General features: G+C 38.1%; 5 protein-coding genes and 1 long non-coding RNA gene across 19 annotated transcripts in view; 1 reads left to right on the plus strand and 5 right to left on the minus strand.

Moving 5' to 3' along the window:
- LOC147843861 (uncharacterized) overlaps positions 1-585 on the minus strand; it is a 10112-nt gene extending 9527 nt beyond the window's left edge. The window contains exons 1-2 of the long non-coding RNA XR_015490972.1: positions 149-585; positions 1-96 (exon numbers count right to left, since the gene is read on the minus strand). The exon at positions 1-96 is cut by the window's left edge and continues 241 nt beyond it. This is a non-coding gene — a long non-coding RNA (uncharacterized LOC147843861). The remainder of the gene's footprint in view (positions 97-148) is intronic.
- A 9864-nt stretch (positions 586-10449) lies between these two features.
- Positions 10450-62675, minus strand: tor4ab (torsin family 4, member Ab). Of its 4 annotated transcripts, XM_087250951.1 has the most exons (6): positions 62583-62675; positions 53323-53512; positions 45203-45427; positions 21972-22290; positions 13622-13966; positions 10450-11443 (listed from the first exon to the last, which is right to left on the minus strand). In XM_087250951.1, exons 4-6 carry the CDS (start codon positions 22275-22277, stop codon positions 10973-10975), a joined length of 1122 nt encoding a protein of 373 aa, XP_087107077.1. In that variant the 5' UTR covers positions 22278-22290; positions 45203-45427; positions 53323-53512; positions 62583-62675; the 3' UTR covers positions 10450-10972.
- Positions 62676-65187: 2512 nt separating this feature from the next.
- Positions 65188-85840, minus strand: LOC110439804 (RING finger protein 223). Of its 2 annotated transcripts, XR_015490804.1 has the most exons (4): positions 85549-85840; positions 69005-69891; positions 68073-68864; positions 65188-67607 (listed from the first exon to the last, which is right to left on the minus strand). XR_015490804.1 is itself a non-coding variant. In XM_087253275.1 (2 exons), exon 2 carries the CDS (start codon positions 69820-69822, stop codon positions 69247-69249), a length of 576 nt encoding a protein of 191 aa, XP_087109401.1. In that variant the 5' UTR covers positions 69823-69891; positions 85549-85691; the 3' UTR covers positions 69116-69246. The 2 variants fall into 2 exon arrangements, 1 of the variants encoding a protein (XP_087109401.1); XM_087253275.1 differs by lacking the exons at positions 65188-67607; positions 68073-68864 and having other exon boundaries at positions 69116-69891; positions 85549-85691.
- An 11359-nt stretch (positions 85841-97199) lies between these two features.
- Positions 97200-116249, minus strand: wdr31 (WD repeat domain 31). Of its 2 annotated transcripts, none has more exons than XM_087252636.1 (10): positions 116034-116243; positions 114979-115103; positions 114767-114893; positions 114008-114082; positions 111994-112138; positions 108692-108792; positions 105696-105763; positions 104210-104351; positions 101416-101578; positions 97200-98059 (listed from the first exon to the last, which is right to left on the minus strand). In XM_087252636.1, the coding sequence occupies exons 2-10, from the start codon at positions 115023-115025 to the stop codon at positions 97899-97901; spliced, it is 1029 nt and encodes a 342-aa protein (XP_087108762.1). In that variant the 5' UTR covers positions 115026-115103; positions 116034-116243; the 3' UTR covers positions 97200-97898.
- Positions 116250-117430: 1181 nt separating this feature from the next.
- On the minus strand, positions 117431-123794 carry LOC799523 (uncharacterized). Of its 7 annotated transcripts, none has more exons than XM_087252988.1 (9): positions 123145-123794; positions 121624-121891; positions 121157-121507; positions 120929-121042; positions 120437-120637; positions 119547-119753; positions 118667-118885; positions 117826-118044; positions 117431-117612 (listed from the first exon to the last, which is right to left on the minus strand). In XM_087252988.1, the coding sequence occupies exons 2-9, from the start codon at positions 121807-121809 to the stop codon at positions 117496-117498; spliced, it is 1614 nt and encodes a 537-aa protein (XP_087109114.1). In that variant the 5' UTR covers positions 121810-121891; positions 123145-123794; the 3' UTR covers positions 117431-117495.
- A 5424-nt stretch (positions 123795-129218) lies between these two features.
- Positions 129219-144179, plus strand: part of slc2a11b (solute carrier family 2 member 11b) — a 29779-nt gene continuing 14818 nt past the window's right edge. The window contains exons 1-6 of one of the 3 annotated variants that reach the window (XM_087252469.1): positions 129219-129360; positions 132897-132995; positions 134727-134887; positions 135135-135259; positions 139491-139620; positions 142138-142286. In XM_087252469.1, the coding sequence (XP_087108595.1) occupies positions 129304-129360; positions 132897-132995; positions 134727-134887; positions 135135-135259; positions 139491-139620; positions 142138-142286 (721 nt within the window). In that variant the 5' untranslated portion in view covers positions 129219-129303. 3 annotated transcript variants of the gene reach the window in all.

The following is a 144179-nucleotide window of genomic DNA, read 5'->3' on the forward strand; positions in this document are numbered from 1 at the left end:
AAGCAATAAGTTTACTCACATTTTCTGAGTAAAGTCAACTAATCACTTTAAAAGCAACAGGTGTACTCACATTTTCTGAGTAAAGTCAAGTAATCACTTTAAAAGCAACAGGTGTACTCACATTTTCTGAGTAAAGTCAACTAATCACTTTAAAAGCAACGGGTGTACTCACCTTTTCCTGAGTAAAGTCAACTAATTGATTTAAAAGCAACAGGCTTACTTAACTTTTTCTGAGTAAAGTCAGCTAATCGCTGTAAAAGCAATGAGTTTACTCACTTTTTTCTGAGTAAAGTAAACTAATCGCTTTAAAAGCAACAGGTTTGCTCACCTTTTACTGTGCAAAGTCAACTAATCGCTTTAAAAGCAACAGGTTTACTCACATTTCCAAAGTATAGTCAACTAATCGCTGTAAATGCAACAGGCTTGCTTACTTTTTACTAAGTAAAGTCAACTAATCGATTTAAATGCAACAAGTTTACTCACATTTCCTGAGTAAAGTCAACTAATCACTTTAAATGCAACAAGTTTACTCACCGCTAATTCTATTGTATGTAATAATAAAGTCAATGTGCAACAGTTTATTGTAAAATAAATAAAGAAAAAAGATAGAAAACTGTACTTTTTAAACAACAAATGGCTACTACTGGGGTTATACACAGAATGCTACCTGCTATTTTACAGTTTGAAACAGTTTAAATATACCTTAAGACTCATCATGGATTTGAATGGGTCAAGATCAATTCATCATGATTAAAAATGGGTAAAACTTGATGGTTTGAGCGACAGTGGCAAAGTATAATGAGTTTGAATTTGTCTTTTGTAACTGCAGTCATTCTTAAATATAGCACTTTAATATGACATCAAACGATTATAGTTCTAAATATTACTGACAAGATCAATTGGTGTATAAAGTGTTGTCACAGTGTTAGTTGCCCTCTGTAAATCATGCAAAATACAATTAAACAGGAAACCTTCTAAGTTGTATACAGAAACATACAAAACTAGTTAAAGCTTGTTGTATGCACAGATTAAGTATATATATATATATATATATATATATATATATATATATATATATATATATATATATATATATATATATATATATATATATATATATATATATATATGCAATACTTAATAAGAAATATTTATGCAAATTCATGAAAAAAGCACCATTTTAATCTTATATCATTGCCATTTCTAAATTATGGTGCAAAATACGGTGTGTTTTGCCTTAATAACAGGCTGAAGTATAATATAAAGCCAATTGAACAATGCAGAAAATGTTAATATAACTCTGAAATCTCAATCTATACTGTATCCATACTAAATTGTACCATTCTGCAACAGAAGGCACTCATTTTTAGCTTCTTGATCCTTCTAATGTGTGTATATTTTATTAGTTTTCTATGTTGCACACTTGTAGTTTATTGCATGTTTGATTTCCCCTGTTGTTATAGTGCTTTTGGTTTCTGAAAAGTACATTATAAATAAGATTATTGTTATTGTTATTATTGTTATATTTCCAGGCATTTGGCATATAAAGTGTGTGCTCATGGCGTGATCGCGTGACACAGAGTTTTCGGCCGTGTGTTAAAGTGATTAAAGTGGATCTTGTTGTGTTCAGCATTCTCAGACAGAGGCTTTGGGCTGTGTAATTGGGATCCAGAATGATTTGTGGTGGTAACCAGGCTTCTGTCTCACACACATGAACACACACCAGGGTGAAATCAAGATCAAGCTGCCAGTCAAAGCGCGGGAAACAAACCCAAACAACCAAGAGAAAACAGCAGAGCAGTCCACAAACAAAATAAAACAGCTGATGCACTTAAGGCTTTGCTATTTCTAATGCGTTTGAGGTCAAATGCATTATATACATGTCAGGGATTCACTCTTAGAAACCAAGGTGCCAGAAAAAGCCAAAAAGAAGGTCTAAAAGGGATATCAAAGAAGAAAATGTTAGTAAAAAGTTCTCAAAAGAATCAGTGTTGAAGGATTAAAGAGATTGGCCAGAGGAGAAATTGTCATGCCCAACTGAGCCTGGTTTCTCTCTAGAGTTTTTTTTCCTTCACTTTCATCAATTGGTTAAGTTTTGTTCCTCGCCGCTGTAGCCACTGGCTTGCTTGGTTTGGGATTTGTGGAGCTGCGCATCAATGGATTTGCTCTTCAGTGTTTGGACTTTCAGCAGCGAAAATCAAACCACACTGAGCTGAACTAAACTGAACTGTGAAAACTGGACTGACACAGTTTCAATCTACAAGAACTTCTCTTAAGCTGCTTTGTCACAATCTACACTTTGAAAACGCTATAGAAATAAAGATTGAATTGTTTCCATCCACCTATTTATATGCACATATTGCTAAGATGTGCATCAATAAAAAAAAAACACAAGAAAAATGTAAAAGATTGAGTGGGACACAGCTCCAACATCACCGTTAAATTTGCTGATGACACAACGGTGGTCGGCCTAATCACCGATAATGATGAGACGGCCTTCAGAGAGGAGGTGCACACTCTGACGCAGTGGTGTGAGGAAAACCACCTCTCACTCAATATCAACAAAACCAAGGAGCTGGTGGTGGATTTCAGGAGAGAGAAGAGATAACACACCCCCATCACCATCAACGGGACGCCAGTGGAGAGAGTCAGCACTTTCAAGTTTCTTGGAGTCCACATCGCTGAGGATTTGACATGGACTGCCCACACGGACGTAGTGCTGAGTAAGGCACAACAACGCCTCTTCTTTCTCAGGCGTCTCAAGAGGTTTGGAATGAGCCCCCACATTCTCCGCTCGTTCTACATCTGCACTGTGGAGAGCATCCTGACTGGCTGTATCACCACCCGGTATGGAAATAGCACCAGCAGCATTCGCAAAGGCCTAAATAGGATTGTGCGAACTGCTGGACGTGTAGTAGGAGGTGAGCTTCCCTCCCTCCAGGACATTTACACCAGCCGTTGCATGAGGAAAGCCAAGGGAATTAACAGCGACTCCAGCCACCCAAGCCATAGACTTTTCTCTCTGCTACCCTCAGGCAGACGGTTCCGCAGCATCCGATCACGCACCAGCCGACTGAAGGAAAGTTTCTTCCCTCAGACTATCAGGCTGATGAACACTTAACACACCCCACACAGACTCTTCCATACCCCTCACTGCACACCATCAATATGTAGCATGCACTACACTTTAACCAATCCATACTTGAAACAGTACTGCCTACAACTATGTGGACACCTATTCATTGTACATATCGCTGTCAATTTTATGTTGTCCTGTTTTTTTGGGAGTATGCTGTTGTATTTTTCACTGTCGTTGTATTTGCACTGTCTGTATTTACAATGTCATTTTATTTGCACTGTCTGTATTTTGCACTGTCTGGAGCCAGCACCTAATCTTTTCACTCATCATAGCACATGTGCTGCTGATGATGTAACAATAAAAGTGATTTGATTTGATTTAGGATAAACTTGTTCATCCAATAAGATGCATAAACTACCATGGAAATGTAATAAATTCCAGTATGCGCAGGGGTGTTGTGGATCATGGTTGATCTGTGATCACAACACACAGTTCAGAACACATATGACCCTCGGATTAACTTTTTGTTCACAGAAAGATCGCCTCTCTCGTCATTCAAATCACATGTATAAAAGCATTTAGGCTTTACCGTTAAATATAATAATGACAAAAGAATTTGTGTTGGGTTATTCGGGATGTGGTGGGTTTCTTAGGCTATTAAAGGTGTTTTCTGTCACTACTTGTTTAGTCTGCATTAATGCCTTCAGTGTAAGGTGCACAATTAATCATTAAAAAAATCAGACCCAAACACCCATGCAACATTATAAATGATGGTGATTTGCTTCTGTTTATTAATCCTTCGAATCGCTGCATTCAAATCTGTGTTTGAAAAACGCAAAAATCAAGAAAGAGATTCAGTCTTTAGTCTTCAAACAATCTTAAGATACAAACAGTCAAATAACACAGAAGTACTGAGAGAACAGTTTATAGTTTAGATAAAACCACTGATGTTATGGTAAAGATTAAAATCACCGTCCTATGCACTTAACTTGATGCTCAAAAATGAAAGTTGTAAGCAGCAATTACATTATTAACCAATAGGCAACCAGCCATTAAAATCATGGCACTGAATAATTCTTCAAAAATGATCATCTAGCACCGAAACATGAAGATTTATGAGTGAATAACTGAATCATTTATTGACAATGAGACTAAACATAAATATGGGTTGTATAAATTATAATTTAAGAGTTCTACATTTAGCGTCATCAGCAACAGTAGTAATAACAGTGAATGTTTCAGTCGACTGTAAATATTTTACTGTTTATTTTCATTCATCTGATTATTTCTTCATTTGATTTTTTTATAAAATTACAGGTTCTAAGTTCTGTTTGTTAAAACTAAAAGTGTCTTGCAGTTCTGTTTTTGTAATAAACGAAAAGCAAATTTACATTTGTCTCCTCCTTTTTTGGCTGATCTGAAAAATGTTCTGATCCATGACTAAAAAAACCCAATGCAGGCCCGGATTGGCTAATCGGGATGACCGAGAGAATTCCCGGTGGGCCGGTCCGTTTTTTGGCCGCGAGGGCCGGTGTTTCTAGCTCCAGAATCTGTAGCTCTTAGCAGTCACACTTTTTAAATTAATTTATTTATTTACTTGACCACAGTGTTCTTATTCATTATTTTACCGCAGCTTTGCTCTTTTTATCTATTTTATCCCAGCCTCCTGAGCAAGATGCAGCCTGCAGGTTAATGATGATATAATTCAGATAAGTCACCATTAATGTTAGCTGTTGTGGTCGAGTGGTTAGCACATTAGGTTACAATGTCTCCGATCCGGGTTTGATCCTCGTCTGATTAACTTATTTTTTTCATTTTTATTGTTAAGACATATAATACTGTTAGGGTTGTTGAACATTTAAAGTTCTAAAGCAGCTGTTTTCTCCAAAAAAAGACAAGATAGTGTCATTAGAAACTGAATTAGAAATGACCTTATTTTAATATAGTCAATCGTGAACTGACGAGAGCCGGTCTGAGGCTTGAAACTCCAGGGCTGAAAAGGAGTCCCACTCCGGCCCTGCCCCAATGTGATCCAAACCGTGAGATTTGTGATCTGTTACACCACTAATGCACATCAAAGCAGTCATTTGATTCTGCTTTAAGAGATTATGCGATGACAAAAATTTGCACAATTGTACAACAATAATGGACAAACCAGTCGACCGACCACATTGTAAAACATCTCAAATGTTGTATTTGATGCTCACAATTCAACACAGTTTTCTATAAGAAAATTCATGGACAATCAAATTGCATACTTATGCACTATTCCACACCATTTTGTAGCATAGTGTAGGTAGTGCATTCACACTGAAACTCTAAAAAGAATAAGTGCAATTTAACTACCTAGATGATGCACTTATTTAACCATTAAAAAGAAGTCGGTAATGTTGGACAGTTCACGCACTCAACGGCCGCGGCTTTGCTCACGTAGTGGAAGGGGCGAATCTATTAGGCACTGATGTTGGATTACTTTATTTTGGATTGAGAAAGAAAATGTCTCCCCCGACAGTGATTATAGCACCTCTCCGTGGGTGAATGCTGTTATATTGATGGCAGGTATTATTTGGTAGTTTGGTAATTTACTTCCGAATTTACAACCGTCAAATGTCATCAGGGTAAAAAACTGTCAGTGTTCCATTTTGGATGACACTACATACATATACTATACTGTTGAGTAAGTAAGGGCGTAAATATGTAGTGCATACATGCATAGTGTGCCATTTGGGACACAGTTCAAGACTGATTCATTTCAGTAAGTGTTTATGCTGAAACTTGACCTAATTTTGCATGTAAGATTGGGCGAGACCATTCTAACCTAATTGTGTCGAGACTTGTGGTCTCATTCACTTCTATTCATTTTTAGCTGTACAAAACAGCTCGATAAAGTGCTTGATTTAGCAAACTGGTATTTTCTTATCATTCATTTTATTTTCAGCTTAGTCCCTTTACTCATCAGGGGTCGCAGCAGCAGAATGAATCGGCAACTTATCCAGCATGTGTTTACCCAAGCACACTTGCATGCAGATACATACACTACCAACAATTTAGTTTATTTAATTCACCTACAGTGCATGGCTTTGAAACCGGAGCATTCAGAGAATACCCATGCCAACACGCGGACAACATGCAAACTCCACACAGAAATGTCAACTGACCCAGCCGAGGCTCGAACCGGCGACCTTCTTGCTGTGAGGCAATCGTGCTACCCACTGTGCCACCGTGACGCCTATTTGCTTATCATACTATTACATTTTTCAAGTTTTGCCATTAACACACTGCTTTGTAGAGCAAGTATACTTTAATCGTTTACTGCCATTTCTAGTCATTTACCCAAACACTCTCAGAAATAATGGTATGAATGCCAACACTGAGGTGATACTTGTAAAATAGTGCCCAGAAATGTACATACAGTTGAAACCAGAAGTTTACATACACTCTACAGAAAGGAACATAACCATTTTTAAAAAAATCTCTGATGGTAAATCATACTAAACGTTTACTATGTTAGGTACATTAGGATTACCTAAATGATTTACATTTGTTAAATACCAGAATAATGAGAGAATTAAAAAAAAACATTATTAATTTCTAGACAGTCAAAAGTTTACATACATTTCTTTGGTATTTCTTTAGCTTTGCTTTTAAACTGTATAACTTTGGTCAAATGTTTTGGGTATTCTTCCACAAGCTTCTCAGAATAGTTTGCAGGAATTTTGGCCCATTCCTCCTGACAGAATTGGTGTAACTGAGTCAGATTTGTTGGCTGTCTTGCTCGCACAAGCGTTTTCAACTTTTTTTTGCACTCAAATTTTCTATAGGCTTGAGATCAGGGCTTTGTGATGGCCCCTCTAAATAAATAATATAAATAATTCTCAGTAACTTCCGGCCGCAACCGTATCTAATCTAGCAACAACCTAGGAAGAAATGCCCCCTGTGTTTCCCGTCTCTATCACAAATACAACAGTAGCATTTTAAAAGGCACACTTTTGCACTTAAATGGTACACATTAGTTGTAAAGGATCTATATTGCACACTAAAGGTACATTAAAAGTATATATTAGCACACCAAATGTTACTTTTTAAAAGGGTGGCACCAAAGTGACAGCGTTTGTGCCATAGTTTCTGAGAGTGTAGACAAATGAATAGGAAGTGTAACACATCCGCAGAAAAGTCTTACTTTCACATTGCAAAATAAGGTGATTTTTACTTTTTTCACATATTGTGTTCCCCAAAACACTCAGGCAAGGCATACAGACACTTTACATAAGAAGGTTTGCCTTTTGTTGACCTTTCTAGCGATTCATTTTCAAACTCAAGGTAATTTATGTTTTAAAAAGACTTTATCTGCTCATCTTGTGATTTTATAAGCCAATTAAAATTTCCACCTCACTCAAATGACAACTAGAAAAAGGCTCTGACATTAGCAAACCATTTCAAAAAGCACAGACTACATATGCTGCTAGAAACGCTTACTGACCTGGCCTGTGTATTCACTCCTTTAACGTCATTCTCATAGTGATATATTGTTGCTAAATTGTGAAACTTTCAAACAACATGCGAAACTATGCACAGCAACATGATTTATCAATTAGCAGAGCACTGTTTACCTGGAGCAAACTCCGCCCACAGGACTTACATCACAAACATGTGAGCAGAAGTTCATCAGGGAGATTTTTCTTCTTGAGACTGCAATAAAAAGGTAACGCATTTTGTTTCCTGAGTTATTTTGTATAATGTCATCTAGTTTAAACTGAACATTTATCTCTTCTAAATTCTTAGAGCCCACCTTTCATCTTCATACTTCATGCAGTGTAATGTAACATGTTCAACTGTCTCTTCTTGTCCACAAAACTCACATTGTCCTGTACCATGTTTGCCCATTTTAAAAAGTGTACTATTTAATTTTGTGTCCAAATCTCACCCTAGATCAGGGGTGTCCTAACTCTGTCCTCGAGGGCCGGTGTCCTACATATTTTAGTTCCAACCCCTTTAAACACACCTGAAGCAGCTAATCAAGCTAGCTACACTAAAAACTTCCAGGCAGGTGTGTAGAAGGAAGTTAGAGCTAAAGTGTGCAGGACACCGGCCCTTCAGGATCAAGTTTGGACACTACTGCCCTAGATATTATTATCTCCTCTCTCCTGTTTTTCCTTACACACCTAATTACCTCAACTTTCTTTTGAATTGTGTAAAACAACCGGCCCTTTTTTTTATTATTCCATTGTTTTTGCCACTTTTACGTCATTCTTTTCTTAATAATACTCTTGATTTCACTCCTATTTAACCGATTCCTCTGCTTCCTTAAATGAATTTGCATAAGAAGTCCATCCAGTTTATCTAATAAAAGCCAATTCATATGACTGACCCAATCGTGTTTAGTCCTGAATTGCATTATAATTTCATGCATTATTATTATTATTATTATTATGTGTTTTTCTCTGAATTGATACGAAACTGAAATAATCGTCTCCTTTTTATCTAAACTTAATGGTTGTTTGCATGATTGTTTGACACAAAACAAGTGTTATATAAAAGAATAAAATAAAATCTTTTTTTTTTTAAAGAACAAACCATCTTTTATACAGCATATATGTTGTAGTATATGCAGGGTCATTACAGTATTTCATTGGACTTTTTTTTAATGAAGTCAACATTTTTACTTTAATTTATTTTTAACAGTGCTAATCAAAAACAAATGCATTTACTCATAAATACAGTACAATACAGTGCAATTTTGTTGGAGTATAACAATAATTGGCCCTACAAGTCAAATTAAACTTAAATCTATTGTGAAGAGTAAACTTAAGGTATTTGACTGGCAAAATGTTTGGTAAAAAAGGGAAGTTACAGCTTATCACAGAATATATGAAAACTCATTATGATCATAAAGTACATGGAGTACAACATATTGTGTTAATAATTAATTGATTCTCCCTTTTATTTCATTAGCAGTGATTCTCCAGTGCATTTCTTCATTCATTGGTTGCATTCATTCACCTCCTCCGTGCACTTTTTATGATTTCATTAGCTTCTCAACTTACCAGTGAAAATACAAAGGCACTTACAGTAGTAAATCATCCTATAAATATTCAATTGCACTCCATTTGAACAAGTACAGACTACAGAAATGCTTACTGACCTGGGGTGCATTTTCCAAACAAGGACATAGCTCCCGGCTGAACTATCATAGTACGATGCATCGTTTGGGGAAAGAACAATGTAGTGATGAATGTTTCCCAAAAACCCGTAGTTTCTCTGTTGCAGTTCCGTCGTTTGAACCACGTTAGTTATAACGTAAAACGCCCATAATGATGCTCTAAACGGGGTGGAGGAACTACTTCTTTATAGAAGAACCCCATTGGTTTTTTGTGCAAATTATATTGTTTTACACAAACATGCATTTAAAATAAAATCCGATGTTAGTTTTGGTAAAAACATGCACTCGCTTTCCATATTAATTAAAATATATGTAAATGGGACATATAGGGCCTGTGTGTTCTTTACAAATATTATTGAGAACATTACATATTATATTCTACAACATTAAATCACTTACAAAAGCTAACACGTTTTCTAATCTCATTTATAAATCATATGCATAAATGAATAAATAATGAGACTATTTATTAAGACATGAAGTTTAATATTTATTATTTATTAGGAAATAAATCCTACTTTAATAATAATATTAATGATGATGATTATTATTAGTATTAAGAAATTGTTTGTTTTAATAATAATAATAATAGTAATAATAATAATAATAATAATAAATCCTTACATTTATCTAGCACTTTTCTGGGCACTCAAAGCGCTTTACACCTCCTCATCCAAAACCAGTGTGAAGCCAATTATGATATGGGGATGGTTAGGAGGCCACAATAGACAGAGGCCAGTGGGCAGATTTGGCCAGGATGCCAGGGTTAAACCCGTACTCTTTTACGAAGGACATCCTGGGATTTGTAATGACCACAGAGAGTCTCAATCTAAAAGACGGCACTCAATATAGAGTCCCCATCAGTAAACTGGGGCATTAGCACCCACACAGACCACAGGTTGGGCAGTCCCCCTGCTGGCCTCACTAACACCACTTCCGGCAGTAACCTAGCTTTCCCATGTGGTCTCCCATCCAGGTACAGACCGGGCGCAGCCCTGCTTAGCTTCAGTGGGCGACCAAGTGAGAGATGCAGAGAGCTAGCTGCCGACAATTAGTTTTTTTGAAAAAGGTAGACTTTTACCATTTGACAGATGCAAACCACTGCAGAAATGTTCTAACCAAATGTTTCAACTAACTATGTTTGTATCGACGGAACTTGCAACCTTAGTTGGCTAAAGATGGTTTTCGAAAACGCACCTTCTAGTCTGTGTAAAGGTGTATTCAATCATTTAATTCAACTTCAATCTCATATTGACATATATTGTTGATAAATTGCATTAGTTCACTTTAGAGAATGTGTTTATTTAGAAAACAGTGGGCGTGGCTTGTTGTGTTCTACTGTGAGCTGATTGGATGTGGTGAAGTAGGCATTTCATTCAGAAAGATGGGGAAGAGGGTTTGGGGAGAGTTATTACAACCGAACAGACACCTCCTCCTCCTCACCATTTCTGTTTGCTGTCAAAGCTGACAGTCGGAGGGGCGTGGTTAAGTACATTAGCCACGCCCAATACCTTAGACAGATGCAATCTGAGAAATGAAAACAAACAGGAAGTGCATTTTCAGATTTCAATGAAAGATTACAAGGGCAAACTATTTAATTTTTCTAAATGCCATGCACAGATATATTGTTCACCACAATGCTAGAAATGTGAGCTAACAAAATCAGTATGGTTAGTTTTGATTTCAGGTGTACTTTAAGAAAATTATGGCTATTTTATATATAAAAAACTCCCTCAAAGCAGGTTGACTTTGGCCACCACTTGTTTGCATCCAGTTTTGGCGTATTGTCTCCCAGCTGCTCTGTGATATGCCAGCTCGTCCGCCAGTCTCTCCACATGACCAGGATCAGGATAAAACCCTTCGAGGGTCATTTCCTCCAGAAAGCACTGTATGATATGCTCCCGCTCCAGTAAGGACAGCGCTATAACCTGGACCGCTGGCTCCATCCACAGAGGATGGAGGAGAGTCAGGGCCTGACGGAGGGATTTATGGGCTCCAGCAGTGGAGGAGTTTTGAAGAACGTGAGCTGTGATCTCACTTTGGCCCAGACTGCTAAGGAAAACATAGACCACGTTAAGAAACTCGTTGGTTTGATCTGACTGGAGAAACGTCTGCAAGGTGTCGAGCAGCGGGGGAGCCATTGCTTCCACCTCATCCAGGATGAAGAAGGGGATCTGCTCCTCTTCCTCAGCTTGAGTAACTACCTTAAAGGTCCCATGAAATTAAAATAAAGTGTGTTTAGATGTTATTAAAATATACAGCTCATGTTTATGTAGACAGAACACTTTTCTACTCCTCCAAGTAAAGTCATGACATAATTATAAAATAACAGCTCATGAGTTCATAATGGTTAAATTAAGCATAAACTAATGTGGTAATTGATACATTAATTAACAAACAATCATGTACAGACAAGTGATTAAGGTAGCCGTTATTCAAACATGAACTCATGTCGTCACCTTAGAATTATAAGGTTCTATCTGACATTTTTGTCAAATCTTTGAGTAATCAATATATTCTTATTAAATGACAACTTCTTTAAATTATGTGATGTGTTTTTATAAGTTGTTTACATTTTAAGACTTTAAAAAAAAAAAGAAAAAAAAAAGGTGTATCTACAAAGTCGAACACTAGCTTGGCTGTATAAGGTTCTATCTGTGAGCCAATCAGCATTTTTAATGCACGTACGAGGACCAATCAGGATCAGTTTTCTTTGTCATTTCGCCGAACTGCTCCATTGACAGCGGGAAGCACCAGGAAGACAAAAATCACACAAAATCAGCGTCGCCTAAATCAGGGGTTCCCAAACTTTTCAGCCCGCGACCCCCAAAATGACAATGCCAGTGACTCGTGACCCCAATATTCTCTGAGGTGGTGGTTATAAATACAGAAAGCTTGTATGCAATGACGCGCACAAACACACCAATAGACCCAAGTCTATTCTTTGTTTTTGTTTTTAATGTATGTCAGTGCTGTAAATGGGCTAGAAAGTTTAACCTGGTGTTACAAAATCTGCTGCATCTGACAGTATTGCTGTGTCTTTAGTATAATGTAATTACCCGAGAAGTCGCAATCCAATAGAACTAGTAACTATAAGCTACTATAGTAACTTTATAGTTTATAGTAACTATAAACGACTATTTTTTTCTCTTCAGTAGGTTATTGATAAAATACAGTAAGTCTTAAGGTTTAATAAAAATTTATTGATTTTTGAAAATCACCAGGCGACCCCCCTTCATTGTCCCACGACCCCTCGGGGGGTCCCGACCCCCACTTTGAGAACCTCTGGCCTAAATAATGCCGCACCACACAAAATTGAGGCGTGTCAAAAGGTAATGATTTAGAAGCATTTCTTAACATTGAGATTAATTCATTTTCTTTTCAGCTTAGTCTCTTTACTAATCTGGGGTCACCTCAGCGGAATGAACCACCAACTTATCCAGCATATATTTTACGCAGCGGATGCCTTTCCAGCTGCAACCCATCACTGGAAAACAGCCATACACACTCAATCACACACATCCACTATGGCCAATTTTAGCTTACCCAATTCACCTGTACCGCATGTGTTTGGACTTGTGGGGGAAACTGGAGCACCCGGAGGAAACCCACAGCAAAACAGAGAGTACATGCAAACTCCACACAGAAATGCCAACTGACCCAGCTGAGGCTCGAACCAGCGTTTTTCTTGCTGTAAGGCGATCGTGCTACCCACTGTGGCACTGCGTCGCCGACATCGAGATGAAATGTTACATTTTATATTGTTGAAAAAGAGATGAATATTAAAAAACATATATATTAATTGTATATATATTTATTTGTTTTCATATAGTCAGCAACATATTGTTACTATACCAACTTAAATATTTTATTATTGTATTTCTTGAAAAGTAATGCTTCAATGAATGATTTCCCAGTTAAAACCTTATAATTCCAAGCGGAAAATGACTTTTCAGAATGAGAAGGTTCTTTCTGCGTTTACCGTGGTTTTTTTACTCCAATTTGCAAGTGTAAGAGAACTTGATCCTTTGCATTTAGAGAACCCTTAGGGTCTCTGTCATGTTAATGTATGAAAGAGAACTGTTACACACATGTTGTTTGCTATATGGAATGCAAAAACGTTGAAGCTCAATATCTCAAAATCATTCAGAACGCAGACAGAACCTTATAATTCTAGGGTGACGATGTGACTCGTGTTGTAGTTAAAGTTAGTTCATGATTAGCTCATGCATTTACTCATCATTAGTTCATAATAAAATAATGTTTAGTTTACATATTAATACATCATTATTCATGTACTGTTATTGTAAAGGGCTACCATCCTCACTTATAAGTCACTTTGGATAACAACATCTGCTAAATGAGTATATGTAATATGCTACCTCTGTTATTCGCCTGGCGATTGTGGAGGCGCAGTGTTGAGCCTCCTCCTGTAGAGGGCAGTGGTGTTTGGAGATATAATGCACTACTAGTTTATCGTCCACTATGGAGCGGAAATGTCGGGCCAGTAGGCGACCCAGATGGCTCTTGCCAACGCCGGATGGTCCGTGTAGAGACAGGGCAAGGGGCTGCTGGTGGGCATAGGTGGACAGGTAGTCATTCAGATGGTCCATTAGCTCCTCCAGCGCCTCCTGCTGGCCAAACACTTCCCTGTGTAAGGATCTCTCCAAACCCTCCAGATCGTACTTCACTACATGGTCGTCCAGATTCTCTATGGCATTGTAGACCTGGGATATAAGGAAAAAGATGATTGACATCTGTGAGTTTTTAATGTTTAAAAGTTAAACCTGGGTTGTAACACATGTCTAACACTTCTAATGAATGTGCACCCTATACTGACACTAAGGAGAAGTAGTTGTTGATGAAAGTATTTTGGATTCATATGATCACAAAAGTATTTTCATAGCTTGATATTATTCAGATTGAACCATTAAAGCCATATCATAGACTAAAAAAGGCATTATACATTAACCGGCCACTTTATTAGGTACACCTGTCCAACTGCTCGTTAATGCAAATTTCTAATCAGCCAATCACATGGCAGCAACTCAATGCATTTAGGCATGTAAACATGGTCAAGATGATCTGCTGCAGTGCAAACCGAGCATCAGAATGGGAAAGAAAGGGGATTTAAGTGACTTTAAACGTGGAATGCTTATTGGTACCAGACGGGCTGGTCTGAGTATTTCAGAAATTGCTTATCTACCGGGATTTTTACGCACAACCATCTCTAGGGTTTACAGAGAATGATTCGGAAAAAAAAAGAAAATATTCAGTGAGCGGCAATTCTGTGGACGCAAATGCCTTGTTGATGACAGAGGCCAGAGGAGAATGGCCAGACTGGTGAGTCTGATGAGTCTCGATTACTGCTGCGACATTCGGATGGTAGGGTCAGAATTTGGTGTCAACAACATGAAAGCATGGATCCATCCTGCCTTGTATCAACGGTTCAGGCTGGTGTTGGGGATATTTTCTTGGCACACTTTGGGCCCATTAGTACAAATTGTGCATCATGCTAAAAGGGGGTCTAACCCGGTACTAATAAGGTGTACCTAATAAAGTGGCCAATGAATATACATCAGTAATGTTTTATGTGCATTTGGCCAATGAAAATGAAAAAAAAAAATGTGAGAAATATTTCTATTGCAAAAACACATCGATAAGCTTCCTAAGACATGCATTAGCCCCTGTATGTTTTTATTGGTTAGACTGCCAACAGATTTATGTGCTTTTGGAAGCCACAAATAATAAATCCTTACATTTATACAGCTTTTTTCTGGACACTGATAGCACTTAATATCCACCACCTTATCTACCACTAGTGCGTAGCATCCCTCATTAGCCTGAGTGGGCGACCATGTGATAGTCGCAGAGAGCTAGCTAATAATATTGTAAAGAATAAACAACTTCCTACACAGAGCAATTATTTTGCTTCCCAAAACATCAGTGTATTGTCAGGAGCCATTAATTTGGACTTGTTTGTATGGGTTGACTTTTAATCCTAAAAACAGGTGACCATTTATTGCTCTTGTATTGTATGTCCACATTCAAACAAATCTGTGAAAAAGGGTGAAACCCCTGTATTATGTAAGTATACCATAAGCGTACAGGCAAAACACTTCAAAAATGTCTGCTTTTAGGCTTAAACCACATAAACGACCCCCAATTTTCAATCCCGACTACATTCATAACCAGAGCCTGTTTACATGACGACGTTTTCAAAACAATTAGTTCACACATACCTGTGAAAATGGCCAAAAACCCTGTATTATGTACACCAGGCCTGTATTTGCTGAGTTTTAAACACAGTATTTCCGTCCTAATCACTGCAAAGCACAGCTGTTAGTGATGCATTTGATCAAGCCGTTGATGCCGTTTATGTCAAATTTTTGTCTCGACTTTTGGTTGTAATGTAAAGAAATACACACTTTGCTAATGAACGCTTGTGCAACAACAACACACTGTGAAGTATGCTTGGTTCCACACAACTGATTTGTGTTAGGACTACTCGAAAGAATTAAGTTAACTAATTCGTTTTTAAAAATGTAAGTGTATTGAACATAAAACAATTAAGCTGCTGCAAAAAAAATCAAGAATTGTGTTTGAGCTGATTTTAAATAAGCAGTTTGAACAAACAGGAGATGTTGTTTTTGAGCACACTGCCATGTTTTTCACCATTGTTGTGTGCTTTTTCATGCTTAATATTTAAATGTGAGATCGTTGTTTTCAAAGAATTTAGTTTTGGGGTATTTACAGCGCATCCGGAAAGTCTTCATAGCGCTTCACTTTTTCCACATTTTTTAAATGTTACAGCCTTATTCCAAAATGTAATTAAAATCATTTATTTCCTCAAAATTCTACACACAATACCCATAATGACAATGACAATGTGAAAAAAAAAGAGTTTTTGAAATCAAAGTAAAAAAGCTGGAAAATCACATGTACATCAGTATTCACAGCCTTTGCTCAATACTTTGTTGATTCACCTTTGGCAGAAATTACAGCCTCAAGTCTTTTTAAATATGATGCCACAAGCTTGGCACACCTGTCTTTGGGAAATTCTGCCTATTCCTCTTTGCAGTATCTCTCAAGCTCTATCAGGTTGGATGGGAAGCGACGGTGTACAGCCATTTTCAGATCTCTCCAGAGATGTTCAATAGGATTTAGATCTGGGCTCTGGCTGGGCCACTCAAGGACATTCCCCGTGCTGTTGTTAAGCCACTCCATTGATATTTTGGGGGTGTGCTTTGGGTCATTGTCCTGCTGGAAGATGAACCGTCGCCCCAGTCTGAGGTCAGGAGCACTCTGAAGCAGGTTTTCCCTCTATCCTGACTAGTCTTCCAGTTCCTGCTGCTGAAAAACATCCTCACAGCATGATGCTGCCGCCACCATGCTTCACTTTAGGGATGGCATTAGCCTGGTGATAAGCGGTGCCTAGTTTTCTCTCCAAAGAGTTAAATTTTAGTCTCATCGGACCAGAGAATTTAGTTTCTTGTGGTCTGAGAGTCCTTCAGATGCCTTTTGGCAAATTCCAGGCAGGGAGTGGCTTCCGTCTGCCCACTCTACAGGCATGATTGGTGGATTGCTGCACAGATGCTTGTCCTTCTGTAAGGTTCTCCTCTATCCACAGAAGAACGCTGGAGCTCAGACAGAGTGACCATCGGGTTTTTGATCACCTCTCTGACTAAATTCCTTCTCCCCCGATCACTCAGCTTAGATGGCCGGCCAGCTCTAGGAAGAGTCCTGGTGGTTCCAAACATCTTCCACTTACGGATGATGGAGGCCACTGTGCTCATTGGAACTTTCGGAGCAGCAGAAATTTTTCTGTAACCTTCTCCAGCCTTGTGCCTTGAGACAATTCTGTCTTGGAGGTCTACAGACAATTCCTTTGTCTTCATGCTTTCTTTGTGCTTTGACATGCACTGTCAACCCTGGGACCTTATATAGACAGTTGTATGCTTTTTCAAATCATGTTAAATACACTGCATTTATCACAGGTGAACTTTAATTAAGCTGCTGAAATATCTCAAGAATGATCAGTGGAAACAGAATGTACCTAAGCTCAATATAAAGCTACACTGCAAAGGCTGTGAATACTGATGTACATGTGATTGATCAGCTTTTTTATTTTTAATAAATTTGCAACAATTTAAAAAAACTCTTTTTTCACATTGCCATTATGGGGTATTGAGTGTAGAATCTTGAGGAAATTTAATGTAATCCAGTTTGGAATAAGGCTGTAACATGAAGAAATGTAGAAAAAGTGAAGCGCTATGAAGACTTTCCGGATGCGCTGTATATGGACAGGACAAGAAAGGACAATGTTTTCGATTTCAGATTTATGCTTTTTCAGTCCTAAAAAATGTCGGTGTGTGTAAAATACACAGGCAAAACACTTCAAAAGTGTCTAATTTTTTGCTAAACCACATAAACAGCCCCTACTTTTCAATTCCCGACTACATTTATGGCCAGAGCCTGTTTCCATGACAACGTTTTCAAAACAACCGTGCTCACCTGTGAAAAAGGGTGAAACCCCTGTATTATGTAGACCAGGCCAGTATTTGCTGAGCTTTAAACACAGTCCTTCCATCCTAATCACTGCAAAGCACAGCTGTTAGTGATGCATTTGATTGACCTACTACCTGCTCTTAACATTTAAACGTGAGATCGTCATATTTTAAAGAGTTTAGTTTTGGGCTGTTTACACGGTCAGGACGACAAAGGACAATGTTTTCAATTTCAGATTTTTCAGTCCCAGAAATCTGTTGTGTGTAAACGTACAGGCAAAACACTTTCAAAGTGTCCTGTTTTTGCCTAAAAACCACATAAACAGACTCTAATTTTCAATCCCTGACTATGATCATGGCCATGATAAACTGGGGTGCGTTTCACAAACAATGACGTAACTCACGGCTGAACTATCATAGTACGATGCATTATTTGGGGGAAAAAAAACGATGTAGTGACAAGTGTTTCCCAAAACCTGTAGTTTCTCTGTCACAGATCTATTGTTTGAACCAAGTTAGTTAGTTAACGTAAAACACCCATAATGATGTTCTTAACAGGGTGGTAACAACTTCCTTCGAGAAGAACCCTATAATTTATTTGTGCAAATTATATTGTTTTACACGCATTTAATAAAGTAGCCACTATTAGTTTTGGTAAAAACATGCACTCGCTTTTCATATTCATTGAAATATACGTAAATGGGACATATAGTGTTTCTTTCACAAATATTATTAAGAACATTACATATTCTATTCTAAAACATAACATCACTTACAAAAGCTAAAATGTATTCTAATCTCATTTATAAATCAAATAAATAAATAAATGAATAAATAAATGAATAATGAGGCTATTTATCAAGAAATTAAATGTAATATTTATTATTTATTAGGAAACGAAAGAAATCATACTTTAATAATAATATTAATGATGATGATGATGGTTATAATTATAATTTTTTTATTGTTATTATTGAGTAGAATATTGTTTACTTATTTTTTAAGTCTACTATTACAATTTAACACATGCAAACCACTGCAGAAATGTTCTAATCAACAGGCCCATGTCATATACAGTACAGATACTTAATAAATAATGATCTACTATAAATTTAAACGATTAACGTATGCTATGTTTATTGTTTTCACAAGCTTTGGAGACGTAACATAAATTCCGCTTTTGAATAATAGGTCATCTATAGATTTCGTCATGAGCCACGAGTCAAGACTGTGTTCAAAATGACATCAATGTTTTCAAAGTGCACTGCGAAGGGAGGGCAATTGTTAACATGAAGATCGCTAAAACTGAACTGTAAACATACTTTGAAAGCAAATTACACCTGAGAGAGATGACCTTAATGCTTTAAAAAAAAAAATCATTCCGAGTTTAAATGTTAGAATGTTCTAAGCAAATAGGGCATAGGGGGGATAACTGGGAATAGAACACAGCCAGGAACTATGTTTCTAACAACAGCTCCAGAGGTGTAGTTGCAAGTTTGTAGTTTGTGCAAGGTGTAGTTTGTGACGCAGTTTGCGAATGTTCGTTGGAACGAAGGATTTGGGAAACACTAAATCAACAAACAATTTGTAACGACAGAACTTGCAACCTTAGTTGGCAAACGATGGTTTTCGGAAACGCACCCCTGTTTAGCTAATCAAAAATATCAAATAAAATAAAAATGCCACAGAAAGCAGTGATTTGACCTGTACAAAACATTTCGAAAATTTTCAGTTTTTAGCAAAAGACTTTAAATGGGCAAGATGGACTGTAGAGGTCAGCTGTTAACATACAATATAGCCCTTTTAACATGAATTGATTAATTTTTAATGTGGTTTTAAAGGGCAGTTCACCCCAAATTCAAAATCCTGTCATCATTTACAGAGCCTCAACTTTATATTAAAAATAATAGATAGTAAAAAATAAAGCTGAAAAAAAATCCCTGACTACGGCCATGGCCATGATGACCTCTTTTGCTGGCTAAAAAATATAAAAGATAAACTAGAAATGCCATAGAAGGCAGAGATGAACTGTACAATACACTTTAAAGGTTCCAGGTTTTGGCTAAGAACATTGTCATATAAACGACCCCTAATTTTCAATCCATTACTACAGCCATGACCATGATAGCCTATTTAGCTAACCAAAAATATATTTAAAAAAAAATAGAAATGCCACAGAAGGCAGAGATATGACCAGTACGAAACACTTGGAAAGTTTCCAGTTTTCAAGTCTTTAAATGGGCTGGATGTACTGTAGTGATCAGCTGTTAACATACAATACAGCCCTTTTAACATAAATGCAAATTGATTCATTTTTAACACGTGGCTTCAGGGAGAAGTTCACCCCAAATTCAAAATTTTGTCATCATTTACTAAGCCTCAACTTTTTTCTGATGAACAGAAAAGTAGATATAAAAAAGCTGGTAACAACACTGTAGCATAAACGGACCCTAATTTTCAATCCCTGACTTCGCCCATGGCCATGATAGCCTCATAGCTGACTAAAAAATATATGAAATAAAATAGAAATGCCATAAAAGGCAGAGATGAACAGTACAATAGACTTTGAAAACTTCCAGTTTTTGGCTAAGTCTTTAAATGGGCTAGATGTACTGTAGAGGTCAGCTGTTAACATACTATTTAGTCATTTTAACATAAATGCAAATTGATTTAGGGAGCAGTTCACCCCAAATTCAAAATCCCGTCATCGTTTACTGAGACTCCACTTTCTTCTGATGAACAGTAAAGAAGATATTTAAAAAAGCTGGTAACAACATTGTTACGTATGTAACCCCGCCGGTCGTACACCACCCAACCCGCTCAGAGCTGGTGTCGAACCGCCGACCTTCCGAATGGGAGTAGGTTGCCCTAACAAGGAGGCTAAAGACCATGGCCTCTAGCATCTGTCCTAAAGCACCTTTAGAGGTCAGAGGAGTGAGGTTTACCTGCACAGAACTCACTAGCTGGCCTCCGTTACACTCACCCCCTTAAACCTCACACCCATCCAGGTCACAACACCAATGTGTAAGCTGAGAAATATGATATATATTTCCTTCTATGCTAATGAAGGACTACTGAGACATTCCAAGCATGGGATGAGTCCTCCTGGTGAGGCAGAGTTCCTCACAGCTCCGATACACATCTCTGCCATTTGCTTACAGTAACCATGTGCTCTTCACCATACACAATTCATCTGCTCGTGTTCTTCTTTCAGATAACTTTGTCATGTTTGGTGTCATTTGACAGTTTATGACTTCAGTGTTGTAGTGATGAAATCAACAGAGACATTGATTAATTGTGTTTCAATCTACAATATATTTACTATTGTTGAGTCATGACCTGAGGAGAGTATGTTAATGTACTTAATAGGGAAAGGTAACTGTTGATCTGGGAGAATGGCTTTTACTCTGCATCTCCCGCACACCAGTGCGTAGCCTCATATGCTAACAAAGGCAGTTTCACTGTCTTTGTTGCTCAGCAGTGCATATGTTACAGCTAATTTCTTTATACAGTATGTTAGTTTGTTTCATTCTAATGTCTGTATATTTGATCATGTAACTTAATAAACAACTTTGCCTGCTTTAAGACGTAGAGATTCTTTCTCTTTATCAATGATGATAACAACTTTAATGGAGTCAGATTAATTACAATGGAGTCAGATAAATAATGGATTTAAACACGCCATCCTTCAACTGCTTTCTGTTTCCGACTATTGGTTCAGAATAGCAGCGTAAGCTTCAAGCCTTACAAATGTAACCCCACCGGTCTTACGCCACCCAACCCGCTCCGAGCTGGTATCGAACTGGCGACCTTCCGAATGGGAGTAGGTTGCCCTAACAAGGAGGCTAAAAACCATGGCCTCTAGTGTCTGTCGCTAGAGCACCTTTACAGGTCAGAGGAAAGAGGTTTACCTGCACAGCACTTACTAGCTGGCCTCCGTTACACGTAAACGGCCCCTAATTTTCAATCCCTGACTACGACCATGGCCATGATAGTCTCTTTAGCTGAGTAAAAAATATATAAAATAAAGTAGAAATGCCACAGAAGTTGGAGAGATGACCTGTACAATACCCCTTGCAAGTTTCCAGGTTTTGGCTTAAAACATTGTCAAGTAAACTGCCCCTAATTTTCAATCTCTGACTACGACCATGGCCATGATAGCCAGTTTAGCTTGCAAAAAATATTTAGGAAAAATCAGAAAAGCTACACAAGTTAGAGAAATGACCTGTATGAAGACGATGATGCTGAAGAGCGTGAGGAAAGGTTTGGCTCGGCTGCGCTCTTTCTTTGGCTTGAACATCAGCGTGTCGTTTGGGAAAAGCACACGAGACTTCCTGCGCCTGAGCTTCCTGTTTGGAGGATGTGAAGCGCCGTCGGAGACTCCAGAGTTCGCCAGTCGGACTGAGTTTGTCCTCTTCAGGTATTTCTTCTTGATGCGGATCATGGCTTTGAGCTGCGGCGATAGGAGAGACACGCAATGAGCTCCTTCTTTTGGCTCGTCTCCTCGATCTTTCAACACCTGATCCTCCATTGGAGACCCGTCACTGTGGAGTCCGAGAGAAACACACATTGTAAATATTTGACTCGCTTAAGCAAATAAATGCCTACAAATATTCCTTGGGTTTTGAACTCAAAAAAGTTACATTTGCTGTTTGTTCAAACTACTTATTTATAATCAGCCAAACAACACAATTCTTGAGCTTTTTTTGGGAGGACAACTTAACTGTTTTATGTCCAATCAACTTAGATTTGTAAAAGATAATAAGCTAGCTTAGTTCCATCATAGACTGATTTCACGTGGCTGCCATTTTTAAAAGCGAAATCGAGGCTGCCGTGGGAAGAAACCCAGAAGTACAGTATGGTTGGGAGTAAGGGTGTCACGATTTCGATTTTTAATCGAAATCGATCGAAATTTAAGCTCAACTTTGATTATCGAATCAAAAAATAGAATCGTCGATGCTGCCACGCCCCCATGTCACGTCAGCTTGGCTTGCCAAACGGGAAAAAAACATGCTTGTTAAAGTGCTTGTTAAACTGCAGACGCAGGAGACCCGTCGACAGCTTAAATCCTCTCCTCTTTCAATGAAGTCGCCGGTGTGGAAGTATTTTGGATTTCCAGTTAGTTATGTTGACAACGTTCGTGTTGTCGACAAAAAAAAAAAAAAAACAGTTTGCAAGATTTGCTATGTACGTATTACGGTTGGGGTGATAGACGATGGGCGCATCGCGATCCTCCGCCCGCACCCGTTGCAAATCCTCTAGCGAAAAATACACACTCAGGCCCTGTTTACACTAATATGCCTTTTTTTTTAAATGGCATTTTAGAACTACAACGATCCACATCCACACTGGCGTGTAGCATTTCTGAGCAGCCCTCCTTCCTCACTACCGCTGAAAACACACATCACGTGACCACACACACTCATTCACACACAGACACAGACGCACACACATTGTCATGCGCTCGAGACAGCGGGTCAAGGCAGTCAGCGAGTCAGTAGACTGCTTCCATCTTTTACTTTCACACAAGTACTTAGTTATTTAAGCGAACACCTCAGATACTGTTGGCTGGTTCCTGTTGGTTGTGCACCTTTTTTACCGACGCCATTATAACGACACAGATCACTGCCTATTCATGAGTCCCGCAGAAAAAGTGATTGACAGGTGGTAATTATGTGTGTAACTTGCCTTTATTCATTTACTGTATGATTTGTTTATGGGTAAAACAAAGACCATGCAAGTCAGGTAGTTTAAACGGTAGGCTACTAATAATTAATTAGTTATTAATTAATGAATTATTCATAATCGAAAATCGAATCGAATCGTGACTTTAGAATCGAAAATGTAATCGAATCAAGGATTTGGAGGATCGTGACACCCTTAGTTGGGAGTTTTATAGGAACGTTGTGTACCTGGCTGTATATCTTATCAGTGAAGAGAAAGTGACACAATTTTATCATTTCACCACCTTCCGAGTGACCCGAAGGTCCGTTCTAAATGAATGCTGAAACTAAGAAGGGATTTCAGAGCTCATTTTCAGCTTAGTTAAGGGAAATGGCACTCGTTAGCTAACGTTTTCTTTCCTAAACACACAGTGTTTAGATGCCATTTATCAAACTCAAGTTAATGAGCTGATTCTTTCACTATATTAGAATTGTCACGATACTGAATTAAAAGAAAAACCGCCAATTTCCTGCTAACATTTAATGCACTGTTGATGGCTTTCTTAACCCTGCTGAAAAATCCAGCTTAAACCAGCCTAGGCTGGTTGGCTGGTTTTAGCTGGTCGGCCAGGCTTGTTTTAGAGGGGTTTTGGTCATATCCAGGCTGGTTTCCAGCTATTTCCAGCCTGGTCTTAGCTGGTCAGGCTGGAAAATGACCAGCCAAATCCAGCTAAAACCAGATTGACCAGCCTGGTTTAAGCTGGGTATAGCTGGTTTTGGCTGGACTCCCAGCTTGGCTAGGCTGGTCAAGCTGGTTTTAGCTGGTCATCTCCCAGCCTGACCAGCTAAGACCAGGCTGGAAATGGCTGGAAACCAGCCTGGAAGTGGCCAAAACCCATCTAAAACCAGCCTGGTCGACCAGCTAAAACCAGCCAACCAGCCTAGGCTGGTTTAGGCTGGATTTTTCAGCAGGGAAAACAGCGCTGATTTGCCATTGGGTTCACGTGCTCAAAGGAAATTATTGCGATTGGCCGAGAAGGTCATCAGTTCACCCTCCGCTGTTTACCGAGTACACAAACACAGACGAGCCGAGCGATCTGCTTGATGACTCGACTGATCTTTACGGCTGCTTCGCGCTCCAGTCTCCGTGTATCTGTGTTTACACTGGGTGAAGAGCAGAAAACTAATGAGTACTGGTGAACACTATAATAAATTAGCGCTGTTTATGAACACGCTCAGCGGCGCTTAAATGTATGCAGGAAATTGACGTTTTTAAAACTTCAGTACCGGGACAACACTATTACAGACTACACAAGCGTGTGCTACAAAGGACTGCAGTGTTTTATCACTCACCGGGTTACATAGGTTGAAGAAGGGAAGCGTCTCCACTGTGTTTAAGTGCCATGAACTGAAGCCTAGGGGGACACTTGAGCATATTACCCTTAAAGAGATTGTGATGTTGTTTGATGCCTAATATGCTTTTAATTGTTTAAATAAAACTGAACTGAATGATATTAAAGTGATGTTTACACCATGTCTGCATTTTTAAATCTCAGCAACAGCCGGAGGTTTGTAGTGCACAGCATCCTATGGTCCTATACTTCCGGGCTTGTTCCCACTGCAGCCTCGCTTTGGTTTTTTTTAAAAATGGCGGCCGCGTGAAATAAGCGTATGGTCATCATCACAAATGATCCAGCCCGTACAGATCACTAGAGAACACTCACTATCATTCATGCTACTACACATCTGCCACTCAACTGGACTACATTCACCATCATGCACCTTACTCACACACCAGTTCCAGATCATCACTGATAGACCCTTTTCACATGACGACACGTATCGTATCGTTACTTCCGCCTACACAGAAATCCCCATCGAGAACTCACCCAGTCAGCTAAGTAGAGAGGACTAGAAAAGTTAAGTTGATTCAACTAAAAAAATAAGGCAGCAAGAATCGTATCGTTAATTCCGCCTACACATGTGGCGAGATGGATGCTTTTTATTGTTTATTTTTCTCAAGTGCCACTAGGGGGCGCTGCTCCGACCGGTCCTTCCTATCGCTTCCAGACAATACTTCCGGGGGTCGGGAGGAAGCGGAAGGGCAGGTAAACAATCGGAGATTATAAAAGAGGAAGAAAAGGCCAGAGAAGGGGCTTCTGGTTGTTTTGGTGTCGGGTATTTGGTGGCAAGAATTGGAGAAGGAGGAGAAGAACGGTGTAAGGTGGAGAGCTTGTTGGTTTCAATGACTGTGTGAGGAAAAAACTGAGGGGTGGAAGCAATTTGTGGACGTGGTGACCAGGCGATCTCTCTAAGTATTGTGTGCGAGGGGTCTGAAAATCTCGATGGAAAAAGTGGACCTGTGCAGAACGGCTTCGGTGTCCCTGGGTCAGTAACTTTTGTCCATTTGCACCCATTCATACACCCACACATTCCACACACACATTACAACGTTATCACATAGGCTTTCTTTACATTTTTTCCCTCTCTTGTTTCCAGTCGATCAGCCACACATTATTATTGTTTGTTTGTTTGTTTGTTTGTTTGTTTGTTTTCTTTTGGGTTATCTAAACATTATTATTGAAGTGTTTGAATTGTTTGTTTGATGTTTCCTTTTGTTACCTAAGAAGTGCTAATTTTGACTATGATCTATGACTGAACAGTGATTAAAAGTATATATTTTGATTTTGAAAACCTTTTTGTTGTACTGCTTGTTAAAAATATACCAGTTAATTTAATTTAAAGTGTGTGCTGGGTAATCTTTATTTTCTTCTCTTTGTGTGTATGGTGGTTAAGTGTTTGCCGCGGCTATCCAGGGTTTTAATTTAATTTTTGGCAAGTTAATCTTGTCTGGCGCCCAAAGATTTATTAATTTTGGTAACTATTTATTTTTTTTTTTGTTTGAGGTCCGCTGGCAGTGGGATTAAGGGACGTGTGAAAGTCAGGTATTGCAGTACCCACGTGGACCAGCGGTTGAGCGTTCGGCTGCGGTGCAGGAAGTCCCGTGTTCGAATCCCGCGGAGTTCAGTTTTTGAGATTTGAATTATTATTTTTTTTTTCTTATTATAAACTGTATATAAGATTTATTTATTACAAACAACCACCGTCACATAAGTGGCGCCCAACGTGGGGCCCTGAACACTTAAAAAAAAAAAAAAAAAAAAAATGAACACTTTAAAAGACATTGAACACCATTGAAACCTTACTTTATTTTGGGAAATTTTGAACTTTGAAACTCATTTGAATTGTTTGACTGATTTCAGTTGACAACAACCTTTTGACTTTTTGAACTGTTTTGCTTTACTGACAAAGACTTTGGAAAAAACTATTTTGTAAAAAAAAAAAAAAAAAAAAAAAAAAAAAAGTTGTTATAGAACATTTGTGTCATTGTACAGGAATTGTACTGATTTTGTATACCTTGTGAATTTGGTACTTGTGGTACTTTTGACCTCTCTCTATATATATATTTTTTGTGACCACATTGCTTAAAAAGTCAACATTTTCTTTTTTGATTTTTATTTTTTCAAAACCCTTAGATTACACTCATACACACTATAAACATGGCCAACGTCAATCCTTCCCCTTCAACTTCCGTGGATATTGATCCACCAGATATAGCCACTCCAGTTTGGCCACCAGTGCAGCAAAGACAGTTCTCATCACCTTCCAACATTCCCACATACCACTCCACACCCACTCAGTTAGACCCTTATGGAAGGACTCAAGTGCATTTCCACACCACCACTCCAGGTGTTACTTCTACAGTTCAACCTGACCCAATGCAACTGTGCACAAGTGCATCCATGGTAGAATCACCGCCCTCCTCAGCAACCCAGCATGCTCTTCCTGGATACCTCCCTACACCTGGAAGAGAAATTCATCAACTTACTGCTCATGTACAAGGAAACTGGGATCGTGTATTTGACTGTCTGAAACGGCAAGATAAAGCTGTGAAGGAACTCACCGAAAAATCGTCTAAATCTTTTTCCCTGCATGAAGCAAAGCTTGCAAAAATGGAATCCACTCATCAGCAACTCCTGAACACCTTAACTGCACAACGAAAAGATGACACAGAGACAGCGGATCAACTCACTAAAGCTGTGAAGGTGATGGTGACACAAGAAATCCAAAGGAGTGAAAGTACCTTAATTTCAGAGATTCGCTTCATGGTGGAACAAGCTCAGTTGGAATTGCAGAAGGATATTCAAGCTACCAAGGAACACTCTGACAAGAATTTTGAACGCCTTTCCAGTGATCTAAATCACTGCAGCACTGAAATTAATGCCATAAAAAACCAACTTGACAATCTTCAAACAGAAATAAGTGATGTCATCCCACCTATAAAGCAAGTGTCTGATCCTCCAAGCAGTGCACCTGTATCAGTTTCAACACAGTCTTCATCTTCAGTGACTGCTCCAATGCCTTTTCAAACACCTGTTATAAAAAGTGATCATTTAAAGTTAACTTTTCCAACGTTTGGAAGACCTTCGGATGATGTTGATCCACTGCTATATGTAACACGCTGCAAAGATTTCCTCGCCTTACACCCTCTAGATGATCCAGACATCCTAGCTACCTTCCGCACTGTCCTGTACGGTACAGCCCGGGATTGGTGGGAAGTGGCTCGCTCTGCTATTTCCACATGGAGTGAGTTTGAAACTGCTTTTCTCTCAGCTTTCCTTTCAGAAGACTATGAGGATGAGCTGGCAGAGAGGGTTAGAACTAGAACACAAGCAGAGAAAGAGTCAATTAGAGACTTTGCTTTTACATACAGAGCAATGTGTAAACGATGGAAGCCCACACTAACTGAGACTGAATTAGTAAAAATGATTCTAAAAAACATAAAACCTCACCTAGCCAGCCAACTTCGAAGCCGTGTCCATACAGTGGATGAGTTGGTTAAACTGGGCCTTCAGCTTGAGAAGGATTATGTTCAGCAGTTACATTATTTAGAACATGTGACTCAACCCTCACCACAAAGAATTGCCCCCAACCGAGTTGAGAAACCTCCAGTTTTGTGTTGGAGATGCAAAGGTCTGCATCCACCAGGTAGTTGTCCTCACTATTCCTCCTCTGTGCAAACCACTCAATCATCTAGTCACCCTCCTCCTACTGGAAATAAACGTTATTTTCAGACCCAAAAGCACGGAGGTAATCCATCTAACAATGCCATGTCTGTTACACTTCCTTCAAAGTCATTACCCAAGTCGACTGTTACTAAATCTGTGGTCATACCACAACAGCTGATAGTTCCAATTTACATTGGGGCTTGGAGAGGAAAAGCCATATTGGATACGGGTGCCAGTTACACTTTACTCCATGAGAGTTTGTGGAAGGAGATCAATCCCCAAGCCAGCCTCCATCCCTGGACACTTGGCCCTCTCTATCTGGCCAGTGGAGAAGCCGAAGTTCCTTTAGGATGGACGAATTTTGAAATCATATTGCATGACAAAGTTTTTCCTACTCAAGCTGCCATTCTCACTCCAAAAGCCTTGGCTTACTCTGTAGTCTTGGGTTTAGATTTCATTTATTCAAGTGGTCTACAGATTAATGTAGTTGACCAGACATACTCTTTTAAGTCCAACCCTAATGAAGAGTACCCTTTTCAACCTGGACATGCTAGTGTTCCTGTGGGAAGATCCCAAAATTTGAACAAAAATGCACAAACCCAACATTCAAGTAAGACACTATCTCTGCTCAGCTCTATTCCTCCACCATTACCGTTTCCAGTAGTATCCCAGCTTGCACCCAGTAGTGATGATCAAGCTCTGATTGAGATGGCTGTTGCCGAAGCCCACTTACCACTAGATAATAAGCCACAGTTACTTCATCTTCTCCAGTCAAACCCAAAAGTCTGTACTCTTCAGCTTGGAAGAACCACTGTTCTTCAACATTGCATTTACACCACTCACCCAGTACCCGTTAAGCAACGTCCTTATCGGTTGACACCTGGAAAACAAGCCATAGTAGAGGAACAGATTGAAGAGATGCTAAAGGCTGGTGTCATCGAACAGTCTTGTTCTCCATGGGCATCTCCAGTAGTTCTTGTTCCTAAGAAAGACAACAATCTTAGGTTCTGTGTGGATTACAGAAAATTGAATGCGATGACAGAAAGTGATGCTTATCCAATACCTAACATCACAGAGATTTTAGAGTCTCTTTCTGGAGCATCCACATTCTCATCCTTGGACCTCAACTGTGGATTTTGGCAGGTACCAATGGATGACAAAAGCAAGTTGATGACTGCATTCATCACCTCTAGAGGGTTATATCATTTTAATGTTATGCCCTTTGGACTGAAAAATGCTCCTGCTACCTTCCAACGTTTGATGGAAATCGTCCTGAGAGATTTACTTGGGAAAATTTGCTACGTCTATATTGACGACATTGTCATTTACTCACCCACCTTGACCCAACATCTTCACGACATCCAGACCATCTTGGAGAGACTGGAAAAAGCAGGTCTAACCCTAAACCTAAAAAAATGTTCCTTTTGCCTACCTGAAATTACCTTTCTAGGACACGTAGTGAGTCACCAAGGAGTTGCAGCTGACCCCAAGAAGGTAGAGGTCATTCACGCTTACCCAGTCCCACAAAACCTTAAGGATGTTCAGCGATTCTTAGGACTGGCAGGATGGTATCACCGTTTTGTACCAAATTTTTCACGCATTGATGAACCACTGAATAATCTGAAAAAGAAAGGACGACAATTCAAGTGGGATTCACTATGCCAGCAAGCATTTGACAATCTAAAGTTCTGTCTTACCACACCTCCCATCCTGGGCCATCCAGATCTTAACATACCTTTTACTGTGTATACTGATGCCAGTGACTCAGGATTAGGGGCTGTTTTGACCCAGCGTAAAGAGCAGGGTGGCGAAGAAGTAATTGCTTATGCCAGTAGAACCTTGACTAAGGCAGAAGTGAATTACTCCACCACGGAGAAAGAGTGTCTGGCTGTGGTGTGGGCTTTAGACAAGTGGCAACACTACCTGGAACCTAGAATGTTTACAGTGGTTACAGACCATTCCGCTCTGCAATGGGTCATGAATTCCACCAAACCAGCCAGTCGACTCATGAGATGGGCCTTGCGCTTGCAACGCTATGATTTTGTGATCGAGTACAGAAAAGGACGGCTGAATGTTGCTCCTGATGCGTTGTCCCGTATGTATTCCATGCCAGGCTGTAACTTGTACACCACGGAAAAGGATCTGCCTGATTTCCCTGTCACCCCACAAACCATCTGGGAGGAACAACATCAAGACACAGACATTATGAAGATCTTTCAAGCTCTGGCCAAAAATGAGCAACAGGAACAAGCCCAGTACACTGTGTTGGAAGACAAGCTGTATCACATCACCCACCTAGCAGATGAAACTGTTCACTACAAAGTAGTCATTCCATCTACTCTTAGACCAACAGTACTGGAATGGTACCATGATACTCCCTTAAGCGGACACTTGGGAATTTACAAGACGTACAAGCGTATACAAGATGTTGCTTATTGGCCAGGAATGTGGACAGACATAAAAAAATATGTCAAAAATTGTGCCAAATGTCAAGTCACCAAATGGGATAACCGGAAACCTGCTGGCAAGTTACAACAAGTTACAACATCACGACCAAATGAGATGTGGGGAGTGGATATAATGGGTCCAATGCCGAAGTCTGGAAAACAAAATGAGTACTTACTCGTATTTGTCGACTATTTCTCCAAATGGGTTGAACTGTTTCCCATGCGGCATGCCACAGCACAGACCATTGCCACCATACTAAGACAAGAAATGTTGACTCGGTGGGGAGTCCCTGACTTCATATTGTCAGACAGAGGAGCGCAGTTTGTTTCTTCTTTATTCACAGAGCTGTGTGGAAAATGGAACATCACTCCAAAACTTACCACTGCTTATCACCCACAGACCAACATGACAGAAAGAGTGAATCGCACTCTGAAGTCTATGATTGCAGGGTTTGTGGAGGACAACCACAAGACCTGGGATACATATTTACCAGAGTTACGTTTTGCTTTAAATTCTGCAATACAGGAATCCATTGGGATGACGCCTGCCGAACTTCACCTAGGTCGGAAAATCCACAGTCCCATGGATAAACTGCTGCACAGACGTGATCTCTCACCAACCAAGCCTGCATACGACATGGTACACAAAATAATACAGTTACAAAGGCAAGCCAAAGAAAATTACACAAAAGCTCAAAAACGGCAGTTAAGGAGCTATGACAAGAACAGAAGAGACGTGTTCTTCAGAGAAAGAGAGCGTGTATGGGTCCGTAATTTTCCCATCTCTAGTGCACAACATCACTTCAGTGCTAAACTAGCTCCAAAGTGGAAAGGACCATACCGCATTATCCAGCAGCTAGGTCCTGTGAACTACCAGGTATCTCTTGAAGACACTGGTGAGGATGTGAGAAATGTTCATGTGTGTAATCTTAAACCATGTTTTCCCACGGCAGAGGAGCTGGAAGCAAGGGAGAAAAATTGCACAAAGATCCTCCCACAGCAGGATCAAAAAAGATTTTAAAAATGTAAATCCTCGTGAGCATTGAACAACATGGGTTGTTCTCACGAAGGGGGGGAGAGTGTGGCGAGATGGATGCTTTTTATTGTTTATTTTTCTCAAGTGCCACTAGGGGGCGCTGCTCCGACCGGTCCTTCCTATCGCTTCCAGACAATACTTCCGGGGGTCGGGAGGAAGCGGAAGGGCAGGTAAACAATCGGAGATTATAAAAGAGGAAGAAAAGGCCAGAGAAGGGGCTTCTGGTTGTTTTGGTGTCGGGTATTTGGTGGCAAGAATTGGAGAAGGAGGAGAAGAACGGTGTAAGGTGGAGAGCTTGTTGGTTTCAATGACTGTGTGAGGAAAAAACTGAGGGGTGGAAGCAATTTGTGGACGTGGTGACCAGGCGATCTCTCTAAGTATTGTGTGCGAGGGGTCTGAAAATCTCGATGGAAAAAGTGGACCTGTGCAGAACGGCTTCGGTGTCCCTGGGTCAGTAACTTTTGTCCATTTGCACCCATTCATACACCCACACATTCCACACACACATTACAACGTTATCACATAGGCTTTCTTTACATTTTTTCCCTCTCTTGTTTCCAGTCGATCAGCCACACATTATTATTGTTTGTTTGTTTGTTTGTTTGTTTGTTTGTTTTCTTTTGGGTTATCTAAACATTATTATTGAAGTGTTTGAATTGTTTGTTTGATGTTTCCTTTTGTTACCTAAGAAGTGCTAATTTTGACTATGATCTATGACTGAACAGTGATTAAAAGTATATATTTTGATTTTGAAAACCTTTTTGTTGTACTGCTTGTTAAAAATATACCAGTTAATTTAATTTAAAGTGTGTGCTGGGTAATCTTTATTTTCTTCTCTTTGTGTGTATGGTGGTTAAGTGTTTGCCGCGGCTATCCAGGGTTTTAATTTAATTTTTGGCAAGTTAATCTTGTCTGGCGCCCAAAGATTTATTAATTTTGGTAACTATTTATTTTTTTTTTTGTTTGAGGTCCGCTGGCAGTGGGATTAAGGGACGTGTGAAAGTCAGGTATTGCAGTACCCACGTGGACCAGCGGTTGAGCGTTCGGCTGCGGTGCAGGAAGTCCCGTGTTCGAATCCCGCGGAGTTCAGTTTTTGAGATTTGAATTATTATTTTTTTTTTCTTATTATAAACTGTATATAAGATTTATTTATTACAAACAACCACCGTCACACACAGAAATCGAGAACTCACCCAGTCAGCTGTATATTTACTACAGGTACTGTTAGTCTGGGATTATGGCTGTTTTTTGTTGTCTGCATTCAAGGTGAGACGTTTGAGATTTAAAATAAACATTCAGATCAGCCAAATTTCCACTTGAACCAAGAAAATAAGACTTTAAACAGAATATATTGCATTGTGTTACTGCAGGGGAAGTTGGTATGTAATAGTATTTATCGAATAAAGATTTCAAATGTTCACATGGGTGTTTTTATGTCAGATTAAATGCCAGATTTGTGTCCTGAAGAATAAGTAATAAATAAAACGGTGGGTGTATTACTGTGGTTGTTTACAGTGGACTGCTGATTTACATACACATTCATATTATTCACATTCAACTGCTCAGTTCTCTGACCTTTTTTCTGTGCAAGTATTTTATTCATGAACATAAAACATTTATGTCTATTTAATATTCATATTAAATTAAATAGAATAACAATGTGGTATGTGACTCTCAATAATCAATTGAAATCATTATAAAAATGTACCATTTTAAAAATAACACAGAGAAGACTGTGTTTTAATTAATTAATGTTAGACTATGAATTTATTTGTAACATTATTAATTTAAAGGTAGTTCTCACCCAAAAGGTGGTGGCAGGATACAATTAACTCATTTAAATGGAGAAACTGAACAAAACATTAATGGATCAATAAATAATAAATGATGAAACTGATTGCATTTATAGACATACTTAGCAAGTAATATAGAAAGATTTAATAAAGAATTGCACTCATGATGGAACATTTAAATTACAAATGGCCTCCACAGTCACCAGAACTCAATCCATTAGAGCACATGTGGGATGTGTTGGAACGGGAGATTCGCATCATGGATGTGCAGCCGACAAATCTGCAGCAAATGCGTGATGCTATCATGCCAATATGAAGCAAAAATTGCAAGGGTCATACAGTTCAACAGGCCAAGATAGTTAGCGTGACTGACTTTTGTTTTTTTATGTTCACTGTATCCTGGCCAATGAGTGATAATTAGAGATAATTAAGACTGAGTGTGTGTGTGTGTAGAGGGTGGATGTAGAGCACAAACCTCAGGCCTAATTACATTTTTAAAGTTCAAATAGAGGCTTATAAATGGATTTGCTCTTACAAGTACATTAAGAAAGTGATGATGCAACATTATGTTCCCATTAAAAGTTCATTTTTTTCTGAAACAGGCTATATGTGCTCCTTATTTCAGGGCAGCTGAATGCTTGATTCTGACTTGCTGTCAAACATTGTAAGGCATGCAAGTGGCTGTATCATTACGCCAAATTATTTCAGGTATTTTACAGAGCATTACAACTGACAAAAGCAAAAGAATCAAAAAGCAAATATATATAAACACACATCCTATTGAACGATAGGATTAAAAAAACAAGCAAACATCATCATGTTTTACTAACAAAATTACATTTTATTATCTATGTAAAGCACATTCTTTGTCCTGATATGTCTTTAAAAAATTTAAACTACATAATTAACTAAATGTAAAAATAATCATAAATTATTTACTGTAAATATTAACCTCATCTCCTTTTTGTCTGCTTATGCGTGGCCAGGTCGCGGGGGCAGCAGTCTTGGGAAAGAACCCCAGACACTTCCTCCAGCTCCTCTTGGGGGATCCCGAGGCGTTCCCAGACTAGCTGAAAGATGTAGTCCCTCCAGCATGTCCTGGGTCTTCCCCAAGGCCTCCTCCTGGTGGGACATGCCTGGGACATCTACCTAGTTAGGCGTCCAGGAGGCATCCGAAACATATGCCTGAGCCACCTCAGCTGACTTCTCTCGATGTGGAAGGCCCAGGACACGCTGTAGGGGCTAGGCCTCTCAGCAGGCCTGGCAACGCCTCGGGATCCCCCTGGAGGAGCTGGAGGAAACGTCTGGGGAGAGGGAAGTCTGAGGTTCCCCTTCGGGGGGAACTTCAGCACTATAAGTGGATTTGATTGTAAAATCCACGCATTGGGAGGTTCGGTTCAGAAGCTACTCGTCTGAAAGAGTATTGAACGGGCCAATTAAGAATGAATTGGCAGCGCAAGCCTGCGCAGGTGAGCGGCATAAGCAATCAACTGAGTATATAAGCTCACCTGGCGCCAGCAGACGCTATCCTTTTCGCTTCAGAGACTTTCTGATCGAGTCGATGAGGGTTCCTCCTGCTGTGACCAGCGATTCTGAGCGAACGAGAGCATTCTCCCGGTCCAGAGTGTGTACACGCAGTGGCAGACGGTCGAGCTGGGTTTCTCCCTTGCCTGGCGTTCTTTGGGTCCGGTCCTCCAGAGCGGTGCGTATAAAGTTGCAAACTTCACAGAAAGAGCAACACAGTCGTGCAGCACGCCCTTATCAGGACGGCGCTCCGACTGTGCGTTTCTGGATGCGGTGGTTTCCTGTCCTCGGATGATGGGCGCGGGCACTGCGTTACATGTCTGGGGGTCCAGCATGTTAATGCGCTGCTCGCGGGCAGTTCATGTCGTCATTGCGATGCCATGACTGTTGCGCAAGATCGCGGTTAGCCTTTGCAAAAGGGCGAACCACCCCAGTTGTCCCCTGCTCTGCAGCGGGCACTCGGGCAGATCTGAGGGTTTCAGCGAGAGATAATCCGTCGCCCACGGGCCCGCGGACCCGCGGACCTCCCGCTCCTCTAAGCGCTCCATCCAAGCTTCGGGCGGGGGAAGCGATCCGTCTAACAGATGGTAGCCCTTACGCCCGATGACACCGGAGACCAGATGTCCACCGCGGCATCGGAGGGTGGGCTTTCATTGTCCGATGATGATCCAGACCCGCTCGCCCCCTTCGGGCTGGTGAGCGCTGTCACTACGGATCCTGAAACGGACATGTTAGCCGTGCTTTCCCGGGCTGCTTCGGCCGTGGGTTGGAGATGGTTTATCCCCCAGCTCCGCGGCCGGACCGACTAGAGGGGCGTTCCCTTCTTCCCGGAGGTGCACAGTAGCCTCACGCGGTCTTGTAAAGCACTTTTTTCTGCTCGTGCTGGGTGTTCCTCCACCCAAACCACTCTTGACGGTGAAACAGCCAGGGGGTATGTGGCGATTCCTCAGGTTGAGTGCGCGATGGCGGTAAATCCGCGCGGCGCCTCTTCTTGGCGGGGTCCGCCTCGTCTCCCATCCAAAGCCTGTAAGTTATCTACCTCCCTCGGAGCTAGAGCTTACATAGCTGCGGGCCAGGCTGCTTCCGCCTTGCATGCGATAGCCACCTACCAGCGCTACCAAGCGCAGGCGCTGGCCGAGCTGCACGAGGGTGGGTCCAACCCAGGCTTACGAGCTTCGCACCGCCGCCGACTTAGCTCTTCGGACTACTGAGTCCGCTGCGTGTGCGTTGGGGAGGACGATGTCCACATTAGTGGTCCAGGAGCGCCACCCCTGGCTGATATGCGCAAAGTCGACAAAGTCCGCTTTCTTGACTTCCCCATATCCCCAGCCAGGTTCGGCGACACTGTCTGTGAATTCACCCAGGAATTCAAGGCGGTGAGAGAGCAGTTGGTGGGTGATGTCTTATCGGCGGTCCGTAGCCCGCTCCGCCCGCCGTGCCATTCATACCTGCTCCTCGCCGAAGGCGCCCGCCTACGAGAGCTGCTCCGCCCCCGCACACGCCTCCGGCGAAGCGAGCGCGTCGGGCACCTCGGAAGCAGGCAGCCCCCCTGCCCAGAACGCCGCTAAGTCCGGCAACGGACCGCGAAGCGCCCCTGGGACAGGCCATCTGGAGAAGAGGGAACTTGCTCTTTCCCCGCTGGAGGGCGGGGCCCCATTTCCAACGGCACTTTTTACTGCCATGAAAACATTATGAAAGGGCACTTTTCACTTCCCCAGATGTGACAGCCCGAAATCTGCCAGTCTGGGACGCTATGCTTTCTAGCTTGCAGATTCGGTGCGTTTCGCCAGTGGCTCACGAGCGCTGGGAGGACGGTCTCCTTTCTCCCACCCCTCGAGCCTCCCCTCCGGAGCTCGGGTTTGGAGTGAGAGCAAATATCTCACCTCCAGCTTTTCCGTGGGACCCGCGAGCTTCCCGGATCAGCACACCCACTCCGCGCTGCCCCACTGCTGGTACGTCAGCGATTGTAGCGATGAGTCCATTAGCGAGAGCTCTGCCTGCCTGGTTAGCGCGGGCCAGCTCTTCGCGGTGGCTCATACGCACAATCAGACTCGGCTATGCGATTCAGTTCGCGAAGCGGCCCCCCAAGTCACGGGTGTGTATTCACCAGGGTCAGCCCCCTGTCCGCCCCTGTCTTGCGAGAGGAGATTGCTGTCCTCCTGGCGAAGGATGCAATCGAGCCGCTCCCTCCAGCCGAGATGGAGAGCGGGTTTTACAGCCCACGCTTCATCGTGGCCAAAAAGAGCGGTGGGTCACGGCCAATCCTAGATCTGCGCGTTTTGAACCGCTGCCTGCACAAGCTGCCGTTCAGAATGCTCACGCAGAAGCGCATCCTCCGGTGCGTTCGTCCTCTGGGTTGGTCTGCAGCATTAGACCTGATGGACGCGTATTTCCATGTCTCCACTCTTCCTCGCCACCGACAGTTTCTGCGGTTTGCGTTTGAAGGTCGAGCTTGGCAATACAAAGCCCTCCCCTTCGGGCTCTCTCTGTCTCCGCGGGTCCTCACCAAGCCCGCGGAGGGTGCCTCAGCGCCCCTTCGGCTCGCGGGCATCTGCATACTCAATTTCTTTACGACTGGCTGAATTTTGCCCTCTCTTTGATTATGCACAGAGTTGATTATGCACAGAGACAAAGTGCTCTGGCACTTCCACCTGTGGGGGTTTCAGGTCAACCGAGAAAAGAGCAAACTCGCCCCCGTGCAGAGGATCTCTTCTCTCGGGCTGGAGCTGGACTCGGTCACCATGGCAGCGCGCCTCTCCGGAGAGAGCGCTCAGCTGATGCTGTACTGTCTGAGAGAGCTCGACAGTAAAATAGTGGTCCCACTGAAACTATTTCAGAGGCTCCTGGGGCATATGGCATCCGCAGCCGCTTCATGCCGCTCAGATTATTCTATATGAGACCACTTCAGCACTGGCTTCACGATCGAGTCCCCAGACGCGCATGGCACGCGCGCGCACACCGAGTCTCTGTTACTGCGCTGTGTCGCCGCGCCCTCAGCCCTTGGAGCGACCCCTCGTTCCTACAGGCCTGGGTGTCTCTAGAACAGGCGTCCAGTCTTGTTGTCGTTTCAGCAGACACTTCCAACACGGGCTGGGGGGCTGTGCGTTGCGGGCATGCGGCTGCGGACCTGTGGAAAGGTACCCAGTTGCATTGGCATATCGGCTGGAGCTGTTGGCAGTGTTCCTCGCTCTCCACCGTTTTTTTCCGGTGCTGGAGCGGCAACACGTGCTGGTCAGGACGGACAGTACGGCGGCGGTGGCGTATATCAGCCATATAGGGGGTATGCGCTCTCGCCGCATGTCTCAGCTCGCCCGCCGTCTGCTCCTCTGGAGTCATCCGCGGCTGAAATCGCTGCACGCCATTCATATTCAGGCAAGCTCAACCGTGCAGCCGATGCGCTCTCACGGCAGCCTTGCGTCCTGGAGAATGGAGACTCCACCCCGAGTCTGTTCAGCTGATATGGGCGCGATTCGGGGAAGCCCAGATCGATCTGTTGCTTCCCCCGAGATCGCTCATTGCCAGTTGTTCTTTCCCTGACCGAGTGCTCTCGGCACGGATGCACTGGCTTACAGCTGGCCTCGGGGCACGCGCAATACGCGTTTCCCCCAGTGAGCCTGCTCGCGCAGTTACTGTGCAAGGTCAGGGAGGACGAGGAACAGGTTGCTGGTTGCGCCCCTCTGGCTCAATCGGACCTGGATGTCAGAGCTCTCCCTCGCGATAGCCCTCCCCTGGCAGTCCCTTCGAGAGAGCACCTACTCTCTCAGGGACAGGGCACCACCTGGCACCCTCGCCGATCTTTGGAGATTTTTAGACGCGAGGAAGACTTAGGTAACCTCCGATTGCGGTGGCTAATACCGTCACTCGGGCTAGAGCCCCCTCCCCGAGCGCGCCTATGCCCTGACGTGAAGTCTATTCACTGAATGGTGTGTCTCTCGCTGAGAAGACCCCCGTAATTTGCCAGATCAGCGTTGTGCTTTCTTTACGCCGAGAGAAGTTGGAGAGCAGGCTGTCGCCCTCCACACTCAAGGTTACGTGGCTGCCATCTCCGCTCTCATAACGCGGTGGCTGGCAGCACCGTGGGAACGCATAACCTCATCATCCGGTTCCTCAGGGGCGTTAAGCGAATTAATCCACCCCGCCCCCTCTCATGCCCTCTTAGGATCTCGCCCTCGCTACACAAGCCGCGTCAGATCCCTTCGATCCTCGACTCAGTATATTTCTGTCCCTGAAGACAGCTCTGCTGGTCGCGTTGATATCGATTAGAGGGTCGGGGACCCGGAGGCATTTTTCGGTCAGCGACTCGTGCCTGTAATTGGGCTGGCTTCTCTCACGTCCTGAGACCCCGCCCGCGATATGTGCCCAAGGTTCCTACCACTCCGTTTTAATACGAGGTAGTGAGCCTGCAAGCGCTGCCCTCGGAGGAGGCAGACCCAGCCCTTCTTTATTGTCCAGTTCGCGTTTTGCGTATTATCCGGACCGCACTCAGAGTTTAGATCATCTGAGCAGCTCTTCGTCTGTTTTAGCGGTCGGCAGCAGGGAAGTGCCGTACCGAAATAAGTTCCCACTAGATTGTGGATGCCTTTCTTTCACTATCAGAGCCGAGATGAGCCGCGTCCCCCGAGAGCGCGTGCGCACTCCACTCGGAGCTTCGCATCCTCTCGAGCGCGCGCACGCGGCGCCCCTCTAACAGACATCTGTAGAGCTGCGGGCTGGGTGACACCCAACACATTTGCAAGGTTTTACAATCTGCGAGTGGAGCCGGTTTCCTCAAGGGTATTAGGTAACCCTTGGTGATTGAGGAAACAATTCGGTAGGGTGTTGAAACACGCTTGCTGCGCCATTTTCCCTAACACGGAGATACGTGCGCCTTTTTATCTGTCAGTAAAGTTCCCCGTCAGGTGAGCCCTGCAGATTCCTCCGTGGCCCCCAGCACTGACTCAGCGGAGGAGTCACTTGCTGGCCCACTACGTTGTAGGTCTGCCCGCTGGTCAGCCCGCGTTTTGGGTAAAGGTGCCTGCTATGCGTGGTCCCCACTAGGCGATCCCATATGCTTATTCAGCCACGGTTAAGTCCCCCCCCCTGGGCGGACCCGTGTCTTCCCTCCCCGCTAACCACTCTTTTGCTATGCGTACTCCCCCTTTTTAGGGCTAGTCCATATGTAAATTCTGCCATCTATCCCCCCTTGGGTAACGGATGGCCTCCGCAGCGTCCTCCCTATCGGGATTGCACGCTTCCCAACGTACTGTCGTATTTTCCTAGAATTATCTAGATGCTCACGACTTCCCAAAAATATATATAAATCCGTAAAACTTCTGTTGAAGTAGGATAAATTAGGGCCAGGGACACGTTGGAGGACCGCGCCCCCCATGATGTGGGTGCGTCACGCTTGCTTGACTATCTCCTCATCGGGGGTGTTGGTAAGGTGCAGTCATTATGGCGCTTTCAATGGGCTCCCAATGCGTGGATTTTACAATCAAATCCACTTATAGTGCTGAAGTTCCCCCCGAAGGGGAACGTTCGAGGTTACTAAAGTAACCCTTCGTTCCCCGAGGAGGGGAACGGAAGCACTATACTCCGTCGCCATAATGACTGTCCCTTAGCTGTTGAAAGTCTCTTCAGCTTAAAAAGGATAGCGTCTGCTGGCGCCAGGTGAGCTTATATACTCAGTTGATTGCTTATGCCGCTCACCTGCGCAGGCTTGCGCTGCCAATTCATTCTTAATTGGCCCGTTCAATACTCTTTCAGACGAGTAGCTTCTGAACCGAACCTCCCAATGCGTGGATTTTACAATCAAATCCACTTATAGTGCTTCCGTTCCCCTCCTCGGGGAACGAAGGGTTACTTTAGTAACCTCGAACGTTCTCTCCTATACTGCTGCCCCCGCGACCAGGCCCCGGATTAGCAGTTGAAAATGAATGAATTAATTAATTAATCATTAAAATAAAACAGATCAGGGCACACTATCAAATGCAGTACACTCTGAAAAGCTGTATTAAAAATACTACAGTGTTTTTAACATTATAGTAAGTGTATTATACTGTATATATTACAACATTTTTAACACCTTGTTGAATGCTACAGCATAATGTACTAAATATAGTTAAATGATAAATTGTAAATACTGTAGTATAACTTAGTTTAAGTAAACTGTATTTGAGTACACTGAAAAAAAAATAATAAAGAAAACAAACTTATGTATGTTGATTTACCTCGTTTTTTTAAAGGGTCACGAAACACCAAAACACATTTTTTGAGCTGTTGACAGTCGAATATGTGTCCCACACTGCTAAAAACACTATTATGACACCTATATTTCACTAAAAAGTGTAAATTGGTTGTTTTTGCGTTATTTCAAGCAAATTTGTACTTCCTGTTTGAAACGAATTTTTGAAGCTGCGTCATAGACATGAGATAATAGCGTTGTATTCCAGCGTGCAGACTGGGAGTCTGTGCCAGAGTGTGTCTTATTACGTCTTACAGTGTGATGCATTAATGCATGAGTAAGGCTTGGTTCAAACCAATCAGCGCGCTCTATTGTGCAACTTTATTAATATTCATTACTGTCATAGTGTTTAGATGACAGAGACGCCACGTTGTGTTGGCAAAACAAGCATGAAGTGTTGCTTTTATAGTTTGCTGCAGTGACGTTTTGTTTTCATTTTCTCTCTGTGAGAGCGCAGCTGGATCACGTGTGGATTAACAGTGTACGCGACGCTCAACAACAATAACTTACGTGTCTAAGGAGGATTATTGTTTACCTGAGAGCTGTTCTCATCTGCAAATGCTGAGATCCGGATTCGCTTGTAGTCTTCTCTTCATAAAGACGCGGCTCTAGTTGCTGGTGATTGTCCTTTCCCTACAGATTTGGTAAGTGAGTGACCAGTGCTCTTTGTTTATTCAGTTTGTTCGTAACGAACTAAGTTAACTATTGCACTGAGTGTAAACATGTTAGCACCACAACCAATCTTTAACCTCGTTTAGGGTTTTTACCGCATTTTGTGACCGGAATAACACACGCGGCTTTCTGACACTACCTGCTGTGTGCATCTAAGTTTCCGGGAAATGCGGAGGGTTTTTTCTCTCATTCGCCGTGCGGTATCAAACATTGCATGAAAAATACACGCTTAGAGCAGTTCCTCGAATCAAATATCTCGTTTGTCGCGAGGGGCATGAATGAATTCCCTGAATGAAAGTGCCAAACTGCAGTTAAAGTCCACCATTTTATAATTTGGCAAATAATTCGACTACAGATGTCCATGTAAACACAGTCACTTTCTCCCGTGTGTGTGTGTGTGTGTGTGTGTGTGTTTTGACTCTGAAACTCGCGCATGCCCAAATAGACACTCCCACACCATCCCACTTTAGTTCCTCCGACACTCCCGCCTAAACAGAGCTGGACACGCCCACTTTTCCAAAGTAGAGGTGTGAAAACACCCTGCAGAAACGAGGGGGTTTCATGGCACTTTAAGTTAATCAGGTTTCAACTAAGTTTTTTAGGCTATAAAAAGTTTAAAACCTTATTTCTTTCAGTTTGACTGATGTAAGTAGAGAGGACTAGAAGAGTTAAGTTGATTCAACTAAAAAAATGAGGCAGCAAGAATTTTAATTGTACAAATTTTAGCTGTAGAAAAGTATATTTGGAAATACTACTATAGTTGTTGAATTACTATCAAATTTTCAATACAAATTAACTCAAGTACTGAACTATAGCATGGCTCCTCATAAAATACTATAGTATTTTTTTCATGTGGGTGTGTTCAAATACTTTTTTGAAACTTTGAAACCTTTTGAGCAATGCTCTTAAAATCACCTAACAACAGCGTCATCAAGGTGGCATCTTTTACATGAGCAAATTTTCATCAGAATATTTAACAATCGGGTTTCCAATTGCTCAAGACGCATACGTGCTGAAGTCCACACACACTTCCTACTAATGTTTTCAACACAGCGCACTGATATATATTTTCCTATACGCTCATCATCTTGAACTTACTTCCTCGTTTTCAACATGCTTTGGCAGAGAAATAAAAGAGGTGATGAGTTTATGACTTTGCATAACTGACTGTACGCTGGGGGTATTGCATTACAACATTACAATGCACAAATCAGAAGCAGATGTATAACAGCTGGATGTGCCAAAACTTTCTTCAGTTAACCAAAGAGAAAACTGAAGTCATTGCGTTTGAGAACAAAGATGAGGTTCTCAATGTGAATGTGTATCTTGGCTCTAAAGGTCAAACAACAACAACAACAAAAAGGTCAAGAATCTTGATGTGATTCTGGAGTCAGATCTGAGCTTCAATAGTCATGTCAAAGCAGCAACTAAATCCAAATACCACCATCTCAAAAATATTGCAAGAATTAGACAGAGAGGAAGTAGTTCATGGTTTTCAGGCCAGCCATCTAATCTGAGTGATCGGGGAGAAGGGCTTTAGTCAGGGAGGTGATCAATAACCTGATGGTCACTCGGTCTGAGCTGCAGCGTTCTTCTGTGAAGGATGAAGAACTTTACAGAAGGACAACCATCTGTGCAGCAATCCACCAATCAGGCCTGTATGGTTAAGTGGGCAGACGGAAGCCACTCCCCACCTGGAATATGTCAAAAGGCATCTGAAGGACTCTTAGACCATAAGAAACTAAATTCTCTGGTCCCATGAGACTAAAATTGAACTCTTTGGAGTGAATGCCAGGCGTTACGTTTGGAGAAAGCAGATACCATCTGCTTGGCTAATACCATCTCTACAGTGAAGCATGGTGGCGGCAGCATCATGCTGTGGGGATGTTTTTCGGCAGCAGAAACTGGAAGACTAGTCAGGATAGAGGGAAAGATGAATGCAGCAATGTACAGAGACATCCTGAATGAAAACTTGCTTCAGAGTGCTCCTGACCTCAGACTCGGGGGGATGGTTCATCTTCCAGCAGAACAATGACCCTAAGCACACCACCAAAATATAAATAGAGTGGCTTCACAAGAACTTTGTGAATGTCCTTGAGTGGCCCAGCCAGAGCCCAGACCCAAATATAATTGAACATCTCTGGAGAGATCTGAAAATGGCTGTACAGTGTCGCTTCCCATCTAACCTGATAGAGCTTGAGAGGTACTGCAAAGAGGAATGGGCAAAAATTCCTGAAGACAGGTGTGCCAAGCTTGTGGCATCATATTCAAAAAGGCTTGAGGCTGTAATCGCTGCAAAAGGTGCATCAACAATGTATTAAGCAAAGGCTGTGAATACTGATGTACATGTGATTTTCCAGCTTTTTTATTTTTTATAAATTTGCAACAATTTCAAAAACTCTTTTTTACATTGTCATTATGAGGAATTGTGTGTAAAATTTTGAGGAAAAAAAATGAATTTAATACATTTTGGAATAAGGCTTAAACATCAAAAAAAGGAAAAAAAAGTGAAGCGATATACATTCTGGATGCATATGTATATTTATATATATATATATATATATATATATATATATATATATATATATATATATATATATATGCATCCGGAAAGTGTATATATATATATATATATATATATATATATATATATATATATATATATATATATATATATATATATATGAAAGCATCACTGTGTCTTATCTATAGAGACACTGCTGAGAATGATGTTTGTTTGCACACAGCTCTGAGGTCAGTTATGCAAACCTCACCATGCAAATGTGCTTGTGCTACACAGAAACAGTAGTATAAAACTGCATATAGAGACACGATCTGAAAATACAGACAAAACATGTTTTTGCTTCTTATTTTAACATCAAAGTCAGATGCCTGATTGTATACCAGTGAAATACGGGCCTTTATCTTGCATGCATAAGTTAGTGAGATAAAGAGAAACACGAGACATCAACAATCAAGAAGATCAGACCAAAAAACAAGCAGATGAGAAAGAAAACACGGGTTATTACCTTCAAAATCAGACGTGATGTCAACTTGCTGGATTCTTCTAGAGTGTTGGTGTTTTCCTTGAATATGGTCGTTTTGATGTGGATATCTGATGTGCGATTGACTGCTGGTGTCCACCTGTCTGCTACCTGTCCAATAGGGCTTCAATCAGTCCATCATCTGTTGGTTTAAGCTCCGCCTCCTCATTCCACTGTCGCATCATGTCTGTTTTTTCATGTTTGCCTTTCCTTATGCAATGATGTGGAATAAAAATACAGCAACATCAGGGTCTCTGTACAACTGCGGTGTCACGTGCAGATGGAAAAGTCTGTACGTGCACAATCTGTATTTTTCTTATAATAAATGCTGGTCTGGGTTCTAAAGCTATTTTCAGACAGTAAACTGGAATAGAATAAATCATGATATGCACAGTTTGGATAAGATTAGGGAAATATTTAAGTTAGTGCTCTAAACTGTTAAAAGCAAAGATTTGAAAAGCGTTTTTGTTTCTCCTCAGTGATGCTATCGGACAAAAATCAACGCAAAATCAACACAATCTCCTGGCAATTCGTAACTTTTTGATTTAGTGGCTAATTGAATTCGTATGATTTAATTCATACAATTTAGTACGATTTGCTCATCCCCCAGTGATGGTTGGGGTTAGGGGTGGGGTTGGGTGCCACGCCTCCTTTTTAAAATTGTACATTTTTGTACGACTGAATCAACCACTAAACTGACAAAACGTAAAATACTTTCCTCGTGAGATCAGGCTGCCAAACTCAGTCCTGGAGGGCCGGTGTTCTGCATATTTTAGTTCCAACCCCAATTAAACACACCTGAACCAGTTAATCAAGCTCTTTCTAGGTATGCTATGGGGCCCCCCAGAACAGAGTTTGGACACCCCTGCTATAGGACAACCATTTTTGCTAGGATTATTTTTTTAAATAAAGAGCCTTTTGTGGAATGTAAAGATTACAATGTCAAGGTTCTTAGATTCTGTGATTTTATTATTATTTAAAAAGTATGTTATTTTATGATTCTAAGATTCTTTGATGGTCATATTATATGAATCAAAGATTATAGCTCCTTTCACACACACAGACCTTTCTTTCCGTAAAATTACTGGCATTTTTCTGGAAAGGTCTGTTTGTGTGAACAGGTTCTTTTCGAAAATACTGGTAAATTTTCCAGAAAGAAAAGTTGTACCATTACCCATAATAGGCTATATGCACACGGACTTTTAATTTATAGTCAGGCAGCTCAAGAGCTTCTGGTCTTTCCATTACAAAATTTTCATGTTTAAGTTCTGATTTCTTACAAAATCAGCGATCTTCACTGCCTGTTAGATATACGATTTAAAGTGCACTGTAAAAATAAATCTGTAATTTTACATGTTATTCCGGCAGCTGGGGTGCTGGGAAAAAAAAGTTAAATAACGGCCGTTAAATTACAGAAATTTACTGTAAAATATCTGAGGTTGAATTACAGAAATTGTCCAGCGATTTTAATTTAAGGACATTTCTGTAGTTTAATATCTGTTATTTTACAGCAAATTTCTGTCCTTTAACGGCTGTTATTTTACGGTTTATTTCCAGTACCTCAGATTTTTTTTAAAGTGGGTCTCAGATTGGACAATCACACTGCATTAAATTCCATTTCCCCCCGCCATGTCTTTAAAATATGACAGTTTATGTTACCCCAGTATTTTCAATGGAATTTCTGTGCTAGCCTGTTGCTACTGACAGTCTTTCATCTCGTGGTTGAACAATTGAATGAAAGCTTAAGTCTATTTAACTGCATGTATTGTAATAACAGCATCGATGCTGTAAAAAACAACCTTGTGAAATTGGAAATAGTCACATTAAGCTTTCACCGGATGTTTATCGTTGGCTTTAAAACTCTAGCTGTGCATATAGCCCATTTGCAAATGCTGCGCTGTGTGAAGTGAAATTGCCGGAAAGAACGCGTTCATGTCTAGAAAGCTCAGACGTGAGATGTCTACTCAAGCTAATCAAAATATTCAGATGCTTTTTTTATGAAAATAAAAGCTTTAGAATATTTTTCCAGACACATTTAGCTGCTAGATGTTAGTCAGAAAATGTTTCCATGTTCCTTCTTAATGTCAACTGTAAAAAAAAATCAATAAAACGCTTTTGATAAATTGCTGTTTGTTTACCTTGCTTCAGTTGCTTGACGCATGAGCACGTGAAGTAAAGCAGTGCTCCAGTCAGTGCATATTATATACATCTCGACATGTAAATATGTTCCTCCATGTTTTTATCAAAGTTGTTCACAAGACTGATCCATCCACAGAATTTGTAATGTAGTCAAATGTGTAAACGGGTTCGCACTTCTGCCATTGGATATCTCTGGGATAAAGCAGCTGCATGACTGCTAAAGCTTTAGATAAAAGTGAAATCATCAACAAAAGCCTGACCCCTTCTATGTTTACAAATACATGTGCAGCAGTTTAGAGGGGATGTTTTTCTTATTTCTGGTTAACGATGTCAGAATTTACCGGTATTTTGGAACGGATGTGTGAATGGTCTTTTTTGAATTTACAGGTAAAGTCGTTCCGCAATTTTCAGGATATTTCAATAGTATCTGGATGCAGCCTTTAGGATGCAAGTTGAAATTGCATCACTTAGCGATGCAATGTCAGACACCATGCACTCAATGGAGTGAGTGACGTCACTGTGTGAGGTAGGGTTAGGTGTGGGGTTAGGTGAGCCCATTTAAAAGCATTGGATGCAGCTCAGATTGCACTACACCAGGTCTGCATCCAAACCTCTCTCGGATATTTACCAGTATCACTGTGTGAAAGGGGCTAATGATTCCAGGACTCTCAAAAATTCAGTGATCGTAAGAATCCATGATTATAAGATTCTGTGATACTAACATTGAATAGATTAAGATTCTGAGATTTTATTTTTTGATTCTAATGTTTTTGATTGTGTGAGTCTACAGTTGTTTGATTCTATGAATCTAAGATCCCGTTATTTCCAAGATACTATGAATAAAAGTTTGTAAAATTCTATGATTCTAAAAGTCTAATTATATGACTCTAAGGTGATTCTAAAATTCTGTGAGTAAATATATTTTTATAATTCTAAAATTCTATGAATATAAGGTCCCACTTTTGTAGACTTTCTAGACCCATTTTGTACACAACAGATCAAACCCTGAGGCAGATGGACTACAGCAGCAGCAGACCACACCAGGTGCCACTCCTGTAAGCTAAAAACATGAAACTGAGGCTACAGTTCACACAGGCTCACCAAAACTGGACAATAGAAGATTGAAAAAACGTTGCCTGCTCTGATGAGTCTCGATTTCTGCTCGACATTCAGCAGAAGGGGTAGGGTCAAAATTTAAATTCTACAGCTTGTCTTTCTTTCTCTGAAAGCATTTGAGAGTTTCCTTGACTGTGTTTTGGATCTTTGTCTTGCTGAAATGTCCACCCTGGTTTCATCTTCATCATCCTGCAAATGTAAATGTTGGACCTAAGCAGGTGATATTCATTTACAATGAGGAAGGACAGAGGATTGCTGAAGAACAACTGAGAGATTTCATCTGCTGTCTGGGCTTTCGCTGCCTTTCTACGCCTCCCTTTCTTCATGTGTTCAATACTTTTCTCCTGTGTCATATTATTTTATTACAAAGAACTTCATTAGTAAACTAATTCATTTTTTTGGGGGGGGGGGTCATGTATGGATTTGTTTGGTTGCTATCAACATCCAGTGAAAATTTCAAGTCAACAGCACCTTTACAAAAATGTTTTCTGAGAAAAATGGTGACATGTTCAATATTTTCCCCGCTGTATACATTTCATTGTTGCAGTGTCCACCTAAACACAACACATGAACTGTTTCTGATTTTAATTGTAATGCAATAACCTTTTCTAAAGCTGCTTTGAAACAATAAATATCATAAAAAAGAACCATACAAATGCATTTGTACTTAATTGAATCCAGCTTGTATACATGAATATATACAGAATATATATATAAAAAACAATGTAATGAATGTATGAATGAATGCAGGAAAAAGCCACACACTTGACCTGTTGTGATCCTTGACCCATCTCCACGCCACTGGCAGAATCTACATTATTCACAAATGATCTAAATGACATTTACATAACTGCTTTGTGGGTGGAAACAGTAAGCGGTTATATTTTGCATTATTTGCAGTCTAATTCACTGATTATTCAATTAGGGTAATTTTGCCGGAGGAACAATTTTCCTAACGATATAATGGACAGTAGGTTTTTCACATCCAAGAGTTTAAACAGAAACAAATGAGGGAGTTTTACCATGAAAGTTCACGTCCTTAAAATTACACCTGAGGGACAACGTTTGTCACAAAGTTCGTCATCACAATGCCTGTTTGTACACAAAACTGAATGACGGACTGCGTCACAATCTTGAGTGAACAGTCAGTTTCTGTTTTTTGGAGCATTAAAAAGTGCCAGAATGACTGCTAATTATGTCATAAAATATGTGCAGCACACTGTGTATTTTAACCTGGAAAGACAATAATTATATTATTTATTAATAATTAACAAACAACAATACAATCATACAGTAACATTCAGTCTAAATATTTAAATAAGCCATATTTTTAATAACACTAATAACAGATTTAAAAAAATATATAGTAATATATTAGCATATGATATTATTTTCCCCATTTATTTATGCTTATAATTGAAGCTTATTTTGCATAGATAAATACGTGAAAATATTAAATAAAATCTTGACCTACAAGATATGTAAAATGCTGGTCTCATGACTAGAAAGCAGTTAAAACTTCTACGGATATTTACTATGGATATTATTTACCAACAGTCTCATTCTGAAAATGTAGCCCTATGTACATTTCTGAAGATCGCAAATTATGTATCCAGAAGTACGTATGGCTGCATCTTGTCTTTAAAATGACCTCTAAAGTGTGGTTTGACGCCGTTCCTTTTCGTGCTTATCAGCTCACCGCTTACCTTGGTATGGACGGCTTTTCCGCTGTAACCAGTTTGACCAGGGTCTAACCATGTATTTCGGCGGATTTGAGATGCAGAGCAGAGTTAACCACAACAACGGGGTTCAAGTCAGGTGAAGAACAATTCCAGAAATCGAGTAAGACAAAAACAGAAACCAAAAAATAAAAATAAGTAAATAACAGGATAAGAATGTGGTAAAAATTAGGCTTCCACAAGGGCTTTTCGTTTTCTGGATTGCTTTTTAAAACTGTTGGTTGGGTTCAGTAAAGAAGAAAGGGTGGGAAATCAGTCGATAAGTCAGTCAGTCGTTTACATGAGAACAGCAGGTGCGAATGGCACGCTTGAGAGAAATATGAGATCCCAAAAAGCGCACAAGTGCAGATTTGCAAAAATAATAACTGCAAAAAATGTAGCTCCTGGGACATATTTGGCGCTCTCCAGAAATGTATATAGCAGTATGTTTTCAGAGTGAGCCTGGGTTGCTTTTTACAGTGTGCCTTTAAACATATTACACTTTCACTCATCTTTGAATGACAATTGAAGATATGATTCATATTAATCATTATCACCCTATACACTGTTAACAATTTCCTGTTGAATCTACACTACCTGACAAAAGTCTTGTCGCCAATTCAAGTTTTAGGAACAAATAACTTCTATAACTTCTAGTTCACCATTTGGTATCAGATGTGTCTTATATGAAAGGCAAAGGTCTCTAGATTACGCTTATTTTACCACAATAAAATATGACCATTAGTTGATTTTTAATTGATTTCATTAGGACAGTAAGGTCTGACTTTGCTTAGACAAAAGTCTTGTCACTTAACAGAAATAATATCCAGTATAGAATATTAAGTCATGGTGCAGTGGAAAAAGAATGAATATTGTGTCTGTGTAACGCCGGGGAGTAACACCACAACAGAAGGTAGGATCCAATATGCAGGTTTATTCACAGTCAGGCAAGCAGTGGTCAATACGGGAGCAAACAGGTATGTGAGGACAATCCAGAATCATAGTCAGTTTAAAAATCAAGAGGTCGAAAGGCAGGCGGCAGACAAGGATAACTAAATAAACAAGGCTAGGTTCAAAACACAGGAAAACAAGACAAGGAAACCGCGTTGTGATGCTACTTTACAGTGAACAAGACTCGGCAACATGTGTGTGGAACAAAGGGGGTATAAATAGTCCAAACAATCATTGTGTGAGTGGCTTCAGCTGTGAGAGTGCAATCAGTGTTGATCTGGAACCGGATGTGTGTGTGTGTGGCATGACTGGGTGTTGTAGTCAATAACATGGCAGATATGTAGTTCAATGAGTGTGAATGTTTGTGAGTGAATGTTTACCAGCGACATCTGGTGGTTGTTCGCTGGTGAACATGACAGTCTCCCATGAGCTTGGATGACTGCATCCACACATCTCTGCAATGTCTCAAATCACATATTAATAGTCATGTGGAATGGCAAAGAAAGCGTTCTTGGAGGAATGCCAGAGTTCATCAAGATTCTTTGGATTTATCTTCAATGCCTCCATCTTACCCCAGACATGCTCAATAATGTTCATGTCTGGTGATTGGGTTGACCAATCCTGGAGCACTTTGACCTTCTTAGCTAACTTTGATGTTGAGGCTGAGCGCTATCCTGCTGAAGAATTTGCCCTCTCCTGTGGTTTGTAATGTAATGGGCAGCACAAATGTCACACCTGATTCAGATCATCAGCTCATTAGCTGAGACCGAAAGACAAAGGAGACATCCAAAACGTGTTGTTAGTGGTACTCCAGGATCATGGATGAGAAACACTGATTTACTGTAAAGTTTTTTTTTTGATACATAAGTGTAAATATGCTAAACATAAACCAAATTTAGTATCTTAACTTAAACTTAATATAGCTTAAAAATACCATTTCAGAATCTCATAACAAGAAAGTAGTTAAAACTTCGTAACGTGCTTTATTAAATATTCTGCATTCGTTTTTTTTTTTCATGTGCCCTCGCTTTTCTTTTAAAATTTTACAACCCCAAATCAGAAAAAGTTGGAATAGTATGAAAAATGCAAATAAATATAGAGCCAAAAGGAAGCCCAATGTTAACAGTGTCCTGAAGCACTGTCAACTTCTCTGGGGTCGGAGGCATCTGGGAGGAACTATCACACAGTGTAAACTTGTACTTGACTGGCCTGCCTGCCGTCCTGACCTCTTTCCAATAGAGAATGTGGGGCGCATTTTGAAGCACAAAATGCTACAATGAAAACCCCATACTTTTGCCAACTTTAAGACTTGTTTGCAGGAAGAATGGGACAAAATGACACCTGAAACACTTCATCACTTGGTGTCTTCAGTCCCTAAACGTCTTTTAAGAGTTGTGAAAAAATAGCAGCAAATCAATGTGGTAAATGCTTTACTGTTCCAACTTTTTTTTTTAAATAAATGTTTATTTTGGAAAAAATCTAATCAAGAGGAACACATTAAATTAAATAATGTTTGTTCTTATTGTTTGCAATGAAATACAGGTCAAAGTAAATTTAGAAATCCCTACTTTCATTTTTATTTGCATTTTCCACACTGTACCAAGTTTTTCTAAATTTGGGGTTGTATTTCTTTTCTTGTATTTTTTTGTTTCTTTTTTTGTTTCTTTCTTTTATTCTTTCTTTTTTTCATTTATTCTTTCTCTTTCTCTTTCTTTTTCTTTTATTCTTTCTTTCTTTCTTTTTCTTTCTTTCTTTTATTCTTTCTTTCTCTTTCTTTCTTTCTTTCTTTCTTTCTTTCTTTCTCTTTCTTTCTTTCTTTCTTTCTTTCTTTCTTTCTTTCTGCTATACCATACTTAAAAACTGTCATGTCTCTCTTGTTCCAAAAAGAGTCATTTCTGTATTGTACTTTTATCTGTTGTATTTTCATTGTAATTGCCTGTTGTTATTGCAATAAACAACAATATTTTCAAGGTTTATTCAATCCTAACTTTAGCTTGAATGGATATTGAATCCTGAATTACTGGTCAAACGCGTGTCATGAGTGTAGTAGTGTTTACTAGAGAGTGTTTTTGGCACGGTGTTGCATCAGAAAGGAAAGCTCTGATTACTCATCAGGAAAACACACTGGATGTGGGAGAGCGGCTGAGTAACTCTGCGTTGTTTGTGGTAGATTATACTGACCTCTGAGACACAAGAGCGACTCTTTTATGTGACGGAAACGGCGGAGGAATCACCAGTGGGAGGAAGTTTGTTTTGTGTGGCCCTTTCATCGCTTCACACGAAGGCAATTCGTTGACCCTGTTGCTCAGTAGAGCAGAACTGAAGAATCGCCCACTTACTCAGCAGATTCTCATTTTCTGCTCTGAGATTTCTGTAAAGGATTAAAGTACACATGAAATCAAAACTAACCATATTGATCTTGTTTGGTCAAATTGCTAGTTTTGTTGTGAACAATTCATCTGTGCATGTTGTTCAAAAAAAAAAAGGTTTGCTATTGTAATCTTTAATTGAAATCTGAAAATGCACTTCCTGTTTGTTTTCAGTTAAATTCTCAGATTAGGTCTGTCTGAGATATTGGGCAAGGCTAACATACTTAACCACGCCCCTTCAACAGAAATGGTGAGGAGGAGGAGTCTGTTAGGTTGTAATAACTCTCCCCAAACCCCACCCCTAACCCTAACCGTCATTGGGCGATAAGCAAATCGTACTAAATTGTACGAATTAGATTGTACGAATTCATACGAACTAGCCACTAAATCCAAAAGTTACGAATTGCCATGAGATTGTGTTGATTTTTTAATAACTCACCCGTTTCCCTTATATTAAGTTTTATTATGTCTGCATAATTAAGGGCGTGGCCACTTGTCTCGCTGGTCGCGTCACGTCACCTCAGCTGATTCATATATACACCTCAGCTTGGCATATATATATCGTATTTTTGTGTTGTTTTATGTTTCTTTACACAGTCATTTACTGTTATTAAAGTACACATGAAATCAAAACTAACCATATTGATCTTGTTTGGTCAAATTGCTAGTTTTGTTGTGAACAATTCATCTGTGCATGTTGTTCAAAAAAAAAAAATGGTTTGCTATTGTAATCTTTAATTGAAATCTGAAAATGCACTTCCTGTTTGTTTTCAGTTAAATTCTCAGATTAGGTCTGTCTGAGATATTGGGCAAGGCTAACATTCTTAACCACGCCCCTTCAACAGAAATGGTGAGGAGGAGGAGTCTGTTAGGTTGTAATAACTCTCCCCAAACCCTTTTCCCCATCTTTCTAAATAAAATGCCTACTTTACTACATCCAATCAGCTCGCAGTAGAAAAAAAACAAGCCACGCCCACTGTTTTCTTATTTAATATTCAGTTTATCTATGAACTGCGTCACAATCCGAAAAAAAAAGTGGTTACATCCAACGGTTCATGCTGACTTTATTTACTCATCCTCATGTCATTCTGCTGAACTACGGTAGCTGGACAAGGCCAAACTAAAGTAAGTGTCTGCAAAGTTTTAACCGCCAGGGGCACCAAATCATCCTTCCATCATGTACTTCTAATTTTATGTGGTTTATCCCAATAAATAGTTATTGCTGTTATTCTTTTTAACTGTTACACATGCAAGCGTTATATTGACCACAGGGGCACCACAGGTTGGGGGTGGGGGGTTGGGGGTAGCTTAATTAGGCCCCCTAATAGTAATTCTGGGGGCCCCAAGCAAGCAGCAACCTCCTGCTCTCCCTCATGAAGCCAATATGGAAGTATCTGAAACTGCAATTCATCGACTCGCCTTTGGGGGCTGGCTCCAGGAAGTCCAGACGTTCACTGAGTGCTTTGCTAAATTGGCCAATTTTACAGCTAAAAAAAACATGTTTACAGACTGGTACAAAGGATTGTTTTGGTTCATATAGACAATATTACTCTTCATGACAAAATTTTTTCAGCCTGATCACACGAGGAAACGTAAGTACTTTACGTTTTGCCAGTTTAGTGGCTAATTTGTACGAATTCGTACGAGTTCAGTCGTATGAAAATGTACAATTTAAAAAAGGAGGCGTGGCACCTAACCCCACCCCTAACCCCAACCGTCATTGGGCGATAAGCAAATCGTACTAAATTGTACGAATTCAAACGAATTAGCCACTAAATCAAAAAGTTACGAATTGCCGTGAGATTGTGTTGATTTTTTAATAACTCACCCGTTTCCTTTATATTAAGTTTTATTAAGTCTGCATAATTAAGGGCGTGGCCACTTGACTTGTCTTGCTGGTCGCGTCATGTCACCTCAGCTGATTCATATATACACCTCAGCTTGGCATATATATATATATCGTATTTTTGTGTTGTTTTATGTTTCTTTACACAGTCAGTCACCTTTTTGACTTATTTCCTACAATTATCAGACGATATGGGATGCTGTGTGCACTTAATTGTGCTCACAAACAATTCAAGTGGCCTCCATTTCCCAGGTAAATGAATATATATATACTTATATACCATCTCTCTATATATATTTGTTTTATTTAAGATCATTTATCATTTATAATGTTCTTTAGAGATGTAATGCCCTCCAGAATGTGACAGATTGATTAGCTGTAGGCTCTAGAACAGTCATCTGAAGCGTTGTCATACAGTGTTATGCTGGAGTTCATCAATAGTCTTGCATTGACTAAGGGACTACTCACACTATGCCATCCGTACCGTGCCCGGGCCCGTTTCCCGGATCGTTTGAGAAGTGTGAGTGCGATGAATCAGGCTCAAGCGCGGTTCACTTGGCCGGCCCTGACCCGGTTGGAAGAGGTGTGCCTGAGCGCGGTTCACTTGGGCTTTGTGTGTAAGTGCAAAACGCGCCAAAGCCCAAAACTGAAAGCGAGACGTGAGTTTTAAGGGGCTGTTTCAAATGGATTTATTATTCAATCTTACTGTTCAGTGAACGCAAACTGCCGTAGTTTATTAAAGACGAGAACTCCTCACAGCACGACAGCTGCACGACTTCAGCAGACCTCGTCATTCCGGCAGCACGAGAGCTTTATGATTGTTTATGAGCGCCAAAAGTGGCGGATCTGTTCTGCGAAATATCTGACTGCGTGTCACCGCATCCCTAAGGACTGTTTGGCGAAATATTTGACGGCATATCAAACGACTGAAACGATATAACAAGAGAAATCTCCACTGTGCTGCTGAGTGAGGGAGCGCTTCTCACTGAATAGCGCAGCAGCGATGACGTAAGCGTGCCGAGGCCCATTTGTGGTGTGAGCGCGGGCCGTCTGGGAAGACGGGAGGGGGGACAAGCGGGCTTTGGCCCGGTTCGAGGCAACGGTACCTAGTGTGAGTACGGCCTAACACATATCTGAAGTGTTTGGAAGTAATTTGTGTTTTCCTTCTGTAGAAAAACGTCATAAGAACAATGTTTAGTGGCTTGATGTATTACAACTGTGTTTTTAAAAGTCTAAACATTTTATCTATATAATATACAACCAAGCACATGTGGTCAGAACACAAACGAGTCGCAGATAATAAAGTATTAAGCGTTTCTCCCAAAGAAAAGCCCGTCTAAACACAATAATAGCAGGCGTCTACCTTCACTGACACTTCTCCTTTATTATTTGGTCACCTGGTCAGTGCAATGACGCACAAATAAAATGGTGACTATTAGCCACGCCTACTTGTAGCTTTATTTGCACTTTTCAGAAACCTATGGGTGATGTCACGGATACTACGTCTATATCTTTTACAGTCTATATGGCCCCAAGACAGTGTGGGCCCTTAGAATCCAACTGTAATCATGCGAGGCTCCAAGAACACTTTTGTGCACAAAAAACTGTAAATACGGCTTTGTCTTAACTAAGTTGAAGGAACACAAAATGAATGAATAGTAATGCTAAGACAGCTTTAACAACAATATTTTGAATTTCTTTTTGAACCCTCTGATTAAAATATTTCAAATAGTTGAATCTCTGCCAAATATTCTCCTATCTAGCGAACCGAAAGCTTATCTATTCAGCTTTCAGATGATGTATAAGTTTCAATTTCCAAAAATGGACCCTTACGACAGATTTTGAGAATGATATAGACTTACATGTTATTTTAAACTACTAAAGAATGTGAATAAAGAAACTTACTTAAGGGTTAACTTCATAACTATTCAACATCTAAAGGTACTGGTGCAATTCTAAAAGCAAAAATAAATGTAAAACCCCCTTTGAATCACTATTAGTTTGTCAAAAAAGGGGTTCATTGTTAGTTCAAGTTCCCTGATGATAATACACTAAGACTTACAGTAAAGAGTTCAAGGAAAATCTGCTAAAACTGGACTGATTCACGCTGTGTGGATTGAGATCAGACGTCCAGACATTACAGTCTCCAGACGGTTTGATTGTACAGTGGTGATTTTTAATGTACTGTAGTACTGTAAATGTTGGGTTAGTGGTGATTCCCTCAGACAGTTTGATGTCATAGCGCTGCGTCATCTCAGCTAAAATGCTAATGTACGTCAGGCAATATTTAAAGCAACATAAAGACGGTAACCAGACCGGATCCCTGGAGGGTTCTACTGTTTGTGCTCTTCTTGTGAAAAATTTCTCAAATACAATGCACTATTGTGCGTTTGCTTTGACAAAAGAATATGTATGTGTGTGTGTGTGTGTGTGTGTCAGCTGGAGCCAAATGTGTGGGTTGGTGTTATATGTCCTTCATGAGAACCACCAGAAGTTTTGACTGTTTTTTTTTTTTTTTTTTTGCATGTGTGTGTGGAGGCCAGGTTCTATGGAGCTAGATCCGTCTCAAAAATAATACATTTGCAAAATACAATTTATACATGCAAGGCACAATTAATGTTTACAAAATACAATTTGTGAAGTCGCAAGTAAAAATAATAAATATTTTTTTCGCCAAATTAATTGGATTTGGGTGTTTTTAAACCATAATTTGAATTTACGAATTAGATTTGTGTGTTTTTAAATCATGTTTTGAATTTACAAATTAGATTTGTGTATGTTTAAATCGTGTATTGAATTTACGAATTGGACTTGTGTATGTTTATATCGTGTTTTAAATTTACGAATTGGATTTGTGTATGTTTAAATCGTGTATTGAATTTACGAATTGGATGTGTGTATGTTTAAATCGTGTTTTGAATTTACGAATTGAACTTGTGTATGTTTAAATCCTGTTTTAAATTTACGAATTGGATTTGTGAATGTTTAAGTCGTGTTTTAAATTTATGAAATGGATTTGTGTATTTTTAAATCATGTTCTGAATTTACGAATTGGGTTTGTGTATTTTTGAATCGTATTTTTAATTTACGAATTAGATTTGCTTGTTTTTGAATCGTGTTCTGAATTTATGAATTGGGTTTGTGTGTTTTTGAATCGTGTTTTGAATTTACAAATTGGATTTGTGTATTTTTAAATAGGTTTTGAATTTCCGAATTGGACTTGTGTATGTTTAAATCGTGTTTTAAATTTACGAATTGGATTTGTGTATGTTTAAATCGTGTATTGAATTTACGAATTGGACTTTTGTATGTTTAAATCGTGTTTTAAATTTACGAATTGGATGTGTGTATGTTTAAATCGTGTTTTGAATTTACGAATTGAACTTGTGTATGTTTAAATCCTGTTTTAAATTTACGAATTGGATTTGTGAATGTTTAAGTCGTGTTTTAAATTTATGAAATGGATTTGTGTATTTTTAAATCATGTTCTGAATTTACGAATTGGGTTTGTGTATTTTTGAATCGTGTTTTTAATTTACGAATTAGATTTGCTTGTTTTTGAATCGTGTTCTGAATTTATGAATTGGGTTTGTGTGTTTTTGAATCTTGTTTTGAATTTACAAATTGGATTTGTGTATTTTTAAATAGGTTTTGAATTTTCGAATTGGACTTGTGTATGTTTAAATCGTGTTTTAAATTTACAAACTGGATTTGTATATGTTTAAATCGTGTTTTGAATTTACGAATTGGATTTGTGTATGTTTAAATCCTGTTTTAAATTTACGAATTGGATTTGTGTATGTTTGAATTGTGTTTTGAATTTACGAATTAGATTTGTGTATGTTTAAATCGTGTATTGAATTTACGAATTGGACTTGTGTATGTTTAAAACGTGTTTTAAATTTACGAATTGGATTTGTGTATGTTTAAAATCGTGTTTTAAATTTACGAATTGGATGTGTGTATGTTTAAATCATGTTTTGAATTTACGAATTGAACTTGTGTATGTTTAAATCGTGTTTTAAATTTACTAATTGGATTTGTGAATGTTTAAATCATGTTTTAAATTTACGAAATGGATTTGTGTATTTTTAAATCATGTTCTGAATTTACGAATTGGGTTTGTGTATTTTTGAATCATGTTTTGAATTTACGAATTAGATTTGCTTGTTTTTGAATCTTGTTCTGAATTTATGAATTGGGTTTGTGTGTTTTTGAATCGTGTTTTGAATTTACGAATTGGATTTGTGTATGTTTAAATTGTGTTTTAAATTTACGAATTGGATTTGTGAATGTTTAAATCGTGTTTTAAATTTACAAAATGGATTTGTGTATTTTTAAATCATGTTCTGAATTTACGAATTAGATTTGCGTGTTTTTGAATCGTGTTTTAAATTTACGAAATGGATTTGTGTGTTTTTGAATCGTGTTTTGAATTTACAAATTGTATTTGTGTATTTTTAAATCATGTTCTGAATATACGAATTGGATTTGCGTGTTTTTGAATAGTGTCTTAAATTTACAAATTGGATTAGCGTGTTTTTGAATCGTGTTTTGAATTTACGAATTGGATTTGTGTATTTTTAAATCATGTTCTGAATTTACGAATTGGATTTGCGTGTTTTTGAATCGTGTTTTGAATTTACGAATTGGATTTGTGTATTTTTGAATCGTGTTTTGAATTTACGAATTGGATTTGTGTATTTTTGAACCGTGTATTGAATTTATGAATTGGATTTGCATGTTTTTGAATCGTGTTTTGAATTTACGAATTGGATTTGCGTGTTTTTGAATCATGTTTTGAATTTACGAATTGGATTTGTGTATGTTTGAATCGTGTTTTGTACTTACAGATTGGATTTGTGTATTTTTGAATCGTAATTCGAATTTAAGAATTGGATTTGTGTATTTTTCAATCGTGTTCTGAATTTATGAATTGGATTTGTGTATGTTTAAATTGTGTTTTAAATTTACGAATTGGATTTGTGAATGTTTAAATCGTGTTTTAAATTTACAAAATGGATTTGTGTATTTTTAAATCATGTTCTGAATTTACGAATTAGATTTGCGTGTTTTTGAATCGTGTTTTAAATTTACGAAATGGATTTGTGTGTTTTTGAATCGTGTTTTGAATTTACAAATTGTATTTGTGTATTTTTAAATCATGTTCTGAATATACGAATTGGATTTGCGTGTTTTTGAATAGTGTCTTAAATTTACAAATTGGATTAGCGTGTTTTTGAATCGTGTTTTGAATTTACGAATTGGATTTGTGTATTTTTAAATCATGTTCTGAATTTACGAATTGGATTTGCGTGTTTTTGAATCGTGTTTTGAATTTACGAATTGGATTTGTGTATTTTTGAATCGTGTTTTGAATTTACGAATTGGATTTGTGTATTTTTGAACCGTGTATTGAATTTATGAATTGGATTTGCATGTTTTTGAATCGTGTTTTGAATTTACGAATTGGATTTGCGTGTTTTTGAATCATGTTTTGAATTTACGAATTGGATTTGTGTATGTTTGAATCGTGTTTTGTACTTACAGATTGGATTTGTGTATTTTTGAATCGTAATTCGAATTTAAGAATTGGATTTGTGTATTTTTCAATCGTGTTCTGAATTTATGAATTGGATTTGTGTATGTTTAAATTGTGTTTTAAATTTACGAATTGGATTTGTGTATGTTTGAATTGTGTTTTGAATTTACGAATTGGATTTGTGTATGTTTGAATCGTGTTTTGAACTTACAGATTGGATTTGTGTATTTTTGAATCGTATTTTGAATTTACGAATTGGATTTGTGTATTTTTTAATCGTATTTTGAATTTAATAATTGGATTTGTGTATTTTTGAATCATGTTTTGAATTTATGAATTGAGTTTGTGTATTTTTGAATTGTGTTTTAAATTCACAAATTGGATGTGTGTCTTTATGAATCGTGTTTTGAACTTACAAATTAGATTTGTGTATTTTTGAATAATAAAACAAACAGGAAGTGCATTTTCATATTTCAATTTTAGATAAAAGCATTTTTTTTTCTTAATGACATGCACAGATGAATTGTTCACCAGAAAACTAGCAATGTGAGCTAACAAAATCAATAAGGTTAGTTTTGACTTCATGTGTACTTTAATAACAGTAAATGTTCATTTTGGGTGAACTATTTCTTTCTTTCTTTTCGGCTTAGTCCCTTTATTAATCAGGGGTCGCCACAGCGGAATGAACCACCAACTTATACAGCAGGTTTTTACACAGCGATGCCCTTCCAGCCGGAATCCATATCTCTGGAAAACATCCACACACACTCATTCACCACGGACAATTTAGCCTACCCAATTCACCTGTACCGCATGTCTTTGGACTGTGGGGGAAACCGGAGCACTCAGAGGAAACCCACGCTAACGCATCGAGAACATGCAAACTCCACACAGAAATGCCAACTGACCCAGCCAAGGCTCGAACCAGTGACCTACTTGCTGTGAGGCGACAGTTAACTTAAGTTACTCACTGTCAGACCACCCAAGATTAAAGGCTTTTTAGTTCACCCAAGGGGCGAAGCAGTGATGCAGTAGGTAGTGCTGTCGCCTCACAGCAAGAAGGTCGTTGGTTCCAGCCTCGGCTGGGTCAGTTGGTGTTTCTGTGTGGAATTTCCATGTTCTCCCAGTGGATTTTTCTTTCTGATGGAATATATAAAAAATTATATATGCTTACAAATGGAACCTTACCGAATCTTTGTGCCTTACATTTATTAATAAAATTTATTTTAAGACTATTGTCCCCCTGTAACATTACATTTTAGTCACTTAAAAAAAATCAAATAAACAGTTAAGCACGTATTTTAGTTTACTGTCCATTTTCATCAACTCTAATGCATTTTAGCATCAAACATCTCTAATTGATGCACCATGTGGTACTTTTATTGTACAAAACATGTTTAAAATATAATAAATGCACATAAAATGGTAATATCGTGATCTAGCGATTCAACAACACCAAAAATGTGTTTGTGATCATGCAGGGTGCTATTTATAGTCTTGTAGCCTACATGTATTCACTTTAAAAAATAAAAAATCAGGGAAAAAGTCCAGCTCTTTCAGTGCATAGTATTGCAAAGTACTTCCTTCTACTTTCCCCCTCGGTCACTTCCTCTAGAAGTCACAAAGTTGCACAGAAATTAATTTCCCCATTTCTGAGATTTCTCCAGTTTCGTGTGGCACTTACAGGCTTTTGTTTGCTTTTGTCGTCCATACAAGGCGAGGAGAGTTGAAGGAGGGCAAGCGCTGGTACTTTTCCATTGCGTAGGCAGCACGTTCTGATTCTCTTTAGGCCGGTGTTTCACGATTAAGAGTAATGAAAGAGCGCCACCTGGTGGATGATGCGTGACATACCAGCTTTGTTTTTATCCCAACTACACGAATACATTCATTCATTTTCCTTAGTCGCTGATTTATCAAGGGTCGCCAACTAGCTACTCTGTCATGTTTTACTCAGCGGATGCTCCAAACAAGTGAATAAAGTTGAAGGTTAAATTAATAGCCTTCCAGTGCAACTATATTCTTTTTATATCCGTTTTAAACATAACATATTTCATTACCCTGCTAAAAAATCCAGCTTAAACCAGCCTAGGCTGGTTGGCTGGTTTTAGCTGATCGACCAGGCTGGTTTTAGAGGGGTTTTGGCCACTTCCAGGCTGGTTTCCAGCCATTTCCAGCCTGGTCTTAGCTGGTCAGGCTGGGAGATGACCAGCTAAAACCAGCTTGACCAGCCTAGCCAAGCTGGGAGTCCAGCCAAAACCAGCTATATCCAGCTTAAACCAGACTGGTCAAGCTGGTTTTAGCTGGATTTGGCTGGTCATTTTCCAGCCTGACCAGCTAAGACCAGGCTGGAAATGGCTGTAAACCAGCCTGGAAATGGCCAAAACCCCTCTAAAACCAGGCTGGTCAACCCGCTAAAACCAGCCAACCAGCCTAGGCTGGTTTAAGCTGGATTTTTCAGCAGGGTTAATTTTTAATAAGTAATTTATGATTTGCTGTTAGGCCAGTACATACTTTAGTACTTCATGTCAACATTATGAAGCTGCTGGCCCGGAGACCCAAGTGCACGTTCAGACCTGCACTTCCAGACCTTCACAGTGCCACCTGCTGTTTGAAAGATTGCCTAATCTGACCTCAACTGCTAATAAATTGTAAGTTACTTTATTTTTCTACTAATAAAAATTATGCTATGATTGAATACATTATATGAAATATACTATTGTACATTTATTAATTGTATTTGTAAACATTGTTCAGTTACTTTTCCCAGAGATGGGTTGCAGCTGGAAAGGCATCCGCTGCGTAAAACATATGATGGACAAGTTGGCGGTTCATTCCGCTGTGGCAACCCCTGATTAATAAAGGGACTAAGCCAAAAAGAAAATGAATCAGGTCTAAAAGCATGCAGTTGGATCTCCAGGCCTTCAGCTTCACCCTACTCCTTCATGTAGACCTACTGCCAGGGTGCAAATTACGAGGGAGCTCGGCTCCTCTAAATGAGGCATCGACTCCCCTTAAAACATTCCTTCATTCATTCTTTTTTTTTTCCGGCTTAGTCCCATTAATAATCTGGGGTCGCCACAGCGGAATGAACGGTCAACTTATTCATCATATGTTTAACGCAGCGGATGCCTTTCCAGCTGCAACACATCACTAGGAAACATCCATTCACATTCCTTCACCACACTCATACACTACGGACAATTTACCCTACCCAATTCACCTACAGCGCATGTGTTTGGACTTGTGGGGGAAACCGAAGCACCTGGAGGAAACCCACGTTAACATGGGGAGAACATGCAAACTCCACACAGAAACGCCAACTGACACAGCTGAGGCTTAAACCAACGACCTTCTAGCTGGGAGGCGATTGTGCTACCCACTGCACCACCGTGCTGCCCCATATATATATATATATATATATATATATATATATATATATATATATATATATATATATATATATATATATATATATATATATTATATATGTATATATATATATATATATATATATATATATATACATATATATATATATATATATATATATATATATATAAAATTTGTCCAAATTAAGTTCTTAGCAATGCATATTATTTATCAATAACTATATTTTGATATATTCACAGAAGGAAATTTACTAAAATGTTTTAAACATCATGTTTGCTTAATATTCTAATGGGTTTGGCATGTATAAAAAGATGATTTTGACTCACAGAATGTTTTTTTGTCGCATTTCCACAAACATATCCGTGCACCTTAAGAAAGTTTGTGGTTTGTGGTATGTTTTTGTAATGTTTACACAGATGAGAGTATTATCATTTTCTAAAAAATTAAAAAAACGTACTTTGAAACCTGATTTTGAACATTTTAGGCCCCCAAAATGCAGCTGTCATATAAATGAAAACCAATAAGTGATGTTTTATAAACAAATTTCGGGAGGAGCACGATCAGTCTTTAACGAGGCTAATTCATCACACACACACAATCATTCTATTATCCAATCAGCCCAAGAGCAAACCCTTATAAATAGTCAAACACGTCATACCTCTGTTTCTCTCGACTTCAGCGTCCCTCCACACTATTAAACCAGACACCAATTCAAATCTGAGGTGGGAGCGTTCTGGAGCCGGGCTAGACACTGTGCTCGGACCCTATCTCTCTTTATCCTGATAAGGGGAATAACACAAGTTAGGGTGTCTTCTCAAGCTCAGAGCCCTCTCCCCCGGACAGCACGCCAAATACGCATTTTCTATTCAGTCAAATATCTGTGAGTGTGAACTCGTGAAAAGGTTTTCCAGCTGAAAATGGTGTCATGTAAACACTCCCTCAGCATCATTTATTTCAAAGGAATTAATATCAATATAAAGTAATATTAACATATATATACAGTAAGGCTTCAACAACATTGTCCATAATTCCCAAAACAAGCTTCAGTAGTGTTCAGCCATGTAGCCTGAATTCAGTCACAGTACTTTTTACCAGGCCATAACCTCTATCCTTCTCCTTGGTGAAGCATACGTAGCAGTCGAGACACTCATCATGCCAGGGACATTTTTCATTTGCATAAGATGGAAACATTCAGAACAACACGTCGTCATGTTGCATGTTTGTTTTTGTTGTTCATTCTGCCGTACTGACAGTGTGATAATCTAATCTGATGCTTATTTGCTATCACAGTGTCACAGCTCGAAACGTTGGCCCCTAATGAAAGAAAATTTGATGTTGGGCCTCCTGCTAGCACTGATAAGTTCATCACACTCTGAAATTTGTCTAAAAAATCATTCCTTCTTACATTGTGCCAATCACACACAGATTACAGATTTTTACTTTTGCTTGTCATAAAAAATAAGAGGGATTTGGGTTTAGGGATAGGTTCGAGTAGGTGGATAGATAATACAGTTTGTACAGTATAAAAACAATGGAAACCTATGCAACGTCCCCACAATTCAGAAAAACTAAACTGTGTGTGTGTGTGTCCATAGCTTTGACGTGCTGTCCATCTCAATTCAGGATTCGTTTACGGACTTTTTGTGTTTTGTGGTTTCAGTATCCCAGAAAAGCATCAAAATGCCACTGAGTTCCTGAAATGAACTTTGCATCTCGGGATAATCCCACACGGCTCAATATTTCCTCTTTATTTATCATTTTTTAAAGAGAGAAGATAACAAACATCACTGCTTTGACTCCAAATTATTCTATGATTGTTGGGGTTGTTTTTTTTGCAACAGATTAATTAATACACAGTATTAATGAAATCATAGGATATGAATATGAAAGATGAAAAAATAAATGCTGACTTCAGCGTGCAAAGACCTTCAAGGGGACAGTTCACCCAAAACTGAACATTCTGTAACCATTTACCCATCCTTTACTCATTCCAAACCTTAATGAGTTCATCTGTTGAACACAAAAGAAGATATTTTGAAGAATGTTGGAAACCTGTAACCATTGACTTTCATAGTATTAGTTTTTCCTATAATGGAAAGTTGGTCAAACTTTACAAAAAGGTCTCATTAGTTAATGCATTTATTAACATGAACTAATAATGAGCAACACCTGTACAGTATTCATAAATCATAGTTCAACATTTACTAATGCCTTATTAAAATCCAAATTCATGCTTGTTAACATTAGATAACGCACCGTGAGTTAAAGACGAACAACTTTAGTTCCATTAATGTTAACAAACATGAATAAATACAATAAAAATGAATTACTCATTGATTGTTCCAGTTAGTAAATGCATTAATTAATACAACCTTATTGTAAAGTTGGAAAGACTTTATTTTGATGGTGCACATTTTGTTGACTTAAAGTTGCATTGCAACTACATGCCAATTCATTTTCATTTGAGTGATAGTAGCCTGTCTGCCTAGTATCTGCCGATACGCTCCTTCAACAGACATTTAACTGACTGTAAGAAACTTTGCAAGTACATGTCAACTTACACTAACCCTAACCCAACCTAATAGTTTACTTATAATCTAGTAAGAATTAGTTGGCATGTAGATGCAATGTAACTTAAATTCAACAAAATGTATTTAAAGGGGCCATCAAAATAAAGTGATACCATAAAGTGTGGCTGGAAAGTCAGTGGTTGCAGGTTTTCAGCATTCCTCAAAACATCTTTTATGGATCAACAGAAGACAGAAACTCATACTCACTTAAAAAAAGAGTAAATAGTGGGGGCTGCACAATTTGATATTACTATATATTGTAGTTTTCACCTTTAGAAGAATCAAGTCGTAATTCCTTAAAACAATAATAATCTTATTTTTGCTTTGAAGTGTAGATATTAGCACTAGAAACAAAACATTTTTTTTTTACATAAATTGTATAAATATTTGAAAATTATTAATTTTGGTTTCACCTCCAAACATCATAATTTCTTGCGCCTAAATGTTTTAAACTCTCTTGAAATTATTTCAGTGACTGGCCTTAAAACACAAGTAAATGATAAACTTTCGCTATATTATAGTTGAATTTAGCAGTGAATCTACAAATCACATGAGTTCGCCTTCATAGGAACTCTAACATGTGTCTAGATAAAGACACTTTTGGTTGTCTAGCAATCTCCCAATATTGTCTTTGTCTAGACAAACATCTTCATTCCTTATTTGGGAAATGTAGGTTGCGTTTGTAACTAAGGGTGCTTTCACACCTGTGAATCGATTCAGTTGTTCCGAAACAGGGATTAAAATTGTTACTTTGTTGCTCTTGGAGCGGTTCGCTTTCACACTGCAAAGTATTATAATCGGACCAAAAGAGCTAAAACAAGTCACGTGCGAGTAAACTCTCCTCACATTGGTCAGTGACAGAGTTTATTTTGCAGAGTCCCGCTCAGCTTTCAGTGGAGGTGGTGGTTTGGTGGTGTTTGACAAGATGCGTGCGACATGTCTGAAGAGTGAGGAGAGTTACGGTGGGGAGGGGTATGAAGGGTGCGCGACGTAGCCTATTTGAGGACCAGGAGGGAGACACGAGATTAACAGGAGATTATCACTCATTTGCGGGTATCCAGGAGACTCGCGAAACTTCCCGCCCTACTCATAATTCTCTCTTCATATAGCTGTATGCCTATTACATATCCATAAAACACTGTGATATAACCGCGCTCGGATGGTATCGCTTTCTCTCTGCAATCGATCCGCGCCAGAGTTCGTTTCAATCGAGCCGAGACCACCTCATTCAAGCGATCTCGGAGCGATTGATTTGGCGCGGATCCTAGCAAGATTGCTGGTTTCACATATGCCAAACGAACCGCGCTAACTGGGCAAACGAGACAGGTTCCGAAACAAAATTGTAGGTGTGAAAGCACTCTAAGACGTTCGCCTTCATGGAAACTCCGACGTGTGTCTAGAAAAAGACACTACTGGTCATATAGTGATTTCCCAACAGTGTTTTTCTCTAGGCACACGTATCCGTTCCCTATTCGGCAAACTTAGGTTAACTAAGACGTTCCCCTTCATGGAAACTCAGACATGTGTCTAAATAAAGACACTATTGGTCATCTAGCGATCTCCCATTAGTGTCTTTATCTAGACACATGTCTCCGTTCTCTATTCGGGGAACAAGGGTTACGTTCGTAACCGAGACGTTTCCCTTTATGGAAACTCCAACGTGTGTCTAAATCAGGGGTCACCAATCTCGTTCCTGAAGGTCTGGTGCCCTGCAGGGTTTAGCTGCAACTTGCCTTAACACACCTGCCTGGGTGTTTCAAGTATACCAAGTAAGACCTTAAATTAGCTTGTTCAGGTGTGTTTGATTAGGGTTGGAAAAAAATCTGCAGGACACCGGACCTCCAGGAACAAGTTTGGTTATCCCTGGTCTAGATAAAGACACTACTGGTCATCTAGCGATCTCCCATTAGTGTCTTTATCTAGACACACGTCTCCATTCCCTATTCAGAAAACGTAGGTTTTGTTTGTAACAAGACGTTCTCCTTCATGGAAACTCCGACGTGTGTCTAGATAAAGACACTATTGGTCATGTAGCGATCTCCCAATAGTGTCTTTATCTAGACACTTGTCTCCATTTCCTATTCGGGGAACAAGAGTTACGTTCGTAACCGAGACGTTACCCTTCATTGAAACTCCAATGTGTGGCTAGATAAAGAAACTGTTGGTCATCTAGCGATCTCCTAATAGTGTCTTTAACTAGACACACGTATTCGTTCTCTATTCGGGGAACATGGAATACATTCATAACCGAGACGTTCTGTAGCTCCTGGTTGTGCAGCCCTGGTAAATAGTGAGAACATTATCATTTTTGGGTGAACTATGTACTTTTATTCTTTTAACACTAATAGAGCAGATCTCTGGGGTACCCTCAAAGCATGCAGACCTCTTTTAGCGCTTCTGCTGCAGTATTATAATAGTAATAGTGAGAACGACAGCTATTATGGCCACCGTGCTCATTAAAAAAGCCTTGCAGAGCGGCGTCCGCAGGATGGTCATCAGTAAAGACCTCTCCCTGCCCTCTCCTGATGATCCCTGCATACCAGCCGGCATGCCCACATCCAAACTCTGACTGACAGTGTGTGTGTGTATCGGGACAGAACTGGGCACTCGCTTAACCTGCAGTTTTCCCTTGTTTCTGTTAAAACGGATGCTGTAGACATGCTGCATTGCAGAAGGGAGATAAGACAGCACTGTCGAGTTATTGGCCAGTTTTGGGAGTCCCAAATCTGGTAAAGGGGTGTATGAACGGCAAAGCGGGCACTGGATGGTGTCGGGTTGGTTGGATTTGATGTTCATCCGGGCGAGGCACTCCAGACAGAAGGTGTGCTTGCATTGCAGAACCTTCGGGGTGTTGAAGACATTGTTGAACTGGCAGAAGCAGATGGCACACTCCAGATCGGGTAGCTCGGAGTCACCCATGTCTGGTTTGTAGGGGTCGCGGAGGGCGTTCGGGTCTGACTCCATGACAGAGTGGACAGGGGACGAATACAGGCGTCAACGGGCATCCTTAAGCTCCATGCTGATCCAACCAGACTAGAGGAAGTAGAAGAAGAAATTAGTTTTTGAGAAAAAACTCTTTGATGTTATTACCGTACATGGATAAATACTACATACACTCTAAACTGCTTTATTCATTGATTAATTGACATTAATTAATTTCTGTTCGGCTTACTCCCGAATTTATCAGAGGTCGCCACAGTGGAATGAACCACCAACTACCTCAGCATAAGTTTTACACAGCAGATGCCCTTCCAGCTGCAACCCATACTGGGAAATATTCCAACACAAATTGCGTAAAATATGGACAAACCCAAACATTGGGTTAGATTTGGTCCTATAAATTTAATAAAAAATGTAAAAGAAATATAAAAAAAAATAAAAGAATAAAAAAAGTTTATATTTTTTAGAGTGTACATATTTTTTTATAAACAAATTAAATTAAATATATAAAATATATTTTATAAATTGCTGTTGCACTACAAGATATTTGTCTTTTTGGATAAAACCATAGAAGTAAAACAAATTTTTAATTTTTAAACAAAAAAAATCTGGCATTGTAAAATAAATTAAAAATAAAATAAAAATACAAAAATAATAAAATAAAATACAATTAAATTACAACATGGTAAAGTAGACAATGAATATTTTACTTGTGAAAAAAAAATAATCTTAAATCATTTTGGACAAAATTATCTGCCAAAAGGGAAACAATTAATTTTCCTTTGGCTTAGTCCCTTTATTCATCAGGGGTCACCACAACGGCATGAACCGCCAACTTATCCAGCATATGTTTTACACAGCGGATAGCCTTCCAGCTGCAACCCAGAACTGGGAAACATCCAAACGCACTCATTCACACACATGCACTACGGCCAACTTAGTTTATTCAATTCACCTATAGCACATGTCTTTGTACTGTGGGGGAAACTGGAGCACCCAGAGGAAACCCATGCCAACACGTGTAAAACATGCAAACTCCACACAGAAATGACAGTTGACCCTGCTGGGACTCGAACCAGCGACCTTCTTGGTGTGGTGACAGTGCTAACCACTGAGCCACTGTGTAGCTCAAATAGAAAACATTTAAAATGTAAAAAATGTAATAAATAATTATTTTGATTCCTTAAAGGTACACAAAGTTGCAGTGGATAAAAGCATTTGCTAAATGTGCAGAAGTACAATCAAATAAAATATAGGCATTTGACAAATTGCAATGCTCCTGTTTTAGTCACTTTGAATAAAAGCATCTGTTTGAAAATTATAAATAAAACATTTAATGACTGATTTAGACAACAGATGGACTGATGTAAAATAATAATAAAAAATTAAATCTACAACTGATTTGATGTATGGATGTAAACATAAATTAATAAATAAAACACATCCTTCCTGCTTAAGTATAATTGTCATTTAATTTGGATGAAATAGTCTGCTGAATGCATAAACGTAAATGTTAAATTAATAAAATATTTTGGGAGGATGTCCTATGTACAGTATAGTCATCATATACAACTGAATTAAAAAATTACAAAATTATTAGCCCTCCTGGGATTTTTTTCCCTTTTAAAAATATTTCCCAAATGATGTTTAACAGAGCAAGGAGATTTTCACAGCATGTCTGATATTTTTTCTTCTGGAGAAAGTACAAAGTACAAAAGACCCAACAGTATTCACTCTGCACCATCAGAACAAACTCCAAGTTTTCAGCAGTCTCAAATTCACTTATTCAGAAGATTAAGTGAATTAGAGACTGCTGAAAACATGGAGTTTGATCCACTTCCAAACAAACTCTGGTGTTGTTAGTCAAACTGAAATTGTAAATTGAATGCAACACAGACGAAAATGATCTAAAAAAAACACACACACGCAGTTAAAGAGAGAATGATTAGCACTCCTGTGATTTATGTTTTTAAAAAATATTTCCCAAATGATGTTTAACAGAGCAAGGACTTTTCAAGGTATTTCTTATTATATTTTGTCTTCTGGAAAAAAGTTTTATTTGTTTTATTTTGGCTAAAATAAAAGCAGTTTTTAATTTTTTTAAACCATTTTAAGGTCAATACTATTAGCCCCCTTAAGCAGTATTTGTTTTCAATTGTCTACAAAACAAACCACTGTTATGAAATGACTTGGCTAATTACCCTAACTTTCACAATTAACCCATTTAAGCCTTTAAATGTCATCTAATATCATTTAATCTTGAAAAATATTGAGTAAAACATTATGTGCTGTCATTATGGCAAAGATAAAATAAATTAATTATTAGAAATGAGTTATCAAAACTATTATGTTTAGAAATGTGTTGAAAAAATCTTCTTTCTATTAAAAATATACAGGGGAGCTAATAATTCAGGAGGGCTAATAATTCTGACTTTAACTGTACACATTCATTCATTCATTTTCTTTTCGGCTTAGTCTCTTTATTAATTCGGGATCGCCACAGTGGTATGAACCGCCAACTTTTCTAGCACGTTTTTACGCAGCGGATGCCCATCCAGTCTGGGAAACATCCACACACACTCACACAATACTGACAATTTAGCTTACCCAATTCACCTGTACCACATGTCTTTGGACTGTGGGGGAAACCGAAACAACCCATGCGAACACAGGGAGAACATGCAAACTCTACACAGGAATGCCAACTGACCCAGCCGAGGCTGGAACCAGCGACCTTCTTGCTGTGAGGTGATAGCACTACCTACTGCGCCACTGCGTCGCCTAACTGTACACATACACACACAAAATAAGATGCTCATGTGACTGAGAAAGGAGTTGCTCAATGAACTGTCGTGGTCTCCAGTCTGTATGTTATTTCTGATTGGCAGAGAGTGAAGCATGACTGGTGAACAGTCGTGTTTGTTGTTCTGCCCACACACTCGGCGACAGATTTGCCTTGGAAATTCTTATACGTTTCCAGCAAAACTATGCAAAGCAGCAGAAGGGTGTCCCATTACTGCAGCCCATAATGCAGCCAGAAGAGATCCGGTTACTTCAATAGATGGCCATCAGATGACATTTAATTTCGCCTAGAATTATCATAGTTTGTGTGTTTGTATGTGTGTGTGTGTGTGTGTGTGGTAATGTTAGATGCATGAATTGATATGGGATGCAGCTGAGGATGGGATAAAGTTTTAAAAAGTAAATAATTAAATAAAAAATACTTTAATCCCTAAACAGTACACAAATAAACAACACTGGCTCATTCTGAAAAAGTAGCCCTGTATGCATTTCTGGAGATCACAAATTATGTAGCCAGAAGTATGTATGGCTGCTTTTGTCTTTAAAACGAACGCTACGGGGGGTAGGATGCCGTTCCTGTTGGCGCTTACCAGCTGACTGCTTACCTGCTGTTACCTGTTTGGCCAGTGGCTCGCCGTGTATGTCGGTGGACCTGAGACGCAGAGAGTAGTTGACCACGATAGGGTTCCAGAAAGCAGATAAGACAAAAACAGAAGCCAAAAAATAAAATAAACAAGTAAATAACAGGGTGAGAATGTGGTAAAATCTGAAAACGTGGTAAAAAATCAGGCGAGGGCTTTTCTTTTTCTGGATTGCTTTATAAAATTGTTGGTTGGGTTTAGTGAAGTGGGTGGGCAGGTCGATCGGTGCTTTTGAAAAAATATTGGTTGGGTTTAGGAAAACAGATCGGTCAGTCAGTCAGTTAACAGCAACCTCTGGTGGATTTAGGCGAGGACAGCAGGCATGAATGGCACTCGCGAGAAAAATTTGAGATCTCAAAAAGCATACACAGCGGCCTCTGGTGGATTCACAAAAACTACAAAAAATAAAAAAAATAAATCAAATAAAAACGTAGCTCCTGGGATGTATTTGGCGCTCTCCAGAAATGTATATAGTGGTACATTTTTCAGAAAGAGCCATGCATACAGCAAACTAGAGTATTTTTTATTATCAGACATTTTTTATTATCAGACATTCAACAGTAATAGTATTTACTGTACTTTACTAAAACAAGTTCAGCCACAAATCAAACACTACAAAAAATTGATCCAAGTTTTACAGTATAACTGCATAAAAATCAGTGCAAAAATAAAGAAATATAAAAAAAATTATATGAATAATATAGAAAAATGACCCCTTTTAAACTTAAACTTCAAAGACATCTTTAAAATAAAATGAGTTTTACCCGCTTCTTCTTCTTTACTGCTCTAACAGTGATTGTTGTGGCAACAAAAAGCCCAACTTCCTGTATTTGCATTCTGAGCAGTGAAGAGAAACTGACTCTGGGTTTGCAGTGTTAAGCAAAGCTAGCGGGCATACAGCAGGGAAAATAAGTATTGATTGCATGTTTTTTCCTGGGAATAATATTTCTAAAGGAGCTGTTGACATGGAATTGAACCAGATTTTAGTAAAAAATTGTGTTGGCAGCTTAAAGACACCTCTCATATGGAGAATGAAGTCACATGAATGGCTCAGGTGTGAGTTTTTTACAGACTTCAACAGAGTGTAAAATTCTGTGGGTCTCTTCTGTCAAATCTGATCTTTATTTTGTATTTTTAATTGGATTTGGATCAGGTGATTGGTTGGGCCATTCTACAGTTTGATTTTCTTTCTCTGATAGCATTTGTGAGTGTCCTTGGCTGTGTTTTGGATCATTGTCTTGCTGAAATGTTCACCCTGGTTTAATCTTCATCATCCTGCTAGATGTTGGACTGAAGCAGCTAATATTAATTTACACTGATGAAGGGCAGAGGGTTGCTGAAGAACTACTGAGAGATTTCATCTGCTGTCTGGGCTTTCACTGGCTTTCTGCATCTCCCTTTCTTCATGTGTTCAATACTTTTTCCCTGCGTCATTTCATATTATTACACATAACTTCATCTGTAAACCAATTTAGATTTGTTTTCTTTGCTTATGTGGATTTCTTTAGTTGTTACCAACATCAAAATTTCAAGTCAACAGCAACTTAAGAAATATGTTGTCCGAGAAAAATGGTCATGTGTTCAATACTTATTTTCCTGCTGTATGTCTCATTTAAAAAGATGGTTTATGGTTTCAAATACTGCCAGTACTGATGCCAGATTTTTTGCAGTATTGGCGAGTATTTCCGATGCTAGTATTGGAACAACCCTATAGAAACATATTCTGAAACACATTTACAACACATGCATAACACATTCCGCCCAGTTTGCTCTGACTTTGTATATAATCTGCTCACATTAATATTTATTTGCATTTAGTGACAATGTTATGCCCTCAAGAGCCACATAAAATGATATTGCAGGCCAGATTTGGCCATGAGTTTGACACTTCTAGTGTACATGGCCAATGAGTCCCTCTCCAAGAGAATCTTCAGTCTATGGTGACTGATGATTGGCTCCTTTACTAGAAGGTGTGGCATCCTTCACTAGAGTGGCCATGTTCACTGATGCACTTTTCCCCTTTCAAAACTATACAAGTGATACATATTGTGTATTCTATTTGCTGCGTCCCAATTCCCATACTATGCATCCTAAATAGTATTTGAAAAATGCAATTAGTATGTCCCAAACCGTAGTATGCTTAGAGAAGAGGTTGCGTTAGACTTTCTCATTGTCCTTTATTTTAACGGAGAGGGTTGTAAAAATTCCGTCATAGCCTATTATTGATCGTTATTTAATTTGCAGACTTTCTAATCGCTTTTTTCATTCGTATTATGATAATGAACTTGCACGACGAGCATATAGGCTAAATTATTCATTTATTTATTTGACAAATGAACAAAAACTCCAATCTGCTTTAACTCATATCTTCCTCCTGCATCGACCTGAACTGGGTGCTTGCCTCTGCGTAATCAAACGCATCAAGGGAGACTGAGGCGGAGGCAGTTGTCATTAAATTCTGTGTCTTTGCCTCGGAAAGTCGACTTCTCGTGACCAAGGACCGGAATTACTAGCGCCACTTCAGCAGCGTTTTGTAGTTAGGAAACATTTCTCCTAAAGCTGTGATTAGAACTAAGTTTGCTGGATTCTCTGAATGTGGGATTTCCAAATTCTGCAAGCACTCGTTTCACCGGGAAAAAATACTACAGCACGTGCTCCTTCTGCACCCCTCTGCGTTCAGTAGTGCTCACAACGCACTCCAAATATTGGAATAATTTTATTGATTACACTTTACAACAAGGTTCATTAGTTAAGCATGAACAATACTTGTACAGCATTTATTAATCAGCATTTACTAATGACTTATTAAAATCCCACTTCATGCTTGCTAACATTAGTGAAAGCACTGCTAGCATGAACTAACAATGAACAACTGTATCATTAACCAAACTAAACAAATACTACTTCCTTGTCGAGTGTTACCATTTTATCTTATCATTAAATAATTGTTCTGGACATTATGCTGACAACTAGGCTTGGGCGGTATCCAAATTTTAATACTGTCAAACCTCCTCCTTATTTTACCTTGGTATACGGTATTACCATGCATAATAAAAAAATTATGATGTAAGGCTCAGATTTGGTCTAATCATTTATTACTCTCCGTGTGGTACAACAAAATCAGTCACAAAAGGGGGAACATCACTGAAAACAGTCCCATTGCGAAACAGTCCCCTCCGCACACACACACACACAAAACTGCAGCCCCTCCCCTTAAAAGACCCGCACATTTTACAACACTGTATATGCGACCTTAGGTTCGTGGTCACCTGTTTGTTGCACAATTTGCAAATTGTCTTGTTCGTATTAGAGATCTGCGCACTGTCTGTATAAACACGCACATACACATAGATACACAGCACCATGCTCTCTCTCATTCACACACATACACGCATACACAAAACCAAACAAAGGACACACAGCATCACACTCTTTCTCATTCACACACATACACACATATAAACATAAACAGCATCAACGATGAAGCGTGCATGCTCGCTCGCTCGCTTTATTCAGAAATTTATTCCTGCATTGCAAAAAATCTGGTCAAGTCCCAGCGGCTCAGTTCGTATTCTCCTTTCTCATTTGGTCAAAACCCGAAATACTGCCAAACTGCAGAGGTTGTGTTCTTTTTCGAGACCTGGGGCCTCATGTATCAACGCTGCGTACGCACAAAAACTTTGCGTACGCCAGGTTTCACGCTCACGTTTGGATTTACTAACGATGAAATGAATGTGGGAATGTGCGCAGCTCCCTGCCAACTTCATGCCTGGCGTACTTGTGTGTGTCTGTTTTATTTCCATTGGCGACTCCTAAAGGCAGTTGTGTAAAATTGCACACTACAAAGTATCTTTGGGTCGTGCAATGGCAGCTGTATGGGACGGGATCATCCGCATGTCTAGCAGGTATATAAGGTTTCCATAGCATGCAGTTGACAAGCCAAACATTAAAGCGCAATTTGCAGCGGTCGCCGTTTTTCCCAATGTAATCTGAACGATCGACTGCATGCACATTGCTATAAAGACACTATCTGAAGATGAATTTGCATGCGTGAATCAGAAACATTTCCATTCAATAAATGTGCAAATAAAATATGATGCACAAACTTATTAATGATTCCTACTTGTCTTCCTCATGATGAAGAGTAGGCAAAATCTGATATGTTGTGGGGGGAAAAAAAAGAATGAGTTCATAAGACGCTGGATTCGAACCGAATTGATGCTCGAACGAGTCAAAAAATGTTGCCATGCATTTTACAAGCTGCGCCACTCATGCTGTTAAGGACACAACAAAATTTTACACCTATGCATCGCACTATTTCTTTTTTAATCCACTCCGATGTTCAGACCCAACTGTGTTAACCGCGTCAGCTAAACTCTCCCCACTCTATTTTTTTTCTTATGTTTTAAATTCCGGAGGACAAACTTGCAAATAACACAATTTTTCTCCGGTCTACCACCGAAAGAAACACCTCCAAATCACATTCTGTTCAAAGTTTCTCTTTTTGCTTGCTTTTGCCTTTGCTTTTTCGTTGGGTTTTGCCAAAGTAGAGTCATTAGCATATTCATACGGGGGAGGAGGCAGGGAGGGGTTTTGTGCTCGTGCATGTTGCGCTCAGTTTCACGTAATTCGGATGTACTAAGAGAATATGCGTGGGATTCGGCGTACGCAGTGTTTCATACATCTGAATTTTTTACTGCATACGCACATTTACAGCTTTGTGCGTATGCAATGTTTTAGTATGATTTCAACGCAAGTCTTCGTACATGAGGCCCCAGGTCACTTGGTGCAAGACTCGCCATCCTACCTCACCTCTCTTTCTCTCTCCCCCACATTGTCCCAGTTCATACACGCTCGATAGTGTAGGCGTGGATTTTAGCTGCCACACACACACAAAAACACACACACACCTCCGGACGACAACGCTCCCGCTTCCGCCCGCACCCGCCAGGTTTTAGCCTGAGAACCCGCTCCGTTTTCTGCCCGCAGCGCCCGATCCCGCTAGAGCGGGGGAGAACACAACCAAAAGTCACCCAGTATACAGTCCAGACAGCCAAGCTGTCTGTATAAACACACACACAGCACCAAGCACACAAAGCTCGTTCGCTCGCTCGCTCTCTCTCTCTCTCTCTCTCTCTCTCTCTCTCTCTCTCTCTCTCTCTCTCTCATACGCGCGCGTGCGCACTAACACACACACAAGCACCAAGCAGACTCTCTCCTTCTAATTCGCATAGCAATATCAGTGATATTGCTAGACAGCCCGCTCCCGTCCCTAATTAAACCCGTTACCGACCGCTCCTGCGATTTATTCGGAAATTTATTCCCGCGGCTGTCCCCGCGCCAGATTTCTGCGGCGCGGGAATAAATTTCCGAATAAATCGCCGGAGCAGAACTCTAGCACGGAGCTCCATAAACAAACAGCACGCGTCGCGTTTTTAACGTGACTTTGCACGCGATAAGAGAATATAGCCAGTTAACCTGATACAGTACACTCGGTTACAAGTAACAAATCACAACTAAATACATTTGCAAGCTAGAGTCAACGAGGCAACTTTAATCGCACGTACTTACACTTGAGAAATGGAAGAAACCCATCCTGACGTCCATCAGTAAGTTACTCTTTACTGATCCTTCCTTTAACAAACGCCGATGAAGTATTCTTTGTAGCATGTAGTTTCCAGAAGTTTCCAACTGCTTGGTTATAATGCTGATGTTTCATCTTTGGGTAGAGCCTCAATATAATATCCATCTGCAGTGTGACTTCAATCTACCGGCATGTTTGTGTGCGTGTGTTTGTGGGTGTGCGTGTGTTTGTGGGTGTGTGTGTGTCTGGGTTTCTGCGTCAGAGGGCGGGGCCTCAGGTTTGAAATCTCCCGGGTTTGCGCGTGCACGTGAATAACTTGGTTTCGTTCGTACGTCATGGCGAAACACCTAATGAATCGGTATCAAGGCGACTCGTTTGAAGCACTATGAGTCGACTCTTTTATAGATGAATCAACAGTTTTAAACACTGTATTCTTACAGATTTAAGCCTTAGCTGGATACTTCACTTCACTTAGAGCTGTGTTACACACTACATGGAGGGGAATTTTCAAAAACCCATAGTATGGGCTCTTTAATACTTGTCTCCTATATAAGTGCATTGTTTTTATGAAGGTATAACGGTATTGAAACTGATAACGTTGCTATTTTTAGATCCCGCGGTATACCACCCAAGCCAACTGACAACACAGAGCAGCTCCAGTGTTCAAGAGTCAGCAAATAGCACGATGTGCTTGAATTTAGCGAAAATGTTCTATGGTAAGGTCTACGGAAATTTGCCATGGAAATAAAACTAATAAACAGCAGTTTTAGAATTGATTTTTCTTTAAATAAAAAAGACAAGAACTTAATTCATCATGCACTTTGATCTTTAAAACTGTGCAGACATTCATTAATAGCTACAATATACACTGCATGAGAGATAATATTCAAATGAGGATGACAGTTGTAAGAGTAATTGCATTGTAAGAGTCTGTTTAAGTACATTTCTTTGAACCCTAACCGATGCAGTTAGTAGCTTTTTTTATTTCTAAAAGGTAAAATACACTCCAAAATTGCATTCTGCCATCATTTACTCGTCCTGCACTTGTTGCAAACCTCTTTGACTTTCCTTCATCGGTTGAACACTAAGCAGGGCTCAACAATAAGGACTGCCCGCTGGCCCGGGGCCAGTGTGCAAGACGCTCGGGACAGTATACAGAATGGTTACTGGCCCGATCGGGGCTAGTGCTGCCTTGTCACTAAAATTTAATTTAGCTGCGACTGTCAATTGCATGCTTTCATGCCCAGACGTGTTTCAGAACTTGTTTGCCCAGTAAGCGTGGTTCGTGCGGCTAATACAGGGTTCAACGCTATGGATTTTTTTTACTGGTCTGATCGGGCCAGTGGTTTAGATTTTTACTTGCCCTGCCAAAATTTTTACTGGCCCCACCAAAAAAAAAAAAAAAAAAAGTTAATAGCTATTTTTTCAGCCGCATATTTTAAATAATGTGTCAAAAATAAAGTCTGTGAATCTAGAATTTCAAAAAAAATTAATAAAAGTGTTATGCAAACAAAAAGAGCAGTATGGAAAATGTGCAGGTATTTTATTGCGGTTCGAAATTATTTAACAAAAGGTGGGCTGACTGTGGGCAAGCAGTGCAAAACATCACTTCATTTTTTTTTCGCGTTGTTCACACGTAAATTTCTGCTTCCAAGACATTAGAAACAGGCATTTTCTTTTAGCCTTATAATTTGATGTTGCCGCCATGTTGCCGTTTCTTCTCTGTACTGGTTGTTCCCAGGTTGCGGAGGGAAAAAAAGCATGCTCAAAACATCAAATCAGATAAGCGTAACCGGAAAGCAATATGGTGTTTACGACTTTATTGAGAAGGGAGTGTTTAAAGACCTAAAAGCACAAACCTAAAATATACATAATTGAAATAGTCGCAGACAAATGAAATGTTAGTGACAAGGCAGCACTGTCCCAATCGGGCCAGTAATGATCCTGTCCACTGTCCCAAGCGTCTCTCACGCTGGCCCTTGGCCACCGGGCAGTCCTTATTGTTGAGCCCTGTAATATGATTATTATGTTGATGGATCAAGCAAGAACAAGAAGTGAAATGCATTTTAAAGCTAGATTTACAAATAAATGAAAAATAAAAATATTGACAGTATTATAGACTGATGTAATGAGCCGGTTTATAAAATTAGGAATTTTGGTTGGTTATAAACAACAACAAAAAAACATAAAATTGTCAACTAAATAATTCAACTAAACCACACATTAAACCATTCACTTTATTTAATCTAATCAGTATTGTATTTAAAGTAAATCATTTTTAAATTGTCAGTTGTATTTAAAGAAAAGTTATGCTAAATAACTAAATGGCTAACTTTTTTTGGTGGGGCCAGAGAAAATTTTGGCAGGGCAAGTAAAAATCTGAACCACTTGCCCAATCAGGCCAGTAGAAAAAAATCCCTAGCGTTGAACCCTGCTAAGAAAGATAATATTAGGAATGTTGGAAAAAACAGCTGTTGACATCCATAGTGTTTTGTTTTTATTTCCATTAAGCATTATTTATGTGATATAACACAATGAACATGAAAAATAAGTGGATAAAAAACAACCATTGACTTCCATAGTATTTGTTTGCTCCTACAATGGATGACAGTGGGTGCTATTTTCCAACATTCTTCAACAATAAAAAGAATTTGATAAAAGTTTATCCACTTGAGTGTGAGTATATGATGAGGAAAATGTATTTTTGGATGAACTGTCTATTTAAACATCCGTGTCAGAAGAAGTGATGATTGTGATGGATGACGGTATCATCTATCGCAGGGAACACCAACCTTTTTGAAACTGAGAGCTACTTCTTGGGTACCAATTATTGTGAAGGGCTACCAGTTTGATACAAACTTCTTAAATAACAATTTTTCTCAATTTACTTTTTAATTATATGTCGTTGTTATTATTAATGAATAATGATATTTATCTAAGTGAAGACACTAATCATGTTGATTTCTTACAATAGTTCTCAACAATGATTTAACAAGGTAAGAAACAGAAATATCAATATGCAACACTTTATTTGTCTGACATAGTTTTAGTTTTTTTATATATAAATATACCTTAATGTCATTAACACATTTTACACCAATGCAGGTGTGATTTAAAAAGAATAGCTTCAAAAAATACTAGATTCAGTTCACTGGTATGTGGTGCAATGGTGAGCTATATTTAGAACAGGCCTGTGGGCAACTCATGTAATCCTCGTGGTCTATGTTGGTGACCCCTGATCTATCGCTTTAATAAAGGTCTCACTAATTTTATTTTCATTAGAAGATGCTTTCATTTTTTTGGCTGAGATCTTGTTTTAAGGAGATAAACTGTCACTGCGGGTTTCAAGACCTGAATGGGTTTCATGTACACTGGTGGTCAAATCATTTAGGAATATGAAGCTTTCTTTCACAATTAGACCCTGATGAATCTTTGTATTGTCATCCTGGAATTTGACCATGAGATACGTCTTCTGACATGTGTTTATTAATGAAATAAAAAGTTTAAGGTTTATAAGAATTGTTGGCAAACATTCAACATGACAAAAACATCAAGCACTAAATCCAATACTTTTCAGTTTAGATTGTGTGAAGGTGCGCATTATTACATTACAAACAAAATCAGAAAGAGTTAAGGTCATTGTTAGATTAACCAATGGGCATTATGGGCACAGGCCCAGGGGTTTTGTAGTATCTATATTCACCTTATTCTCCGCCGACGAGCGGGCGCTGCCATTTGAATCTTTTTGGCTCGAAACTTCCGGTCTCTTTCACTTCCATTCATTTTTTGACATTAAAAACTGCTCGATACCCTGTTTGATGTTGCAGTTTGATATTTTCTTATTATATTATTCTATTTGGTCTGTATAGTCATTGAAACATTTGTTTGTAGAGCAAGTAGTTTGACCATTTCCTGCCGTTTATTATTCCTAGTCATTTCTCGCAAAAGCAACTGAATCGGAAGTTCTAAGACAATCGTGAAAACAGGCGCACTTCCGCATTTTAGAATAAGGTCAATAGGCTAAGTGCAAATAGCGCACCTCATAATAGTTATTTTCCACCTGGTGTTAAATGTTATATATCTGAAAAAAAAAAAATATATATATATATATATATATATATATATATATATATATATATATATATATATATATATATATATATATATATATATATCTGAATATAACTAATTTGTATGTACAACGATTACCCTTTAAAATATATATATTTTGGTACTGCTTCAGTGAACTTAAACAAGTATATTAATAAACATTAATTTTCACTAATTTTAATAGTTTTTTTATGAAATGGTGCTTTAAATGCTTTAAAAATAAGTAGAATCAATGTAGACTATAAATAAATGTACTATACAGGCACGTGCACACATGCCCTTTTTAGTCTTGGATAGAAAGTGCCCTTCCAAAATGATCTGAAGTGTCGCCGCTTTTATTTTTAAAATTCAGGCAATACAATATTCACCTTATTCTTTGCTGACGAGCGGGCGCAGCCATTTGAATCTTTTGGCTAGAGGCTTCCGGTCTCATTCACTTCCATTAAATTTTAGACACTAAAAACTGCTCGTTTCGCTGTTTGATGTTGCAAGCTGATATTTTCTTATTGTATTATTTTACTTGGTCTGTAAAGTAATGCAAACATTTGTTTGTAGAGCAAGTAGTTTGACTGCCGTTTATTATTACTAGTCATTTCTCCCATAGGCGACTGAATCAAAAGTTCTAAAACAATCGCGAAAACAGGCGCACTTCCGCTTTTTAGAATAAGGTCAATAGATTCATTTTATTAAAATTTATATATTTATATATTATCCTTTTTTTTTATTCAACTATAGAGGTGCGGCCAAGTAGGGGGCCCAACAAGACAATGTGCCCAGGGGCCTCTGAATTCTTAATCCGGGCCTGGTTAAGGTGTTGAGTATACAGTGGACAGTACAGCGGTCAAGCATATACATAGCTAACCTGCAGCCAATGAATGCAATTTCAAGATTTATACGCATTTTGGCATTTTCATTAAGCATTATTTTACGTGATGAAAACGTAGCTGTTGACTTCCATATAGTTTTTTGTTTACACTATGGATGTTAATGGCTGATTTTTTCCCCCCTGATTATCTCATTTTGTGTTCAACAGAATAAAGAAGTTAATAAAAGTTTGCAACCACATGACTTTCGGGTGAAAATTACCTCAGCATTTACTCACAAATCAAGTGATTTTCACTTTTCTGAACATTCACCACAATATCTTATGTGCAATTTCAAAATTTTGGTATTTCCATTAAGCATTTTTAATGTGAAATTTCAAAATAGGTGGATAAAACATAGCTATTGACTTCCACATTGTTTTTTGTTCATGCTATGGATGTCATTCCTTCATTTTCCTTTCGCTTAGTCCCTTTATTAATCTGGGGTCGCCACAGCGGATTGAACCGTAAAACTTATCCAGCATATGTTTTTACGCATCAGATCCCCTTCCAGCTGCAACCCATCTCTGGGAAACATCCATACACACTCATTCACACACATACACTATGGACAATTTAGCCTACCCAATTCATCTGTACTGCATGTCTTTACCTCAAATGAATTTACCTCAATGAAAAAAAAAAATTACTCACACTCACACTCTGGTGATGTTTCTGGTGTTTCCATTAAGGTTTTTTTTTTTACATGACATTCATAGGTGGATGAAACAGCTATTGACTTCCATACTGTTTTTTGTTCACACTATGTATGTTAATATTTTTTTTTCTCTCTCTCTCGAATATCTTGTTTTGTGTTCAACAGAAGAAAAACGTTTACTCACATTCAATTGGTCTTCAACATTTTGGTAATTTCCCATAAATATTTTTTACGCAATATTCCAAAACAGGTGGATGAAAACAGCCATTGACTTCCTTATTTTTTATGTATGGATGTCAATAGCTGCTTTTATTTTTATCTCTCTGAATATCTTGTTTTGTGTTCACTAGAAGTAAAAAATATTTTTAAAAAATGCAACCATGCACTTGAGGGAGTAAACGCTGAGGTAAATTTCACTTTTCCCTGCTGAAAAATCCAGCTTAAACCAGTTTAGGATGGTTGGCTGGTTTTAGCTGGTCGACCAGCTCGGTTTTAGAGGGGTTTGGCCACTTCTAGGCTGGTTTCCAGCCATTTTCAGTCTGGTCTTAGCTGATCAGGCTGGAAAGTGACCAGCTAAAACCAGCTTGACCATCCTGGTTTAAGCAGGACATAGCTGTTTTGGCTGGGCTCCCAGGCTGGCTAGGCTGGTCAAGCTGGTTTTAGCTGGTCATTTCCCAGCCTGTCCAGCTAAAACCAGGCTGGAAATAAGCCTGGAAATGGGCAAAACCCCTCTAAAACCAGGCTGGTCGACCAGCTAAAACCAGCCAACCACCCCTAGGCTGGTTTAAGCTGGATTTTTCAGCAGGGTTGTGTAAAAATAACCTCAACGTTTACTCACACTAAACATTTTTGCCCATTTTGTCACACTATGGACGTCAAAATCTGATTACCCCCCACCCTGAATATCTCGTTTTGTGTTCAACAGTGTGTTTAAAATTTGATAAAAGTTTGCAGCCACTCGACTGAGTAAGCGCTGAGGTAATTTTCACTTTTGGGTGAACTGTCCCTTTAAGATCAACGGTTCTTCCGCAGCAGACATAAACAAACACATTAACAATATGTGACATATTATGCAGATTGACAATTACTCACTCATCTTCTGGAAAGACGTCTTGTATTTGAGGTCAGACGGCGCAGCAGATGTCCTGGTTATTATCTGAGTGTTTGAGAGAGATTGAGAAATGTCGCCGTCTCTCTTTCTCTCTCTCCGAGCATCTGCCGAACATGTTTTACATAGAAAAACAGCAGACACCTCTTGACTTGTGTGTGTTTCAGTCAGTCTGTCTCTGTCTGTCTATCGCTGTGTGAAGAATGGCAGAATTTGAATAATGGAGCAGCAGCAGGAGGAAGCGCGCAGCGAGTAGTCAAATACTGCCGACAGTGTAAACTCTACAACACAAGGGTGAATAGAGAAATACACACCTGATCTGAACAAAAACACTGCACGTCGTCCCTCTTTACTTCACAGAAGAGCAAATCCTGGAAGTTTAACTTTTAATGTGACAGGTAGTGTACTTGATGATGTACTACACTCACCGGCCACTTTATTAGGTACACCGTTATAGTATCGAGTTGGATCCCTTTTGCCTTCAGAACGGCCTTAATCCTTCGTGGCATAGATTAAACAAGATACTGGAAATATTCCTCAGAGATTTGGTCCATACTGACATGTTAGCATCCATAATGCGGATCTCCTGTTCCACCACATTCCAAAGATGCTCTATTGGATTGAGAACTGGTGACTGTGGAGGCCATTTGAGTACAGTGAACTCATTGTCATGTTCAAGAAACCAGTCTGCTTTCATGTTGCTGACACCAAATTCTGACCCTAACATCTGAATGTTGCAGCAGAAATCGAGACTCATCAGACCAGGCAACGTTTTTCCAATTTTCTGTTGTCCAATTTTGGTGAGCCTGTGTGAATTGTATCCTCAGTTTCCTGTTCTTAGCTGACAGGAGTGGCACCCGTTGTGGTCTTCTGCTGCTGTAGCCCATCCGCCTCATGGTTAGATGTGTTATGCTTTCGGAGATGCTCTTCTGCAGACATCGGTTGTAGCGAGTGGTTATTTGAGTTACTGTTGCCTTTCTATCAGCTGGAACCAGTCTGGCCATTCTCCTCTGACCTCTGGCCTCAACAAGACATTTGTGCCCACAGAATTGCCGCTCACTGGATATTTTCTCTTTTTTTCGAACCATTCTCTGTAATCCCTAGAGATGGTTGTGCATGAAAATCCCAGTAGATCAGCAGTTTCTGAAATTCTCAACAACCATGCCATGTTCAAAGTCACATCCCTTTTCCTCTCCATTCTGGTGCTCTGTTTGAACTGAACCAGATCGTCTTGACCATGTCTACATGCCAAAATGCATCAATTAAGTTAACTTAATAGTTTTTACAGTTAAAAAAATTAAGCTGTCCCTAAAAAGATGTGCTGTTTGAGCTCATTTTAAATAAGTAGTTTGAACAAGCAGCAAAAAACTTTTTTGTTAAACTTTTTTAATGGCAATTAAAGTTAAAATTAGTGTGGTAAATTAAATAAAACTAAATAAAAAATGTAAATAACAAATACTTTAAATAATAAATCCTGGAAATGTTCACTTTTTAATGTGACAGGTGTATATAGTCACGTACTGTAGCCATATTGGGCCAGACCGCACACCACACACCAGCTGATTGATGGAGAGGAGCCAATTATGATATCGGGATAGTTAGGAGGCCATGATGGACAGAGGCCAGTGGGCAAATTTGGCCAGGATGCTGGGGGTAAACCCCTACTCTTTTTCAAAGGATTTTTAACGACCACAGAGTCAGGACCTCGGTTTTAACGTCTCATCCGAAAGACGGCGCTCACTGAGCAATATAGAGTCCCCTTCACTATACTGGGGCATTAGGACCCACACAGACTACAGGTTGAGTGGCCCCTGCTGATCCCACTAACACCACTTCTGACAGCGACCAAGCTTTCTCATGTGGTCTCCCATCAAGGTGACCATGCGCAGCCCTGCTTAGCTTTAGTGGGTGATCATGTGAGAGTTGCCAAGAGCTAGCTGCCGGCAGTGTAAACTCTACAACATGAGTAAACGGAGAAACAGTCGCCTGATCTGAACAAGACACTGACTGCATGTCTTCTTTATTTACTTCACAGAAGTGTAAATACTGGAAGTTTAACTTTTAATGTGACAAAAGGCAGTGTACTTGGTAGTGTACTATAGTCATACTGTACATGAATGGTTAGGGACTTGTGGAGCTGCGCATCGATGGATTTGCTCCAGGGGCGGACTGGGACTAAAAATCAGCCCTGGCACTGTAGCCACACCAGCCCACATTACCACACCGACACAGCCCCACCCAAGGACACGCATATTCACTACTTATATTGGTGTACAGATGGTAAAATGATATAAGCAGTACCTTTTTTAAGAGATATTTAAACATTTAATGTATGTGACTGGAACAAAAGCAACCCATTTATATATGCAATCATGTCATTCATTTTCTTTTCGGCTTAGTCCCTTTATTAATCTGGGAACCGTCAGCTTATCCAGCATATGTTTTACACAGCGGATGCCCTTAAAGCTGCAACCCATTATACTGGGTTACCCATTTCACAATTGACCTACCCAATTCACCTATAGCATGTGTTTGGACCAGAAGGAAATCCACGCGAAAATGCAAACTCCACACAGAAACACCAAATGACTCAGATGAGGCTCAAACCAGCGACTTTCTTGCTCTGAGGCGACAGCTCTACCTACTGCGCCATCACACTGACCCCTTTCGAGACTAGTTTAGTAAATTTTATGTATTTGGCAATGTCTGACTTGACTGCCTTTCCCTTTTTTTTTTTGCACGTACTGTTTGTTTGATATTCTTGCCAGATTTTGATTACATCTGAGTAGCCTCAGATTGGGTCGGCCCATCTCGAAACCAGCCGGTTGTTGCCAATTGGGCCAATGCCTAACATTTACTATTATTCCTACTATTATCACCATCATCATCATAATATTCACATCTCGCACAAGATAAAAGATGCCTACATTTAAAAAACAATACATATGAAAAAATAAATAAATAAAATAGGTGACCGGCCCACATTTAAAAAATGGTCCGGCCCTTCTGGCATTTGCCAGATGGCCAGTCCGCCCCTGATTTGGACTTTCAGCAGTAAAAATTAAACCACACTGAACTGAACCAAACTGAACTTTGAAAACTGAACTGACACCGTTTTTAATTTACTAGAACTTCTATGCTATGCTGCTTTGGCACAATCTACTTTGTAAAAGCGCTATAGAAATTCAATTCAATTCATATGGCATTTCAGAAGATCACCTTGGGATATGCTTCCCACATAGCAAAAATTTCTCTGGCCCAGATCTGGCCCACACAGTCAGTTTTTGCTTGGTCCACATGCCGCAGTAAGCTATGGTACATGATTGGACCAAGTTTGGCTTTCATACAAGGGCCAAACATGGACCATATCTGGGCCAAGTCTCAGGCAAGTTAACAACTCATAACTGGGCCAAATATGTTGGTGTGCCTCAACTGCAATGAATTTATTCAAAAATAAATTAAATGTTTTTTTTTTTTTTTTAAGTGGGTACGTCAAACTTACGTGACCCACATTTCATTTTTTTAACATCTGGTCCAAATACTACTATTGATTTCTGGCCCAAGTCTTGTGTGAAGCCTTAAAGATGGTGCCCTCTCTGCCAAACCCGGGCCATGTTTGGCCCAAATGCTGTATGCCAGTGCCGGACGAACGCCTGCTGTGCCAGCTTTATGCCAAATCTGGGCCAGAATTCTTTGCTATCTAGACTAATAATACACTGTGCACAGTATTCTTATGTTATTGTTTATTGAAATATAGTTTATTGAAATATATAGTTTGTTGAAATATAGCATAAAGGTGCAAAAATAACTGGTGACCACTCAAAAAACAAATCTTGCTGTGTGTATTGGTGCATTATCATCCTGATACACAGCACTACCTTAGTGTATGAGTGTATGTGCGAATGTGAGAGTGTATGGGTGTTTCCCAGCACTGGGTTTTAGCTGGAAGGGCATCCACTGCATAAAACACATGCTAGAGAAGTTGGCGGTTCATTCTGCTGTGGTAACCTCTGATAAATCAGGGACTAAGCTGAGTAAAATGCTAAATGTTAAATCTTCACACTCATCTGACATGGGAGGTTTGTTTTCAGCAGGGGATGTTTTAGGGAGAGTTTTGTAAATGTCAAATGATCCAGCTTCACATCTGATTCCATGTTTCCATTTCCTGTTGTGTCTTTATGCAAAGAAGAGCCAAAAAAAAGGTTCTTATTCAACAAATTATTTCTTCTACAACGTGTAAATACAAGAACACTTCCTGCAAACTGACAACACAACACCTCAGCATTTACATGACAGTCAAATAAACTGGAGGGTAACCTTCAAGTCCACCTTAGGCACTGCAGCATCACACAATACACCATTTTCAGCTGTTTGTTCATCAGCAATCGGCTAATATTATATAGTGGCTGCGAATACATTTTTTTTTTTAAATGTTAATAAAAAGTAAAAATATAGGGTTCAACTTTCCAGTCACTCAAAAGGCAGAAATGACATAAAATAAATTTAACTTAATTAATGATAAAACAGACAAAATAAAATTAGTTTAATTTAATTAATGATACACAAAATAAATTAAAACAAAGGAAAATATTAAAAATAATAATAAAGCATTTAAAATTCTAAAATGAAAAAAAATATATTAATAACAAAATGGACAAATTATAATAAATAAAAAAATAAAGTATTTAAAATTATAGAATAAATAAAAATTAATAAAAAATTATTATAATGAAATAAATAAAATAAAATTTATTAATTATAAAATTGACAAAATAAATAAAATTAATAAAAATAAAATAAATTATTTAAAATAAAGAAAACTGAGTAATAAAATAAACAAAATAAAATGTAATTAAATATAAAATAGACAAAATAAAATGAATAAAAGTAAAGTATTTAAAATCATAAAATTAAAAAATTAAATGAAACAAATTAATAAAATAAAATATATAAAACAAAATTGAATTAATGATGAAATATACAAAATAAATTAAAATTAATACAAATAAAATAAAAATAAAGAATTTATAATTATAAAATAAAAAACTTTAATAAAAAATAAATAAAATAAATAACATTTTATTAATTAAAAAATAGACAAAAATAATAAAATTAACATGAAGTATTTAAAATTATAAAATGGAACAAAACAAATGAATAAAAAACTAAATAAAATATTAATTAATGATAAAGACAAAATAAAAAAATTAAAATGATCAAATAAAAAATATACAAACACAAATTCATAAAACAAATATGAATTAATATATACTTTAATAAAAAATAAATTAAATAAATAACATTTTATTAATAAAAATAGACAAAATTAATAAAATTAACATTAAGTATTTAAAATTATAAAATGGAACAAAACAAATTAATAAAAAAACAAAATAAAATATTAATTAATGATAAAAAGACAAAATAAAAAAATTAAAATGATCAAATAAAAAATATATAAACACAAATTCATAAATTCAAATAAAAAACATAAAATTTCATTAATAATAAAATAGACAAAATAAAATAAAATGAATAAAATAAAAATAAAGTATTTAAAATTATAAAATGAAAAAATTTAATAAAACAAATTAATAAAATAAAATGAATAAAATAAAATGTAATTGATAATAAAATAGACAAAATAAAAAGAATAAATATAAAGTATTTACAATTTGAAAATGAAAAATAGAAAAAAAAAAGATAAAATAAACAAAAATAAAAATATTTTATTTTAAATAATATTATAATTGATTAAATACAATAGGACAAAATAAATAAAATAAATAAAAATAAAATAAATATAATTTAAAATATAAATGGTAAAATAAAATTAAAATGTTTAAAAAATAAAATATAAATTATTATTCATTCATTTTATTTTCGGCTTAGTCTCTTTATTAATCCGGGGTCGCAACAGTGGAATGAACCGCCAACTTATCCAGCACGTTTTTACGCAGCGGCCCTTCCAGCCACAACCAATCTCTAGGAAAAATCCACATACACTCATTTACACACACACTTATACACTACGGCCAATTTATCTTACCCAATTCACCTGAACCGCATGTCTTTGGACTGTGGGGAAAACCGGAACACTTGGAGGAAACCCACAAGAACGCAGGGAGAACATGCAAACTCCACACAGAAACGCCAACTGACCCAGCCGAAGCTCGAACCAGCAACCCAGCAACCTTCTTGCTGTGAGGCAACAGCACTATCTACTGCGTCACCAAATATAAATTATAAATAATGCAAAGTATACTTTTTGGGCAAACAAACAGGCACAAACAACCACAAACAAACACAAAACAAAAGCTCTTTGGATTTGTGTAAAATAAATTTTAATAGACATGTTCTCATTAATAAACATATTAAATCAACATTTAATGACGACAAGACTGTATTCACAGAAAAAAAAGCTGCATTTTTAAATTTATCCTAAAACTAGAACCATAATGCTAAATAATACAAACATTACCAACAACACACACACACACATTGCATCATTTTTTCACTGACTTCACATTCTCCATGATCTTACAAAATATTGCATTTTTATTATATAATTTTTTCTATTAAACTCTTCAGACATTCACATCATAACATAACATAGCCAGCCTCTCGCTCTCCACAGCTCTTCAAATATGATATAATGATATATAAATGTAGATGTTTGAAGATGGTTATGTGCGTGTGTGTGTGTGCATGGAAACACTAGCAGCTTCTCAGTGAAAAAAATGCCTTGATGCAAACCCTGAATATATAAAATCATAAGAGAGAGACTGAGATTTCATATTTGTCATATTTTCAGCATGAGTGGTTTTGAAATATTCAGACTTGTACCTAGTGCAAATAAAAGGTGTAAAAGCAGGGGTGTGAAAAACAGGGAGAAATTGCACTCAAGCCACAGAATCAAATAGCTTTTTTATTGCAATATTATTTTCGTTTTTAATAAATATTTAGTTTCCTGAATGGCAGTATTATAATATAATATAATATAATATAATATAATATAATATAATATAATATAATATAATATAATATAATATAATATAACATAACATAATATAATATAACATAATATAATATAATATAATATAATAAAATAAAATATAATCAAATATAATATAATATAAACAAATATAATATAATATAATATAATAAAATATAATAAAATATAACATAATATAATATAATATAATTTAATATAATATAACATAATATCATATATTATAATAAAATATAATATAATATAATAAAATATAATATAATAAAATATAATATAATATAATATAACATAACATAATATAATATAATATAACATAACATAATATAATATAATATAATATAATATAATATAATATAATATAATATAATATAATAAAATAAAATATAATCAAATATAATATAATATAAACAAATATAATATAATATAATATAATAAAATATAATAAAATATAACATAATATAATATAATATAATATAATTTAATATAATATAACATAATATCATATATTATAATAAAATATAATATAATATAATAAAATATAATATAATATAATATAATATAATATAATATAATATAATATAATATAATATAATATAATATAATATAATATAATATAATATGAACAGAGGCCAGCTAATGAAGTGCTAGTAGGACTGGTAGGTTACATGTGGGGGCTCGTCTGGGAGGGAAGTGTAAGTGTAGCGGAGCACAGCTAGCGAAGTGCTAGGTAAACCTCACTCCTCTGACCTCAAAAAGGCGCTCTAGCGAAAGACAGTAGAGGCCATGGTCTTCATCTTCTTTGTTAGAGCAACCGACTTCCATACAAAAAATCGCCAACTCAGACTGGGTTGGGTGCGGTAGGACCGGTGAGTTACAGTAATATAATATAAAACAAAATAACATTAATTATATATTATTATTTTGCAGCTTTTAATTAAATTATGAAGGTATAAAGTTGGATTTTCAAGTGTTCAGTGTCAGAAGTGGTCAAAGTAACAGTTCCTGAAATAATACTTCAGAATATAACACAATTTCTCCAATGCGTCACACCCCGGCTTTTAATAATGCATTCAAGCAGAACCAGCACTCAGTCAGATTTGGAGTGGCATTACCTAAATAACACACATAAAAACAGCACCTAATCATTGTCATGATTATCTTTCAACCTTATTTCAGGCATTAGGGGAACATTTAATGGAGAAAAAGCCAGTTTTATGAATCAGGCAGGCAGTTTTACAGCTTTACTTTAGGCCAAAAACTTTAGCTTTACTGTTACACCATTTCTTGTCTCATATAATCCAATAATCATACATAACATAGACAACAATATGTGTACAGTGATTGGAAATAAATTAAGAGATTTGCTGGTGTTTTAAAACAAAGATTGTGCAGTTATTAATAGGTCTACACTGTAAAAAATATCCCTAAATTAGCAGTTTTGTGTATTTTATGATTCATGTTTTTATTTTTTCTTGTTTATTAATGTTATTTGAATTGCATTTTGGAAGCTTTATCTTTCTTCCAACAACGTTTAACTTGAAAAGTCCTAAAAGGTGACTTTTATTACATTTTTAATAGTTTACAGTGATATATTGTCTGGGATGGTGTTGTTATATTACACTACAAAAACATTGTATTAAACTGCAAGTACATCTTATGTTATTTTACAAGCTTATTCCTCTATATATTATTACTTTAACATTATCTCAAACGACTAAAATGTCAATAAAAGTCACGTTGTTAAATTGTAGTTGAATTTTCAACATTAAACAGTAAGAGCAGAGATCAACATCCCATAATGCAATTCACAACCGAAAAAAAAAAAACTAAAAACACACAAAATACACATCATTTTTACAGTGTAGCTAATATAGTTTACCTAAATAAAAATAAAGCGAATGAATATTTACTCACCCTCAGGTCATACAAGATGTAGATGATATTGTTTCTTCGTCGTCAATGAATCAATGAACGCTCTGCAGTGAATGACAATTTAAACGGCAGATAAAAACAGGTCCATCAACTATTGTGAAGTGAAATGGTGACATCAATTTTTAAAAAGACGCATCTGGCCAAAATACTGGTATAATGTTCATTGTTTAATGCTACCGTCAGAGAAAAATTACACCAAAATATTTGTTTTTGCCTGCAATTGGAGCTTGACCTGTGGATATTTACCTGTGGATTTGTGTACTAAAAAAAACTTCGACCAGGGTAGTTTTGTCAGTAGTATGTGAGGTTAAACAGATGCATTATCAGCAGCACATAAACACACCAAACTATCGACAGCTAATGCCTAGTTCAGACTGCATGATTTTAGCCCCGATTTTGGCTCGCCAACAGGTTTTGAGAAATTGCAGACAAATGTCTGAAATCACAGGCAAATCGGTGCTCGTGCACGTGAGTGACAATCACACAGTATGAACGATCAGAGACGCGATCTGAGAGAATCGCTGATGAGTCGCCGATGCCTGTGAGATATTTGCCGTGCTAAATATCAGGAACTGTCTACCATTCAAATCTTGCCATGTGAAATGAGTTTTGACTTAAAATAACATCGGTGATCGCCTACAGCCAATAAGAGAGCAGCATTCACTTGTGTGTGTGTGTGTGTGTGTAACGGAGGCCAGCTAGTGTGTGCTGTGCAGGTAAACCTCACTCCTCTGACCTCTAAAGGTGCTCTGGCGACAGACTCTAGAGGCCATGGTCTTTAGCCTCCTTGTTAGAGCAACCGACTCCCATGCAGAAGGTCGCCGGTTCTATACCAGCTCGGAGCGGGTTGGGTGGCGTTAAATCGGTGGGGTTACATGTGTACCTGCAGGTCAGCGCTCATTCCCAATTTAATTGGACCCAAGAAATGGAGGAAAAACTAGTGGAAATTTGGCAGGAGCACCCGTGTCTGTTTGACATGTCATCAATATTACAATTGGGTAAAAATAGAAAGTGCCAAAATGAGAAAATGCTAAATCCCTTCAAACCCAGGTGAGCAAATATCTACATTTTCTACCCCATTAAATGCTTCTTTCTTGTTATGTAGTTAACAACAAATTATATACTACGTGATTTTGGCTGTGAGACGTAGTTTGGACGAAGTTGTTGCCGATTCTTCCTGTTGTAAAATGCAAAGTGAAACCCCGTCGCCGATCCATCTTGCAGTGTAAACAAAGCAGCGACAAAACCCTAGCCCAGAAAGTCATGTAGTGTGAAAACATCTGTGACACGACTACCTTATAAATCATGCAGTCTAAACTCTCCATAACTGAAACAAGCGCCTGCTTACGAAGGACGAAGGATGTACTTGTCACACACTACAGAGGGATTCGCTTACACAAATATGTCTGATAATCGAATAATCCATATCGTTTGAAAATATTTTTAAAAATGTGGCGAAATTACAGCCAGTTTCTTACCTGGCCTTTAGGAAAGACCTATATTTAGGACGCTATTATAACGTTTTAAGCACAAAAAGCTAAAGCGCAAGGCACAAAAGCATCAAGGCTGTGTCTGAATCTACTTTTGCTATTTTAAGGACAGACAATACGCTCTGCGCCCTGGCACATGGTCTAAAAGGGTTGTGCTTATTCTCTTAATAAGTTATGGGTGTGTTTTGAGTATAACGTGCATTAAACCAATTAGAGTCTCATCTTCCATTCCCTTTAAGAGTCAGTTGCCTCGCTCCATGGCGCGTTTGCTATTTACATGACGGACTTTGTAAGTGGAAAAACTAAACGCTTCACTAGCGAGAAAACAGTTGAACAGACCATCTGCAGCCCGAGGATAAAGAACGAGCCTCCCCCATTCGGCCTCTTTACTTTCTCTTTACTTTACTTTCACTCTTTACTCCTTTACTTTTGCGGATAAGGGAACGGTGGAAACTCACTCCACTGAAGACATCCATTATCCTACCTATTTAATTTTGTTTGTTATGCGCAAAGATTTGTTTCAAAACTAATTTCTAATTTCCAGAAAACAAATAAATGAACAGGCAGCACGGTGGCGCAGTGGGTAGCACTGTCGCCTCACAGCAAGAAGGTTGCTGGTTCGAGCCCCGGCTGTGTCAGTTGGCGTTTCTGTGTGGAATTTTCATGTTCTCCCGAGTTCTTCCAGGTGCTCCAGTTTCCCCCACAAGTCCAAAGACATGGTATGGGTGAATTGGGTAAGCTTAATTGTCCGTAATGTATGTGTGTGAATGAGTGTGTACGGATGTTTCCCAGTGATGGGTTGCGGCTGGAAGGGCATCCACTGCGTAAAAATTAATAAAAAATTAATTAACAAAGGGACTAAACCGAAAAGATAATGAATGAATGAATAAATTAATAATAATAACAAAGTGTGGTCAAGTTATATCCAAACACACGTCCTATTCTTATACCCCATATGATAATGCAGACGTCTCCAAACGTGACAGATGGACAAATCTAAACTTGTTTTTATTAAAAGTATATATAAATAGGCATATAATAAATAATACTGATAATAATAATAATAATAATAACCTTATACAAATGCAAATTGTTATGAATAAACTGAAAAAAGCCCCACAAGGTGAAGAAGGCATGGAGGCAGTGGTTTGTGCATTTATGTAGAAAATAATAAATTTTTTTAAATATTTGAATCCTTTAATTTTATTCATATGTAAATATATGTGTGTGTTGCTGTACATCCTACAGTATGTATATTATGCAATGTGTAAGCTGTTGGAACCGTTTAGGCGCATGATTAACAAGCACTTTAAATGACAAAAACTCTGTGCTGGACTTTAGAGCAGCTTTAAGTTAGTGAATGGTGCAGTCTATTTTAGTTCCTCAAAACAACAACAAGCCAACAATGCGCCTTAATACACCTCCTTTTCAGACTGGCACTCCCATGAGTCCAAAAAATGGCGCAAATGGATTTGCTATTCAAACAACATGGTGCAAAACGTTAAAAAAAGAAACCTGCGCTCGTATGAAAATAGCAACAAATCATGCCATACACGCCCTGTACCTTATGCCGCTGGGTGTATTATAGGGCTCCTTGACTTTAAGTGGTGTACTCAAGTTGTGTTGTGACATATTTTGTTGTTTTTATCAGCTGTTTTACAGGACATTTACTGCAGAGCTTCAACTGGTAAAGCAAGTGATGTAACGTTGAACAAATAAAAGAAATTCATCTTACATCTTGGCCTGACTGGAGCAAATCTTCATTTCTGGATGAGCTTATCCCTTTAATTAGAACATACTTTTCTTTTCCCTGTAATTACCAAGAGTTCCATTCATTGAAGAAGATGGTTTATTCTGCAGATGGAGGTCAGGAGGGGGTGTGATTTTTCCAGATTGGAGGTCAGAAGCGAGCCACTTCAGTGATACTGGGCACTGCGCTCTGGTCTAGATGCAGCTGATGAAGTCCTGTGTTAAAACTGGCACACAGCAAACTACTGGAGTCACACGGAGCTAGAGAAACCAGCGGCCCCGAACCATCCAGAGTTAAAGTGTACAAACAAGCTGAAGAGAGAAAGGGGAGTAAACAAGAGTCGCGTTATTTACTGTGTTCATAATGTGAGTAAATTATATTCATCTTTTTGCATGATTTCTATGTATATCCATCTATTTAATACAAATATAGAAGAAACAATAATTATTATTTATGTTATGTATTTGTGTTATTTGTGCTCTGTTTCTCTGTTTTTTTTCTCTCTCTCTCTCTCTCGCTCTGTTCTCCCATATCTATTCAGCTGTCAGTCATTCCCTCCGATTAAGTCACTCTTACGTCACATCCAATAAGCAAAGACCACTCGTCATAAAAGCGCGCGTCAGACCACTCGCTAGTCCCTTGCTTTATTTTTCTCTTTCTCTGCTTTTGCCGCTTGTTTGTATTTATTGGGTGCGTTTAGAATAACCCTGTCTAACTGTGTGTTTTTGTTGTTGCCCGTTTCTGTGTGCACGTTATCCGTCCGTTATTCGTACATCGTTCTCAGTTTACGTTGTTTACTTGGACGAAGTGGACAGGTAAGAAGGTCACGTGACATAAATTGCAACACTTAGGACTACTCAAGTGTGCCGCAAGCCTGCGTTTGAGTGAAGGTCTCGGCCGTTAGATCGCCCCCTGGGGGCTGGCTGCAGTACAAGTCATAAAGCCCGCCTCCTCCGTGTTAATGAAGGAGACTTGAGCCCAAATAAAAAAAAATTTATTACACTTGCAATAAAATGTCCCGAAAGATAGTTCTGGTCGATTAAGGCACTGGTTATTGTGCTGAAATAGGTGCAGATCTTCATTTTTGTAAACAGTTTGTTTTTAGCAGTAATTTAATGCTGGGCGTGTCATCGTGATTGACAGCTGTGATTGACAGTTTCTCAAAGCAGACCGTCTGAGCTTCGGCAGGAGACTGAAGTGTTATTATTCGATTTCTGTGTTATTTTACCATGACAAAATGAGTTCAGCAGTAAACTATAGTTTCTGACATACATGATCCTGGTGGAACTCTGTTTATTCGCTAAGGTCAGGGCTTTTTTCGGGCTTTATTAGTTTGCTGATACACGCCTAACCACCCAGATAGCAAAATACACTCGGGCCAGTTCCGGCTAGATTCTCGCCTGCCGGAGACTTACCCCTCAGAGCTCAGACTGACTACCTCTGCTGGACCTACTCCGGATGCCTGGACTCACAATCGAGCCAGACGCGGCGACCGAGCGAGCCGGCGCTGCCGCATGCGAGCCAGAATCAGCCGGCGACGCCGCAAGTAGGTTATGCGCTGCGGCCCGGAGCTGGCGCGATTGAATATATAAAACCCTCATATTTGTTTACTCCAGAAAAAAACAAACAAAAAGCGCTCTGGGGTAAGCTCAAATGTATGGTCGGTGCTCTTTGGGTAAGGGATTCATCAAATCTGCAACAAGAATCAGTCCAAGGCACTCGAGTAAAGTGAAAATATTAAAAAGCCTTAGGCTTTTTAGGCTGTCATAAAAGCCTTAGGCTTTTTAATAGGCTTTTTAATATTTTCACTTTACTCGAGTGCCTTGGACTGATTCTTGTTGCCTCATATTTGTTATTGTTATTACATCCATTTGTGTTGATATGACAGCAAATGCATGCTGAGAAGTTCGGGGGGCGTGGTTGATTTTACATAAAGCGTTTGGTTGGAAGTTCGACTCCGCTCATTTTCGCGGCTCCTCCTCTGGCTTCCATCAGACAGTCCTTCTGCGCATGTCAAGGCTCCAATTTCAGCAGTCTTTTGCGACCGTTTGTGCCCGTCAAGCAGGCGTTTTGCCCTCAAGGCGTTCAATGGGAAAAGGGGCTGTCGCGTCCATATTTTTTACAGTCATTGGGACTACTCTGCTGTTTAGAACATTAGGTTAGGGGCGAGCGCCACTCCTTGTACTTTTTGGATAGATAGATAGAGTAGATAGTAAGGACTCTGAAGATCTTTGCGTGTTAATTATACAGTTTTCACATAGTTAGTTAGCTAGACGCTTCTGGGAAGTTAGATTTAGTTTGGGTTTTGTTCTTTTCATTTCTTTAGCGTCTGCGTCCCTTTTGCCAGCTCTCTTGTTTTCTCCCGTCTTTATTTGTCTCAGTGTTGTATATATTGTAAATAGTATATTTTTGTCTTACTTACTTTTTCTTTATTTTTGATTAATTCGTTGTTGTTGTTCACTTTTGGGAATTGTAAATAAAAGCACACATTTTTGGCATTACTTTGGTTGTCTTTTGCACTCATTCACTGTTTATATAAATATATTTTAATTAATTAAATGTCAAACCCCACCATCCTCTAGTCCAGGGGTCGGCAACCCAAAATGTTGAAAGAGCCATATTGGACCAAAAATAACAAAAAACAAATATGTCTGGAGCCACAAAAAATGTAAAGCCTTATATAAGCCTTATAATGAAGGAAACACATGCTGTATGTATCTATATTAGCTATATTAGCCTACTATCAAAATGACTAAATTGGCTACAAATACATAATGAGCCTTCATGATTAAATAGCCACTGAAATCAGGTGGTTGGTGTTTATTTTGTTGTCATTAAAACACTTCAGCACAGCCTCTTGTCTTTTAGTGTTATTAATTTGATCATTTCTTCTTGCGGCCCATCAGAGTTCACATACCTGCATAAAAGCGCGTTGAATATCGGTCACATCACAGGCAATTGAGTATGCTGGCACTGAATTAATGTCCTTGGTTTGCTGATCGGTGATGTTACCTACCATTTTAATAGCCCTTTCCTTCACTGTCTAAGTGGAGAAAGGTATATCTTTATTTTTTTGTATTATCTTGGTTTTGTTTTTAAAGTTTGCAAATAGGTGTTCTAATATGTCATACCATCTTTGAACGGTTTTCCATGCTTTATAATCTCCTGGTTTGTTTACAACAGCCACTTGCCTGGCATCCCACCCTGCTGATAGAAACGTGTGTCGCAGGCTATGACGCAAATCTTCGTTGACAGAAATGTTGAAATTAAATATTAATTCTACACACTTTGACAGCATTTGAAAACGTTAAAAATGTTTGTCCTCCTATAGAAATCATATTAAAACAAAAAAATATATTAACCTCCCCCATCTTTTTGCATTTTCAAACATTTTTGAAAAAGCTCCAGGGAGCCACAAGGGCAGCGCTAAAGAGCCGCGGGTTGCTGACCCCTGCTCTAGACTAACATCAGGGGTTTGTAACATTTTAGCATTTTATATTCTTGATTTAATTTTATATTTCTATGTATTCTAGTGATGCAAAACTAAACTTTAGCATCATATGATTCTTTAAAAATCATTAAATATGCTGGCTTGGTGCTCAAGAAAGTCTGTGTGTGTTTATGTAGGTGTGTGTCTGTCTGTGTATCTAAATGTGCGTGTGTTTACCTGCAGTGTTCTGGTCCCATATTTTCACTGAGCTGTCATAAGATGATGAGGCCACGAGGGCAGGACATCCAGGACGGGGAGGCACAAACACACAACATGCTGTGGTCTGCAAGTGTCCTCTGTATTCGGCCACCTTACAGCCGGGCTGCCGGAGGTCCCACAGCTACACGCACACGCAACCACACGCACACACAAAAGTGCATATATTAGAGATGTGCAAAAAACATCGATACCAAATAGTGGTTGTTTCAATATTGATTCTCAAACGCAGCGATTAGGGGTTTTATACGGTACATATCGTAATGTTTACGTTTTAAGTTTATTTTTGGAACTAGGCTCATTTTACAACTCTCTCAAAGTTAAGGTAAACAGTTGAGTTTGACCATTTTTTTAATCCATTCAGCCGATCTCTGGTCTGGCGGGAGCACTTATAGCTTAGCATAGATCATTGACTCGAACTAGACCGATTGAATGGTGGATTAAATGGTGGAAAATGTCTCTGTTATTGTCATCATCTCTGTAAAAGGAGTTTAAAACATTCAACAATAAGTCCAACAACAACTAGTAACAGATTCAAATGCTCGCTATCAAGCGTTTCCATTAAGCATTTAGCATCATTTTACATTAATAATCAATTCTGATTACCGTACATTATTCAATTGTTGATTGAACATGTCATGTTTTCTCCTGGGAATAATATTTCTAAAGGAGCTGTTGACATGGAAATGCACCAGATTTTAGTAAAAACCCAAACAGTACAAACATAAAAATAAAACAAAACAAAACAAAACAATCAAAATAACAATGAAATGACACAGGAGTAAGTGCTGAACTACTGGAAAGTATTTAACAATTTATATAAAATACTTTTTTGGTGATGGCAGCTTAAAAAACATGGAAAATAAAGTTGCATGAATTGCTTGATGGCAATTCATTGAGGGTCTCGTTTTTGTCATTTCTATTGGATTCAGCTCAGGTGATTGGCTGGGCCATTCTACAGCTTCATTTTCTTTCTCTGAAAGTGTTCGAGAGTTTCATTGGCTGTTTTTTATATCATTGTCATGCTGAAATGTTCACCCTGGATTCATCTTCATCCTCCTGCTAATGTAGATGTTGGGCTGAAGCAGCGGCCATTAATTTACAATCACGAAGGGCAGAGGCACTGCTGAGACATTTCAGCTGCTGTCTGGGCTTTCACTGCCTTTCTACACCTCCCTTTTCTCATGTGTTCTCATAACTTCATTTTTAAACTAATTTGTTTTCTTTGCATAGATGGATTTCTTTGGTTGTTGAAAAATGCGTGAACTGTATATGCAATTCTGGAATACATTTATATAAAATTGGTGTCCCACTGTCTAGTGCTGGGTTCTGTCTTAATGTACCCACATGCACCTAAATAAAAGTGTTTACTGATGATTATTCAGGAATATCAATAGAATTTGTATTAAAGAGCACCTAGTTTACCCCTTAATATTAAGTTTATGGATCTTCATAGTGTGCCAGTTTAGGTTCAGTTCAAAACACAAGTCAGACTTTTTAATATAATATGTTAAAAAGTGTCATTTTGTGGGCGTGTACGCAGGTCATTGTTTTAGAGGTGTGTTGCTTCAACTTAGAGGTGTGTTGCCCAACTTAACAAGGGGGCGGAGCCAAGAGCTCCCCTGCTTTGTGTATGGCAAAAGACAGGCAGACAGAGAGAAGCAACATGAGTGAGAGGACCAGCATTCAGCCGTACATGTACGACCTGATCTCAGACAGACAAAGCAGAGACTACTAAATCATTTGTGTCTTTGTGTCTAGTTTAAAGTTCTGAGCTTGTACACCGAGACTAATAACCACGTACACTGAATTAACTTTGACTGAGGCTATAACTAAAGGGCGTCACACACCGAATGCGCCACTCAGAGCCTTACATTACATTCACATGTAAATTAAAATGAAACTATTCAAATGGCGCTCTGAGGCGCGGCAGAAATATGAACAGTATCCTGAGTCGTGGCTGGCCACCGCGGATAGCCGCCAACTTGCGGCGCCGGTGTGTGTACCCTGATAAAGACCTATGCTTAGAATTCTAAAATGCATGGCGTTCCCAAGCAGTGCTTATGGTGTGTGACCTGCTTAAGGCAAGTTGGTTATTTCCAATGGAGGGACACACACTTGAGTCAACGCGCTCTCACTAGTTGAGATGACAGGGAGCTTCTGTGACCGCGGCTCTCAAAACCGATCCAATTGTTCCACCGTTTTTATGTTGTTAAATTAAAAAAAAAGGACTGGGTGTGTTTATATCACTCCAATATGACGATCTATACACCATACCTACACACATGTCTGTCCAAACAGCTTGAAAAATAGATTTTTCACCATAGAAGCCCTTTAAATCCTCATTTTTATTGAACCAAATTGAGTGCTTGTGAATTGAAATTAAACAGGAACATCCTAATCTACTCAACCCTAGTATAACAGTAATGTCCTGGAGGTATTTTGGACGCACACACACACACACACACACACACACACACACACACACACACACACACACACACACACACACACACACACGCGTACGTACAGCTAACTTTATGGGGACTTTTCATAGATATAATGATTTTTATACTGTGTACACTGTGTAATCCATACCCCCACCCCTAACCCAACTCTCACAGTAAACAATCTGCATTTTTACATTTTCGAAATACTTCAATCTGTAGGATTTATGAGCTGTTTTTCTCATGGGGTCTAAATCCAACCCAAAGCGTAAGGAAAACATAGTACAAACGCATAAACACACACTCACCGTGGCCTCACAGCCCTGTCCGCCAAAACCGTTGCTGGAGGAAAGCAGGTGGTAACAGTTAGCGTTGACATCACAGTGGGTCTGAATGTACTGCTTTGCTGGAAAAGTGTTTGTGACCTGCCATGTGCGACTGTCCCACACCCTGAGGCCGACAAAACACATCAAAACACACACACTGTCAAATCAAAATGTGTCTTTTGACAAAATGCATGGTTTCAAAGTAGCCTTAAAGAAAATCAAGAATAATTATATCTCCATGCCTTTAACTAATTGCATTTAACTTATTAGAGCTATATATAGTTAAAAAAAAATCCTATTTTCCCAAGTGTATATAACTATAAAAAAATATAAGAAAAATCTAAGAATATAAATATATAAGAAAATATGGTAACACTTTACAATAAGGTTCATTAGTTAATGCATTTACTAACATGAACTAATCATGAACAAAGCATTTACAGCATTTATTAATCATAATTGAACACTTACTAATGCATTATTAACATCCAAGTCCATGCTTGTTAACATTAGTTAATGCACCATGAGTTAACATGAACTAACAAGGAACTACTGTATGTTCATAAACTAACGTTAACTAACATGAACAAATACAGGAGTAAATGTATGGTTTATTGTTTGTTCGTGTTAGTAAATGCATTAATTAACATTAACTAATGAACCTTATTGTAAAGTGTGACCGAAAATATCAGAATTCGGTAAATACTTTCTGTATTATCTTAGCTTGAACTGAGCTGATCTAACCCTGTTTATATGAATTGAACCTGCTCCTGACCAGGTTTGAGCTGCCAGAACTGTTGCTATGACAACAGCTCTTGGATCAGTTTTGAAGAACGAAACGATCCTGGATCATGTCAAATCGTCAATAATCAAATCCAGAGTAATCCACGTACGAAGAACAGACACCAGGTCCATTGAATAGGTTTTCTATTTTAATCTAATAATAAATGCTGAAATTTAGATTTTGAGTTGTTTGTTCATGTTACCTTATGTGCTTGCTACAGGTGGAATGGCTTGGATGAATAACTTTCAGCCATTTGCAAGTATGCACTTGACCTGTCACAACTAGCACTTTCTGTTCAATCTATTTGTCATTTCACTGATTTGTTTCGCCACATATTCCTGTGTTAGGAAAACTGGGACTTGCAGAGCTCATAAAAAAGTTGCTCTTTTGTTGGCCTGATTGCTACTATTTTTCTTCCCATTTGTAAGCCACTTTGAATAAAAGCATCAGCTAAATAAACAAATGTAAATGTAAAATGTAAATGTAACTAATGTTAACAAATGGAACCTCATTGTGCAGTGTATCTAGTTGCATGTACACAGCCTTGTGATGATTTATTTGACATTTTGTGATGACGTAACAACAACACAGGCTTATTTGTCTAGTAAATATTTCTAGAGAACTGCATCTCTACAAACAATCAACACACACAAACACATCATGGCATTTCAGCGATCGTCTGACCTGATAGTTTTGTCTTCTGAGGTTTGGACAATAGACGTGCTTCCTGGTACCCAACACACATGGGTAACCTGAAACACAGGAGGAACAAAAAAAAGACAAGTTTAGTGACTACAAAGATAATTAATATACAAGTAAGAAATGACATGACCTGTAGTTTTTAGATCATCATGATTGCTGTGGTATTTTGTTACTAAAATTAAATTAAATATAAATTCTATTTAATAAAAATGTAATTAAATTATTGCAATATCTGATTTTTGCAATATCGTGCAGCCCTATTTCTTCTGTTTTGAGATTCCCAGTTATTTACCTGCCTACTTACCATTTTATCTGCTTGAATTTGTCACTTAAATGGGAAGTAGGAAACTTGACGCCATTTTATTTCATTCATTCATTCATTCATTCATTCATTCATTCATTCATTCATTTTCTTGTCAGCTTAGTCCCTATATTAATCCGGGGTCGCCACCGCGGAATGAATCGCCAACTTATCCAGCAAGTTTTTACGCAGCGGATGCCCTTCCAGCCGCAACCCATCTCTGGGAAACATCCACAAACACATTCACGCACACACACACTCATACACTACGGACAATTTAGCCTACCCAATTCACCTGTATTTGTGTCTTTGGACTGTGGGGGAAACCGGAGCACCCGGAGGAAACCCACGCGAAGGCAGGGAGAACATGCAAACTCCACACAGAAACGCCAACTGAGCCGAGGTTCGAACCAGCGACCCAGCGACCTTCTTGCCCCCACTACCTACTGCGCCACTGCATCGCCATTTTATTTCATATCTGTTTATATTGTTTTTGTTAAGGAGTTAGGTAAGTAACTTGTATTAAATTTTTTTCACAAGTCTACTTAGTTATATTTATTATAAGGTGTGTTTTGTGGATAATTTTGCCCTTGTTGACCTTTAACACCAAGCAAACAAAATACAGTGCATACGGGAAGTATTTATAGCGCTTCACTTTTTCTACATTATTTATGTTACAGCCTTATTTCAAAGTATTTCATTTATTTCCTCAAAATTCTACATACAATACCCCATAATGACAATGTGAATAAAATTTGTGTGTGCAAATTTGTTAAAAAATAACAAAACCTGAAAAATCACAAGTACATACAGTTGAAGTCCGAATTATTAGCCCCCCTGTTTATTTTTTCCCCAATTTCTGTTTAACAGAGAGAATATTTTTTTAACACATTTCTAAACATAATAGTTTTTATAACTCATTTCTAATAACTGATTTATTTTATCTTTGCCATGATGACAGTAAATAATATTTGACTAGACATTTTTCAAGACACTTCTATACAGCTTAAAGTGACATTTAATGGCTTAACTAGGTAATTAGATTAACTAGGCAGGTTAGGAAAATTAGGCAAATTATTGTATAATGATGGTTTGTTCTGTAGACTATCGCAGTGTTTCTTAACTGGTGGGTCGCGGAAACATTTTCAGTGGGTCGCGGAGTGTGTGGTCAAAAAAACAGCAAAAGTTTAATTATAAACTTATTTTGACTTTTATTTTGAAATGCGTGCATGAAAACTCTACCGTTTGACATGTAAAAATGTAATTTAATTATAGCAACAAATATTTCATAGCGCAAGTACGACGCTGAATATGTTAAGTATGGATTTACATATATTGACGACAAAAAGGACTTAACCTCAGTGTGTTATAAGTAGTGAGGTGCTCTCACAAGAGAGCATGAAACCTTCTAAATTAAAACAACATTTAGAAACCAGACAACATGTTTTATTAACAGTTTAGTTCATGGTAACTGAACCTTTCCTTACCCTGTCCACTATTTACAGTATTTTACTTTGTAATATTTCTATAATTTGATACATTTTGTTAAATGACAGCAATAAAATATAGTTTATTTGTAAGTCTTGGGGATTTTCTTATGATTTATCTGTCACTACTTGTGTATTTTAACAAATAAATACAAATTAATTATAATTCCTAAAATTGAATAATAGTTCCTAAAAATTTGGGTCGTGGCTTGATGATCATGTAAAAATGTGGGTCCCATGGCCAAACCAGTTGAGAAACACTGGACTATCGGGAAAAAAATATATAGCTTAAAGGGGCTAATAATTTTGACCTTAAAATGATTTTTAAAAATTAAAAACTGCTTTTATTCTAGTCGAAATAAAACAAATATGACTTTCTGCAGAAGAAAAAATATTTTCAGACATACTGTGAAAATTTCCTTGCTCTGTTAAACATCATTTAGGAAACATTTAAAAAAGAAAAAGAAAATTCAAAGGGGGCTAATAATTCTGACTTCAACTGTATATACAACCCTACTGAAAGATGTGTATGTAATTGTTCCTCCTACAGCTGCCATATTTGTGGTGTTTAGGGGGCACACATTTAACACCCAGCAAGCACCGCAGGGGTGTCAGAAAGAAGAATGAAAAAGAAGTTCAGGAGATAAGATAATCGATTGTGCTTATATTGAGCTACAAATTCTGGAGTTTTATGCTTCCTTTGAAACACTTCATTACATTTTAATAATGTCTGAAATTGTTTTAATTTAGTGCTTTGGATAGAGTCACCAACTGCAGTAGAAACAGCAGCGTTTAGACGCATTTTTAGCTTCATCTCTGCTATAACGTTACAGCGCCTCTGGCCACGGGCAGTTTGTATGCGCAATAAATGAACCTTTGTGATCTCATAGGGGGCGTAAGTATTTTTGTAGTCCCCAAAATTGGTTCATTGTAGGCTTTGCTAAGCTAACTCTGTAAAAATCAAGGTCTCCCTTTGCATTGAACTTAGAACTTTTTACATTCAGAGATGTTGTTTATGTTCACACACATTTCACACCAACTAAAGTTTAATATATGATATCATAGTGAACCACCCCTTCAACAATGCTTGACAAAATGCTTCAAAAATTTTTGACCCTTTACACCTTCTTTTCTTAAAAATACAGTACATACAAATATTTGAAGATTATCAAAGTTATGTATTTTCTAACCAGGTTACGTGAGATGGTGTTTCTCTGCAGACATTCTCCAGACTCAATGTCCCAGAGGCACATGGAGTTATCTCGAGAACCCGTGCACAGCTTTGATCCATCTACAAGACAATAAAAAACACATTACAGGATCACATTTGAGATTGTGCACCCATTGAGGTTCTGTTTTTTGATGAAAGTAAAATAATTAAAGCAAACAAACTACTGATGGCTAATTGATGAATAATTTAAACTCAAATCAAAGCCCAAACTGCTTCCTGTGAAAAAAATTCACATTTCAATTTTCATTTTTCAAGTTTCATTTAATAAAAAAAAAAATTAAATAACTTTTTTTCCCCCAAACTAAATAATTGAACATTTCATTGTCAAAAGTGGGAAATAACCAGCATCTATTGCAAGCTAAACTAAAGTTTTAACAGAACATTAGTGAACTAAATATTCTTTTTCTTTAATGATAGAAATAAGCTGTGCTGTCAGTTATAAAGCAACCTCTTCATAATTTATTTTAGAGATTAAGCTGAAGGAAAGTGAAACCTTGATATGTTATAGCTCAGAAAAAAAAAGAAAAAGAACCTTTGCTATTAATAATCTGTCAGGTTTCTGAATATTACTTATATATGTGTTCGCTCTAACTGATTTGCTGAAGTGAAAATGCAGATGATACATGAGCCATTGAATCACATTGTTATGATGTACCAGTATATTACAATATATTGTTTTATTGAGCGCCACGATGGCTCAGTGGTTAGCACTGTCGCCTCACAGCAAGAAGGTCATTGGTTTGAGTCCCAGCTGGACCAGTTAGCATTTCTGTGTGGAGTTTGCATGTTCTCCCCATGTTCGGTGGGTTTCCTCCATGTGCTCCGGTTTCCCCCACAGTCTAAAGACATGCTCTAGAAGTGAATTGAATGAACTAATTTGGTTGAAGTGCAGGGCTGGAGTGGGACTCCTTTTTTAGCTCTGGAGTTTCAAGCCTTAGACCGGCCCACCTCAGTCGACAACTGACTATATTAAAATAACGCCATTTCCAATTCAGTTTCAGATGACACTAACACGTCTTTTTCAAGGACACAGCTGCTTTAGAACTACAAATGTTTTTCACAAATATGAGAACATTAATTCTTTATAGATATCCAGCCCTTTGTAACGGTCATCACACACACACACACCACACACACACACACACAAAAAGTACCCTTACATAAGTAACACAAACAGTATTTTATGTCTTAACACTGAAAATGAAAAAATTATATTATACTCTGGTGAGGTTCGAATTCAGATCGGCAGTGTCATAACGTAACATGCTAACCACTAGACCACGATGGCGCTGTTAAGCAGTGCACTGTTATTTGCTGCTATTGATGTCTACTGTTGTTTTACCCTACTCTTTTTCTCCCCTTTATAGATTTCTGATCAAGTTATGTCAGATTTATTAATGTAGTGAATCATCTGATTTTCATTGAGCAGGTGTAATATTCATTAATATTAATTAATATTCACTAGGGATGTAATAGTATTGTAAATACCGTCATAACGCAAAAGTAATTTTTTTCAATATTACCGTAGTCGCATGACCCAATAAAACTATATTTCTGAGAAAAGTTTGCTCAGGCGAATGAAGCGAACGGGAGGTAGCGGGAACTACAATTCCCATCAGCCTAGGCGTGGGCATCATCCTTTGCAGTCTGTTGTCGCTACAGATCCAGTACTGCGGAAATGGAGTGTGTTGCTAGTAGCGGGGAAGAAAAAGAGCTGGAAATGATCGAACCTAAAGCGGGTTTTAAATCAGATGTGTGAAAGCATTTCGGTTTCTCTCTAAAAAGATACGAAAAAAGAGAAAAGGTGACAGACAAAGAAAAAAACAATATGCAGGCACTGCCAGACTGTGGTGAAATATAAGTCGGGGAATACGACTAAAAACAGTCACGGGGACTGCAGAACACAGCACACTTGTTAGATTGATGCAGACATTGACTTGTACCGCAAAGAGAGCTCTATCTCACTCATGGCTTGTCCTCTCAAGTGGTGGAAAGACAATGCACAACGTTACCCACTGCTGTCAACCTTGGCTAAATCATATCTCTCTGTCCCAGAAACCTCAGTCCCAAATGAGAGGGGTTTTTATTTCTCTTGCAGGGGACATGCCCAGAGATCCCAGCTTTTACCAGATTATAGTTATATGATAATTTTCCTTGAAAAACCCATCTCTATCTAAGTGAGTGAGTGATTAAATGTTGAATGTGATGAGTTTTCAACAATACTAAATTAAAACTTTATTTTTTTTTATATGGTTTAATAGTTTTTTGTTATTAAAATTGAAAAATTGAAGTTCCTGTTTCGAAACTTACAGATAGATGGCTAATTTGTATGTCATTAATATGTTCAGTGCTAAGGTAAATAAACACTTTTGGCACTTTTTTCGAGTCTTTTCATTAGTTTTGTTTTTCCTCTAAATTATTTAATAAATACTGTACCGTGCCATTCATACCGAGGTATTATCGTACCGTAAAATTCTGATACCGTTACATCCCTAATATTCACTAACGTCCCGCTGATTGGGGTGGAATGGGGTGCGGGCTGCATTTTGCTCACGGGGCTGCGAGAAAATAAATAAAAAGAGTGGAGCTGCGACAAAATATTGAATATAAAGAATGAGCTATGGTCAAATAAACAAATAAATGCAAAACGTGCAACTGCTGAGAGTGCAAGCAGCTAGGGACACCAGCCCTCGCGGCCAAAAAAACGGACCGGCCTACCGGGAATTCTCCTGGTTCCCCCGATTAGACAATCCGGCCCTGTCGAAGTGTATGAGTGTGTGTGAGTGAGTGTATTGGTGTTTTGCAGTACTGGGTTGCGGCTGGAAGAGCTTCAGCTGCGTAAAACATATGTCGAAATAGTTAGCGGTTCATTCCGCTGTGGTGACCCCTCATAAATAAAGGAACTAAGCCGAAGGAAAATGAATGAATGAATATTGTTATAATATAATATACCAAATAAACCAGCAACAAAGAATATGATTTACCTGATGTGTGCATATATGAAATACTGTATAAGAGACCTGCGCTTTTGATTTTGGTCAGGTATATGAACAATACACTCACTGCGGTGTCAAACTCAATGTGCTCAATTTTCCCACATTCAGTAATACATTTTTGAAGAGATATCTTAACAGGATTTAAAAAAAACTAAATAACCGGAATGGGGAAATTATGTTGTGTATAGGTTACGAATATCGTTTTAATTTCAATTAATCATCCAGCCCTAGCCCAACGCATGTTATAGTTTGTGAGTTTGTTCACCTGGACTAACAGCTACTCCATTAACGACAAGCTCATGACCACTGAACTCCTGGATGGCTTCTGTATCTCGTCCCAAATCCCACATCAGCACCGTCTTATCTCGAGATGCGCTGAAGATCAGGGAACTCCCTTTAAAACAACACAACTGGAAGAAAACAGAGACATTTATTCTTGACATACAGTTGAAGTCAGAATTATTCGCCCCCCTGTTTATTTCCTTCCCCAATTTCTGTTTAACGGAGAGATTTTTTCAACACATTTCTAAACATAATAGTTTTAATAACTCATGTCTTATAATTGATTTGTTTTATCTTTGCCATGATGACGGTACATAATATTTGACCATATATTTTTCAATATACTATAGTATTCAGCTTAAAGTGACTTTTAATTAGGTTAATTAGGCAATTTTCCCGCCTGTGCCTCTTCACCTCGTTCAATATCCTCCAAGTGCATATATTCAAGGCCGCTGCACATCTCCATAGAAGAGGCCGATGTAGATGGTTCATCATTACTGTTACTTGACTTCTTTAAAGTGCACGTTTTTAACCAGGTGTCCATTTTAATAAATATAGAAAGCGAAAAAAAAATTACAAATGTACTATAATTTAGCGCCTAATGGGAAAGGGCGGGGCTATTGTGGTGCAGACGTTACACCGTGAGATGAGTGAGTATGCATAGGTTGTACATTATACTTTGTAAAGTGATTTTTATCTCTCTATCTCTCAAAGAGTTTCTTTTCATTCAAAAATATGACATGTGAAATTTATCCAAGATAAATGCATGGCATAGCATAAAAGATAAAAACTTCCACCATTGCAAACAGTCTCTCAGGCACCCCTGGTGGTCAGACTGCGCACCTCTAGAGGTGCACGCACCCCAGTTTGGGAACCGCTGACTTAGAGCAGGGGTTCCCAAACTTTTCAGCCCGCGACCCCCAAAATAACAAAGCCAGTGACTCGCGACCCCCAATGTCCTCTGAGGGGGTTATAAATACAGAAACCTTGCATGCAATGACGCAGACACACCAATTAAATTTGTGTCAGTGCTTTAAATGTGCCAGAAAGTATAACCTGATGTTATAAAATCAAAATGCATCTGAGGCTATTGCTGCCTTTAATATAATTTAATTACCCCAGGGGTCGCAATCTAATAGAACTAGTAACTATAAGCTACTATAGTAACTATATAGTATATAGTAACTATAAACGACTATTTTTATTTTCAGTATAGTTATGGATAAAATATGTTAATTCTTATGGTTTAATAAAAATAAATAGATTTTGGGAAATCACCAGGCGACCCCCCTTCATTGCCCTGCGACCCCTCGGGGGGTCCCGACTTCCACTTTGAGAACCACTGACTTAGAGCAACGTTGTAGCACTTTTTTGCCCAAGACAAATTTCCTCTCAGGGACAAATAAAGTTTATCCTATCCTATCCTTTAGACCAGGGGTGGGCAAATTCGGTCCTGGAGGGCCAGTGTCCTGCACAGTTTAGCTCCAACTCTAATCAAACACACCTGCTTGTAGATTTCTAGTGATCTTGAAGACACTGATCAGCTTGTTCAGGTGTGTTTGATTAGTGTTGGAGCTAAACTGTGCAGGTCACCGGCCCTCCAGGACCGAGTTTGCCCATCCCTGCTTTAGACAGTGGAAAAAATATTGCTTAAGTGGGGCAAATAATATTTAATGTTTTTTCAAAAATGAAAAGCTGGTTTTAATCTAGCCAAAATAAAACAAATAAGACTTTCTCCAGAAGAAAAAATATTATAGTAAATACTTTGAAAAACTCCTTCCTCTGTTAAACACCATTTGGGAAATAATTGACATTTTTGTAAAAAGAAATCATAGAAGGGATAACGATTTTCACTTCAAAACATGTATATTAATTGTATCTCTACGTATATGGAATGATTAAGCTGTGTATCTCTATTGTTGTTTTTTGTAAACAAAACAAGCCAAATCAGGTTGCTTGTTAAATCAAATTAAAGGAATTAACTGTAGTTTTACTACCTTTGTAATCTCTCTGTTGTGGCCCTGGAAAGATTTACAAAGTCTCCCAGCTCTCCAGTCATAGACGACAACAGCCTGATCGAAAGAAACAACAGCAATGTCACAAATCAAACACAGTTCTTGCTTGATGACAACAGGGTTCGTTTTCTGAAAATATAAATATATTCATATACTGTATAAACTATCAGCGGCGGAGCAGTGGTGCAGTGGGTAGCACTGTCGCCTCACAGCAAGAAGGTCGCTGGTTTGAGCCTCGGCTAGGTCAGTTGGCATTTCTGTGCGGAGTTTGCATGTTCTCCCCGTGTTGGCGTGGGTTTCCTCCGGGTAGGCTAAAATTGTCCATAGTGTTTGTGTGTTATGAGTGTTTCCCAGTGCTGGGTTGCAGCTGAAAGGGCATCCGCTGTGTAAAACATGTGTTGGATAAGTTGGCGGTTCATACTGCTGTGGTGACCCCTGATTAAAAAAGGGACTAAGCCGAAAATAAAGGGAATGAATGAATGAATAAATCAACGAATAACCTATCAGCTTTGGAACTGGTTTGAATTTGGTTTGTGCAATTTCAGATCTTAATTAAAGAGTATAAGGTCAAACATTTTTTTCTTAATGACATGCACAGATGAATTGTTTACCACAAAACTAACAATGTGAGCTAACAAAGTCTATACGGTTCGTTTTGATTTCCTGTGTACTGCAGGGTCGATTATTTGTAGATTTCTGATTTTCCAAACCTTTCTCCTCTTTAAGGCACCTCCAGCTCACCTGGTCATGACCTCCTGACACGCAGAGGTCAGAGGTCAGGCTGACGACACAGTTGATGGCATCTGTGTGAGCAGGTTCGTACTGCACTACCTGGTGCACAGGTGCAGGCTCTGCCCCTTCTTTGGCCCTGCCAATAACAACAACGCAACCTCCATAACCAAATAAATTCATCACAACGTGCCATCAAATCATCAGTGCTCATCATTACTCACTTATAAAGGTCTGAGCGTCGCCGGAACTTGCTCTGTAGCTTCCCCATGCTTAAATGGGCATCCGATCACCCCAAATATCAGCAGGTTTCACTCATCTCTCCACAGCGCAAGCCATTTTTCGCTATCTGTGAGAAATACGCAAGCCGATAATGAAGACATCATCATAGTCTCTGGAAGCCTCACAAGGGAACTATTAGCCGCCAAGAACAGATGCTGATGTTGTCTGTAGTATAAGCTGGTAATCAGTTATGTATTGGGTTTAGTTATGCATGTCCACAGCTTGTTTCTGAGAACTAGAGGAAGACAGGGAGGGCGACCTGAATCCTATTAAGTGCATTAGTGCCTCATCGCATTAGGTAACAAGTAGGATGCAATATGGCAATATTTGAACAAACCCATATCGCTAGTAATCATTTGTATTCTGCAGTGAACCCTCAGAAGATTTTACGTATAGATTTACTACACAAACACACACACAGACACACACACACTATCACACAAACTATCACACACAGATAGTGAGAGAGAGAAAAAGAGAGACAGACGCAGACAGACATACACACACACACACATGTTGGTATTGGTGGTTTTCGAGGACTCTTGATAGGTGTAATGTATTTTATACAGTAAATAACGTTTATTATTTGGCCTTACCATATCCCTAACCTCAACCCTAATAAACCCCAAAACCGTGACAAGTACTAAATATGAAAATACTTCATTAAGTATGATTTTTTTAGCATTTTAAATTACCAGGACACGTTACATATCTTCATAAACCACCTTAATAGAGTACAACTAGGTCATACACATGTCATAACACAATTTTCGGTCCTTGTAAACCACCGAAACCAGTACACACGCGCGCGCGCACGCACGCACGCACGCACGCACACACACACACACATAACGTTATGTGCACTGAATGCAAACACAAAGGTCTTTTTTAAAGCGGAAATGCAAGAACTGGATGACACACACATACCGCAAATTCAACTACATGAGAAACACGCATTGTAATGCACTGAAGTTCGCGACACCAAAACAAAACTCACCGTCCCAAGCCTTAAGACGCTTAGTCGGGTATCACAAACAGTGAGTCCGCGTTATTGTGAACGGCTCGCATGGGAGTGTGTGGTGTCGAAACTGCGAGAAAGTTGGTGAACGGAGAGTTTATGGCGCATAGTGATCCGTTTCGGTTCTAAATCTTCCGCGGATCTTGGCATTCAGTTTCTCTCTCCATCCATGGCGTGGACGACGCTTTCGCTGTTACTAGGCGCAGGGAGGTCACGTGAGCATTTGGAGGGCGGGGCTTCACCGGTCACATGACTCGTTTAAATAGTTTAACAGGACCAGCGGAGGTCAAACAAGAGCTAGTCTGCAGGTCCCCCGGGCTCTGCAATGGCTGGAGAACTTCCAATATGAACCAAAGCAACTCATATCAATGGGCTTAAGATTGGCAATGAAAGTTCGGAGATTGCAGCCAGCAAAACCTGGGAATATATATATCTGCTGGCATCTGCTGCATAAAACATGCAACTGAATGAATAGTGTATTTTTTAGAACTGAACAAAAATCTTTATGGACAGTATACAAAAAAATTAATTGAGATTAATGTCTGTATTTATTTATTTATTTATTTAATATACCCGGCAGACCCCAAGTGTTGCTCAACCACTGGTTATGTAATTATTATATACATTTAATGTTAGCTTCTTACTTTATTTTAGTAAATACCATAATGTTTGGCTTAATAAGATTTCTGAATCTGACAAATCTGATTGCTGCTATATACGGTATATATATACACTCACCGGCCACTTTATTAGGTACACCAGTTCAACTGCTCATTAATTTCTAATGGCAGCAACTCAATGCACTTAGGCATGTAGACATGATCAAGATGATCTGCTGCAGTTCAAACCGAGCATCAGAATGGGAAAAAAGGTGATTTAAGTGACTGAATGTGGCGTATATTTACAAATGTAATTCCTACAGCGTTCACCTGATTTGGATGTAAATACCCTCAAATTAAAGCTGACAGTCTGTAGTTAAAGCACATCTTGTTTGTTTCATTTCAAATCCATTGTGTTGGTGTACAGAGCCAAAAGTATTAGAATTGTGTCGATTTCCAAATATTTATCAACCTAACTGTACTGTATATCGCAGCAGAGTAAATTATTGCAATGTCATTTCTCCAATATGTTTTACACAGTGAATACCCTTCCAGCTGCAACCCAGTACTGAGAAACACTCATACACTCAAATTCACTACGGCCAATTTAGTTTATTCAATTCACCTACAGCGTTAGACTGTGGGGGAAACTGGAGGAAACGCACAGGGATGGTCATACACTGTGGTGATAAAGGGATGGATATGGTCAGTAACAGTACTCAGGCAGGCTGTGGCATTGACGAGATGCTCTTTAAAGCATAAATATAGTTCCAGAACTCTGTTTAAAAATCTCTTTATTGATTTATTTGTTCATCTTTGAGGCTGATCTTTCAGGCTCCTCATCAATGGCGTGCAAAATCTCCAATGCTGCCCACCACCGACCTGCGAATGTAGGTAGGCGGTGGACCAGGCCGAGGTTGCCGGAGAGGAGGGTTCTGGAGATTGACAATGTCGTCCTGCTGAAGAGAAGACATAATCATGAACATCTCTTTCTGTCAGTTTCAGATACAACACTTCTAACCCTTGTGTGCTGTTGAGGACGTTTTCATCCATTCTGGGGGGATTTTGAGTCTTAATTTGACCACAACTTTCTTTTGGGGAACAATTCTGGAAAAGCACATTCAGTGTAGACGAATTCCTAATTCTGGGTAAAACAGAAAGCAGAAACTAACCTGTTCTCTCATTCTTCTGAGAGGGCGAGCAGACTGAAGACCACGCAGAACCCCTCGGACTCTTCCATTTATTATTAAATCTCTCTGCTGAGGTCTCTCAGGTTCATTCTGTTGCTGCTCCTCAGGCTGTGGTTCAGGGATCCGATTTGGTCCCCTACTGGCTACAGCCTCCACATGCTGCTGGTTCTGATGAGGCATCTGGTTCACAAATGCTTCATCCTGTTAAAGACAAAGACAAAATCATGTTGCTCAACAGATTTACAGACAACCTGAAGATCTGTCAACTCAAATGGCTGGAATCTACCAAAACTTTATAAGTGAGTGTATTTATACACACACACTATGATTTGTTGTTTTACTTCATATTACTTCATATAAACGCCAGACACCTTTTTTTTTTGCACAGGCCTTTCTAAAGGGTTAATAGTGTAAACTAATGATCAACAGTAAAAATGACAAATGTTTCCTCTTCTCAACCAGGAAAACCACCAACATTCGAGAATGCATGATTTTATGATGTCAAGGCGTCATTATAATGGAGGTCAATGGGGCAAAAACAGCCACTAACATAATGAAAGGGTAGTAACAATACACAAGAGTTAAAGAGAACATCTGAGCATATTTATAAGCAACAGCATTAGAAAAAAGTAATATATGACCATTTTAATCTTAATCTAAAAATAATGCAGATTTAACATATTTTTTTACATCACTTACTTTAAAAAGTAACACATTTAGTTCCTTTTTAAGGGAATTTTTGGGGAACAATCCTGGAAAAGCCCATTAAGAGTAGACAAATTCTTAATTCTAAGACAGAGTAAAACAGAAAGCAGAAACTAACCTGTTCTCTCATTCTTCTGAGAGGACGAGCAGACTGAAGACCACGCAGAACCCCTCGGACTCTTCCATTTATTATTAAATCTCTCTGCTGAGGTCTCTCAGGTTCATTCTGTTGCTGCTCCTCAGGCTGTGGTTCAGGGATACGATTTTGTCCCCTACTGGCTACAGCCTCCACATGCTGCTGGTTCTGATGAGGCATCTGGTTCACAAATGCTTCATCCTGTTAGAGACAAAGACAAAATCATGTTGCTCAACAGATTTACAGACAACCTGAAGATCTGTCAACTCAAACGACTACATGTGGAATCTATGATTTAACACTGAATCTACCAAAACTCTGTAAGTATTAATGCACGCACACTATGAGTTGATTTACTCCACATAAAAGCCAGACACAGTTTTTTGCACAGGCCTATCTAAAGGGTTAATAGTGCAAACTAATGATCAACAGTAAAAATGTTTCCTCTTCTTAACTGAGAAAGCCACCAACAATCAGTAATATGTGATTATATGATGTCAAGGCTTTACAATCAAAAAGTGTCGTTATAATGGAGGTCAATGGGGCAAAAACAGACACTAACATAATGAAAGGGTGGTAACAATACACAAGAGTTAAAGAGAACATCTGAGCATATTTATAAGCATTATGTTGGGTTAAAAAGTCATATATGACCATTTTAATCTTAATCTAAAAATAATGCAAATACAACATATTTTTCACATCACTTACTTTAAAACAGAACTAAGTAACACATTTAGTTTCTTTTTTTCCAGCACGGATAAGCAGATTGATGCTTGATTTTTTTGGGGAACAATCCTGGAAAAGCAAATTTATTGTAGACTCATTTTTTAATTCTAAGACTGAGTAAAGACTGACTAACCTGTTCTCTCATTCTTCTGAGAGGACGAGCAGACTGAAGACCACGCAGAACCCCTCGAACTCTTCCATTTATTATTAAATCTCTCTGCTGAGGTCTTTCAGGTTGCTCCTCAGGCTGTGGTTCAGGGATCCGATTTGGTCCCCTACTGGCTACAGCCTCCAAATGCTGCTGGTTCTGATGAGGCATCTGATTCACAAATGCTTCATCCTGTTAGAGACAAAGACAAAGTCATGTTGCTCAACAGATTTACAGACAACCTGAAGATCTGTCAACTCAAACTTCTATATGTGGAATCTATGATTTAACACTGAATCTATTAAAGTTCTATCTAGTGTATTTATACACACACACACACACACACACACACACACACACACACACACACACACACTCACTCACACACACTATGCATTGTTATACTTAATAGAACTCAATATAAAAGCCATTTCTTTTGCACAGGCCTATCTAAACGGTTAATAGGCCAAACAAATGATCAACAGTATCATTTACAGATGTTTCCTTTTCTCAACCAGGAAAACCACCAACAATCATGATTGTATTGAATGATTATATGATGTCAAGGCTTTACAATCAAAAAGTCTCGTTATAATGGAGGTCAATGGGGCAAAAACAGCCACTAACATAATGAAAGGTAGTAACAATACACAAGAGTTAAAGAGAACATCTGAGCATATTTATAAGCAACACCATTGGGTGTATGAATGTAAGAATGTAATATATGACAATATTAAGCTAAATATTAATCTAAAATTAATGCAAATTCAACATATTTTTCACATGACTTACTTTTAAAAGTAACACATTTAGGGCTTTTTCCCGACACTAATTTTTAATTCTAAAACTGGTTAAAACAGAAAGCAGGAACTAACCGTTTCTCTGATTTCTCTGGGAGGACGAGCAGGCTGAAGACTAGACAGAATCTCATGGATTAATTCATTTACATCTCTCTGCAGAGGTCTTTCAGGCTGCTCCTCAGGTTGTGGTTCAGGGATTCGATTTGGTCCCCTACTGGCTACAGCCTCCACATGCTGCTGGTTCTGAAGAGGCATGTGTTTCGCAAATTCTTTAAGCTGTTGAAGACAAAGACAAAGTCATGTTACTCTGAACAGATTTACAGACAACCTGAAGATCTGTCAATTTAAACTTCTACATGTGAAGTCTATGAATTAAGCAGGTCCTGGATAAATCATGTGTTGATATGTGAGCTTTTAAATGGTGGCTGCAGATATTAGTATACTCATTGCGGAGTGGTTGTATTAAAACTATTGGAACAAATCTCAATGTTCAAATGTTCACTACTGTATAGACTAAAATCTCCACCCAGTAACACTGAGCATAACTAAAAGAAAACAGGAACTTACCCATGCCTCCCTTATCTTCAGCAGAGTTGAAGACCGGCGACACCTCGAAACTCTTCGAAATCTTTTATAATCTTTAGGTTCCGCTGAAACCGTCTGAAACAAGTCTCTGTTGTCCTATCGAAGAAACAAACAGATTAAATGAATAATGAGAACTTAATAGCCCAGTTTAAAGCTTCCTTTTATGAATATTCTGAAGATAAGTGAAAGCGAGAGGCAGTAGTGACTTACAGAAGAGACAGGTGGGGCCAAAGCTGGCTCAGCAGGCGTGGGGTTTTGATTTCCGAAAAAGAGGTAGCCCGGGGTGTCAGACTCGGCATATACGGGAGCTCCAGGCGGCTCTATCTGGCTCTTGAGGACTGGGGATGTGGTGGGTTCCCCGTTCTCATGCACAGAAGCTCCTGGTGATGTTTCTGGTGCCTCCAAAAACGGCACTAAGGAGATGTCAACCTGAGGCTCCTCAATAGGGTGCTCAACCTCTATGATAGCCCCTGCAGCGAGGGCAGTGGCGAGCTCATCTGAGGCCTCAGGGACGGAGGACGCATCTGCTGTCTCTGCTGGACCAGACGCAGAAGACGCGTCCTGTTGAAGAATTAGACATATTTTAAGTCAGTTTAACATATTATAAGTTAATTTGACTTAAGGTTAACTTGATTTAGCTTTTTCATTTCATTAATATTTCATTTTTTGTAAGTTACCTCCACAGTTTGACTCTGGTGAACTGAAGTGAGGTCAAACTGACGCTCCTCATCGATGGGGTGTAAAACCTCCATGATAGCCCACCAGCGGCCGGTGGAGAGGGCCGTGGCGAGCTCTTCTGCGCTCTCAGGTGACAGAGAGGCAGGAATCAGGTTGGAAAGATGGTTAAAATCAATAGTCGACATGCTGGTGACAAACGCAATGACGAAACAGAAGAAGTAGAAGATCGATAGACACTGATGATGATGGCAAACACACTGTAAAGCACTGTAAAACAAAGAGATGAGATTAGTAAATAATAAAATGCTTCTGAACAGTTTTGTATTCCCTTAAAATAACCAAAACACACAGTAATGTAATGCAAATTACAGCATTAGGGGAGAGCAGGGATGAAAGTAACATGGGAAAACCCTGACAACATTTGCTTTCTAGGCTATAACAGCACAACCCTTGATGGATCTGCCAAATATCAGCAGATTGTAGGACTGTGTCCTGCGGTTAGGTCCCAATTTCAGCTTTTAAGTGCAGAAATATTATATCGGTTCTTTTTTCCTCATTACAAGTTGTGTTTCTGATATCATGTGTCACAATAATGATCAATCTACAGGTTATTTAGTGCAATAGCACATCCTTAAGTATAAAATATCTGAGTTTTCTTCAGTTAAAATGTAAATCAGGATTAAAGGGCAAGAGTTTCTGTGGGGACGAATGTAAAACACTGTTATTTAATAGACAAACCTTATTTTTAACTTCTACATTAGAGCTCGCAGTGTTTGGATTCAGATGTTTTAAAGAGTTAATGCATATTGCAAAAAATACTGACTATATTCAATAAATTGTAGAAAATGTTAACATTTTGCATTGTTGGAATGCTTTAGAAATATTGACGGAACTAAAATTCACAATGACAATGCAGTTTAAATGTTTTTTTTTGCAAAAATAAAGGACTAAATATGTTTGCAGTTAACATTAACAAGGTCATAGTCAAATATATTTCAATTAAACAGATTAAGCCAGTAAATCTAGCAAATATTGTGTTACTTCTGACCCACCACTGTTCGTCCATGCCTATGAAGTTAGGAGAAACAATGTCCAACTTTAAGTAACAGTATTGGAGTTGTTCTACATTGATACAAAATAACATCTGGTCTTGACAGAGTTAGTTACCACAATAAACATTTCGTTTTGTTAATTAGGTTTTTATTAATAATGTTACTTTCATCCCCGCACAAAACACCCACTGTATAGCATTGTGAATGTGTATTTCACTCCGTGTAACGTTAGTCTAAAAACAATAGCTGCTTTTCAACTGCCCGGTCTGTAAAGACCTATACCTCCGGTCACCGCCAGGGTTTTTGGTCTGCCATACATCTTTAACCAAAACCGGACAGCGGAAAAGCGGCTATGATACAATATTTGAGCAAAAAACTGTATGTTTTCTAAAATATTAAACATTTTTAACAGAAAAAAACAGATTTATTTACGTAAAATGTGAAAAGCACTGTGTGAAATGTACTTACGATCATTCGACGACTCGGTATGATGTAAAAAGTAGAACACTCCAATTTATCTGAACGTTCTAAAATAACCATGACGACGGCGCGGGGGAATCTACATTACTACAGTATGTGTAGTTATATAGCTAAAGTAGTCATTAACACAATATATGCTTTTAAATTAGTTTATATGAATACATTGTATACTTCTTGTAATATTTAGCATAAAGTGCATTAAAATAAATGTATATTCATTTTAAAAGCATGTTGTGCGTATTTATTTTCAAAAGAAAAAAAAAATCAAAAACAAAAACATTCCTGAACATTTACAGAAAAAAACCTACCTGACTGCAAAAAACATCTGAAGCTAATAACATACTTTAAGGAAATACAATAATAAAATAAAAAAATACTACAACTAATAATAGTTAAGCTGTACATAAGTTGATAAATTGAATAGAAGACATGCATTCTGTTGCTCTACTCACAATTAGAGTTAGTGTAATTCTTTATTGCCGCCAGTAGCCTCTTTTATTCTGTGGTGTGACGGTTATTCTATAGTTAATTGTATTTAAAAGAAAATATCTTCAATAAAACGTTTGTAAGAGCTTTATATGCACGTTTGGGTTTGAGCTTTGGTCGCATGTACACAGTTTTGGCCAGCAGGTGTCGCCAGCAGGTTGAGTTTTCAATGCTTGCAAACAGTGAGTTATTTTTGTGAAGTAATTCAATTGTAGTCCAAGTCACTCACCTCTCTGCATATTCAGCTCTTCATCAGGGGTCACCACGGTGAATGATCCACAACCCTGGCACATGTTTACCGGCTGACTCTAGAACAGTAGCCTACATATAATAAATGTATTCATTCATTCATTCATTCATTCATTCATTCATTCATTCATTCATTCATTCATTCATTCATTCATTCACTCCTTCATTCATACATTCATTAATTGTATATTCATGTTATAAATAAAGGTGTTTAAGAAAGGGAATTTCTGTAACATTTACTGTAGTTAATTAAAATTTTCCCACTCAGTGGTCACATATTTTCATTTTGTTTCATGTTTTTGAAAAAAATAAGGCAGACAGACCCCAAGTGTTGCTCAAGCACTGGTTATGTAATTATTAATTACATTTAATGTTAGCTTCTTAGTTTGTTTTAGTAAATAAGATAATGTCTTGCTTACTAAGATTTCAATAATGCAAAATGTATTTATATCTAGCAGTCAAAATGTCATGCTCAGAATACCACGCCAGGAAAACCCTGGTTAATAATAAATCAAATTGTTCCAGTGCTTGATTCTGATTGGCTGAGATGTGTTCTAGGCTGTTGTACAATACTCCACAGATATACAGTGATTGCAGCTTGGTAAGCATTCTGATATCAGTACTGACTTAAGGAACTTTATTTGATACGTTTCATTTTATAAATCATTCAATCTGACCAAAAGAGCCAGCAAAAAGAGAGAGAGAGAGAGAGAGAGAGAGAGAGAGAGAGCTCCAAAAAGATTTTAATTAATTATTTTTTTTAAAAAGAAGTACAAACAAAATTCAAATTAAAATTAGTTTGAGCTTAAAGTGAGGATTCAGAAAAAATAAAGCAGAAAGCCAAAAGAAGCAATGGTTCAGTGAATTTAAAAGGGGTATTTATGTGGAGTGATGTACTGTACCATTATAAATTCACTATAAACCACAGCTTCATGCTTATTTCCTAAGAGCAGCAAGGTTTCACAAAAATAAAAACAAAGGAAATGAAACAAATAAAGGTTTCTTTGGCGCAATACTGATAGCAGACTATTTACCAAAGCAAAAGCTGCAGAATCAAGGACAAACTCAGACTCGACGACATGAACTACCCATTTTATTACTGAGATTTTTGTTTGTAGTGGACTAAAAAAGCTTCAAAATGCATATTTTCATTCATATCCTTTTTTTTCTCCATCTACTGGTGACGGTTTCATATCACATTGCAAGGTGAGTAAAAATAAATCTGATTGCTGCTTTATACGGTATATATACACTTACAGGCCACTTTATTAGGTACACCAGTTCAACTGCTCATTAATTTCTAATGGCAGCAACTCAATGCACTTAGGCATGTAGACATGATCAAGACGATCTGCTACAGTTCAAACCGAGCATCAGAATGGGGAAGAAAGGTGATTTAAGTGACTGAATGTGGCGTATATTTACAAATGTAATTCCTACAGCGTTCACCTGATTTGGATGTAAATACCCTCAAATTGAAGCTGACAGTCTGTAGTTAAAGCACATCCTGTTCGTTTCATTTCAAATCCATTGTGTTGGTGTAGAGAGCCAACAGTATTAGAATTGTGTCGATTTCCAAATATTTATGAACCTAACTGTACTGTATATCGCAGCAGAGTACATTATTGCAATGTCATTTCTCCAATATGTTTTACACAGTGGATACCCTTCCAGCTGCAACCCAGTACTGAGAAACACTCATACACTCACATTCACTACGGCCAATTTAGTTTATTCAATTCACCTACAGCGTTAGACTGTGGGGGAAACTGGAGGAAACGCACACGGATGGTCATACACTGTGGTGATAAAGAGATGGACATGGTCAGTAACAGTACTCAGGCAGGCTGTGGCATTGACAAGATGCTCTTTAAAGCATAAATATAGTTCCAGAACTCTGTTTAAAAATCTCTTTATTGATTTATTTGTTCATCTTTGAGGCTGATCTTTCAGGCTCCTCATCAATGGCGTGCAAAATCTCCAATGCTGCCCACCACCGACCTGCGAATGTAGATAGGCGGTGGACCAGGCCGAGGTTGCCGGAGAGTCAAACTGACTCAACTCTGGGGGGATTTTGAGTCTTAATTTGACCACAACTTTCTTTTGGGGAACAATTCTGGAAAAGCACATTCAGTGTAGACGAATTCCTAATTCTGGGTAAAACAGAAAGCAGGAACTAACCTGTTCTCTCATTCTTCTGAGAGGACGAGCAGACTGAAGACCACGCAGAACCCCTCGGACTCTTCCATTTATTATTAAATCTCTCTGCTGAGGTCTCTCAGGTTCATTCTGTTGCTGCTCCTCAGGCTGTGGTTCAGGGATCTGATTTTGTCCCCTACCAAAACTCTGTAAGTATTAATGCACGCACACTATGAGTTAATTTACTCCACATAAAAGTCAGACACTTTTTTTGCACAGGCCTATCTAAAGGGTTAATAGTGCAAACTAATGATCAACAGTAAAAATGTTTCCTCATCTCAACTGAGAAAGCCACCAACAATCAGTAATGCATGATTATATGATGTCAAGGCTTTACAATCAAAAAGTGTCGTTATAATGAAGGTCAATGGGGCAAAAACAGACACTAACATAATGAAAGGGTGGTAACAATACACCAGAGTTAAAGAGAACATCTGAGCATATTTATAAGCATTAGTGTTGGGTAAAAAAGTCATATGTGACAATTTTAAACCTATCTTATTCTAAAAATAATGCAAATACAACATATAAATACAATATATAGACTCATTTTTAATTCTAAGACTGAGTAAAGACTGACTAACCTGTTCTCAGGACGAGCAGACTGAAGACCACGCAGAACCCCACTGACTCTTCCATTTATTATTAAATCTCTCTGCTGAGGTCTTTCAGGTTGCTCCTCAGGCTGTGGTTCAGGGATCTGATTTGGTCCCCTACTGGCTACAGCCTCCACATGCTGCTGGTTCTGATGAGGCATCTGATTCACAAATGCTTCATCCTGTTAGAGACAAAGACAAAATCATGTTGCTCAACAGATTTACAGACAACCTGAAGATCTGTCAACTCAAACTTCTATATGTGGAATCTATGATTTAACACTGAATCTATTAAAATTCTAAAAGCGAGTGTATTTACATACACACACAGACACACACACGCACACATATGCACGTTAAACTCAAAAGAACTCCATATAAATGCCAAACACTTTTTTTTGCACAGGCCTATCAAAAGAGTTAATAGTGCAAACTAATGATCAACAGTAAAATGACAAATGTTTCCTCTTCTTAACCAGGAAAACGATCAAGAACACATTATTATTTGGTGTCAAGGCTTTACAATCAAAAAGTGTCGTTATAATGGAGGTCAATGGGACAAAAACATATTGAGCATATTTATAGGAAACAGCAATGGGTGTGGGGGAGCACGGGGCACAAAGTAACACAGGCTTAAAAGTAACAGAGTTTTAAGGTATTTGCTCAGGGTTGACAATGGCATACTTCCGGGGTTTTCTCCACAGTGTTGGCAGACATCTTCCTGCCAAATATTGAAAAAGTTCGGCAAAGTTTGGACAAGAAACACAGGAGAAATTATTTTTGCAGCATAAAAATATTTTCATTATAGTCAGCATTTTTATTTTATTTTAAAAAAAATCTGTGAAAGTATGTATGTAAATCTTTGATTGCTGTGATCACTGTTTTCTAGGCTATATGATGGAACCATTTCGAAAGATGTAAAAAACACAGGCCCGGCTGGCCCTCTTTGGCCCAAGGTATTCGGCGGGCCGAAAAAGGCCGGCCGCTGGCCCCAAGAAAGCCCCGCTTTAGCCCGATTAGGCCCCGGAAGTGACAGTGGAAACGCCACTGGCCTTGGCTCGCCCTGGCTCGCTCGCTTTAGGCGCGATAGTGGAAACGTGGCTAGTGACTGCTAGCCAGCTTTGAAGAAAACACGACACAGCGGGGTTCGTTGTAACAGGGCGATACAATTAAACCACACACAGTTCGAATCCAATCTAACACAATTTTTTTTGAGTGTAATGTTAGGAACTTTTTAAATAAAATAATTTTAAGCATGTGTTACAACCAGGGGCGCAAAAAAGGGGGTATGCAGTATATGCAGCGCATAGGGGCGCCACACATGGGGGGCGCCATTGTGCCAAAACTATTTTTGAAATTATCCTTATTAAAAGTTTCAATTAATAAAAATAAATAAATGCATTTTGTTAACATTTTTAATTTTGCATTTTGTACTATAATATTGTATTTTATTAATTTATTTTTACTATAAGTTGCGTTAGTTGGCGCACACGTTTTAATTCAAAATCATTTAACACAATAGCATGCAGTCACTCAGCCAAGTGTAAAGTGTTCATGTACAGTAGATGTAAATGTTTAGATTTTTTTTTCCAAATAAACTTGCTCTTTATTTATTATTATTTATTACTGATTAATTAATTTGCCAAAAGAGAGATCAAAAATTATGTTCATGTAAGTACAGACCTCAAAAAATTTCAGATAACATAGAAAATAATATTTGGATAAGAAATTCCCCTTTATACATTTTATATACTTGATTTTAATGATTCTTAACTCTTTAATAAAACAATTGAACTCTTGTTAAAACTGACACATGAACAAAGAGTCAGAATATTCAACTTTTTTGGAACTGAGATGTTCATTAATCCTTATATCAAGATATTTTTTCCCATATAGATATTTTTATACATTTATTATGTATCATAATGATACATCAGGTCTTTTGGTAAAGTTTTTTGCTAAAAATTATTTAAATTTAGTTACAAAAAAAGTTTGCCCAAAACATTTAGTCAGACCTCGCATACCCCTCAGTAATGTGTTGTTGCGCCACTGGTTACAACTAACCCCCTGTCTGTTACAACTTGCCCCGCAGGTGGGGTAAATAGTAACATTTTTACTCATGGCACTTTTGGCAATACTGCACAGAAACCATAAGTCCGGCGATCACTTTCAGTGCTCATTTGTAGGAGAGGCTTGTGTTTTGTTGGTAAATAAAACGATGACACTGCTATTTAACCAGAGACTAACAAACTTCTGGAGTGTACAATGAAACCAAAAGAGGCTTATGGGCTCTGCGGGTCACTTGACTGAAACAACAACAATGTGCTCTTTGTGATCAAAGGCCAACCAATGCTTGATATAGTCGAATAAATGTTTCCAGAGCCAAACCAGCATCATTATAATCAACTATAATCACTCCATCTCACACGCAGAACTGTATAATGGCGCGCCTCAAGTATTTGTGATGGTGAAACCGAAGCTTATGATTACACTAATGATGACTGAACACAAACCCACCGCCCAGACAAAGTTAATCTTTGCAGTGAGACTTAGAAACCATGAAGGAATAATCGCCAGTCTTTCTATATACAAAATAAAATTAGTATTTCGGTCAAAAATGAATGAAATTACGATCAGTGGCCCGGAAGCGCAGCCCACAACATTAGCAAAAAAGGTAAGTAGCCGACCGTTAAGTTTGTTGAATCTGCAGCCAAGTCATTATGTATTAGCCACAAGACCGAGCGTGGAAAAGCAATTGACATGCTTGTGTTGAAACTTAAAAGACAAACATATCCCAAAGGCATCCTCCAGAGCTGCTCTGAAGGGAATTTCACCCTGAATTATCTCCGTTTTTTCGCTGTCCATGCTCTGAACAAGAGCGCGATTGTGTTTCTGCTGATATATCTGTTATGCACCTTGACTCCGGAGCTCTAAAAAGCGGTTCTGTCTGAGGATGAGTTCACATTTCAGAGACTGCAGGCAAGATTAAGAGACGTTTAGAGTATTAAGTCAAATGTTAAAGCTTTTTAAAGGACGAGCTGCAAAAATGGGCAAAGAAAACGGAGAATTTAAAGAGTATGAGCCTTTACTTAGAGACTTCAGAGAACCTGTTCATCAAATTAAGGTATGATTGAAATAAAAGATAAACAATGTGGTTATGAAGTTGTTTATTTATAACGTTATTTGAGTTGGTGCTGGTTTATCATTCAGTTAATAATGAACAGTGATGGATAGGGTGTTGTGCAAGTCCTTGTGCTGTAATATTCTTGCATCACTCTTAAAAAAGTCTTTAAATTAACTTTTTTTTTCTTTCATATTTTGTGATTCCTGCTTTTTTATTCATTTATTTATGCTTTTGACTTGTATTATTTGACATTGATCTTTCCTAAAAAAACCTTTGATGTTGAAAAGTTAAAAAAGTGACTTTTATTGACATTTTTATTAGTTTGACGTGGTATAGTCTGGGATTGTGTTGTAAATTATGGTAATCTAGTAAATTTGACGACACTTTTTCTGTTATTTTAGGAACTGAATTATTTCCTAATATTATTTCCTCTACAACAGGGTTTTTGCAGGGTCTTAAAATGTCTTAAATCTCAAAATCCAAATTTTAGGCCTTAAAAAGTCTTATATTTACTGAAATATGGTGTTGTTGGTCTTAAATCGTTTTTTAAACAGGTCTTAATTTTCCTTTGTTCGTGTATTGCAATCAAATCTGGCCAAAACCCATACAATCACCAACGATCATCTCAGTAAAACTTTAAACTTTTTATTTAAAAGGTAATTTTAAACTCTATTTATCATAATGGTTTAATTATCTTCCTTACAGTAGCATTTGTTTAAATGTTCTCCGCTGCTGAGGACACTGACCAGGACAGATTGTTGTATTTAGTTTATTATAGTTTTTAAAACTTAAAACATTTTTTCATTTTTTTTAATTATTTAAAAGAAAGTTTCTGTTGTGTATGGATACAAGTAGAGCTGGCTTGTTTTTACACAACATTTAAAATATTTAGCTAAGAAATAAAATCTAAAATATTTTTATTTTTTATTATTAATGTATTATTACATTTATTAAATTTGAATATTTTTTATACACAAATAAAAATCTTTTCCATCTGGGTTATTTGAAAAATGGTCTAAAATTTCATTCATAATGGTCTTCAAAAGTCTTCAAAAGTCTTAAATTGACCTCTGTGAAACCTGCAGAAACCCTCTACAATATAGTTTAAAATGACTAAAGCATCAATAAAAGTCACTTTGTTAAAGTGCAGAGTTGAATTTTCAACATTAAAAGTCGACAAAGACAAGATAAAGGTCCCATGATGCAATTTCTAGCCATAAATAAATGCAAAAAACTGTAAATTAACAATTTATAGTATATTTGTGGCACACATATTTGCATATACCATACAAAGTAATGCAGCGTTAATATCTTTTCATACATTACAATGTGTCTTTACTGTTAAAAAAAATGTGTTGCCTTATTTTTTGGTTGAATCAAATAAACTTTTCTATTCATCTCAACTTAAATAAATCGGTAAAAATATTGTCAAACTTTGTATAACTGAAAACATTTGGTTGAAACCTGATTAACTTATTAGGATAAGTTAAAGTAACATACAAAATGTGTTGTCATGGGTTTTTGTCATATTATTATTACTCATCATTCATTCATTTGCCTTCGGCTTAGTCCCTTTATTCATCAGGGGCCGCCACAACGGAATGAACCGCAAACTTATCCGGCATATGTTTTACACAGCGGATGCCATTCCAGCTGCAACCCAGTACTGGGAAACACCCAAACATTCTCACATTTACACACACACACACACACTCTCATGCACTACGGCCAATTTAGTTCATCCATTTCACCTATAGTGCATGTGTTTGGGGTGTGTGGGAAACTGGAGCACCTGGAGGAAACACAGGAAGAACATGTAAACTTCACACAGAAATGCCAACAGCCGGGGCTCGAACTAGCGACCTTCTTGCTGTGAGGCGACAGTGCTAACCACTGAGCCACCGTGTCGGCCCATATTATGACTATTATTATTATTATTATTATGAGAAACAAATAATAACCCTCATAAATTATTAGTGTAACAGTAGTTTATATAACTGAAGCTGTTTAATATTACGAACAATAATCATTTGATTAATAAAGCTGTATATATGTAAAAATAACAGTGCAGCATTAAAATATTCACTAATATTTTGCCCATATCATTCAAACCACAACATTTGACCCGTTTGTCATCAAGCTGAAAATTTAAATAACTTAAATCACTTAAACATATTTTAATATGCTGTTAACAAACTTTCACATACAGTTGAAGTCAGAATTATTAGCCCCCCTACACATTTTTAACAGAGCAAGGAAATTTTCACAGAATGTCTGATAATATTTTTTCATATGGAGAAAGCCTTATTTGTTTTATTTTGGCTAGAATAAAAGCAGTTTTAATTTTTTTATAAACCATTTTAGGGTCAAAGTTATTAGCCCCTTTAAGCAATATCCCCCCCCGATTGTCTACAGAACAAACCATCATTATACAATAACTTGCCTAATTACCCTAACCTGCCTAGTAAACCTAATTAACCTAGTTAAGCCTTTAAATGTCACTTTAAGCTGTATAGAAGGGTCTTGAAAATGTCTAGTCAAATATTATTTACTGTCACCATGGCAAAGATAAAATAAATCAGTTATTAGAGATGAGTTATTAAAACTATTATATTTAGAAATATGTTGAAAAAATCTTCCCTCCGTTAAAGAGAAATTGGGGAAAAAATAAAAAGGGGGGCTAATAAATCTGACTTCAACTGTATATACACTGAATGACAAAGGAACATGATTTAACTCCTATTTTGAGATTTTATTTTAGCAAAATATATTTATATTATTTAATTTACTTGCATGTATTACCCACTGTAAAAAATAGTGTTGCCTTAATTTTTTAGTTAAATCAAATGACCTGTCAAAAAAAAATTAAGTTAAACTTTTTATTACTTAAAATATTTAAGTAAAACTTGATTGACTTATTAAAATAAGTTAAAGTGACATTTTTGTTATGCCTTTTTGTCATATAATTTTTTCACAGTATACATAAAATCACATTTGTAAGTTTAAATTGATGCATCTCTGTTAATGTGAGTAAAAAACATGTTTATGTTTCCTTGTTTGTTTGTTTTGTACTCTTTTCACCACAGGTTCCCAGTAAATATCTTCTACTTGCTGTTTGGGCAGCTGGGATTGGTGGAACATTTCAATATGGCTACAATATATCCATAATAAATGCACCTACCAAGGTAATGAATGTGTGATTAATGTGTATCTTCCATTATTTATACATCAGAAGAGATATAGTATATACTGTATGTTTGTGTAATATACTGTTTCGTTTGCAGCTCATCAGAATGAATGTGATGTGAAATCAGTTAATATATCATTGTGAATGTGGATTTTGGTCCCTGGCAAAAGTTTTTTGGGTGTAAATGTGACAGCATGAGCCACATTTGGGCTTTTTACACTTTTTAATTGTTAACCAAGGGTCATTTTTTTAGGTTTCCTAATGTTTGTTCTTTACCCTAGGTTAGTAATTGACTTTTTTTTAGACATGTAAGATGTAAGATATATAATTCACATTGAAAAAAGGTAAAAAATATTTTTCTCTAAAAATTTTTTACAAATAATTTGACAAAAGTATTATGGTAAAATATTGAATTATTTATGACTCTAAAATTGTAAATACTCCAATAATATTTTCTTATTTACACATTTTTCCTACAGTCAAGTAAAAAGACAGTGTTATTAAAATATTATATTTTAATAAAATATGTAAATATTTTTAATAAAATGTTTTAATGTAAAAAAAGTTGTCACTCAACATTTACTAGTTAATATTACAAATAAATTGACACGAATGATGATGATAATGATGAAAAAAGCCTTTATTTGTCACATACACCGTTACATTTAGTGTAACTGTATAACCTATGTATAACATGTATAACATGTACAACCTATTGACTTAAATATGATTTTGTGAAGTAATATAGTAATAATAATTATTTACAATTAATATTAATAAACAACGCAAGTTAAAGCAGGTGTTATTTAAGTATTACATTCACCCTAGTAATAGACATTTTAAGACATGAAAACAGACTTTTAAAACTTTTAAGACTTATTATTAGTTTTTTATTCAAATGCTACTATTATCATTATGATAGCTCCAATATTTCCAGCAATTGAACGCTAATAAATATTGTATCATTATTAAATAACTATCAAATTATTTGTTGTTTATTTTTAATATTAGTATTTTTAGAAATGTTAATAATTCATTAATACTTAATAATAATAATAATTAATTAACTAATAAAAATTATATGTCTAACTGTTAAATTTTAATAAATATTGTACTTCATTAATAATTATTTAATAAAAAAAATTATTATTAACACATTAAATTAATTAGTTATGCTTATTTTTATTAATAGTATTTTTTTAATTATGCATAATTAAATTCATACTCAACAATAGCTAATAAAAAACTAATAATAATAATTATGAAATGTCTTTTTATACATTTTTTATTTTGGCTTTACTCAATTCACACTGAAATAAAACCAAATGAAAAATATTTCTTTGAGGATTAGCCAAAGTAACATTTTATTGACATTTTATTACACTATTTATTGTCAGGTTATTATTTCATTTTGGCTAACTCATACACTTTATACAGTTTTACGGTTTTTCTACACTCAAAAAATTACTGTTGCTGCTTGTTCAAACTACTTATTTAAAATGAGTTAAAAAAACACAATTCTTAAGTTTTTTGGGGGACATCTTAATTGTTTCATGCTCAATCCACTTAAATTTGTAAAACCAATTAAGTTAACTGAATCGATTTGTGTTGGGACAAAATGAAGACATTTTGTGGAACCCAGCATTTGTTTGTCAGTGTATGACGCTGTTTTTTTAGTGAGCCAGTGTTTATTCCTCTCTCATACTGTATGTGTGTTTGTTTCTCTCAGGCTGTGCAGAACTTTATTAATCAGACCTGGACGGAGCGCTACAGCACTGAAATCTCCAGTGATATGTTAACCCTCCTCTGGTCCATCATCGTCTCCATCTTCACTATCGGTGGGCTTGTAGGAGCGTCTGTCGGAGGAACACTGGCTATTAGATTCGGAAGGTAAACTGAAGATCAAAATGCTGTAAAGGATATCATTAAATGTGCAGGCATCAGTTATGAAGATATTATACACTGTTGTTTGTTCAAATGACTTATTTAAAATGAGCTGAAACAACTCTTGAGCTTTTTGGGAGAAATTAATTGTTTTATGGTAACTGTTAACTTATTTCCTTCATGTTGTCCCAACACTAATGATTGTGTGGAACAAAGGATTTGTTTTACAGTGCTGAGTTGATTTTTTTTTCAGGAAAGGGACTCTACTGTTCAACAACACCTTTGCTCTGTTGGCTGCTTTGTTCATGGGTTTGAGTTATCCTGCAAGCACTTTTGAGCTTTTAGTCATTGGACGCTTCCTGACAGGAGTAAACGCAGGTAAATTCAACACAAAATTTGAAGCACAACCATTTTTAACCACTTTGATAATGAGAAGAAATGTAAAAAATATGGACATTAGGTTGATTTCTGAAAGATGACTAGATTTCCATCCTAAAATGAAGTGACCTTTTTCAAAGTTTGCAAAAAAACACATTTACATTTAGTCATTTAGCAGATGCTTTTATCCCAAGCGACTTACAAATGAGGACAAGGAAGCAATTTACACAACTATAAGAGCAACAATGAATAAGTGTTATAGGCAGGTTTCAGGTCTGTAAAGTCTAAGAAGGAAAGCATTAGTAATTTTTTTTATTTGTTAAAATTTTTTTTAGTACAGTTAGTGTGATATCCAGAAAGGCAATTGCTGATTAGGAAGTGAAGTGGAGACTAAATAGTTGAGTTTTTAGTCGTTTCTTGAAAGTAGCGAGTGACTCTGCTGTTCTGATGCAGTTAGAGAGTTCATTCCACCAACTGGGCAGATTGAGCGTGAGCGTTCGCGAAAATTCTTCCCTCTTTGGGATGGAACCATGAGGCGACGTTTATTCACAGAACGGAAGTTTCTGGAGGGCACATAGATCTGCAGAAGTGAGCGCAGATAAGAAGGAGCAAAGCCAAAAGTCGCTTTGTAGGCAAACATCAGAGCTTTGAATTTGATGCGAGCAGCAACTGGCAGCCAGTGCAAACGGACTAGCAGCGGAGTGACATGTGCTCGTTTAGGTTCATTGAAGACCACTCATGCTGCTGCGTTCTGGAGCAGCTGAAGAGGCTTGATAGAGTTAGCTGGAAGCCCGGCTAGTAGAGAGTTGCAGTAATCCAGTTTGGAGAGAACAAGAGCTTGAACAAGGAGTTGAGCTGCATGTTCAGATAAGAAGGGTCGGATCTTTCTGATGTTATAGAGTGCGAATCTGCAAGATCGAGCAGTTCTAGAAATGTGGTCAGAGAAGTTTAGTTGGTCATCAATCGTTCCTCCAAGGCTTTTCACCATTTTGGATGCAGTAACACAAAACAATTATTCAACAAATGCATGTCTATCGACTATTATTTTTGTAGCATTAAAACACCTAATCCAAAAACCAGTTTTGAGTAAAGTTACATGTAAAAGTAATATATTAAAATCTTGAGTCACTTAAAAAAACTTAATTAAATATGTTAATTAAATATTCATTTAAGTAATGTGAAAGTATTTTTTACAGTTGCAATAACTTTAAGAGTAACTTTACTCAAAACTATAAAAAAACACCTTAATTGACTGGAAAAATTTGTCTTTTTGCTGTTTTCATTACTTGTTTCTGATGCAATACTTCTAGATGTGCATAAAACTGGTGATGGAAACTACTGAAGTCTGGCATAATGATTATGAAATTCATATTGTATTTTAATATGTTAAAGGAACAATAAAAATAATACAAAAATGAAAAATAAAGCGCATATATACACTACCCGTCTAAAGTCTTGTCGTCAATCTCAGTTGTAAGAGCAAGAAATAATAACTAGTTGATCAGATTTTTTTTAGATGAATCATCTGTTGAACTGTATCCCAATCACCACAAATACTCAGAAGATCTATTGGAACCCGCATGATTCCCAAGATTCTTACAGAAATCAGTCAAGTTTGGTGAAGGAAAAATCATGGTTTGGGGTTACATACAGTCAGTATAGAGGCATGCGAGAGATCTGTAGAGTGGATGGCAACATCAACAGCCTAAAGCCTGGTTTATACTTCTGCGTCAAGTGACCGGCGTAACCCACGGCGCATGCAACGCCCGTAGCTGTGCATTTATACTTCTGCGCGCTGTCTCTGTTGGTCTGCATTAACACTTCCAAAACGCTAGTTGGCAGTGAGGTGTTAATGTGTCTCTGTGTCGAGTTTCTTCGCTGCTGTTTTGCTTTTCCTGAACACTTCCTGGATGTACAAGTGGCTCAAACTCGCTCATTTTGAGGCAGGAACCAGCGGACGTGCAACAACTTTAACTATGAGGTAAACACAAAACAAAACTTTCCATCTGAAGCTCCTTCACGGGACTCCACACTTGTAAACAATCGCTCCATCAGGCTCGCACCATTCGCGCGGCTCTCAGTCCCGCCGAGACTCGTCAGCGCTACGAAGCAGACCAATCACTCAATCAATCTTGCGCTACGCGTCGTTGTGACGTGTGGTTACATTTTTTGAGAGGTGCATGTCAGCGACGGCCACGGCGTAGGGCTATGCGTCAGCGCTGTAGCATGCTCGTGCGTTTGACGCAGAAGTATAAATCAGCCTTTACGCTCCAATCACTTTGAATAAGTGAGGTCAGGCGTTGCCGAACTGCATTGTGGATCCATCAGCTCCGCTTCAGAGGCGTTGCTTGCTGCAAAAGTTAGGACTTGCTCAATTTTTCAAGGGCCGACGGAAGCGTCAACCAATCAGATTGCTGTATGCAAACACACCAGCTAGACAGTGGCCTATTGCTGACTAATTTCATTGGCTGACGCTGCTATGAGGATCGCGTCAGCCCATACTTCAGACACGCCCTCTGTCAAGCGTTGACGATGAAGCCCTGTGTAAATGGGGCGTAAGGTATCAAGACATTTGTGCTGCCCATTACATTACAAACCATAGGAGAGGGTGACTTCTTCAGCAGGATAGTGTTTCTTCTCATACCTCAACCTCCACATCAAAGTTCCTGAAAGCAAAGAAGGTCAAGGTGCTCCAGGATTGGCCAGCCCAGTCACCAGACATGAACGATGTGTGGATGCAGTCCTCAAAGCTCATGGGAGTCAGACACAATATTCATTCTTTTTCCAATGCAGCATGACTTTATATTCTATATTGTAAATTATTTCTGTTAAGTGAAAAGACTTTCATCTAAGCAAAGTCAGACCTTACTGACCTAATTAAATAATTAAAAATCAAGGCATGATCATATTTTATTTTGGTAAAATTAGCGTAATCTAGAGGCCTTTGCCTTTTATATAAGCCACTTCTGATACCAAATGATCAACTAGAAGTCAAGTTATTATTTATTGATAGATAGGCGAAAAGACTTTTGTCAGTTAGTGTATACAGTCTTTACACATCCTGTGAAAAATTCCTTGCTACTACTTTGTCTTTAACTGTTTAACGTTCTAATTATTTATAGATGTATATAAACAGATAATGTCTTGCAAAACTTACTACAGTTTAACTGTATACATATATAAAGTATAACACACACTGTTCAGTTTGGCAGGTTTATCCTTTTTGATTTCTTTTAGAGAAATCTTCTTTGACGTACGACTGCTTCTCACTCAGGGCTGTTTATGCTAATGAGGAAGAGATTGTCACCAGTGGGCGGGGCTTTCCACCTCTGAGAACATGTACAAAGAGAGAATGTCAATCAAAATGTTTCAGCAGTTTTTGGTCTTGATACCTCAGGCTGTTGATGTTGTCATCCACTCTGCAGATCTCTCGCACGCCCCATACTAAATGTAACCCCAAACCACGATTTTTCCTTCACCAAACTTGACTGATTTCTGTGCGAATCTTGGGTCCATGCAGGTTCCAATAGGTCTTCTGCAGTATTTGTTATGATTGGGATGCAGTTCAACAGATTATTAATCTGAAAAATCGACCTTCTGCCACTTTTCCAAATGATCAAAAATAATTCAAGTTATTATTTATAAAGATATAAAAATAAAAACCACACTCGCAGAATTACTATATTATTTATTAATAAGGCACAGCCTTATGCTGGGTTCACACCTAAAGTGAATTTAGGTATTCCAGTAAATAACAAGTTGCAAAGTCACGTTTGCTGCGAATGTGTGGAATTCACCACAAGCAAGTCTTCTGCACAAGTTTAGCTTGATTGAATAATTTGTGAGGCAAAAACCATCCCGTAAGTAATGCTGTGTTCACACAAGACAAGACTGCTTCACTTGCTCTGGTTTACTCACGGGATGTTTTTCCCCTCATGCAATTTTTATGCATGTTTACAGTTGCATGGCAGTAATGTGTGTGCAAAGAGAGAATGTCGATCAAAATGTTTCTGCAGTTTTTAATCACGTGCGATTATATAAAAATTTACTTTTACACTTTATATTCACACACTGTTGTCACACAACTGTTTAAACCCCTTATAAAAGTAATTTTTGCATAATAGGTGCCCTTTAAATCCCAAATTACTAAACAAACTTAAATGAATTAAAAAAAGTCACAAAACGTGCATTACTATGTATTCAAATAACTGACCTTTGATTTTCTGAACAGGTATTGCGATATGTGTTCAGCCTCTGTACATTGGAGAAATTGCACCTAGGGCTCTGCGTGGAGCAATGGCCATGGGAACCTCAATCTTCATCACCGGAGGAATCCTGACGGGACAGGTCATGGGCCTCAAGTAAGAACAAAACTTGTGCTGTCTTGTAGATCTTGTAGATTGTAGATCTTGTAGATTGTAGATCTTGTAGATGGTATATTATGATTGCAAGGTTGTGGGTTCAAATCAAAGGGAAAGCATGAACTGCTAACATTCCCAGTATGCTCACATAATGTTTATATTTGGTTCGTAAAAATAACACAGTGGGTAAATGTAATTTGTTTGTTTGTTGGGAATCCAGTCATTTCAGTAGGAGCATTCATTTGATGGGGAAAAAACTATAATAATCACCCCACAAAATTCGCTCATGTTTAAGCTGGTCTTGTGAATTCACCACTCTTGCCAGCAGAAAGTAGATTGGTTTATAAATGACTGCTATGTGAGCAGAGCTTCATACTGAACAGCTCATACATACAAATGGACCTCTTTTACACATGAAATACTACTAATGTAATCGCAACATTTTTGTTTTGTTTTGGTTTTCCAAAGCATTTGCAAATGTATGTCCAAATTTCCAAAGTATGAAACAATTTGTATTTGCAGTTTTTAAATAGTGCAGCATCACACAAAAGCAAAAATAATCATACGCAGATTTTTTTTAAGTCTATGCATATTTGTCCAAGATTACTAATTACTAATTTGATCCTCATCTTAAAATGTCTGACAATGGGAGAGAAAGTCTCTTATTCTCACATAAAGTATTCTTATGATTATTCTTTTGATGCAAAGCTGAATGTTTTCATTGTTAAATGATCCTTCAGAAATGACACTAATATGAATTTTTGGTGCTTTGTTATTTATATCAATTACTATTGCCGTTCAATTATTAATTTGTGATTACCTACAGTAAAGTATATTCAATTCAATTCAATTCAGCTTTATTTGTATAGCACTTTTACAATGAAAATTGTGTCAAAGCAGCTTCACATAAATGGTCATTAACTGGATCAGGGTAGTTCAGTTTTTAGTGTTTAAGTTCAGTTCAGTTTAGCTCAGTTCAGTGTGGTTTGAAGTCGTTATTGAGAGTCCAAACACTGAAGAGCAAATTCATCGATGAGTAGCTTTTCAGATCCTGAACCATGCAAGCCAGTGGCGACAGCGGAGAGGGAAAAAAACTTCACCAATAGGAGAGTGAAGAAAAAAAACCTTGAGAGAACCAGACTCAGTTCGGCACAACCATTTTAATTTCTCCGCTGGCCAAAAGTCTTGTGCAGAGCTGCAGTCTCAGCAGTGGAGGCTGGAAGCTGGCCTCAGCGAAGACTCGTCTGTCCCTGGAGCGTCACTGGAATCAGTCTCATGCTCTCCACTCCCCCCATATATAGAAAATCCTTTCTGCCACAAAAAATGAGCAGGAAATTTGCATATTAAGATGATTGACAAAGAACTATTGGCAATGAAAATTCATTTTATCCAAGTTTTAGAAACAACAAATAATACATTGACTTCTAGTTGATCATTTGGTATCAGAAGTGTCTTATATGAAAGGCAAAGGCCTCTAGATTACGCTTATTTTACCAAAATAAAATATGATTGTGTCTTAATTTGTAACTATTTAATTAGGTCAGTAAGGTCTGACTTTGCTTAGACAAAAGTCTTTTCACTTAACAGAAATAATGTCCAGTGTAGAATATAAAGTCATGGTGCAGTGGATTAAGAATGAATATTGTGTATGAATTCCATGAGCTTGGAGGGCTGCATCCATACATCTCTGTAATGACTCAACTCATTAATAAAGTCATCTGGAATGGGAAAGAAAGCGTTCTTGCAGGACTCCCAGAGTTCATCAAGATTATCCCAGACATGCTCAATAATGTTCATGTCTAGTGACTGGGCTGGCCAATTCTGGAAAACCTTGACCTTCTTTGCTTTCAATTTGCCCTCTCCTGTGGTTTGTAATGAAATGGGCAGCACAAATGTCTTGATACCTCAGGCTGTTGATGTTGTCATCCACTCTGCAAATCTCTTGCACCCCCCCATACTAAATGTAACCCCAAACCACGATTTTTCCTTCACCAAACTTGACTGATTTCTATGAGAATCTTGGGTCCATGCAGGTTCCAATATGTCTTCTGCAGCATTTGTTATGATTGGGATGCAGCTCAACAGATTATTCATCTGAAAAATCAACCTTCTGACACTTTTCCAAATGATCAACTAGAAGTCAAGTTATTATTTATAAAGATATATAAAATAAAAATCACACTCGCAGAATTACTATATTATTTATTAATAAGGCACAGCCTTATTCTGGGTTCACACCTAAAGTGAATTAAGGTATTCCAGTAAATAACAAGTTGCAAAGTCACGTTTGCTGTGAATGTGTGGAATTCACCACAAGCAAGTCTTCTGCACAAGTTCAGCTTGATTGAATAATTTGTGAGGCAAAAACCATCCCGTAAGTAATGCTGTGTTCACACAAGACAAGACTGCTTCACTTGCTCTGGTTTACTCATGGGATGTTTTTCCCCTCATGCAATTTTTATGCATGTTTACAGTTGCATGGCAGTAATGTGTATTGTTGTTGTTTGTGTATGTCAGAGAATTGTTAGGAAAGGATGAGTACTGGCCGATCCTCTTGTCCACCATCTGTATTCCAGCCGTCCTGCAGCTTCTGACTCTGCCCTGGTTCCCGGAGAGCCCTCGATACCTGCTCATCGACCGAGGGGACGACATCGCCTGCCAGAAGGGTACAAACACTTTCATAACTCTTTGCATCGAGGATATATTTATTTTATGGTTAAAAACATAGTGGGCCCTATCATACACCCGGCACAATGTGGCGCAAGGCGCGGCGCAATAGTCTTTTGGTAGTTTCAGCTTGGCGCAAGAGTCGTTTTGAGGCGTTGCGCTACGCTGTTTAAATAGCAAATATATTAGCGCTCATTTGTGCGGCCATAGGCGTTCTGGTCTAAAAAGGAAGGCGTTCTGAGGCGGGCCGCTGGCGCGTTGCTATTTTGAGAAACTATAATAGATTTTACATTAGACCAAAACTAACCCGGTCTAAACTCAGTTGCGCCTCGCTTACACACTGCTTAATACACACAAGAGAGCAATAGGCAAACATCTTTACATATGAAAAAAATTAAATATTAAGGATATATATAGGATATAGTAAGAATAGATATAGAATATAAATATAAAGGATTAAAATATTACAAAACATTATTTTCTAGCGTACATAAATATGAAAAATCACTGCTTTTATGTCTTCTTCATCTCGGGAGGCTTTTTCAGTTCATTCATAACAATTTGCTTTTGTATAATGTTATTATTACTAGCAGTATTATTTATTATATCCATATGTATATTTGTTTTATTAAAAACAAGCTTAGATTTGCCCACCTGTCAGGTTTTAGACCATATGGGGCACAGCATGTGTTTTAGGATATAACTCAGGTTTTTGAGCACATTTTGTTATTATTATTCATTTATTCGTTTGCTGGAAATTAGAACTGAATTTTGAAATAGTTTTGAAACAAATATTTGCGCTTAACAAACAAAAGTATTTATTTATAGAATAATTGATGTCTGTGCGTAAAGGTTTCCCTATCGAAGAGCGAATGTGAAAGTAGATCCATTATCTCTCATTCTCACGCAGTAGATGCTCTGTTTAACAGTTTTCTGTTAAAAAACTGTTAACTGTTTGCTTTTGAAATGCTCATTTTTTCCACTTAGACTTACTTTGCGTCCTGTAAATTGCGAATGCGCTCTTGGCGCGACGCAGCTGGCGCTTAAAGGGAATGGGAGATGAGACTCTAATTGGTTTATTCTCAAAACACACCTATAACTCATTAAGAAAATAAACTCAACTTTTTTAGACCATGCGCCGCGGCACAAGGCAGATTTCACGTCCTTAAATTAGCAAAAACACATCCTGACACGTCCTGAAAGCGTTTGTGCCCTGCATGGACCGTCAAAATAGAGCCCAGTATGTTAAACAGTCAACATAAAACAAGAGATTGAAATATAAACTAATTTTCACATGGTTTACTAATACAAACTTGACCAAAATGCTTCATGTAATAATTAAGTGATACCTCCGCTGCTGAGACTACAGCTCCGCACAAGACATTTGACCAGCGGAGATATTAAAATGGTCGTTCCCAACTGAGTCTGGTTTCTCTCAAGGTTTTTTTTTCTTCACTTTCGACATTTTGTGAAGTTTTTTTTCTCTCTCCTATGTCGCCACTAGCTTACATGGTTTGGAATCGGTAGAGCTATGCATCGATGGATCTGCTCTCCAGTGTTTAGTGATTATTAAACCACACTGAACTGAGCTAAACTGAACTGAACTTAAACACTAAAAACTGAACTACCCTGTACTAATTTACTATGATCTTTTATGTGAAGCTGCTTTGACACAATCTACATTGTTAAAGCGCTATACAAATAAAGCTGAATTGAATTGAATGCCGCTAAGATGAAACAAAACTGAGATATTTTTAATCAAATAATAAATGAGTAAAGATAAAGCAGATGATCAAAAACCAACTAAACAATACATCATCTATCTCCAGCTTGTTTCCAACATATTTTCCTGGCAAGAAAAAGTCATGAGTCACATTCAAACTCATGATTGC

Source organism: Danio rerio, chromosome 5, assembly GCF_052040795.2.
Source record: "Danio rerio strain M-AB ecotype USA chromosome 5, GRCz13ab, whole genome shotgun sequence".
Lineage (NCBI taxonomy): Eukaryota > Metazoa > Chordata > Actinopteri > Cypriniformes > Danionidae > Danio > Danio rerio.

Excerpts from the sequence above, each read along its gene's own strand:
- tor4ab (XM_087250952.1), bottom strand. The coding sequence starts at position 22,277 with ATGGAGGATCAGGTGTTGAAAGATCGAGGAGACGAGCCAAAAGAAGGA. Across the intron at positions 13,967-21,971 it reads GCATCATCGTCTTCATACAG|GTCTACAATGCCATAGAGAA; the intron begins GTCATTTCTCTA and ends CTTATATCCCAG. Across the intron at positions 11,444-13,621 it reads TCGCCAGGCGAATAACAGAG|GTAGTTACTCAAGCTGAGGA; the intron begins GTAGCATATTAC and ends GGGACCTTTAAG.
- LOC110439804 (XM_087253275.1), bottom strand. The coding sequence starts at position 69,822 with ATGGAGTCAGACCCGAACGCCCTCCGCGACCCCTACAAACCAGACATG.
- wdr31 (XM_087252636.1), bottom strand. The coding sequence starts at position 115,025 with ATGGGGAAGCTACAGAGCAAGTTCCGGCGACGCTCAGACCTTTATAA. Across the intron at positions 114,894-114,978 it reads CGACGCTCAGACCTTTATAA|GGCCAAAGAAGGGGCAGAGC; the intron begins GTGAGTAATGAT and ends TGTTATTGGCAG. Across the intron at positions 101,579-104,209 it reads GACAGGGCTGTGAGGCCACG|CTGTGGGACCTCCGGCAGCC; the intron begins GTGAGTGTGTGT and ends GTGTGCGTGTAG.
- LOC799523 (XM_087252988.1), bottom strand. The coding sequence starts at position 121,809 with ATGTCGACTATTGATTTTAACCATCTTTCCAACCTGATTCCTGCCTCT. Across the intron at positions 121,508-121,623 it reads ACCAGAGTCAAACTGTGGAG|GACGCGTCTTCTGCGTCTGG; the intron begins GTAACTTACAAA and ends ATTCTTCAACAG. Across the intron at positions 119,754-120,436 it reads CCAGAGAAATCAGAGAAACG|GATGAAGCATTTGTGAATCA; the intron begins GTTAGTTCCTGC and ends TGTCTCTAACAG.